A 124,257-nucleotide genomic window follows, 5' to 3' on the forward strand; every position below is an offset into this window, starting at 1 on the left:
TAACTCGATCCCTGATAACCATGTATGTGTGCGAGATATTAACGCTTTCGCTGCTGAATAGATAATGAGATTTTAATTGCCCCCTTTAAAATGCACGTTAATTACATCGATCGGCCGCCTGGTCATTACGCACCGTGTGCGTCTTCCGCGTCCAAAGTATTAAAATACAATGAATAGATTTCAAGGGATACTTTGAATAATCTTCAATGCTTATTAATTGCGACAAAAAGATAATTCAACAACAGTTACAAAGAACAATTTGTTGATTAATATAATTCAGGATAATTTGCATTTTTATATTAAAAATAGGTAACAATTTTGAAATATTTTTTTTTTGGTAAAGGCCAAAATTAAAATAGGCTCGGGTGCGAATGAGCTATATTATGGAAATTACTCGTACCACGACGAAAGAGCCAATTTCAGGACATTAAATGACTCAAAAAAATTACCCCCTCCCTACGATAGAACCTTTGACAAACATATTCAAAGATCATTTAATTAAAATTTTGAATGAGAAAATTGTACTAAACTGTAAAATTATTTTAATTTCTATTCTAGATTTTAAAAAATCCATAATATTCTCACATAGGCATTTTTCGAATGACAATAATAACTAACAATGAGGAGTTGGGTAGAAGAGGGTCCTAAGTAAAATTTGGGCATTTTGCTGTAACCATGGTTTTTAAACATTTCGATTCTTCATTAACATGTCATAAAACATACTGCAAGCAACGTTTTATGACGGAAAAATGCACTTTTTGAGGACAGCACCAAACTTGCTATATATAAATCATGTTCACACCTGTTGACGACATTTAGAAAGGGGAGCCACCTGAAATTTCATCGCAACTACATGGCTGCCATATTTCCTAAATTACCTATAATACCTAAAATTAAATATATATGTCAGGAGATACATTTGAAAAACAAACATTTTTGAAAATTAAAATACCAAAGAATAAATTATTTTCTTTTTATGAGATTCAGCGTTAACTTACTGGAAATTCATGACAATTTATAAAAAGTGTTCATCCACGTCTTAGGTTTATCAAATCAAAGGTCAAAGCAACGTATCTTAGCTTTCTCTACAGGACACCTTAAACATAATTAAATTTGCATTCTACTGACATTAACAAGATAGTGTTTACAAGAGATATGTATGGAACTATCTTTTATCTGTTGAATTTTTTGTCTTTTTGGCACTTTATTTTATGTCCATTACGACACACTCAAAAAAATATACTTGATAAAGCTCTGTTATTCTGAAATTGTTTTAATAAAACATTTCCATGTTTTAGGTTCTTGGACGCAATCATTAAAATTTTTGCCTCCAGTAAAATTTTTCAAGCAATGACGATATATCTATAATATAAAAAAAAAACCAGTAGGTATCAAAATGTTCAAATGAATTTTTTTTTATCAAATCTATAGTTTAGCACATGTGCACCTTTTCAACCCACCTCCTCAATTATTTCAATACAAAACATTCAAGTAGAGTGAATACTTTAAAATATAAAAAGAATAATATGTTACACATTAAATTTAGAGTTGCATAATAAATATTATTAGGCATATCAGTGAAGGATTGCACCATTGACATAAAGGTCAATCCGGATATATAAAATTAATTACTTCACTTAAAAAATAAAATATAAATAATTTCAGGGTGAAATTAACTTAGTCAAAAAAGAGGAACTGAAAAAATTGCCACATTATAATAACATAAGTAATAAAAACAAAACATTAAATTGATAATGCTGTCCATTCTATGGCTGTCCCTCTCTCTTCAGATCCAGGGTGTGGTTGTGACACTACTCCTACGACAGATGCTACGCTTTTATGTATTCTATATCGGTTTGAGGATTTACAAAATAATTCTTGTTATAAACTAAATTCATTATCTAATGAAATACGTAAGTTGGTTCAATTGATAAAATTGAGGATATCTATAAAATATGTAATTAACTAAGTAGTAAATACAATATAAACGTAATTTTTGTTCGCAATTCTATAATATTAGATAGGTACACAATACTATAAATTTTTATTGCACATTTTAGTGGGATTTGAAGAAATTCTCCCATCAGAATTCATTATAAATCACCAAACCTGAGTCTCTTAATACGTACAACATGTATGGCATTAAATATATTTAAAACATACTTTATGTTTACATAAACATTTGAATCTTTCGAAAGAGTTATACATATTTAGTTTTATTCATAATGGTACGTTTACATTTGACACTAATATCGTCATATTTATGTATGACACCATATTCACTTAAGTGTAAACAGTAAGTATATTTGTATCTGCCACTTATTTTGCGTGTGTCGACTCTCACCTGCCACTTATTCAATCTACTTATATACGCAAATGTAAACACCGCGTATTCGACAAGTTCGAACTTGGAGCGATATATCACCGAAGTTGGACCACCGTCTACTTTTATGTCAAGTACCTGACACATTATTCGTAGTTTGACAGGTACCTAGTGAATTGCATATGTATATTTCTAAAACAACGGACAATCAATTATCATAGGTACACCATGAATGTATGCCCAACGTTTACGTTAATAAATGTACTGTAGCGATCTGTCAAAAATCATAGACAATGAGAAATAAATCGGATGTGCCGTGTTCTATGGATTTTGTTCGAAAATAAAATATCGCTTGCTCTCGGCACATACGATTAATTCTGATGCACTCTGTGAAGAAAAAATGCCCTTCAAATGGTATTACCTAATTCATTTTGGCCCACACCTGCACTCGTATTAGGTACGATAATATTATATTGAATATGCAATGACGATCAAGTGCTAGATATCGCAATGTTACTGTTAATCGTTCTTCTACGCATTTCTGAATTGTGTGTCTTGTTTTTGGCAAAAGGTCCAATCTTGCAAACTAAAGTTCACAAATTGAGTTGGATCTTCGATTTTAAACTCTGACATTAAACGGAAGGCACCTAGTTCTTCTCGTCGCTGAATCCATTCCCGCATCCATCTAGACCGTTTTTTCCTCCTTTTTGTTGCCAAAAGACTTATGGAAAGATATAAAATAATAACACTCGTTGCTTTTTTTTTTAACATTCCCATATTGACAACTGACATAACGTTTTTGAGAAGTATACGAAATAAGTGTCCGAATAAGTTACAATACCATATGTAAACACCGCATATATTTATTCCAAATGTTGCCATTGAATAAAGTGTCGAGACTTTATTTCAACGAGAAGTATACGAGCATTTTATGTCAGATCCATGCAGGTGTAAACAGTAAGTGAATTTTTATGTCAGACACATAAAATAAGTATAACGGTATAAGTGTCAGATGTAAACGTACCATAAGATGTTGGTTATGAAAATAAGTGTCTCGAATTTTTTTTGTATTAAACTCATGTACCCTTGTAAGCACTATTTAAATATATTTTTGAAAATGAAATGGAATGTCAAGATCAGCAAAAAAAATGCAAATATTTGAGATTCCATAGTTTTCATGAAAACATGATGCATACAATACGTGTTTAGTTTTATTATTACAAATAGTTTGGTTTACGGCACCCAACTACACTAGTGGTCCAGAGGCAGAGCGCGATTTAGGCGCATCATATTTTCTGTGTGCACGGTTTTGAAACCCTGCGACCCCACACAAAAAAAATATATATCATTTGTAAGTACTGTCAATAAATGAATATAACGTTAAAAAAACATGTACGGACGTTCATTATCTGTACAGCCTTTTTTATTAAAAAAGATTGATAACCCAATGCTCTGGATTAACCACATATTGAAATAACAACATATGAATTCGATAGATGCTTAATTCAAACCCGTAACTGGCGGCATCAAAGCTCGATGCTCCGCCACAACTCCAACACAGATGCAAATTAATAGAACTTAAAATTGATAAAAAAAATTATAGAATAGAATTTTTTAAATAAGAATGGTTTATCCATGATAAGAATACAAAAAACCGAGGACAAATTAAAGAGGAGTTTTAATTTTTTTATCAATATTTTAACTTATTGTAAAGAATTCAGAAAATGTTTTTACATAATATGTATTTATTAACCAAATATAAAAGTCAAATTCTTTCATTTCATTGTGCAATTTTTGACAAGTGAAAATAATACATAATTTTAGAGCACCTCAAAAACATATCTATATTTTAAATCCTATTGAATTGCTTGAAATTGCATTAATAGGCATGTTTCTGAAGACAGGTGTTCAATAATCAATTTAACATTCTTAAATCATACATCGAATGAAACAAAATAGTTTGTAATTAATACCCACATGTTATGGTTACAATTTTTTTCAAATTAATTAAATGTACACAATATGGCGCCCCTGTAAAAAATATTTTTTCCGACTGCAATTTAGATTTTGTAAGTTAATTAATACAGCAGCGAATATTTCATATTATCCTATTTATAAGCTCTGCATTCTTAGACTATGCATTTTTTTTATATATAAATTAGTATCATAGTTATATATGTAATTTGATTGTGGTTGCCATTTGTAACCGTATACAAAATATTATAATTTATTTACACTTATTTATAATTGTGCCGACATACTTACAATCTCTACCCATAACTATGTACATAGTTAATTTTAGACTAATATTCACAAAATATAATATATATTTGTACAATCATTCATGAATTTGATAAGGAATCAACAAGATATGACTAAATGCATTTTCAGTTTATTTTTGAATGAAATTCCTGATAATGGATAGATTGTATATCTATTGACATGTAGGTTTTTATTAACGGAATAGCTGATTGATTGTAATCACTAATCAGATATTTTTCAAAATATATCCATTTCAGACGAATCAACAAAATTCAATCAAAAAAACTTTAAATCCATTTTTAGTATATTTTTAAATTAAATTCTTGATAATGGATAGTTTGTAAATCTATTGACATGTAAGTTTTTATTTATAGAATGACTGATTAATTGTAATCCGACATTTTTCAAAATACATCTGTTTCAGACATATATGAGGTGTCCCATTACTAAAAAACCGATAAGTTCACATACGGTAGATCAGGGTTTTCCAAACTATGTTCCGCCGAACCTGAATAGGTGTTCCGCGACCAAAGGTTTTATACACTGCAACACATTTAAATATCTTCTACTAGGTAGAAGTAAAATAAGTAAAACTGAAATAATTAAAGAATCTACTTCATATTGAAAGGCAAGTGATAATCAATCTCCACTGATGTTTATGACGTCAAGTATCTAGATAGGTCATGGTTTCCACAAGGGGGGCTGACAGGCCTCTAGCCTGGGGGCCTGGGCTTACGGGGGGCCCGGCGTGAGAGATCAACCAGCCAAGTGAGATAAACAAACATCACAAACCTGCACTAACATACTAACATTTAATAATATGTGGTTTTGTTATACTTAAAACTTTTGATTATTGTCGATATTATATCGATATGTCGATATAATTGTGCATATCAACATAAAAGTGGGTGTATTAAAAACACAAAAAATCAATAAAAATACCCTTAATTTTACCTCTAACACCATTTGGAATATGCAACTGTAGATTGTCACATTGCCTTTAACCTTAGCGATAAGTAGGGGGGCCCGCCAAAGATCCTAGCCTGGGAGCCCGCTTCGGGATGTGGGGGCCATGATCTAGGTACAGGCGGATGACCATCTTTTCTCACACCGTGCGCATGAAAAAGATGGGGTAAGTATATTGTTTTTAACTGACCGGCTGACAAGTCTTGTCAGTTTGCAAAGTTTATCAGTTGCCAAAATTGGCAGAACGGTTAGCTGCGCTAATAAATAACGTACAAAATAAACTAAGTGTTCCATTAAAATTTTAGGGTTTGCGAAGTGTTCCATTGCAAAAAAAGTTTGGGAAACCCTGCACTAGATAATATGTCACTTCACACAATGTTCAATAATCTAAAACATCAAAAACCACTCAAATGTATATTAAAAAAATGTTTAAAAACTCGCGGAAACTGATAAAATAAAAATGTACAAAAATGCTGATGACAATTTTTTTTCGATTGATCAACAAATAAAAATTGGCATAGTATTTATTCTAATTCGAAAATAAAAGATAAAATAAGAAGCCAACGAATACAAATCAATTAAGCTTGAAACACAAAAACATAGTTTGACAGATTGTGAACTTATCGGTATTTGGAAATACTTTTTTTTTTTACCATGTTCGATCCTAGGATATGACCATATGGGCCCCTCCACAGAATGAACGTTATATCAACAGATTGTTTTAGAATACACATTAAAAAAAAAACCGTGTATTTGTTATACCCATGACCTTATAATTCAATGTAGTAACCGCTAGGGCGTACCTCATGGAACAAAGTTGTGTTCGTCAAATCCCTTTTTGATTTTTTTTTCAATTCTCCATTGAATTCAATATAGTCCGGTGGCACAGCTTCTACTATCTAACGAATTATGCACCGCTATATAGACATATCCTAGGAGTGATTTTCAAGATATTGAGCCGCTTCAAAATGTACCTAAGATTCAATTCAAATCAAAGCCAAAAATTCAATTTTCTATAATTACAGTCTGTTTTTGATTGACTTTCAGTTTAGACATGGTGTTGAATCATAATTCGAGGTTCAACTCGGCATTTTGCAATTGGAAGCCTATAAAATACCAAGATGGCGATCAAAAAACTTATTTTAATGCCACTGGACTATTAGAAGGTAGATACATATGTACAAAGAAATTTAACTCTAAAAATAATGCCCATTAGATTTTTTTCACCACAGTCATCGAAGGATTGAAAGCGATAAGAGAGTCACATTTTCAAATAAATGAACTCGTTTTTGGGGCCAGCTGTTTACAGTCCATATAGTACACTCTAATGGCAAACAGTGCCTGTTAGATGGAGGTAAACCAAAAGAATAATAATTATACATCAGCACACGAGTGGGTTGAAAGCAAAAGAGTCACTTAATTTCAATCATATATTGAGATATGCGGATAAAACTAATTATGTACACTATAAGTTGTATTACATAATACATATTAATAGAGTATACTGTGATAATCTAAGTATTTTTGAAATTAAAGTGGCTGTTGTGCAAATTTTGCTTTTAACCTACTCAATGTGTACACAGTAATGGGTGATAAAGTTGTTCAGGTAAATCAGTGGTTGCCAAACCATGGTGCATTGCATCTTTTGCGCATCTTAGTTGATATTACTAGCCATCTCAATGATGTAAATTTAAAACTACAAGGCAAGAATAAATTATTTCTTAGCTTAGTAAATAGCAACAGTTCATTTAAAATGAAATTAAAACTGTTCATCTCTCAGTTAGAAAATGACGATTTGAGTAAATATCCACACTTGAAAGAGCAGAATGAATGTGCTGCGGATAATAACAATTTGATTAAAATATATTGAAAAAATCAAGACATTGCAAGGGCCATTTGAAAGTCGTTTTCATGATTTTGCTAAAGAAAACTGCACGCTCGCATTTATAAACCCATTTTCACTTAGTGAACAAAATGTAATGCAGATAGATGCCTAGTAACATATAAACGGAACTGATTGATTTAAAAACAAATTCATTAATGAAAATGAACTTTGATGAGCTTTTTCCAGATCAAAATGCTTCTGACATAATTAATTTCTTGGCGTTCATTACCATGTAAACATTTTCCAGAACTAAGAAAATTTGCAAAAAGTTTTATATGTCGCTTTGGATCCAAGAGATCATTTCTGACTATTGTAGATTGGTGCTCCAATAAACGTGTGTTTTTTGAATTGGCATAAATTAATTAATTTAATTGCGTGATTAAGTTATTCCTTTTTCTCCTCTAAGCAAAGCAGATCATACCCCTATCACTATTTTCCAACCCCAACCGTGAACGTAAGAAGGTAGAAAAGGTGCTTCAGTTGTATGGCGCATCTGAACTCGTCTGTGAAAAAAATTGGCGCATGGTATGTAAAAGGTTGGCCACCCCTGACTGGTAAATGGTCGATAATCAGCTTGCCCTGAGTATGTCCTTTTTTGCAGAGGGTTTATATAATGTGATGATTTGTGACAGAGGATTAAGGGGGGGGGGGGGGGGGGACTTGCAGAAAAATAAATTTACTCTTTTTTATGTTAATAAAATATTCTTTAAGAACATTATAGGTACTGAAATCGATCACTTTCTACAATTTTGATTTTTAACGAATGGGAGGAGAGAGAGTTAAAAAATAAGACATAATATAGACGTAGGTAAAACATTTTGTGATGAAATGTGACAATGGGATTAAAATACTGAAAATCTTGTGATGTCATTTATGGACGACCTTTTACTAACAAACATAATAAAGGATTATGCAATTATCTGTAAATGAGTAGACGAGTATCAAAGTGGGACATAAGCCATTTATGAAAATTTACAGGAGATTCACAACATATGTGTAAGCTGTCCGTTTTTTCATATTACATACTAAATTAAACTCCAAAATCTATACGAAAACTACCATTTTTGATACTTTTGGTGGATTTTTTGAAAAGAGTATCACTGGCACTATCCATAATCAATAATTAAAACATGAATTTAGTGAGATTTGGTGTTTGTCCGACATTGATACCGACGAAGCTATTCAAATGAACATCACAAAATTATTTTTAATTGTATTCTATGGAGCAGACTATTGTTATGTAGATAACCTCTAAATATACAACATCTAGGAAGATTCTGTAAATCTACAAAACACCATATCTTTTCTAACGATTTAATGTTTAAATCAACATTCAGAAGTCAGTTCTTTCATAGTCATATACAAATAAGTAGGTACATTTTTAATTAAAATTATTGAATTTTTGAACAAATTATAATAAAAAATATTTACTATTTATTAAAGTCATAGAGGTACATAATTGGAATAAACTTTACAATAAAAAAAAAAATGCTAAATAATATCACGGATATCAATGGAAAAGAAGTTGAGGCCATATTTTCCATTTCTTTTTATCAATTACATTTTTGTGTTTGTTTAATAAAAAAATAATAATATATTAATTAATATGTAATCTGTTCATATAAAAAGACATAAAACACCTAAAGTTAAGTAGATTACATCTACATAATATCATTTTTGTATCAGAATAATATGCATTATAATAATAGCTAATATTTTTAATGTACATTATATTTTATAATAGGTACGTGTAAAATAGTCAAAATTTCAAATATTTCGATAATTTAATTGCAGATCATGAAAAACTGAAAAACTCAGAGATTAGATATTAATAAAATGGCAAATCTTTCTTATTTTACATATGGTAAAAAAATGTTAAATATTCTCCACGTACAGAGATAAAATCCACATTATAAATGCTGTTCAAACTCGAGTCAACGAAATGTCATTTTTAATACGCATATTTATTTATCTACTTCGAGTACATATTATGTGTAACATATAATATAGCATCTGAGAAGAATATATAATGTTTCACGAATACTATTCACTATGTGTAGACAATTATTATAACAGTCACTTAGATATTGCGCTGAGCACGCGTTAGTCTCGCTGGATGCGCACAGGGGCAAGGGCACTCTCACGGTTTGACCAGGGGCACTTCGGTGTACGTGGGGAAATCCGCCACGTCTATTTTGTCCATCGTTTTGAAGGAGGGGAAAAGGCCCACCTGAAAAAAATTAAACATTGGAATCGAATTGTTGAATCTCTATGATAAATCTTCATTGGGCATGCATGATCTGCCGTTAAAGATGGGATTCTTTTCTGTGATGACAAACATTATTGGTTCGCCTTTATAAATATTTCAACAGTCTTCTTGTTAAATATCAACTTAAATCAACCGAAACGTCATTTCCGTTTTCAAATGTCAATGCCCTCAAATAGTTGTATATTTTTGTGGGCAATAACAGTGTGAAATATTCTACAAATGAATCTGTAATGCAAAATGACTTGCAGCTTATTTTCTCCTATTTTCCGGTTCACTCTCATATACTTAGGCTTCCTCCATTTATGTACCTACATTCTTTCTTTCTTTCGACCATGTCCGATCCTAATAGGATCATATGGGCCTCCACAGAGTGGAGGTTTGTATTGACAGATTTTTGTTTTTACGAGAAATGGATGTCAGCCACTTGCTCAACATATTAGGTCCATACTCTGACTCATACACAAATTGAAAAACAATATGTGTACTAGCCAGACCCAGGATTCGAACTTGGGACCCTCGACTCTATAGGCCGGCATTTAAGCCACTCGGCCATCGTGGGTGTACCTGTACCTACATAGTATGTATAAAAAGCTACTTGGAAAAGGAAAAAATAATTTACCTTTCAACGTATTTCTTAAAATAATCACCATTCAGACCAACAAAGTCATCTGTCTACAAGTATTATAATTTATATGAACTCAGAATTCATCTACGCATCATTATACAGAATGTGGTGAATATTTTACTAATACATATGAAATTGTGAATTAATGTTAACTAACAGACCGCATTTTAGAGTCGGGTTTTGCTGTTTCTGATCGCCGACGATTACATATTGCCATTGGTATACCTATACCAGGGATGGCGAATCTATGGCACGCGAGATGATTTTGCATGGCACACATTTGAAGAGAAAAAAAATACCTATAATAATAATAAATGACACGATCGCATTGTATAAAAATAGCAGGCAAATACTCTTCAAGAATAAGCATGATGTTTAATTTAAATATATAATTCCATAGGTTGGTCCTTATACTTTATGCGTCACATATAATATTATCAGATTATCACACTAACCTCTAATTTTGATCGATTTACAATGCTTGAGACCACTGTAGCGAGAGAATGCCTCATCTGATCAGAGGAATTCTCATGTCAATTTGTGCGATAAGTACCAAACTAATTAATACATTAACAAACAATTTCATTCCTACCCACAAAAAATGACTGCACCAAATAAGAAACAAAAACTTGATGAAGCTAGTTAAGTAGTAGTAATTCTGGTAGACAGTTGTTTCAAAATTGGTGAACCGAAATGTATGGCGTAATTGAAAAAAGCGATAAAGCTATTATATTATTATGTCTGCTATGTTCTGTGACTGGTATCTAGAACATCATCATTATTTTAATAGAATTTTTAAAAATCATTCTTTCTCCATGAAAAACTGCTCGGCACGTCAGACAGTCGAAAAATAATTTTTGGGAAATTTTGGCACGCATACGTAAAAAGGTTCGCCAACCCTGACCTATACATTAGTACAGTAAAACCTTGTAAATAAAAACACGGATAATTTGAAATTCGCCGCGGATCGAAATTTTTGTGAAAAAAAATCCCTTGAACATTATTTTCATATAAAATCATACCTATTATTCAAATTTCGTAATATGAAATGAGTCCTGGCATATAAAAATATTCAATAAATCGTAATAAATATTTCATGAGCCATTCATTGAAAATTGTGACAGACTTTTAAAAACATCATAAATTGCTTATTTTATAATGGTAATAAAAATAATCATGACATTTTATGACCCATTAACACATCAGTGGCACAACTGCACTCCACTCAAAGGAAAAACAATTACTCACATGTTTCAGGGCTGTAGGTATTTAATTGTTGATTGTTTATTGGATTTTCACATAGTTTTACTAGAGAACCAATGCCAAACAATAATTGTGTTGACAAATTGGAAAAATAAAAAATATTTCGTATTTTGTATAATTCTAGATCAACACATGGTGGTAAATACCTACCTATATTACTTTATGGATTAATGATGCATGGTATTTGCACAGATTTTAATTTGAAAGAATTGTATCGGAAATTTGGTAGGCACATCTATGATCATAAACGAAATTAATGAAAATCAAAAAAAAAAATTTGGTTTACTATTACACCTATACGGCTTTTCGCTATAATGGCCTTTGTAAATTATGGTGCAATAATTTAAATTTACGAGCTAATATTTTTCGAAATACAGCTAAAAACAGTACATAATAATATATACATTGAGAAAAAACATTTATATGAACAATTGGCGATATGTATATTTGAATTGGATGCAAATAAACAAAAAAAAAATTGACAAATGACAACTGACTGACCTGGTTGGTTCTTCGATTGTTGCCTTTGCTGTAACCGTTCCAGTGGTTTCCGGCGATACCCACGATATCCCCGGGCCGCAACTGCATCTCGTGCGGGCGCTGCCGGGCATCATGGGAAAGCACGGCCACACGATTGTGCGGGTTCTGCCCGCCGTAATAGTAGATGTCGTCCAGTGATGCAAAGCGATCTGACGCATCTACGTGCAGAGACTGCATGATCTCGTACGCCACCCGACATACCTGCGTCAAATTAATTATATTGGAATTAAGAACACAGTTAACCTATAACATTGGTTTTCAAACTTCTTCATTTAATAGCATCTTTAATGCGGTGTATAATATATTGATTCTTTTTTTAATAAATTTAATTGATTGGTAATCGACTTTGTTATTGTCTTTGATTTGAGGATGCTAATTGGAAAGCGGTGGCAGTGGACCGTTCGGAATGTAGAGCCAAAGCCAACTTTGTTCTACATGTAATTCTGATTTGAGTTGCATACATTCTTTAAACCGTAATTCGAATTGTATTCTAAATTTGGTTCATTGAATTTAGAATTAACAATTGCCCTGTAACTGTAATTTAGAAGAAAACGACACGATAAGGAAATTTGTGGCGAGGGTTATGCATACCTGACTGCTGAACGTACAGACGAGGAAGTCGCTCCGACTCAGCAAATGGATGTCGAGGATAATTCCATTGAGGGAGTTATCACTGTAGCGAGTGGACACGGCCGCTGTCTTCGCCACCGATGGGTCCCCAATTATTTCATATGAGGGATACTTCTCCTTTGCTTCTATTATTACCTGTAACCAAACCAAAAATATAAATTAAACCACAGAACGGATTAAGAAGATGCGAAAGCCAGTCACATGGTATTGAGGACAGTGTTAGTTTATTACTTAATAACGGTCAGGTCATAAAATGCAATAAAAATCCGTGAGTGTCCTCAATATTAGCATTATTGAATGCATGTTTTGTTTCCATGCATGACAAACTTTAATGCATATTATTATGATACAGACATAATTTGAAATTTTAACTATTGAAAATGACATATTCTTCAACATGTGTTTAAGTGTATCCCACATTTCTCTACACTCGAGAACTATACCTACCTTCTTGCAGCTTCACCCAGAAGGCAACCCAATTCCCTCATTTTAGTGTTCCCTGGATTGAACGATTATAACACTTAACGTGGCAGAATTGAAAGCATTGTTTGTAAATGAAAACAGCTCAATATTGAAAGGCTAAGCCTGAATCTGTAAAAACAATTTTTACAGAATTCATTCAACAAGGACGTGTATAAAAATTTATTTTATATACATGTAGGTATCTAAAGAACTGAATGCGTATAGGAGGCAAGTTTATTTTCTGTAAATTTTACTTGTAAAAATATATTTATGACCCCTGGTGCAGTCCAGGCCTACAAGCCTAACAAGCCTATTCAAACGCCTATCGCATCCCAGTAACTATTAGTGCAGCTATCATGTGATGACATGACAGATATAAAAACTAGGGAGAAGAATAGATAAGATTACCTTAGGATCATCTGACGCTAGATAAATTCTTCTCTTATCGACTTTCTCTCTCAGTTCCAGCTGATTGAAATACTCCTCGACGTGCGTCATGTACTCTTCTATCGGATGAAAGGCTGCCTCCGTGCCGACTTTATCAGTGCGTCTTACGTGAACCCTGAGTTTAACATAAAACATAGCATTCAAAAACAATCAATCAAAAGGGTGTAAGTAGTGTTTTTGTGAATTAACCTAACCTGACTATTCTATCTCAAAAATAACAAAGTTATGATAAGTGCTAATACCAGTGTTATTTGAAATTCAGAATAGTCCGCGAACATGTTCAATAGTAAATAATATTGAAATGTCTGACATTTGGGTGAATTTTTTTAGTGTGGAGGGGTAGGCACTCTTTTATACCCACAGGGAAATAATATTATGGCCCTCAAGAAAAATTTCGAATTACATCATAAAAAATTCGAAATCTTACGATATACATATTTACTGTATTACATAATAAATTACAATCATAATGACACGAAGAGGAAAAATTATAACAAAAAAAGTCTCACCCAACGATGGGTCCCTTGAAAGCGAGGCGGGTGGTGGCAGCGCTTAGGAAGGCTTGGGTGGCGGGCTGCGGACGAAGAAGAAACTTAAGTAGCTGCCCCACCCACCAGGCGGGCGGGGCGCCATGTAGACGTTTGAGTCGCGGAGCTAGGTCGGCGGGCACAGTCAGGGGCAGAAAAGCGGGACGCGGAGACAGCGCGTCAATTATCGGCAGCGTCACCACTTGTGTGTACCATTTGCCTGCAACACCCACAACCGCAACATTAAGAAACTGAGCAAATCTGCATTTATGGCCAGTTGCAAGATGTCGCCATTAAATTAACCTTACTAACATAATATTATATGGTATGTACCAAACACATGTGGCTTCAGTCAATACACCTCAAAATTCTGACAACTTCCGTTTATCATTTCCGCTACTACTTATTGTGGACCAGAACACTTGATTTTGACTGCCTAACATTATTCGGCACTTAAGTATGACTAAGCATGTGGGCTCAAGTTATAAAGTGGGTGACATACAAATCGCTTACATTATCAGACAACAAAAATCTGTATCTGTAAAGATGTAGACAGAGCTTTTATATTACTTTGAGAGACCTGCATTGAAGCTTTCAAAATGTTAAAGTCACAAAGACAATTCACATGGATAGAATTACCTGGCCAGGCGTCTTTGCTTTCCCCGTCAGGCGAAGTGCACGTGTCAGAGAGCGGTAGGAAGACCTGCTCCCAGCCAGCGCGGCGATAGCGCCATCCCGCCGAACGCAAGATGAGTGTCCTCTCTGTGGCATATGCCAAGATTAGGCAGTACACCGCGTGGTGGAGCTGACATCCGTACCCGCAACCCTGCATTCCAACAAAATATAAATTATTCAATCACTAATACATATGGCACCCAGTGGCATGATTTTTAAGCATACACTTTTAAGACAAGACAAACAGTATGGATATTTGAAAATTAGTAGATATCAGTGACGAAAGGTGAAGGTAGGCTGTTAAGATCTGACATAAATCGTGCACACTAAACTTTGTTAGTCAAACATATTTGTTTTCATTGAACTAAGATTACAAAGTGTAGATAGTATTTATAAGTTTTTAAAAATCAATTAAACCCTGCCTAATCCAAGCAATAGTAGATAATAGTAAAAAAATATTCATGTATCTATAAAATATCTCAAATTATGCCATTAAACCATACATAATTTTAGATTTTTTATAAATTATACACAAGGCCTTATCAGTGTACAAGAGATTATTATGTAACTAATAATTATCGTAACCACTACTTTATATTTTGTGATCACCACTTTTAGCTTAAGGTAAAAGGTAGGCAATATTTAAATGTCTATATAGGATGCACACCACCGATGACACCCGTGTCAAAATAGTACACAGTTACCCTATAGAGGCTGAGGAAAATTTTAGTACACCCGATCCTTTTTTTGCACGGTTTCGAAATAACAGTTTAAAAAAAGTACCGATTATTTTTTATTATCTTTTATTTACACTGATTTTTTTGCTTTAACACAGTTTAAAAAAACTAAAAAGAATAAAAATACGTATGTATGTACATATTTATCAAATAATTGCGTTGCAATGGACCGCATGCCACTGGTGCATACATATATTGTCACCAGATGCCGCCCAGACATACATACGTACCAGTGGCGAAGGGTGGAGGTAGGCTGTTAAGATCCGCCATAAACAGTGCACATTAAACTTTTTCAGACATACATATTTGTTTTCATTGAAATAAGGCTACAATTTACAGATAGTGTTGGTTTGTTTTTAAAATTCAATTAAACCCTGAGAAACCCAGCCATAATAGATAATAGTCAAAAAATACATGTCTATCTATAAAATATCTAAAATTATGCAATTAAATCATACATAACTTTGAATATTCTATAAATAGAATAATATTTTTTATTTGTTATAGTTTGGTTTAGGCAGGGCTTAATGAATTAAAAAAATTAACCAAAAATATGTGTAATATGTATTTTTAATCCAACAAAAACAAATAACTATGAATGAAAAAGTGTGTACAATTTTGTCGTTTTGCCCAAATTAGACCAAAACTATTATGTTTTCGTTTAGGCATGGTTTAATTGATTTTTAAAAACCAACTAACACCATCTGTAAATTGTAGTCTTAGTTCAATAAAAACAAATACATATGGCTAAAAAAGTTTAGTGTGCACTATTTATAGCGAATCTTAACAGCCTACCTCCACCCTTCGCCACTGATACGTACATACATGGCGCCACTAGTCAGTCACTTCGGGTTCGATACGAGAGACGCGGCGCGTGGTTCGGCGTCATCGTCATTAAATATTTCCAGAGAAAAAGAGCAGTAAACGGGCACGTTTATTATCAAGTAACGAGACTGAATGAATATATTTCTCTATGCTAAATTTAATTTAAATCGAAAAGTATGTATTTTTATGTATAAATATTTTATATACTTATAAATAATAACTAAATTTGATTTATTTTTGAGTTCAAGAATTTCGTATTTTGAGTTGATTTTAAGTAATGGAACCCATCTACCATTTTTGTATGGGCACCATATCTTTTTTTACACGGTTTTATTTTGTACAGTAGTCTTTGGAACGTATCTCCCATGCAAAAAAGGATCAGGTGTATTTAAAGGCAAAAAATGACCTTGTTTAAGTTGCAGACAACTTTTTTCGCCTTGGAGCAGTCGGCGGGATTTTGCAGATGGTGAATTCTGCGCTGCACCAAATCACTGAGTGACTCCGCCTCCGAAGACCTCCATCTCTCGTAGCCGTCCACTTCTTTCATCGTGTTCAGGTCTGTTAACAGGGATCTGGGAAGTTAAATTAGTCTTACGTTAAATTATTTATTACATTTTTAAATAATTATTAGAACTTGTTTACACAGGTTATTACGTATTTGAAACAAAATGGCTATCGATACATCGATAATTCTCAAATGAAAGTAGGTATTGATAACAGTATCAAAAAGAGTATTTAAAAATAAATCTACTTCCCTGAGAAGATATTCAAAGAGCCCCAATTAAAGAAAACATAAATATTGGTTATTCAGTAAAACCTCGTTAATACGAAATCCACGGGACCGAAAATTGAAAAAAAAAAATCGAATTACTATGAGGGGAAATATACTAAATTTTGAAGAAAAAAAAAAGTTCGATTTTCATTCATTTCGTTTACAATCATAGATGTGCTTACCAAATTTCCGATACAATTCTTTCAAATTAAAATCTGTGCAAATACCATGCGTCGTTAATCCATTAATTGAAGTTAACAAGTTATGTAGGTGGGTAATTACCACCATGTGTTGAGCTAGAATTATAAAAAAATACGAAATATTTTTTATTTTTCCAATTTGTCAACACAATTGTTTGGCATTGGTTCTCTAGTAAAACTATGTGAAAATTCAATAAACAATCAACAGTTAAATCAGTCACAATTTTCAATGACTGGTTCATGAAATATTTATTACGATTTATTGAATATTTTTATATGGACTCTAAAATAATTTCGTATTACGAAATTCGAATTAGAGGTATGGTTTTATGTGAAAATAATGTTCAAGGGTCATTTTCTTGCGATATTGTGCTCTTCTTAACGAGGTTTTACTGCATTATGTTTTTAGTTCCTTGAGAATGGTCTCTATTTCAAGGAAAGAATACATGGTGACAACCCAAAAACAAAAAGCATTAATAAAAGATATAATTTTTCTGATATTTCACAACACTATAATAACATATAATATAATAAATAAGTAAAAAAAAAAAAAAAAAAACTAAATAACACAATCTATTTGACAGTGACAAATTTGAGATTATTAATTCCATAATTATATATTATGTAATACATGACAAGTCTAGTTGCAAAGGCGACACTGTTTGATTTTGGTCAATATTGAGTTAGCTACTGATCATGAAAGTGTGTCAAAAAAGCTATCGAATGCAGCATTCGTATTTATTGAAAAGTGACTCTATCTAGTATAAAATTCACTTTGAAATATGTGGTTTGGTGCAAACTCGCCACTGTTTAAAAAGTGACTTGCAAACACGCCACCGTTCAATTTCAACCAATCACAGAACAGGTAGTGTATAAAATTCATATGGCTGTGCGGTATTGTTTTCGTTGGTTGACAGTCATTATACTCCGTTAAAAAGTTAGATTTCATTGTGAAAATGGACGTGAATGTGACAACGGTTGAGGAAAACTAAGCCAGAAAAAGGAATAGAACAATAACAAACTGGAAAAGAAACGTGGCAAAAGCTAAAAGGTATGATTTTACTCTTTAAAGTAATGCGTCTTTTGACAATGAAATGTGTGCTAATTTCGCAATGCAACACATTCAGAACCATATTCCAAAACAGATCATTTTTATTTCATTTGAATTTATGGTAAGTATGTAATAATTTTGTTGTGATCATAATAAAAATATTTACGGAAAGTAGATTTAAATAAGTATATATACCTAACATATTTATCAGTTTTAATCTTTAAATATACCTATATATCCAAAACCAATAAGTACAATGTTAATTGTTTTCAGATAGGTAAACAAAACTATAAACTCAAAAAACGTCTATAATATAATTTAGTTTCAATAATAATTATTGATGTTCAGTGTATGAGGTATTTAAAAAAAATACCGGTAATGAGTGGGTTAAAATATTGATGACAAGTTGAACTGTCAGATTGAATTTAGTTTGTAGCAAAACCGCCACTGTTCACTATAGTGAAATATTTACTTATCCAGTACATATATTTGAATTATATCATTATTAACGCTAAATTGGAGATACACTTTCTAAATAAAACCTAAGGTATTTTGGCTTTTCCTCAAAATTAACCTGTGCATCGTTTTTTCTTGATTCTGAACATTCACAAAAAGTAAACAGTGGCGCCTTTGCAATTAGACCCCTCACATACAATATATTATCGAATGCACAATCTAAATAATATGTAGGGGCCACAGGTTATCGTGATATTATAAAATGTCTTCTGAATAATCTAACAATTTCCTAAAAAAATTGAATTCATCGTTGTACTTTGATTATCTGAATATATTAATATCTATTCTCTTTGATAAGAATAAAAAACAAATTTGACATCAGCTGAACTGGCAAGTTTTTAGTGAGTAGGTATCATTGAAGAACGTAATTATTAAGTTTTTATAAGAGCAAACGTATGAAGATATAGTATTTTTACGCTTCAATGGTGAGAAAGTGACTACTCGTAACCCAGTTTCGCGTTAAAGTTGACCACTCGTAACCACCATTTTCATTACTTTACAGGGGAGCATTAAAACTGAATAAAACGAAAAGTATTAAAAATAAAGTAAAACCAAAAATACACTTTGTTTAAATAGTGAAACAATGTTTTTATTTATCAGATAATGTTAACATTTTTATGAAACATAGAAGTTATTGATGCAAATATATCTTACGAGGTTACAATATACGACATAAGAAGCTTAATACTATGATACGAGGAAACAGTTCAAACTAAATGGAACCTCTCAATCCCATCTCAATCAGTTTGATTTATTGTGATGAGAGAGACATCATAGAATGCGTGGCATTCTAGATGTATTACATTTTTTAATTCCTGCAAATCTTGAAATTTTTAAAAAACTGTGAATAAACTGCCAAACGTGTCACATACGAGCTACCAACTTTTAAAATGCGTCATTCTACAATGCTATTAAGATATTTAATGTTGACACCTCGTAAGCCGTAACGTTGACAACTCGTAAGCCGTAACGTTGATTCCTCGTAACTTAAACTTTTTCCATTAAACACTGGACATTATGGTTACGAGGTAACTACTTTTGTTATTATGTTTAGTTTTATGACGTTTCTTGTAACTTTGAGTCAACAGATAGGTAGGTATTGAAAATTCCAACAAGTTGGCATTCATAGTCCGTTTTGGCCAAAAAATCGGTTACGAGGGATCAACTTTAACGCGAAACTGGGTTACGAGTAGTCAATTTCTCACCATCGACTTGGTGACAACACAGTGAACCAGTAAACAAGGTGATCATAGAGAAAGTTCATTAAGATATCTCTAAGAATTCATAAACTTCTTCTAAATCAAAATTAACTTCCTACATTTTCGGTCAGTGGTGTTCGATGTGTGCTGTACGTAAAAAATAATATTTCCAAACAATCTTAATTCAATGCACTGATGCACGATCACAATGATAGATTCATATATTAAAGTGGGTGTTTTCTTCAAATAATAAAATGATCTTCCCTTATCACTACCTACGTGATCATTCATCCAATATTTAATGGGACACTCCTTTATAAACCTTTATTCGTTGATTATTTTTAATAATATTTTGAATAATGGAAAAGTAATGGGTACCAAAATCCATGAAACCAAAATGTTTAAAAAAAAACACTAATTTAGGCTATACCATCCGTAGGTTTATCCAATTGACTCTGATCTCTTCGACATGTTTACATACTGTAGTTTAATTATTAGAAGATATCTGTATTTTGCTAGATATTATTACTGACTTATAGGTAGTATAAATGAGAACTGTGCCATTCTTGTTAGTGTTGAACTGTGTGTGCCTGATAACCATCTAAAGCAGGGATAGTCAACCTGGTTCCTACCGCCCACTAGTGGGTGTTCGAGCTTTCATGGTGGGGCGGTAGGGGTTTTTGAAAACAGCATCAGCCTCAGGGATCTCATTAATAATTCAATTAATTAAATGTAATTTCATCAGACTTCATTCTTCTATGTATGCAAAGTATAAATAAAAAGATAGATTTAACTACGGTAAGTTGTTTTATAAAGATTTATTCCGCCAAACTTAGGGAAAGTCTGACATAAAGTATTTGGTAAGTAATTTTTTTTTTTTTAGTATTATTAATCACCATGTCCTTGCTTTTTCATACAAGGTGGTTGTTAGTAATTTTGAACAACCACAAACACCCAGGCTTTGAGAAAAACACATAAGTATTGTGTCCTGACTGGGAATCACACCCAGGAACTCTCGGATGGAAGGCAAGCGCCTAACGCACTACACCACGAGAGCCGCCTTGTTAAGTAATTATTATTATACGCTTTAACTTGCTGTAGCTCTGCTTTATAAGTTTTATAAAGTAAAGTTACTTCCCTACTTTATAAATCACCATTGCTGTGGAACTGGTGAACAGAGATACAAAAGTAAGTGGTAGGTATAAAAAGGTTGACCACCCCTGGATGCTGCAGATTCTTTACATAGTAAAGAATCTGCAGCATCCATTGTCTGTTCTACCAAGGTGCAAAACTAACCTGCTATCTGCAATGCCAATAATTGAAAGGGCAGTAACTGTTTTCAACCAAAAACGCTTCAGGTATTGATATAAGTATTACTCTTGCGTGAAGTGAGTTTGCGATGTTTCATATATTCTGAAGTGGTAACTTGAGTGAACTACAAAAAGTTGCCGGGTTCATGATGCACATGAAATTCAATAATTTTTATTTTAATTAATGATTAATAAATTTTGCACGAGGTTTAAGAATGCAGGATTCAATATTGAATATAAATACCTAATATCGATCACTTCAGAAATACATGTATTTTTGAAAATTATTTTTACCAGAGCACGACTCGAACCTGTATCAATCGGATTCTGGTTAATGTGTACTAATTATTATTATGCAATATGAAGCACTTAGATTCAAATCCCCCTAAAAGGGTTTTTGAACAATTTTGAGTTAGATATGTATTTAGATAGATATTTTTGTTAACTATATGATGGCCAAAGATTGAGCTTTAAAAAATGGCAAAAACCGTCAATATGTATGATCAAAAATCAGGGTAAATTTCAAAACCTGCTAAAATGGTCGGGTGTGCTTTTCAAATACCCCTGAAATGGATAAATAAGCCAATCGTGCTGGCGCAAATCCAGCGGTTAGTTTGAGTCCCGTTGGACATATTTTTTTCCAAAAAGGGTCTTTTTGGTAGGTATCTGAGATGTTTTTAAATTATGTATATTCAATAAATTTTATGTTGTAAATTGTTATGTTGATAATTTTAGTTAGTTTAGTTTTTTTGAATAAATATATTTTAAATTTTTACCAACTACATTTATTTTTTCTCCAATAAAAATAACCACGAGACGCCTTTCGCGATTTTTTCCTGCATATTATGTTCCTGCTATATGTGAGTTTTAGAACCCCCTAAAATGATAGGTAAGTTTCAAAGTCGCCTAAAATGAAAATCATTTGATTTTTAATTTATTCTCTAAGTGAAATATGCTAAAAGTGAATAAAATGTATGAATCAAATAATAAATACATAATATTTATAGATTTAATAGATATTCTCAGTTTTCTCAAAACTACGTAAAATCGTTTAGGGGGTTTTGAAACCAGGCACTTGATATAATATACAATACTAATCATGCCAAAATTAACTAACAACTAGGTATGTAAATAGAGACTTTTTTTAAATTCTTTTTTTGTATGTTACTGAGGTGTTGAGATGTTATAATACAAAAGGTATTTATAAAAATTCAATAAGCTGGCATACATTTTGTAGTAAAATATATTATAGTTTTTCATATGTTATCATTTGTGAAACATAATAATTATCATTAGATGAACAGCCTTGATGTATATTGTCATTGATTCCATCATGACTAGGAACACTAAAAAGGCGATAAAAATAAATTGAATTCATATTCATAAAAATAAATCGGTCAGAAATACTATACATACAAATAAATGATACATACGTATTATATAGAATGACAGTAAAATTAAACTATTTTTGTGTGATGGCAACAATAGAAAAATACAATGGTTATGCATTGTGTGGTTTACAATTTAACGATAAACACAATAATCGTATAGCGATAGTAAAAAAATAAATAAAACAAAATCACTGAACTAGTCATGAAACAGGATACAGTAGAACAGGCAAAACTCTTTCGGGGAAGGCATAAATATTACATGACCCCATAATGTCCTCTGTGGTCTGTACCTCACCAGAGAAATACATAATATAACTATTCAAATTCATGTCTAGTCGTATAATTCTAATATTCGCTATCTGTAACTCTCTCTTCCATAATTTTCAAAATCTAGTCCGGACATTCGGCCAAGTTTAAAGAGGCCTCATAATCCAATAGGTTAGGTGGTGACTTGTCATATGGAAGTTCTGTGTTTGATTCCTGGTGAGGGCATAATAAATCTATGTAATTTTTTCTGGGGGTATTGCTATGATCTGTTTCACTATTGTAATTCATGTATAAATATCAACTAATGATCTTTTGCATAAAATGGGAGAAATAATGATAAAAATAATTTTAATTGGGATAAATCAGTGGTCGCCAAACTGTTGCTCGCAAGCTACCGATAGCTCATGTACGATGTGTGATTGACACATCTCAGTTGGCCTTATTTGTACGGATGCCACTAAAGTGCCAAATTATATTCGTTTACTTTTTCCTTAAATTTAACTCTCAATTGCAAGAATTTGCCTGTGGCACATCATTACATGGTTTTGATTAACCCATTGAAGACAGATTAACATGGAAAAATTTTCGACCAACAGCCAGATTTAATTTTGTAGTAAATTTTACTAAAGTTTACTAAAACAGCTACAACTTTTATATCATATGATTAATTTTGATATTTATTGAAAACTTGTGTAAGTATTGAAACAATTCAATTTAAATTCATTTTTTTAAACATGTAGGTAAATTTGTAGGGTTTCAAGAAATATCTACATGTAAAAAATAAAACATTTTTACCAAGGACAAGAGGCGTGAAATTGATGCCGATTGTCCGGAATCACTTAGTCAACAGCGGCGCCAAATTGGCCCGCGATTATCTCCAATGGGTTAAGGTGACGCATCAGTGAAACGCCAAATAATTTTCAACTGTACGCGCGACGAAATTTTGTACTCGCTTCTCATTCATTGAGAGAACGGCGAGTCAGACACACGTCACTTTGCTGCGTGATGGCGACGGGCCAATTAATTCTAAAATCGTGTAAAGATGACTAAAAACTTTACCCATTTACTTTAAAAAGAAAACATGTCAATGAATATATTATTATTGTTACTAATAGAATAATAAACAGAACATAAAATGGACGTATGTTGGATTTATATGAGAAATAATATTTCGTTTGACAGGCGTCATTTTCACCCGCGACCCGCAATCCGCACATCGCCTAGCAACGATCTTTTTAGACCGTGCCTCAACTAATGCATGGCCTTAATATAATATTATACAATAAATAATATAGTTTTCACATTTTTGATGTTCAAGGCAGCAAGGCCGGTTTCATCCACTTCAATAGGACATTTTCAACCGACGTATGTAATTTTTGTGTTTACATTTACTTCCCCCCACCGCCTGGACCATTCTTTACATTATGTAGTTGTGGCTCAACGGGCAATTGAATTTTTAAAGGTAGCTCGCACGGTGCTTTTTGTGTTTGTAGACCACTGGACTAAATGATCTTCAAAAGTCCAAACAGGGTTGCCAAGTCTGGACAATCTTGACGTATTGCAAACATTATATTATGATATGCATTTATGAACAAACAACAGCAGTCCCTATATTTTATTTCATTTCTAAATACACTAAATCGAAACAATGATTGAAAACTTGTTACAAAAAAACCAAAAAAAATATATGTACATAAAAGGCATATTAGCATATTAGCCAAAATTTATTTGCGGTGAACTTTGCGCATACCTACATATGTAAATTAAAACTATAATATTATGTAGTAAGGCTTAGCAATAAAAATGTGCTCTTTTTCCTGCGTGCAAAAGAAATAGGCGGGGGCAAACATATTTATCGCCTATGGTCGCTATCTATCCCCTTGTCTGGCTACCACCTTTCTTATTTTCTGCTCAAACTATCAACTTACATAATTATAATGCAGTGCATTTATAAAATACACAATTATTGAATAACATAATTAGTTACCTACCTACCTGAAAAAATATAATAATTATCCATTGTTATACAATATATGTAGGTATTAACTGTGGGTGATTATTACAATTCAGTTTCTACTATGAATACACAGATAAGAATGACAATAAATATTTTGCATTCACAGCCTATTATAAACTTCAATTCAATTATTGAATTATTAATCCACTTCATAATGAAATATACGTGGAGATATGATTCTTCAAAAATTTATGAAAAATTTCAGTAGTTTTACTTGACCATTTCACATTCAATTTCGATGCATTAATTTATATCATGCATACCTACTTTAAATTATTTAAAAGTTACAATTGTACCACACAATAAAGTAGTTGGTCGGCATCACCGATGGTTCGTCCTGCACCTTGGGAGAACAAACAACAGACACCCCAGATTTTTGTATAATTATCAGGAGCAGATTTAATACTAAGGCAGTTTTCATTTACGCTATAGAAAAAATATGTTGCCAACTAAAGATACCTTCTAACTTTTAAACTAAAGTATGCAGGTATGCCCAAAAGAACATGAATAGGATAAAGCCACGGATAGTACTTATCCATACAGGAAAAAAACAGAAGATCTCCATTCGGAGGAATAAGCAACAAATAAGAAAGGGAAGATATTGTTACCTTTTGTGCTGTACCCCCAAGTTGAGGACATTCTGCAGAGTCTTGACGAGTTCAGGGTTCTCTGAGCGATCGAGTGACTGCGCTTTGACGACCTCGGCATGCACAAAGTTCCAGAACTCTTGCGTGTTAGTTTCTACACGCCGCCGTATCATTTCATACTGCTCTGAAGGATTGGCCTTTTGGTCGATGTCATGTCGCCAAGCGCTCGTCTCGCCGCCATTACCCTCGCTCTGCATCAGATCCGCGTTGTTGATGATGGCTTTGTCCACCGTGTCGTCGATCTGTTTTATCAGCTCCATCTGCTGTTCTTTTGTCAATTCTCTGAAACATTTGGAAGCAATGGTTAATTTCAAAAGTAAGATTAGACTACTTACGGCCAAAATGCTTATTGATACTTGAATAAATAAGTTACCTATGCAACCAAAAATCAGTCACACTGGTTTCAAATTACATAACGGTGGAATTTAGAAACAAGAGACAGCTGTCAAAATATATGTTTCATATACAGAAATCAATAAATACAGTGTCAAATGTCGTTTACTCGTTTCACACAAAGCAAAATTGTATCGAATACCGATTATCTACACAAACACGAAAGACCATGACTATTAATAATATACATTGATATATTACCTATTCAAACCGTCCAAACGGGTTTGATATTTTTTGTGTGCATGCATCAAATATTTTGTATTGTATTTGATATTGTGTTGAAAACTGAAATTTACAGTCTGAATTCAAGGGACACTGCAGCTACAGTGTGCATTTTTCAATTAAATTGCGCACAAAGCAATCATTAAATTATTTAGAGTTTACATTAACTACTTATTATTTTTTATTGTGAAATAAAAACAACTACACATGCATTGAGTTCATAATTAATTAATTTACCGTAATGGCAACATTTTTTCATCTGAGGTTATAAGGTTTATAAGTAGAAGATAATTTTGTCATTTGAGGATGAATTTTTCTAAGTTCTGTCAGGGCAGAAATATCTCCAATGCACCCTTTAGAAGACGTACATAGAAGCACCGTGGTGTGGTGTCATATTCTCTACTAAATAAGAGTGCCCTATGGTGTATGACTCAATTACAATCCTATACTTTTAAATTACATGATGAAAATTTACTTTTTATGATATTATTTTATTCATTCATTTTCAACATTGCTATCATTAAGAATTAAAAACGTAAAAACCAGTTTTTGTTTTAGTGTATTCAACAAGGACTAGTACACGCTATAAAAACAAAATATTTCTTGGAATATTATCTTTAACTGTTACCTATTACAGCATTTACATTTATTGTTACTTGAGTATGCAAGTGCAGCCAACCATTAGGAATAAGGCTTAAATTAGATAAAGCAAATAATCAAACCATTAATTTATTGTAGCACCAATTCTACTAGGTACTCGATTTATTAGGAAAATATATACACAAATACAATTATCGTGGTCGCCTATTCATTGTTAGGGCCATGGGCCCCACATCCTGAAGCGTGCCCCCAAGCAAGGATCTTTCGCTACAACTAAGGTCATATAGGTAGGTGCTTCACTAGTGCTGAGCTAGGTGCTATGCTTGTCTACTAAAAACACTACCGCCACATTTCACGCTACGTGCTTAGGTACAAATTTGGTAGTCAACACAATATCAGTCTCAAAACTAACCGGATAGCTACTTCCCACAGAGAATTTAAGTTTAAAATTTCGAAAGTCTCAAATTCGAACTTGTTGGGTGCATAATGTCAATTCACCCATGCGTCATTATTCATAACCTCAAAATATACGCTGTTTGACATTTTTCATACTGAAGAAACATCCGCCATCTTGCAAAATCACTAGGTGACACAATAAAAATAACCAACACGTTTGTTCGCCGGGAGACTCACTAGGTGACTAATAATCACGTAGCGAGGCGCAAAGCGTGCAGTGTGCCTATCGCGATAGTACAGTGTGCGTCCGTTCGCTATGATATGTCACCTGTGGGGACTATGGTCAGGGCAAGGGATACAATGTGTTCGAAAGATTTGACCAAAACAGGCTGCTTGATTTTTAATCTCAAAAGTCATGCCATTTTGGATGAGCAAGGTACATAAAATAATTCAATAGATGCAATCTGAAGCGCAGAGGATTAACTCGATTCTACAATTTTACCTGATAACCATTTTCCAGGAGTCGGTCTGGGTCAATATTTTTAATAAGTAATGCAATTACGCCATTTATTCTTTTTGGATTTCGATACTATATCTCAAGCCCCCCCATTTTGTATTATAACTAATGTAAATTCTTCGTTCAAATTGTTACTACGTGAGAACTTCTGCTTTTAAATACACGAAACAAAACTGTCAGTGGGCAAATTATAATTTGTGTGCATATGGGCTTCTCCACGAGCAATAGTGAAATAGTATCTGAATACAAATTATGAGTTTGTTAACTTTTGTTTACTTAGTTTCCTGTCAAAGTGCCAGTTCAATGGAAAACAATTAAATATGCCCACAAACCTGACCCACCCTGTACCACATTACTTGGTCTTAATCAGGCATATCCTGAGGGCACAAAACGTGATATGACACTTCTGCAGTTGTTTAGGTCTGGCAATGTTTCAAGAGTTACTACTCAAGAATCAGGTTACCTATGTTTATTTATAGTGGGAGAAGAGCAAAGTATTACAAAAAAAAGAAATAAGGAAGTGCAGTCGAGCTTGTAGAACAGTTTATCTAGATGCTTCAGTAGCTGTGAATCATAGGATGCTATCCAAGTCCTCCGAAAATACACTGAAATATTTTTAAAGGTAGGAGTTATTGAAGTCAATCCAAATAGCTGTTAGACCCATCAAGCTCTCCGACCTGATTGTCAGAGGCCTTTACTGTATTTAAAAGAAATTGCAAAATCATATCGTTTTTTGAGCAATTAATACCTTAAGTTGAGATCTTGAAAGAGTCCTTTGAGTTCGTCATTCTGCTTTTTGATGGCGCCGAGTTGCAGAAAGGCGTGCGCCAGGCGACTGTTTACGGCTTCCGTGTCAGAGCGCTCCGCCTTGCCCCCACTCGAGCACATCATGGGCCAGATGGCCATCACCATAACAACCACCCAAACCACCAGCAGAATCAACAGCAGGCGCGTCCAGCGCCCTGCAAAAGTTGACTGCCGATGGATCAACGTCATAATGGCTGATAGGTATCCCTCTTTCTCGAAGGATGGCTTATAATTACTTACAGTGCATTTGAGATTCAAGGAGTATTATAATTGTGACACTTTAAAACTTATATTTGACTAAATAAATTCAGATCTTTAGTTTAGAAGAATGAAAATAAATTTAACTTAACATCAAAATAAACAGGGATTTACATAAGTATAATCTCAAAAACAACATAAAATATGTACATATTATACAATATCAACTAAGATCATTATCAAATGATGTTGATCGTATTAGACTATTTCTGGTGATAGTGTTTGAAATGAGATTACATGTTCCATCACGTTTTGTCATATCTAATTAAATTTGAGTCGCACGTTTCATAGTCAAGTCGCATTTTCCATCTGCAAAATACAAAATTAATCTTGCATTATCATCTAAAATTAATAAATCAACTACCACATTTCTCTAGTACATTAAAAACCTCAATGTATCGGACTACATAGGACGAGGGGGTCTCCGTTAAAACCGAAAGTAGGTTTTCAGATTGTGTAACTTAACAACGTAGTTGTTTACCTTTTTTTAAATTATAACTGAACAAATGAACAATGTTTTTAAAAACTAAAAAAGTTTAAATTTCATGAAAGCACAAAAACAGCCTATTTACACGTTAAAACATCGGCCGGCACGCGTTACGATTTATTGCAGAAAATCACAGCACGCGACAACAAAACCAATTACTGTACACAATACTGTGTGATCACAAGCTAATCATCCGCCAAATATTGTATACAGGCAGGATTCAGACAGTGCAAAGTGGGGACTCTTTCAGCCCCATTTATGTCACATATTATAAGCTTTGGAATGCCCACACCAGATTCTGCACTTCTTTTCGCTTACTCAATTGAAAATGACCAAAAAAATTGAACAAGCAGTGATAAAATTGCCATATAGGTTTGCACTTTTTATAAAAACTGGCCGAAAATAGTCCAAATATTATCTATGAAACATTAATTTCAATAAGGAAATAATACATTTGAAATAATCAAACACTGCTTTCGTGTAACAACATGGAATCTGTTAATAGGGTCCAAATATACTTATTTTATATTTTAATTTGGAATGTTATTAGAATTTATAATGTTGGGTGTCCCATGTAAAGTATTCAGCTAACCACCGTTGATTGCCAGGGGAATCTGTTCCGGGTATGGTCATGATTAGCGAAATTTCGGGATGAACGGAGGATTTAAATAAATAATTTAATGAATGAAAACACGTTATTAACAATAATCGTTATATATTATAAAATAAAGGTAATATAATAATGTTAAAATTAATGGTAATAAACTGAAGAAATAACCTGCCTTGTAAAAAAGAATCTACTTTAACCTGCATGGCATGTCAGCTTACTTTTGTTTCACTGGCATTAGTGAAGTTATTTATAGTACTCCATATGTGTCGCTAAATTTCAAAACCCACTGGAACACTTTTTCATTATTTTGAGGAATTGATATTGATATACCTGTAAGGTAAATGTACCAGTAGTTGACCATGTATCAGTAGTTGACCTTTTTTCAATAAAATGCCCAAAATAAGAAACGTAGACACGGGATTGCTCTAAATTGTAAAGTTGAGACAAGTGAAGCCATCTGTGGTCGGATTGAGGAACTAACACATTGCCATATGTCATAGGAGCGTCATAGCAGCTATTTGAAAACAACACATCACGCTGTAAGCATTTTATTTTTAATTTCTTAAGTAAATTGTTAAGGATATCAGTGGATGTAAGGATATGGCAATTTAATGTTTTTGACTTCATAATATCAAGTTAATGCATTACGGGCAGTCATAATATTGAAGTATCGATATCATTTGTAATTTTTAAGTTATATTTACAAGGAAGCAAGTTTGTGGGGGGGTTAACTACTCAAACTTTTTTTAATACTTTTTCAGTAGTTGACCAGGGTGGTCAACTACTAGATAAATTAAATAAAATTATTTCACTTAGTTTTGAACATTTTTTACATTCATAAGTATGGAACGATGATTATTAATTAGAAGTGTCTAGGGTGGTTCTGTCCAGTAGATGAACTTTATTTTTTTATTTTTTCAGCAATGGGTTTGTGTATTTTTTCTTCGGAAAACAAAAATTTCTTGAATTATAGCCCTGAATATAATATAGCAACTGAATGAAGCAGGCCAACAATAGCCGACAAGTTACGAGAAATAGCGACGCAATAAAAAAAAAGCAGGGCATCACGGAGGATTTACTTTGGTCATTATAACGTACCCATATAATTAATAATGTTAACGTTAGTTTTGCCGCAAATTGTTTATCAGCCTACCTCACCATACTTTTTTATATAACCTGCCTGCTTCACCATACTTTCATATAACCTGCCGCCCCTAGGGGAGCAGGGTCTTAGCCAAAAAAGGAATCGAGACAGTGTACCAGCAGGTAAATGCCGACGATAAAGAATGCATAACCGTCATAGTAACAGGGAGTGTCGGTGGGGCTGTCACACCAACGACAGTCCTCTACAAGTACAAAAGAATTCCTCAAGAAATTTCCGAAAATGTGGACTTTGTCCATGGAGCCCTTAAGCTGTAACAGTACCAGGAGAATCGTAAAGTGTGCCTTCAATGGTTACATCAGAGGAACCCAAGCGGTATTTAGAGAGAGTTCCTGAGTAAAAACATTGATGAGGAAAATCTTGAATTATTCCGCAAAAACAACGAACTTGATCAAGATGACAAGTCACTGTTCGCACTGTGACGAAAAGTAAAAAATGAGTTGGAAAATATCACTCCACCTGACCCGGTCAGACTCATCGATGAGACATTGCAAGAAGAGGAATCCGATGATATGATGTCTTTGGCCGCCTGGAATACTATGAATTATTATGATGTTTCATCTCCAATCGCTAGGGCACCTGTGGCTGGTCTAACGACTTGTGATGGTGATTCGTCTCCAATCGCCAGTGCACCTAAGGCTGGTACAAAGATTTGTAATGATACTTCGTCTCCAATCGCCAGTGAACCCGTGGCTGGTCCATCAAATATTTGTAGTCCATTCAAGGGACATTTTTTCTTCCCCGGTGAAGGGGAAGAAAAGTTCAAGAAGAAAGCAAAAAAGGAAAAATACCCCCCACCAGTTTTTCCGATAAACCTTGCTAGAAGTATTTCCTAAACAAAAAGAGGAAGAAAGAAGAAATGGAACGGTTGAAAAAAGAACGAGCTTCAGAAAGGCAAAGAAAGAACTAAATGAGCAAGCAAAAGAAGAAAAAAAATGGGGGAATTGAAAGCAGTCAAGAAGAAAATGCATTTTTCTTCCGGGTCTTCTAACCCAAGTGTTGACATTTCAGACTCAGCGGAGAGTGAATGGCATAAGTCTAGTGATGAAAGCTTTAAGCCTAAAACTCGATGGCTGCCCGTTATGAAACTCATTAATGAACATTATATTATAATACTTCCCAGTGAAAATCGGCCATATTTCTAAAGTACCTAAAAGCTACTATTTCATTGATGCAAAAGTGCGGGAGATTATGGAAATGGCCAGAGCGACCCGATGTACTTAGCTATGAATGGAAGGTGGTAGTATACCACATAAATGACCCAACACAAGTAAGCAAAACTCGTAATGTTTATTTAGTTCCGGAATTGGACTTTATTTGGAATATCTAAGGATTTTTATGTTAAGTTTTATTTTGGTAAGTACTGAGCATATGCGTTACTATGTAGTATGTATGTACTTAGTTGCTAAAATAAATATATTTTTGTATTTTTAGTTTGAAGTAACTAATTTTGCACCTTTTGTTACCCGAACAAAGCTGATGATTGGCTGTCAAACAAAATCATCTCCTATGTAACTTGTTACTGAACCGCCCATTGCTACCAAGTTGATTCAAGTAGCTATGGGCTAGAGTGGTCTGACAGGAAGCCCTGCGGCAACTCTGATGACAGATTTGCCATAAAGCCTTCTGATTAGACATGGTCAACTACTGAAAAATATAGTGGTCAACTACTGGAACCCCTGGTTAGACATGGTAAACTACTGAAACATATAGTGGTCAACTACTGGAACTTTCAATTTTTTGGATGGTCAACTATTGGCACAAAAACATGGTCTTGAAAAATTGAACACAATTTTTTTGTAACAGACCCTTTCTTAATTTTTGTCTTGTCATATTAATTAAGACATTTGATCCATTATGAGTAGACTTGCTTTGCCAACATTCGGTGTAATGCCAAACGTTAATCGTTATTTTTGTTGAATTTTTTTCTTAAGTGGTCAACTACTGGTACGTTTACCTTATACCTATCTTAATTATTTCAAAAAAAATTAACGACACATCGCTTTTGTGATCGAGGTCTTTTGAAACCAAAACGTAACTCAACATATTGAAAAACAGCCAAAACCTAACACAAGCTACCTACATAGTTTTTGATTACAGCAGGTTGTGTTAGGTTTTGGCTTAGTTTTTAGTCTCAAAACACCTCAAGCTCAATGATGAAAATATGAAGTATTATAAAATTGCGATATCTTTTATAATAACTTAGCTTGAGACAAACTATTCGCCCGATGATAGACGTGTATTTTCGGTGCATACCTACAAAGCAATTTTAGCCAAACAGTAAGAACTGCTGACAGCCAGCATACAGGAAAGAAAATTAAATTTCGTAAACATATCATTATTTACTATTTCTTAACACATGTCTCATTATTAATTTAGTATTCTACATAGCACCTACTCACCTCCTGAAAAAACTGTATAAACAAAAATATCAGCCTTCGTATCCTGAATTAATTACACAAGTAAGTAAACAATTTTGTTAATACAATATTAGATTAGATTACTGCCTAGGTACACTATACCTGACTAAATGAATTGTAGTTTATATACGATGTAAGCAGTTTGGAGTCGGTATTGTGATTCTAAAAACTTGTATATTGAGACTGCATTATTTATTACAGAGAAATATAACTTTTTTGTTTGATATTGGTAGAAACTCAAATAGTAGACTAGGTATTTAGAATGTTGCAATACAAATAGAAAATATTATTACTAGAGAAGAACCTGTGGTGATGCAACAAAGGTTTCACCGATGCGAATGACAATAGAACCACACAACAAACGTCTATTGTACGAGGAAAGCAATCAGGAAGTGACCACTTTCCTAACTCGTGTAATTCAATCACAGCATGAGAATCGTACTCACCGGTATGTTAGTGATGATGTTTCACTTAAATTCCCTTATTTGTCACGCAAGGCAATTTTAAACATTATCAAGTCATTATAAAGTTCGGAACGCAGTAATAATACTTTTCTTATCGACATTAGATTAAAATAACAGCACCCCGTTGACATTCATGACATTTGTTCGAAATATTTATAATGAAAACTTGTATTTTTGATTCCTTGCAGTGGCATTGCTTAGCATTTTATGTTATCGATGTTGGCCAAACTGTAGAGTAGTAGTATGGCTATCACAACACAACTGTATATTAAGTATAACCATAATGCGCAAATATCATACTACTGTATATACCTACGTTACTTACATAATGACGTTGTGAACGGGTATATTCTGCCTTCATGAAAAATAAATTATCAATTGTTTATTTAAAAAAAATAAATCAATGTTTTCTGCTACCTACTGTAATAATATAATTTAAGTAATACTAACTTGCTAATTTATTGTTATCGATAGCAACATTTCCAGCGCTCGCAATCACAAGACGAGCGATCGAAGTGTCAGCTGACTTTACTTAGTTTGCTTATAACGAAGAAAATATGTCGTCTGGTAAAGAAAGGCTACCCATATTCCCCTCCAGGGGGTAAGTATATCATTATTATTTGATAAATTAATGTCTTATAACGAGTGCTCCATTAAATCGTCATTTCTTCTAGGCGACATTTCAAAGCAATCGTCTCCCCGATTGAAATGTCTTCATGGGAGGGTCAAGAAATGTCTGACGGTTTGTTTTATGCGTATTCTTTCTATACAGGGCTCAAATGTTAATGAAAAGTCGTCTGGCCGGAGCACAAAAGGGACATGGATTACTTAAAAAGAAGGCTGATGCACTTCAGATGCGATTCAGGATGATTCTTGGCAAGATTATAGAGGTTTGCACATTGTATTGATTTGACACTCTTAAATGAGATAAACTGTATTCCGCTTCTTATATTTCTTTAAACAATACTTTATAACACACATTATACTATCGTTTGAAGTTGCTTGAGGTTAGCTTGCAAATTGGTGAACATTGAATTCGTCAGGTTAAACGAATCCCTTGTCGATTCAGTATTAGTCCTGTTTTATTTTTGCATATTATTCAACATAATATAGGTAGATAGCAATTACCTAGGAATATAATGACGTTAATTCTTATTTTTAAATTTTGGTACCTGCTCGGTACTTGATTAGAACTCATGATTTCTTAACTATTTTCGATTGAGAATCTTCAAAATCAAGACATTTTTTAGCTCTTGGCAACAAAAAAAATCTAATATGTCTAGCTCTCTTCCAAAAACTTCCAGACTTCCGAATCTCAAATTTTTTAATATCTACCTTAATCCTGGTAAAAATCATCGAATTCTCAAAATTCTCCTTGATAATTTTTCGAGATATGAAATTCTTAAAATTTTTTAAATCAAAATGAGAAGTCCCTATGTTATATACCGCTATCTATAAATTGTAATAATTATTAATAAACCTTACTATTTGAGCGAAACACTTGGTAATTTTTATGTGGTAGAGTATGTGCTTCATAACTTTGCACTCCGGCTCTAGGATGAAGATGATGTAATATATTAATACAAGTGAATATCATTTGTTCTAAATTTATGCAAGGTAATTAGGCAAAGAGGTGAATCAGTGTAAAACGTATACTCTAATATACTTTCACGTTTGATTTTAGACAAAAACTTTGATGGGTGAAGTAATGAAAGAGGCTGCTTTCTCTTTAGCCGAAGCGAAGTTTGCTTGCGGAGATATTAATCAAATCGTCGTACAAAATGTTACCAAAGCCCAGATCAAGATTCGAACTAAGAAAGACAATGTTGCCGGTAAGACAGTCCAATCATTTTTATAAGGGTATTTATAAGAGAAACCTGACAAAAAATTAAATATTTTAAGTATGTACTCATTAGAACCGCGATTATCAAGACACTCTTAATAATTAAACCCTGATAATCGATGTTCAACATTTGATTTCAAAATTTGACCAATGGAATTATTACATGCAAGTTAATAAATAAGGTTTCATGGTGATGAATGAAACTGTAATGCCGTCTTGACATTTAATTAACATTGACTTATATTTGGAAAAAATAATTTAAATACTTACGCTTATTTTCTAAACATACCTAATTAATTCCACACAATCAATCACCATGAATATTGCGAATTGATTTATTATTCCATCTGTCAATAATCATGACAAACTATTGCACTTAGAAACCATTAAACTATGACATCTTTAAATGTTAAGAAATTATTGGGTCCGTAATTGTAACAACTATTTATAATATTTATATGAACTTCACTAGTGCAGCACAGAAACAATAAAACATTTAAAAAAAAATATCTGTTTTAATGCGGACGTAATGTTTGTGATAATAGATTATTGAACAAACATCAGAATTTATGTTCGTCTCGCATCTTATTATTTATTTCTTTACATAATAGTAATACTATGTTCTTCACTATGTCTGCTCCAGAAGCAGTACATATTCAAGGACTGAATTAACTATCTGTTCAATAAATTTCAAGGTACAGGAAGTGAGAGAACAAAAACATTCATGCTTGATAAATAAAAATATGTGAGTTGAGTAAGAGCAAGAGCTCAGTGAGACATCAGGTGACAGATACATGGTCACTGTCATAATACGTCCATTTAATATTTTTAGGTGTAACTCTGCCTGTGTTTGAGTCGTATCAGGACGGCACGGATACGTACGAGTTGGCTGGTCTCTCCAGAGGAGGACAGCAACTGGCAAAACTGAAGAAGAACTATCAGAGTGCCGTCAAATTGCTGGTCGAGTTGGCGTCTCTTCAGACTTCCTTCGTCACGCTCGACGATGTCATCAAAATCACAAACAGACGTGTCAACGCTATCGAACATGGTATGATCACGATTGTTATCAAACTATCTTTTATAAACTTAACCTTTCAGCTGCCCGGCCGATATACAGAGTTTATACTAACAGGGCCCAAGAATTATATATTTCAATAAAATAAAAAATTCTACATAAAAATATAAAAATATAAATACAAAAACAAATTATTCATACGAAATCTCGTAAATCTGTCATCACATTTGCACTAGAATTAGGGTTGCCACAAACCACTTCACTTAAAAAAAAATAGTTTCACGAATAAAATAACTTCACCAAACAGACAACGATAAATATTTACAATAAAGAAAGTTTATAAATATATTTACTACACTATATTTATACTATATTTACACATATAAACAGAAAAAAAACACAAAAAATTTTCTTCCGTATGGAAAATTTCAAAACAAGGCTCGAAACATAGAGCAATGTCACATTGTTTACATAAATATCTAGTTTCTTTACGTTTATTATCAGTTTTGGAATTGAAACACACGTAACATCGTCGAGTAGCATTAGTTTTTTTTATTGTCGACGGAACTTTGCCCAAAAAATGGCGTTCGGTAGGCCTAGCTGGCAATGGAGCCTTCCGTTTCAAATTCTGCCGTGGTTCAGTCTTATGATCTTCGATCAACTGTGTCAGGACATGTATTTGAAAATCTCCCAAGGGTTGCTTCTTGCCAGTTTTTTCTTGGTGGATGACGTGGGCATTCAGTAGACACAGATCAATAAGGTGAAAAAATACCTTTTTGTACCACTTGATCGTTTTTCTGGCACATGTGACGGAAGAAATGACCATGTCACCATGATCCACTGCACCCATGTTTTTGTTATACTTTACTATGCACTCGGGTTTCACAATCGGTTCTTTCGATTTGTAATCGACTTTTCCTGTCGGCTTAGTAACATTGGTATGCAGAGTGGTCAACATTGTCACATCTTTTTTATCTTTCCAAGAAAGAGCCATCATATCGTCCGTGTGAAACGATTCGGTTTCACCTTTTTTTAATTTGGTGGTGAAATTTGGCATCCCGAGTCTATTCCGTCTTACTGTTCCGCAAGCATTTGTCCCATTTTCATGCAAAAATTTGAACAGTGTTGGACTACTATACCAGTTATCGATATATAACGTGTGGCCCATGTTCAAATATGGCTTCAGTAAAGTGGCCACAACATTTCCTGATATGCCAATATAGTTTAGCTTGTCGATCTCCGTTTGTTTTCCCGTATATATAATTATATCTAAAACAAATCCAGTATGGCAATCGGCCATTACAAATATTTTTATCCCAAATCGACTAGCCTTTGTTCGGATAAATTGTCGAAACGAAAGTCTACCTTTGAATAAAAGAAGACTTTCGTCAATACATATGTTTTGATGAGGGTACAATAGATTTTGAAAAGTGTTTTTCAATGAAGTTAAAACCTGTCGAATTTTAAATAAACGATCTCCTGAAACCTGTGCTTCGTTATCGCAAAAGTGGAGCATACGAAGCAACATTTCAAAACGATTTCTTGACATAGACTCCGAAAAATACGGTGAAAATAAGCATCGTTTTGTTGACCAGTGTTCTGTTATTTTATTTCGAGAATTCCGCGATATCAATAAACAAATTCCCAAAAAGGTATAAAAATCATCGGTGGTACAGTCTACCCATCGCTTCAAACGGTCACTCAGTACACGCATGTTTTTGGTGGCAAACACAAATTGTCTATTCGTTTCACGAACTATCATCTCCACAAATGATACACTAACAAATAATTTGAAATAATCCGATTCACGAGCATTAGAAGGCAAATCTGATTTGCCTCCCGAAATATTTGAATCGAATGAAAAGATACGAGGATCAAATGGGTCCGATTGCCATGAAAACGATGGTCTTTCGATACCATTTAAAATGTCTGCAGGAATATCGTCATCACAATCTTCAATATCATTTTCGTCCTCACTCGGTTCGTCTTCAGATTCGATTGTTTCCACGAGCACTTCAATCAAATCATCATCCGAATGCTGCATCAAATGCTCATCCATTTTGATTACAAATCGTCAAAAAACACGTGTAAAATAACTTAAAATCACAAAAACACTAAGAATACACTAATATTCAATGAAGTGTTGTATATTTATAACAAAACTAAATACATCGAAGCAATCACACAAAGTTCTACTAAAATATCACGTAAAAAACTTCGTTACAAATTAAAATAACACTAAAGTACACAATAAATGTCAGATTTTTTGATAAAACGTGGTTATAGAACTTGTATATTGAAAACAAAATTAAAATAACTGAAAAATGATCATTCGCATGTGAAATAATACACATCAATGAAATATTCCGAGCGCGCGCGTTCAACACTAAAAATATGGGCAGAATGGGGGGCGATAGTTTGGGATTTCCCAATTTTGGCAGCCCTAATTTCGTAGAATTGAAATATGTCTGTAGTCACTGTTTTACCCACGATTTGAATCAATTTTTGTTTCGAATTATTTCAATAGATGTCACTAGCAACACCAAAATTGAGAAAAAGTCGATTTGACATTTAAAAAGGCGCGAAAATATGAATGCGTATTTCGTACGTCACGGGCGTGTATCGCGCGATATACTATGACGCTCGTCGTACGTCACGGGCCGCTATAAGGTTAATTGTACCTATATATTGAGATTTACTGAGGGAAGTTTTATGAATTTCTAATTTTAATTGTAAGACATACAATCCTATCTTTATTTCTTTGAATTCTGGGTGTCTTATAATCGCTGGTAAAAAATGTTGCGGTCGACCAACCAACAAATCAATTGAAGTAAGGGTCAGTTGGTGCTCGGGTGCAGATAGTTGAGATGATGTTGACAATGCTTATGCATGTTAAGGGGGAGAGGCATAGAAATTCATTATAATTCATTATCAAGTTAATGCTTTAAACATATTTTAATCGATCAATACCTATCTAAATACAATGGGAAAAATAAAATATATTTTTTTATTTCAAAGAGAAAGCGACAAATTAGAAAAAACTGCTAAAAATAAGGGTTTTACTACTAGATACATTTATTGTTCCAAGTAATTTCTTGAAACAAAAATTATTGATTTAATGTTGTTTAATAAGTTTTCTTGGAACTAACGTATCTCTTTTGTCAATTAATTATAGTTTTTTTTTTCAATCTAAAAAACATTGATTTTTACGAAAAATAAAAATGCATTTTATTCGGTTATTTTTGAATAATTGCATCAAACGAACACGACGTCCTGTTCAAAATATTTTTTTTAATTTTTAGATAATATACTTTATGTAATGTTTTAATAAGATTTTTGTTAATTAACATTTTTTAATTACTATGCACCAGGAGGTGGCGCCTCTAACGGCGAAAAGTGGCGATTATATTTTCAATAAGATTTGAATTAGTGTGCTTTCTAATTGCCGTAAACTTATTTTTCTGAGCATCGGAAACACGTACCTATAGGATGAATTCATTCCTGACGAATGGTGTGTTGCCAAGTTTAGAAAAGTTTCTCAAACTACGATTTAAGCAAAAGAAACATAATTTATTTTATTACGAATGGTCTGAAACAATTTGAGAAATTTATGTTAGCATTTACATTAAGCCGTCTTCTCATGTGTTTACTTGTATATTGATAAAATAAAGCAAACATTCTTCATAACATCATCAGTCAATTTCAATATACTGCTAGCAACGTTCCCTCTAATTTTTCTATTGTGTGTGATCATCAACGCATTTGAGCAGTGGTGTAACTAGGGTTGGTGTCACCCGTCAGACAGTGTGGTAAATTTACACCCCCCGTCCCCCACAAACAAACATTCAATTTTTCATTACAACTTATATTTTTAAGGGAGTGACGTTATCCCAGTCCCGGTATAACCACAAAGGCACTATACCCTCAACCGGTCCTGCCCTTAGGCCGGATTGAGAACCTTTGCATAAGCTAGCTCAGCTTTAAGTGGGAGGAGGTAGTCACCTAAAGTTCTGTTCGACACTATTAAACACACCATAACAATATTATTTAATTTAATTGTTCAAAAGAATCGCCACATAGTAATAGGTTGACGTCAGAATCGTTGATTATTTTATTAACCTCCAATTTTATTTTATTTCGTAACTATATACCTACGTGAAATGTCAAAAACAGCTGACCAGCTGTCACTCGATTCTTATATCGGATTATTTTCCGTGAAATACATTGCGGATTTATTTCAAAAATAAAACTCCTTAGTAACACAGTTTTAAATATTTATTAAATTATCTTTCGATGGATAAACGACATTACAATTTTTTTTCCCATAGCGGCAGCTTACTGTGACGTCACGTGATAGTCCGTGCACCATAATATATTTCGCGCTTAAGACTCCTCTACACACAAGACGTTTTACAAAAATATTTCGGCTGTATGATTAGGCAATGTTTGCATTTATTCAAAGTTTCATTTGACGATTGTGAAATATTTCCATTCACAATATTTTATGACTTCAGTTTAAAAGTTTTGAAGTAATCCAAATCGAAAAATAGAATGCTGGTCAGCAAAGATCAATTGATGAAATATGTCAATACCTACTGAACCGAGACCTAAACTACCCACATTGATAACTGATGCCAATTGGGTAGCTGAATTGAAAACCGCCAGTCCACACAGAACACAAACAGAGAATTAGGCACTTTTGTATAGGTGTAACTATTTATAGCTACACACCATAATATTATGTATACAGCATTATCTATGAGGGTGAATAACTTTTGTGATCAGTGAAATTCTCTTTATGGATTTGTATAAAAATTTTGTATGAAGAGAGCCTGTGTGATCAATGCAGAATGTAGATAAAACATGCTACATTATGTTGAACACGATTGAACTGGCTGCGTTTTACATAATACTCAATTCAAAAATTCATCTTTCCCTTAAATAAGTTTTAAACGAGGATTTGTTATAACCGGTGAAACTAATTTAATATACTTTTGTTACAGTTATCATCCCACGTATTGAACGCACCTTGGCATACATCATTTCGGAGTTGGACGAACTCGAAAGAGAAGAGTTCTACCGTCTCAAAAAGATCCAAGACAAGAAACGTATTACGAGACAGAAGGCGGAAGCTGTAAGTGTGCCCACATCTTTTATAACTAATATTACTTTTACATTGACCAATCTTTTCATATTCATTTTTAACGAGTATTGAATTTCGCATGTAAAAATGAGCTAAAAAGCAAAGATTAAACTATACCTATCTAAAGAGGATTATATGAACATTTTGAATTATAACACTTGCTGCAGATACAAAACACTTTTTAGTGTGGTTGAATTGGTAGCAGTTTTAGCATTGAAACATGGCAGTACGTTTTGTCGTTTCGTTATATTGTAGGAACTGTTTTTTGCGATTTGTTATGGTTTATGTAAATCGGAGGATTTTAATCTAGAGTCACCACCCAAAATTAGGTCACAGTACATTTTCAACAGTAACAAAATTTTTTAAATAATAAATCACATACATTACACTGTTTTAAAAAACTTTGAAAGTTTTTGTAAGGAAGTGCAAAAAAAACTCTCACAATTTATTCTGGGCTGAATTTTTTAGTTGTGCAAAGCAATTATATCATTTTGAGAATATTTCTGGGAAATTTAGGTCCATTTTTCCCATTGGGGAAAGTAATTCACAAAGTTAGTGGCATTTTAAAAATCGTTTACAATAACTAGCTGAACTCACTTTTTTTATACTTGTAACATAGTACAGGTGTCTTTAACACAGTCAGTGCTCAAACACGCCTGGCGTGTGGCCATTAGATACATATACATTCACTGCTGACCAGTTAATTACCACATTTAATTATCATGCTAATTGCTACACGCCAGGCGTGTTTGAGCACTGACAGTTGTGGTAATTAACTGGTCAGCAGTGACTGTGTTAATCTATATGCAGTCCTACCAAACAAATCTCGCAGTTCAAAAGTATGTAGAAAATATGAATCTGCAATGTGAAATGATTTACAGCTAATTTAATCATTAGTTTTAGTAGTCTTCTTTCAGCTTCACTGTCTTATATTTCTATTCCATTATTATAGAAGATGTTGGTTTATGTCATATTTTTATTTAATATATTGTATTTTTTTTAAATCACAGAGGAAGGCTCTTATGATAGCTCAAGGTAACGACGTCCGCGATGTTGCGAACCTTCTGGACGAAGGTGACGAAGACCTGCTCTTCTAATCCTGCACGAGATGATCATCAACATCGGGTAGTCGGAGAAACGTGATCACACCACAATATTTCTTTAGGAGTTAAGCGAACTGCGAAAGCACTCGTCCTCTTTGTGCTAGAGTTTAATCAACTATTTATAATTTCCTTGGATTGCTGCTAATGCATTTTGCTAAAAAGAGTTAACTAGATTCAAGAGAGTTGTAATTAAAATACCTTTACGGTGAATTGTAAATAATTATTACGTGTAATATAAAAATATAATATTATGTCAGATAATTATTGTTGTTTGGTTACATAATATATCGCTAAACATATTATTATAATGTATGACAATATTGTTCAATAATAAAATACCATTTTTGTTCTTAGACTAAATTCAAATGCGAAATTTGTTCATATTAAATAGGTTTACAAATTTTGTAACAATATTGTATTGTATTTACATTCATTTTGCTACCACATATTATTTGCTTGTATGTCTATTTAAAAACCAGTATTATTTTTGATAATTTTTACAGTAAATTTGTATTATTAATTTAACGCTATACCCTGACGCAGTGATTCCCAACCAGGTCCGCGATAATAAGAAATAACTAGTTCAAAATTACAACTTGCCACGTTTTAAGTAATCGCGTAACAAAAATATATTTTCACGTAACGTATTAATAAAACAATGAGGCGTTTCCAGAAGTGAGAATGTAATTTGTTACCTCCAACCAAAAATGGTTAGGAATCATTGACTTGGTGAATGAATTAATTTCTACATTGTTTATATAACTTATAAAACTACTAATATAATTCGAATCCACTGCTGTGTATAAAAAATTATTCACAAGTTTTTGTTTAGTATTTAATGGTGCTTATCTCCATATGAATGTGCGGCATAAAAGTGTCTAAAGAAATATAATTTAATAAGTGCATTATATATTTTTATTTTAAATCCTTCATGTGGACGGTATTCGGTATAAAATTATTACTTCAATATGCTCGGATTTCTTACTTGTTTGAATGGAGAATTAAAACCTCTAATTCATGACTACACCCACGGAAAAAGAAATAATATTGTTAATTGATATTCGTGTTGCAATATTGGCTACTGATTTGAGTACATAATTTTATACAGTAGGTAAGGTAGCATTATGCATGTGTTAGAAGACAAATTGAACATTCCTTGCTATCATAATTTGATGTTCATTAATAATTTTTTGAAAGATTTCGCAAATATTGCGGGACGACTGAATCTAAACCCTCGCCTCTGGAAGGTCTACAGTAAATTTCATTTTTTTTCTTTGAAGAAAGTTATTTCTGTCTGCCTGTTGAGGAATATGTAAATATTTATTCTGAATTTTAGAGTCTATTTGTTAAATCGTATAAAGTTGTCATTATGTCAGTTACAAATAAAATAAATCAAACAAAAATATGGTTTTAAAAATGTGTGGTCACCTATTCCCATCATCACCCCCCCCCCACAACCCCACTGTCACGCTTATAAAAACAAATTCGTTGAATATGATAGATTTCAGTATAATGTTAGATCGAATGTTTTGTTGATTTTGTGACATCACATTTTCTACTTTCCCCCTAATTTCTCATTACAAACGTATTATTTTTTCAGACTCCCCATTTGGGTGTCATATACAGATGACCCCTTTTGTCAATTTCAAGTGCAACTGATTTTTTTTTCATTGAAAGAGTTCATGTATCTACTACGATGGCACTGAAAACATTGTCTTTTTTACCTATACAGTGGAACCCCGATCTATCGTTTTTTAATGGCCCCTCCAAAAGAAATGATGAATGCAGGAAGTCCAAAAAGTAAGAAAAACTCTTGTTTGGTAACATTTTCAAAAAACTAGTTTAATTATCTGATTTTTTTAATAATGATGAAATAGTTATATAATGTTTGAGGCTTTCACGGTTGTTTTTTATCGTAGTAGATTTTTGAAAACCCAAAAATCTATTACGATGATGAAATAGAATCAGAAAATTCATCTTTTTACAAAGAAGTCTTCATAGTGAGTTGCCTCTTTGGAGTCTGGCATTTTAATTCAAACAATGACCTCTAATTCGCTCACGTAGTAGTAACACAGTAATAAAACGATCAATCGTTTAACCGATCGTAATATTTAGACCAGTGGTTCTCATGTGCGGCCCTGTTGGCCACCAGAGGATTTTCCTGCGGCCACCAGCGCTAAACAGAATAATATTTCAAAAATTTATTTATAAAATTATGAAATTGGTTGAATACACATAACTTGTCTTAAATTTATTTCCATGTTCAAATGATCTATAATGTGTTTTTGTTTTGTGATCATCTGTGAAATAGTCCGTTTCTGAGAATAAAGTTAATTCAAAGAATTGGCAACAATTGCTGTATTAATATTGTCGATTTTTCCTACTCTGAAGATCTTTCAGTTTAATGCACTTCATAAAAAACAAAGTAAATATCGATGCCAGTTGACAGATGTAAACTTAGAAGAGCAGCCATGCGGCTCGCATTGGAAAAAGGAGTATTGAGGAATTTCCATTTGCATTATTTTAAATAAATAGATATTATGTACTAAAATGTTCAAATGTATTTTATTAAATGGACTTGTCTATATATAAATTGATTCATTTTTATAGTACGAGGGTGGGTCAATAATTCCTTAGAAAAAAGCATTAAAACAGTTTTTTTTTTTTTTTTTTTTTTTTTCTCAACATAATCTCCTTGGAGCTCAATACACTTGGTTAGACGTTTCTCAATTTTTTTTAAACCGTCAGAAAAATAAGTTTTCGGAAGGTCCTCAAAATAAGCATTTGTCCGATCGATGACTTCTTCATTTGAAAAAAAACGTTGTCCACTTAGCCATTTTTTTAAGTTTGGGAAAAGGAAAAAGTCACTGGGGGCTAAATCTGGCGAATACGGTGGGTGGTCGACCAATTCGAACTTCAATTCTTCAATTTTAGCCATTGATCGTAAACATGTGTGAACACGGGCATTGTCCTGATGAAAGAGGATTTTTTTCCTGTTTAAATGAGGCCGTTTTTCTTCAATTTTGTTTTTTAGCTGGTCCAATAAAGATGCATAATAATCCCCTGTTATTGTTTTTCCTTTTTCCAAATAGTCAACGAAAATAATTCCACGTGCATCCCAAAATACAGTAGCCATAACCTTACCAGCTGATTTTACGGTTTTCGCCTTCTTTGGACATGGTTCGCCTTTCACAATCCACTGCTTTGACTGTTCTTTCGTCTCGGGAGTATAGTGGTGTATCCATGTTTCATCTACAGTCACAAAGCGACGAAAAAATTCATCCGGATTGCGTTGCATGAGCGACAACAGGGCTTTAGAGGCCACCACCCTATTGCGTTTATTGTCGACTGTGAGCAAACGCGGCACCCATCTTGCAGAAATTTTTTTCATGCCCAATTTGTCATGTAAAATAGAAATGACGCTACCTTTTGAGATCCCTGTAACCTCAATTATCTCACTCAACTTTAATCTTCGGTCACTTAACACCATATCGTGGATTTTATTGATCATTTCTGGTGTAGTCACCTCTACAGGACGTCCTGAGCGTGGTTCATCCTTTGTTGATGTACGACCACGTTTAAATTCATTTAACCAGTTATAAATAGTTGCAAGTGAAGGAGCAGATGTGCCGTGAACTAAATCCAACTCATTTTTTATTTCCTTTGCTGTTAACCCTTTTATATTAAAATGTTTAATAACAGCTCTAAACTCAATTTTCTCCATTTTTGTAAACAAGCAAATTTTTTTTTTTAAATGTACGAGAAACACACAACAACCCGACCAATCTGATTGAAACTTCGCAGCATACTGAATCGGTAGTGCCGCTGCATGAAAACAAACCGCTTACAGTACTAGTCGCACCACCTGTCGGCTTTTCTACGGACTTATTGACCCACCCTCGTACCTTCGTAAATAAAATTTATCTATAATTTTTTCAATCACAACAAAAGTGAAATTTGGTGCGGCCACCAGACGTTTCCATAGAACTGTCAGTGTCAATTGTGTGGCCACAGTTAAATTTCACGTGAGAATCACTGATTTAGACGATAGATCGAGGAAAACGATGAATGTGGGATTATTTAACACTGTTCTTACGGGTGTTTGGCCAGGATTTAAAAAAAGAACGATGAATGCGGGAACGATAGATCGAGGTTCCACTGTACCTACTTTGACTTTGAAAATCAATAAAGACATCTCATTTATAAGTACAGAAGGAATTCTGAATGATTCAAAAGATGATACTTACTCATTAGTATCAATTCATACCTTTCAAATATCTGATAACATGAAAGCGATACAATCTGATAATTTGATACTAATCAAATTCAAATGATCTAATTGGAACATTACTGTCTATAATTGAGCGTCACATCTAAAAGAAACACCAGATGTTTTTGTAAAGTACCAAAATGCTCCACAAACAATGCGTCACTTGGTCTGAATGCTATAGTATCATCTGTTACTGGTACAAAAATTCACAGTGAAAATGTATAAGTACACTGAATTGCATATTATGTACAATGTTCCGAACACGATTCCACATAATCTAATAATTATCAGGACTAGTTTCGTCCTGGGGCGATTGACCTGATTGTGCAGAATTGGGCTACGGGCTTGGTAAGAAAATAGAAACGAAAGAAAGGTTTTAATTTTTGATGAAAAAATATTCATCATAAAATATTTAAATCTAAGTGCAACAAAACCCCTGATATATTTCTTATGAATAATTGTAATTTTTTAAGTGTGTTTCAATACCTTTAAATTTATTTCACTGGGGATTTTTATAAAAATTCGAATTACTATAGCGTTAGGAAATGAAGCTTTTCACGCTGTAACAATATCTGGAGTCAACAAAACCTCAAGCTTTGCTTTTGAAATAATTAGTTGAAACTGAAGATTCCTGGATTTGTTTTGGCGAATACGGTGACAATTTAACTATGTGGAATAAGTACCTACTAAACCAGGGGCGGCGAACCTATTGCACGCGTACCACCAGTGGCACGCGAGATGATTTTGGATGGCATGCGTTTGTAGAAAAAAAATACCTATAATAATAATAAATGACAATTCGCATTATATTAAAAATAACAGGCAAATACTCTTCAAGAATGAGCATTACGTTTAATTTAAATAAATAATTGCATAGGTCTGTCCTTAGACTCGATGCGTCATAATAATATAATCACACTAACCTAATCAGGTGATGGGGAAGTCATGCTGCGAACCTCTAATTTTGATTGATTTACAATGCTTGAGTGCCTAATTTGATCAGAGCAATTTTGGTGTCAATTTGTGCATAAAGAACCAAAATAATTAATACATTAACAAACAATTTCATTTCTACCCACAAAAAATGGCTGCACCAAATAAGAAACAAAAATTTGGTGAATGAATGACAATTGAGAAATAATATTTGGGAAATTTTGGCACGCATACGTAAAAAGGTTCGCGAACCCTGTACTATACTATGTTTTATTTTAATTTAGATTTCATTTAGTGAAAGTTGGTTCTAAAAGAAATTTTTATTGGAAGAACAAGATATAAAAAAGATCATTAAACTATAGTAAGTATGTAGGTATACATAATATAAAACAGTTAAGTATATTGATTTCGTTTCTCTGATAAATATTAGGTTTTGAGAATTGCGGGAATGTTTTTGGAATGCATTAATTTTTTGATTTTGAAGCTCCTCTGCCTCTACCTTCTAGCCATCTTCTAGCTCTAGCTTAGCAGGTGCACCAACTCCACGATGATAAAAACTTGTATTATTAATATGGCGGAAAATGACGTTTACTGCTGTCAATTGTGTGAGGTTAGAATGTCAATAATATTGTAGCATTCGTAAATAATACCTAGTATTATGTGTTCGTAATGAATGCATTTAAGTAAACAATGGATATTGAACACGACCTGAAAGGTATCTGCAGGGTTTGTTTAGAAGGGGGAGCCAACATGTCGCTTTTTTGCGAGGAGGAAAACACTAAAGTTTACTTGAAAGTTATGGCTTGTTCTACAATTCAAGTAAGTCATCTTTATTATATTATAATGGATAAGTTATTCTCAGCTATTGACGGTATTTAATCAAGAATATAATCAACAATATATTATATGATAAGCACCCGTGCAGGTTTTGGACAGCTCAGTGTTATATGTAGTGCTAAAAACGACATCAAAGATTTGTTTACAATTGAAATGTTATACAAAATTATTATGGTGTTAAACTTCGGTCCTGAAAACTTTCCTAAGTAAATACACGGTACTTCAAATTGTCAAAAAATACATGGTCAAAACCATTAGTTTTTAAAATACATAATTTTGAAATAACATAGATAGAAAAAGGTTAGATCAAGTGGTACTTCATTGTCCGGATGACTGCTTCATCCCTTGAGCTATGACTATGACTCGTGCTGATTAGATCTAATATTTACGGACGTGTATTTCAAACTTCACCAAGGTGTGGGGCTGACTTTGTAATTATACTTGACTTATAGACAGTTGTGTGTATTGTGTAGAAACTGAAATGAATATATTATGTCTCACATATTTACACAATGTAAGTAAATATAAATGTTCAATATGCGTTGAAATTATAAACATGATTATGTCCAGTCGACATCAGACAATCAATGGCAGTTTTAGTTTTATTTTGAAAACACAGTAGCACTGTCCAGTGGAGCCTTGAGAATGAAGAGCGAAAGTCAAATATTTAAAACATTTAAATTAACCACAAATTGCAGGAAGTAACAGTCTAGGCAAACATTTCTGCGACTGTTCGGACATGGGTATATTTCGCGAAGGATGTGAATATGTCAAAGAAATTCCGACTGGACGGTTTATTGAAATGTTCACATAAATCTAGCCATTGTAATGGATGGCAGGGTTTAGAATGCTTAGTTTCTTTTTTTAAACAAAAAAAAACAGTCTCAATGTTTCATTATGAAATTACTTCAGACAAATTCTTGGAATTAAGGACTTTTTTCTAGTTTGCCTAAACTGGGTAAATGTAACATCCAATACGACTCATGTCATCAACTATTGGCTATTTTTATTGTTGAATTTAAACGCATACTTAATATCATAATTTTTGAATGCGTTACACTGTGTTCCATGCCAAATAGTATTTAGTATTTTTTTAAATACTTCAAAAAAATTCTGGGTGACTCTTCTATGTCCCTGAGCCATTAATTGGCCTAATGTATGCGAATTAAAATTCAATTTTGAATTTGTCTGGTATGATGCGATTTAATTAGTAATTCGGTACTTTTATTAGTTAAATATGTACCTAAATAGGTAAGTACTTACGAGGGCAGTTCCATAAGTTCGCGGAGTGGTGGTGAAAGTAGCTAGTATACGGCTAAAATTAATTAACTGAATTTAAAAAAATAATCGACACCATCTGTAAATTGTAGTCGTATTTTAATGAAAACAAATAGTATGACTGACAAAGTTTAGTGTGCACTATTTATGGCGGATCTTAACAGCCTACCTCCACCTTTCGCCACTGGTAACTAGGTATCTTCACTTGGTTGAAGGCAAAAATTGCTGTGCAGATTAAAAGAGATTAAAAGTAACATAGCCCATCTGCATACGGTAAAACAGTCATTAAATTATTTATTAAATTGTCAGAAATTTAACTACTCTGTAAGGACCAGATGCAAGGCAACTGACCTAGCATATTGGCCTGCGTACCTGATACTAATTACAAATAAATTACTATATACGCTGTAAAGAAATTTATAGAGAATAATCTGTTCTTTGATAGTTTCGCTTTTGCAATCTATTCTATTATATTTAATTGTCTCTTCCATTGAAATACTACTAAGATTTTGGCCGGTTAGCAGAGTAAAATTACACGGTTTCAGTTATTTAAAATATGCTCAGTTAGCCGGTTTTGGTTTAACCTGGGTTAGAAGCTCTAAGTTAATAGAATTGTGCATATTGTTCCAGTTTGAAAATAAAATACGATCGAAAAAAGAAACTAGTCTTAAAACCAACTCGGTATGTCTGACGCACAAAAACGTAATATCCCATTAATATTGAACCGTTGTTATTAGATCTCATATGTAGATTTTCTGTGGTATTTCAAAATTATATATTTTCAATAAAAATAATTTAATATTTTTAACTCGTGTTTCTATTCAATATTGAACTGTTTGGTAATTTCAGATCACGGAAGAAGATGAATATCCTAACAGTATTTGTTCAGCATGTTATTCCATGCTCAATACCGCATTTGAATTCAAACAGAAGTGTGAAGCTTCCGATTTCAAGTTAAGAAATGGCTTCACCAAGGCGACCCTGAAAGTCGAAGGGGAGGATTACAGTTTCGATTTCCCCGATGATTATTTCGACAACGTGGCATGCAACATTAACGATGTGAAAGAATGCAATACCAGCGACGATGAGGTCCTCACCGCTTTGAGGCCCAACCGAGAGGCGGCCATTGACGACATCAAGATTTCAAGAAAAAAGGAATGGAAGCACTCAAAAGACAGAATAACATCGCTGCGGAAAGTTAAAAAAAAGAAAAAATCTGTCCCCGCACCTCGAAACCCAAAAAAAAAAGATAACGTTTCAAACAGTATTGCCACATCACTTTTAGAGGAGAAGTGTTTCTGGGATGGTAAAGAATGGAGGTAAATCAAAACAAAGTCATTCTTTAAATGGCATTTTTAATTTTGTTTAGGCGGGGATGCGGATCTGTTAAGGCTATCCAATAGTCACAAAATGATCCATAAGTCATGGCAGACTCAAATGCACGAAATTAATTTAGTAATGTTTTCAATCAAATCAAATAAAAATTTTGGCAAAAAAATACATGATGCCGCTCTGACAGACTTGTACCAACTGCGCAATCATGCCATCATTTTTGTAAATGAGACAATATTGAGATCAGTAATATTATTTATTACTTACTATAAAGTGAGTATAAAAAAAAACGCACTTCAATATTACAATGCAAACTTGATATTTTGTTTGACATGACTTTTAAAAATTCTTCATTGCTTAGTAACACACGAGGAATCAAAAAAATATTTAGCATCTATTCACAGAAATATAATACAGTACTCGATATAATCACAGAAATGTAATCAGTATGAATGTGTTGACGGTTGCATTATTTTCCTCTGCCCATTAATCCTTTTCACGCAGACGGCACACCCGTTTGTGCCGTCATTATTTGGCCATTCGATATAATTAGCATGTTATTTAAATGCAGTCATTAAATGCTCCGCGGTAACAAGTTAATTAATGGTAACGCGTTGGTCTTCTGATTCGACTGTATGAGCTGCAGTCGGTTGACAATTATTGCCTTCATCCTCCGAATCCTAGCCTCTTAATGTATTAATGTATTATAAACTCGTCTTCAGTCGAAAGCAGCGCATAGTCCACAGAACTTTCTGCTATCTATTCTTTTAAAACATTTCGCTTTAGCTCTGAGTTTTTAGTCGCCCTCTGAATCAATTCTAATGGAACTAAGTCTTCCGGTTCCCAGTTTTCATCATCCTGATTCATGGAGGGCCACAGCTTTTTTCACGATTAAATTATTGCTCTTCCCAATAGGTTCTTCCACGCCTCAGCTACGTTAAATACGACAGCGGCCAGCTGATATAGGCACGCGGCGGACTACTGAATATTACATATGAATACGGGCGAATTATAGAGCTCGATTTTGTGATTTTAACTACAGGAGGACCTCGACTTTCGCACATAATTGGTTCCTGAAAAGGTGTGCGAATGTTGAATGTTCGAAAGTAGAGGGAAGTAAAAAAAAAATTGTGTGTATTTTGAAATATTTATTTATCAAGTAAATATAAGATGTTTAAAAGACATGTTTAAGTGGGGTTTGCGGGTGTTTCCCTTAAAAAGTTATCAAGAGTTAACTCTTTGCCACTCTTCTTTTTCTTATTTTAAATAAAATATTTTAAATGGTAAATCATTAACTTTACAATATTGCTTAACTGCTGGCATGAAATGTAAAGTGAACCAATCTTTTAATATTAACGCAGTAAACCCAGGCTTTTTTATTTGATTACTGTAAGCAATTCTTTATCCTTCTCTTTCAATGCTCTGGGATTTTCTAGTTGATAAATTAACATTGGCATCAATTTTAAATCACCAGCCAAGTTTCCACCAAGAAGCAATGTCAATCGGTTTTTAGAAGGTTTATGCCCTGGGGCAACTGATTCTTCCTTAGATAAGAATGTACGACTAGGCATTTTTTTCCAAAATAAACCTGTGTCATCTACATTAAATATTTGGCTAGAGGAATATTCTCCATCTTCAATAATTTTGGATAATGAGGAAATAAATTCTTTTGCAGCATCTTTATCCGCATCAGCCGATTTTCCAGTGAATTTAATATAAACCAACTGTTACTTGCTTGAAAACTCGTGTTAGAATCTTCTTTTTCTAGCCTTCCAATCTTTGTACAAACTAAGAGCCTTCGCTTGAATAATTGAAATATTCAGAGGGACATCTTTTTGATGTTGGTCGTCGATCCATGATGACAAATATTTTTCCATTTCATCCATAACTATGCCGTGTCCTTTAGAAACAACCTTTAAAGATAATATATTTCCACAATTTTGAACGTATTCCTTAATTTTATTTTTCAAAATTGAACATATCGTAGTAGACCTGTTTGTATCATACGAACGTCCGATTGAAGCAAAAGATTCACCGCAATCAGAACGTCATGTGAAGTTTATAAGTCCTTGATCTCTTTTTGTTCGTATCAACACTGCAGTTTTTCCGTTTCTCACTCATGTTTATAAATTTTTAGGGTGAAATATTTCAAATGAAGAAAATTAGCAAAACGTACAACATGACAACAAGCCACCTATCCTAGCTAACTCACAAGCAAAGTGATGGGTGCGAGCAGGATGCAAGTGACGCAAGAAATGCACTTGCTTGTGAGCGAGCGAGAAGGGGATATCTTAACCCCACGGCCAGCGCGACGTTTTGAAAAAACGATTTTTTTTTGAAATGTGCGAAATAGCGAATTGTGCGAAAGTCGAACGTTCGTAAGTCGAGGTCCGCCTGTAGTAAAAAAACGGTGGATTATAGTAGTTGTTGGATAATCGAGCAGCGAATTACTGAGAAAGTACTGTATCTATCTTTCAAAATATTTTGTTTTATTCATAAGACATTTGCTTTGCTATAAAGATAAGATACACTATAATGTTTTATGTTTCTCTGAAAATTCCATTTATTTGAACCACTTAGTGACATGATTATGCATGTACTTAAATTTCTGTTTAAATTTTAGGTTCGATTCAGCAGACCGCCGAAAAGAAGATAAACCGAGCTTGTCAGAATTATCAAAAATAAAAAAAGAATATGAAGAAGAACTGCTGTTGAAAAAGGAAAACAAAAGATCGGCCAAAAAAATATTACCAAAGAGAAAGAAAGCGAAAAAATCAGTGAACCTGTGCGACACGTGTGGCCAGATCTTCAAATCCAAATACCACCTCAACTGCCACATCTTGCTAAAGCACGAGGTCGTGACAGGCTCCATCAAGTGCCAGGAGCCCAGCTGCAAGAAGATGTTCAAGCTCGACCACTACATGGTGCGCCACGTCAAGCGCTGCCACAGCGCCAAGCGTGAATTTATCTGCAACGAGTGCGGCAAACAATACGCCTTTATCTCCGGCCTCCGACAGCACATGAAGTCCCACTCCGAGAACCTCGTATGGAAGTCATGTAATTTCTGCTCGCAGAAATACCGGACGCAGAAATCGGTGGATATTCACGTCAGATCTGTGCATACAGGTATGCATACAGTTACATTTACAGACTTGGTGATTACGACATAAATTATGGCACTACTGCTCCAAGAAATGTAGTGGCATATATCAAAACATCTCTACCAATCACAATATGTTGTCATGATATGTCATGGTTGCCAGTAATCAACTGTTATAATTAATTTACTCCCTTTGAAATGATTGAAAACACTCAAATTTCATTAAAATTTGTATTGTTCAATATCAGTTTTTCGCCCAGCCTAGTGACTCAATTGGTAAAAGAATATATTATCTTATCCGAAACAAATTTCATAGGTTTTACAAAGTGTAGAACTGACTAGACATTGATGATGCCAATTGAGAGGGCAATACCTGTTCAGCCAAATTGCTTTGTATGTTATTTGAGTATATTATACTCTACTTACTTGATATACCAAATTTAGATTACAAAACTATTTGGACTTTACAGTAAAATCGTAATATTAACTAAAAATTGCCTAAAGCTTAGGGCTGAAAATGTCTGCTAGAAGTTATATAATTTATTGTAGAAGTTTGCTGACAATTAATGCTGGCTTTGTATGACGATTGTTTTATGATTACATAATACGACTTATACAAATAGCTCGGCTGGAATCTTTATAATATACAATGTGATTTTATAATATGATAACAATTTCAATTATGACTGATGTTTTTCGTAAAGTATGTTTGAGTTCATTGTATAAGAATTGAATGACACCATCATCATCAGGGGCGCGACAACCCGGTGTGGGTCCTGGCTTCCCCCAACAGCTCCCTCCTCCTGTCCCTATCCAGTGTGGCCGCTTTCTAATTTGGTACCCCCAGAATACGGCAGTCACTGGCAGTTCCATCTAACCAGCGAATCTTTGACCTCCCTCTTCTTCTACGTCCTATTGGATTGCTGGACATCACTCTGTTTGCCGGTTCATTGTCATTCATACGGTGCACATGACCTAGCCACCGCAGTCTCCCAATCTTAATTGATTGAACTGCGCTGCAATCTTCGTACAGCCCGTAGAGCTCAGCATTATATCTTCTCCTCCAATTGGTGCCATCCCTGATCGGTCCATAAATGAATGACACCACGTAACTTATAATTAAAAATGAGTCTTACGATATTTTTTGCTAAAAGTTATAAAAGTCTTAATTGCTACTTAATTCTAATTTATGTAGCCAACTCTGTTCATATTTCTGTGAGGCAGTCTGATACTGGTTTTTTAAAAACCAATTTAATGTGGTGGGTAGAAATGAATTTCATCTTAATTTTTTTTCCAAATCAAGTGTTTGTTGTGATCCTTAATCAGTTATCCAGGTTGTTATCAGTTATCAGTTAGTCTCAAAGTGGATTGAATAATAGATTTGATGCCCGATGATTTGATGATTTCAGGGGAACGCCCCAGCGTGTGCTCATTGTGCGACTCGGCCTTCTTCCACGACGATTACCTGAAGGAGCACATGCGCCTGCACACGGGTGAAACGCCATACAAGTGCCCGGTGTGCAAGAGAGGCTACGCCCAGCGTGGTAACATGAAGAGTCACATGAAGCAACACCGCATGTCGGAACTCGACGATGCCATGAAGGCCTCTATTAAACCTAATTATCTCAAACTACTCAAAGACTGTTGATGATCATGTTACTTTCTCCGCAGCCGGACGGTGCTGTTCTTTTTATTAATCAATTAATCACTTCAGAGTTACGGACACTCACTGAAGCAATGAGTGACAATATAGATTTTTTAGATGTGGGTTAAAACAAAGAATACAAAGAAGTGTAAAAAGCCCAAGAATCATATTCACTGTGCTTAAGTTAATCATACGAAGAAAGATGTAGGGCAGAAGAAGGCACATTTCTTGGCGTAAGAATCTCCGACAGTAGTTCAACCAAATTATAGCCCCCTTTCCCCAAATTTTGCCTAAATTATGTAAAAGTTTTGGACTCCATCCCTTTTATTAAAAACAAATTTGTTGAAAATGATTAATTTCAGTACAATGTTCTTATAGAATATTAATTCATTCTCATAAAAAATCAGTTTTATGATGTCACATCTTATATAACCCCTTCGTCACATTATAGGATGACGTTATATATAGACGACCCCTAAGATGGAGATTGAAACAGTGATGGACAACCTTTGTTTAGAAGATGGTAAATAAATAAGTTTTTTTTTACCTTTATTGTTATAATATGATTATTATACATATTGAGTTCGTTAACAAATTCAGAAGGCCTTCGAAGCGGAATGTGAATCAGTGGCGAAGACTGCTTATTGGAAGGAGGTAAACAATTTGTAACTGAAAAGAATAGGACAGTAAAGTTACACATTTCTAATTGTTCTCCCCTCTGTGAATGCCGTACTCTTAGGTGTGAAAATGGTATTTTATTTGCTGGATACAATTATTATTTACATATTTTAAATTAATTATATATTTTTTTTATTTAAGTGCAATTTATTTTAAACTGTTTGTACATATAATAATTATTATCTTTTTTATGTCAATGAAATTGAAATAGAAATGTCGGCCATGTTTGTGGTCGACTGTTATTGTTGAAAATTATGTGATTAGTAAATATGTTTATATTAAATTTAAAAAAATATTATTAAAGATATATCAACACGAATCTGGGTATTTTATTTTTCACCACATTGTAAGATACGTGCCAGTAGCGAAGGGTGGAGGTAGGCTGTTAAGATCCGCCATAAAAAGTGAACATTAAACTTTGTTAGTCATACGTATTTGTTTTTATTGAACTAAGACTACAATTTACAGATGATATTGGTTAGTTTTTAAAAATCAATTTAACCAAACCGTAATAGTTTTGGTATATTTTGGGCGGCACGACAAAATTTTGCACACTTTTTCATTCATACTTATTTGTTTTCGTTGGATTAAGAATATATATTACACAATTATCGTTGGTTAATTTTTTAAATTCGTTACGCATGCCTAAACCAAACTATAATAGATAAAAAATATTATTTTATCTTTAAAATACTCAAAGTATGATTTAATTGAATAATTTTAGATATTTTGTAGATAGACGAGTAGTTTTTGACTTTTATCTATTATGGCTTGGTTGTCGCTGAGTTTAATTGAATTTTAAAAACTAACTAACACCATCTATAAATTGTAGTCTTATTTCAATGAAAAAAAAAATATATATAAGACTGACAAAGTTTAATGTGCACTATTTATGGTGGATCTTAACAGCCTACCTCCACCCTTCGCCACTGATACATGCAATATACAATATTATTATATATGCGTACCTATATATATTATTATAATATTATTTATTCTTTATAATAAGCCTACTGATATTGTCGTCTACCGTCCACTTGGGCTACACTGCTACAGAATAGTATCGTTCTAATATAGTACCTATTCCCCAACTTGAAACATGAGCATACACTTTTTGATCAAGAATACGTCTTCAAAATTATTTCCATATTGTGTGTCATCCTGAAACTGAGGTGTTAAAGTGTAAAAATTTATACCAATTTTGAACAGCTGTAAGTGATGCAATAAGACCAGTGAGCAACATGGATTTACGAAGACGCACTGTGATCTGAGGAGTGGATAATATAGCCAAAGAAAAGAAGTTTCATTTCTCAACCCCTATTTATCTATGATCCCTATCTTCAATACGTGTTCCATGTTCAAACACATCTCTGCCTCCGCGACGCAGGCTACTGCTGATTTTTTACAATGTTTTTATTAGGTCGTATTCTTATTTGTCCGGCTGTTGTTGATCTAGTACAAATCTTGCAATCGATTTTTAACTAACTTCCCGACTAGCTAGATATTTGAAACTTTTAGAATATACACGATGCCAATGCATTTTTTTAATACTTTTAGCCATCTTTAAGTAGAATTGAATTCATTTTCAGTTAATTCTGTTTTGTATGAAAAGTTATTTTGGAAGAAATCTGTAATCCAATCCACTATTATTGGTTGCTAGAGGGGTCTGGGGTCTTAGCAATTAAATTATTAATAATATACGTGCGTTACTATGGAAATCAATATGAAATGTCAAAATGACATTTCAGTATTATTTCTATCGAGTACAAATTTTTTTGATCGTTTAAGCTAGTCAAGTCAAGTTTATATGATTCAACAGAAAATTTTAAAACGTAGATAAAAAGTTCTTTTTATCTTGCAATTATTAAAACATTATTTTTACTGGCATACCCCCTAATTCAGATAAGAAATTTAGATACGAAACTACCATAGCATATTATTCACAATGAATAAAATATGGTACAGTACGGTACGTACTTGAATTAATATTTCTCACGGGTCATTAGGGGTAGGTACCTTCGTGTACCACACTTTTGGAATCACTATTTTAATTTGTTAATTTATTATACTGATTAATAAACTATGGTACGCTGTTTAACTTATAGTGGTAAACGTATTTGTGATTCGAGTAATCTTGCCAACCTTAGTATAATAATATAACCTTTATATAGTATTTATAAGTATGTAAGTTAGGTACCCAATATATATACAATATGCTTACCAAAAATACTGTTTTTTTTATTTTAGATTTCTTAAGGTTTGTCGGAAATGTCATTATTTTGGAAATTGTAAAGATTGGATGAAAATGTATATAAATAATACCTATATATTGCAACGCACATCACTGATTTGTAGAATATTTTTACGAAAAATCATTTCCCTTCAAAATATGTTCGCTTACTATAGCGCGATGTGTTTAATTTAGGGTAGCCCTTATTTTCAAGATTTTTATTTCTCGTGCCTCTCTCAGATTGGTTCTATTTTATGACAAAAATAATTTCTGTAGAGAAACCTCGACCGGATGGGAATTGTGCATGGGACTCTCAAACATTTAACTAATAATCATTTATTGTACGACAACATCTTTTTGGCTACGTGAAGGAAAGCGCTGTTGGTAAATGGGAGGAGCTTGTTAGTTAAGTGCTGTTAAAATGGGAGGAGCATGTTAGTTCACAGTTTAAACACGTAGCCAAGAAGATGTTGTCATAGAGTACATTTACATCGATCTTCTAAAATATTGTATTTACTGAAAAATATCTCAGACAAAAGTTTCAGATCTAGTCAAGGAGTATATTTAACATTTCAAAGTTTTTTTCGTATGACTAATGGTTTTCGAAAAAAATCCAAAAAACTGGGGAAAAATCATTCACTCCTGTGAGTTATACCTACTCTTCAATGTATTCATCTCTAAATTTTATCCCTCAATGCATTTTTTAACCCTGACCGCTTTTACTAAGTGGTGAAAACAGAGCTCGAAATGTACCGGAGCGCCGTTCCGGTTCATAAAATCCCCAAAATTATCGCTCGTGGAGAAATTAATTTGGCCATCTGACCTAGGTAGGCCATATAACAAAAAATCTAACACACTCAGATAACTATGTTAATATTTTCGTAAAATTATCGAGCGCTGGGTGAATATAAATCATATTGTCAATTTCAAGTACTCAATAATTAATAGGTGCATACCTTCCAGTGGTGCGTTTTCTGAACGGTGCTGAACGCATTTTTGACATGACCCTCTCTCCAACACGAGTGTACCTATGCCAAAAATTTAAAAAAAAAATACGAAATAAAAATATTACAAAATTAAAAATGCAGGGATTCTATTAAGCTTTTGGAAATACTGTACACTCAATTTGTGAGAAATACGCATACGTCCTATTATTTATATTTTGGTATAATTTAATGAATTTATGAACGGTTTGAACTGTTAGGTTAGGTTAGGCCCCTTTTATGTTCAAAGATAACCGCCCCTAAGTAGAAACTATAAATGTATTTAAATTTCAAAAGTCGTCCCCGGCACTATTTCATTTTACGGAAACTCATTAAGAAAAATGCAGAATAGACAGACTGCTTTTTATATTCTTTAGAAATTTGAATCATTAAAAATAAACGTTTTTAAAATTACTTAAATACAATTCTTATTTCTACCGACACTGCGCGGCATCTAAAATATGTATAAAAATAAATATAGCTACCAATGATGGAAAATCCAGCGGCTGTTTTCACGACTATAATAAGAGTTCCACATCTCTCTTATCTCTTATTTGAATTCCAAGGCAAACTTTCCCATACTTCTATTCTATTCCCTTTTCATTAGGGGAAGGTGTGCCTGCAAGGTGAGAAGATGGGATGAGTCGTTTTCTCGCTCTATTGTCTTTTGATTTACGCCTTACGGCTTGAGATCATTACGCTCAATTTCGTTTATTTCAGAAGAATGAATTAAGTACAGGTATTATAATATATTATTTTATTTAACTAATACCTAATTGAAGTGCTGAGAAGTCAACGGATCCAAGGGTCCAGTTCATTTGTCAGACAACTCCAAAAAAATTAAATTTGAGTTAAATATGCAGTTTTGTGTAAAATTTTACACTCTACCTAGTTCAGTACTCAGATATCTTCAAAATGCCATCAAAAATGCTAATGCTGATAAACTTCTAAAGAATTTAACGAAATGTTGATATTGTCTGGTTCATGAAAAGAATATTTCTAAATGCATAAGCATACATTAACATTTTAAGGCTTTCACAAAATAATGGCGAATAATGTATCCGATAAAGCTACAAATAAGTAGTAGGTACGTATTTTAAAGATGGTATGATTTCAGCAAAAATGTCTTTAATTTCGCTTATCGACTGAGGGTGTTTAATGGAAATCAATTATTTTCAATTCATAGCTATTTCAATTAAGCACAGTTCCCAATATCTTTTGTTTATAAAATGAATTAAATTTTTTACGACTAATCTCGAATAAACTATGACAACCTATAATTATTATAGTCATAATATTATACAAAATTGAATATTGAATTTTTGTTCAGTGATCCACGCGGCTGTGTATTGTAAATATTCACCAAAAGAGTCACCAACTTATAGATATATTCTGAAATTGATGACTGAAGCATTAATTCTAATATAAAATAATAAAATATTTCTAATAAAACTTACAAATTTGGAAAACCTCCATGGACCTCTTACAAAGCCTTGGTCTATGGCGACTGGGTTTCACATTATTCTGTTCTATGATACAGGCGAAACAATTGAAAAATATCATATTCTTCAACAGGTGTTTAAGTTTATCCAATATTCATCCACACTCGATAATTGTACGTACTTACAACTATACCTGGAAAGTAACCCACTTTCATTATTTTTATGTTCAGTCATTCATTACACACACACACATCACCATATTCGATAATCAGAGGATCATAATGGGCCTCCATAGAGTGGAGGTTGTTTTCACGAGAAATGGATTTTAGCCACTTGTTCGACCCATTAGGTAGATACTCTGGGTCCAAACACAGGCTGTAAAAACAATATTTGAATTTGAACCATGACATGTTACCGCTTGGCCTTCGTGGTCGTGATCCAATGAAAAATAAATGGTACCTATTCATAGCAGAACACGATACCGTATTTCGTGGCCTAAGAACCTCCGTGGAATACAGCTCCATTGGACTGTTCGGAGTAGTTGAAAATAAAATGAATTGATGGCAGCCAACCAACGATAAGGTATGGCACAAAAAGAAGACGATACATAATTATCGCTGTGTTGATAATATCCTTCACTTTATTCATACACATTTTATTTTACAAATTTGTTGTTAAAACGTCTTGAGAAAACCATAATACACGTAGAAGTGTTGTATGATCTCTACTTTGACAATTATTTCTCAAGTGTTCTGGAATTTAACGAGCATGACCTGCTGTGGCACGAGTACGTGACAGGAACGGGACACAATTAAAGGGAGAATCCCCCACCGGGACACAGTAGGGGGATGCCCCCACGCGCGGGGCAGCTTCCTCCCAGACATTCCTGACCCGGACATTCCGTAGAGAAGACGCGCGAAAGAACTGCCGAGAAGAAAATAAGGACATCAACCTGAGGCTGCGAAATATTCAACGAATACCAACGCCACACACACACATTATAAACGTGGCTAAATAATATGTTTAAATTATGAAATTCTAAACGAATATTATTTTGTATTATTCTAATTAGATATTTAAAAATGTAGGTATAATTGATTTTATTACAACGTTTTTCTTAGCTCGTATTCTTATTTGTCCGGTGGTTCTTTGTCCGGTACGAATCTTGCAATCGATTTTAAACTAACTTCCCGACTAGCTAGACAATTGAAACTTTTAGAATATATCAGAACACGATACCAATGCATATTTTAATACTTTTAACCATCTTTAAGTAGAATTGAATTCATTTTCAGTTAATTCTGTTTTGTATGAAAAGTTATTTCGGAAGAAATCCGTAATCCAATCCACTATTATTGGTTGCTAGGGGGGGTCTGGGGTCCTAGCAACCAAATTATTAATATATACGTGCATTACTATGGAGATTAATATGAATATCAAAGTGATATTTCGGTATTATTTCTATCAAATACTATTTTTTTTGATCGCTTAAGCTAGTCAAGTCAAGTCTATATGATTCAACAGAAAATTTAAAAACATTGTATATAAAAAGTTATTTTTGTCTTGTAATTGTTTTATATTTTGGACGTCTACTAGACGTCTATTTTTTGGATATTTGTAAAACATGTATGCACATATTCTTCTACTCCAAGAAAACTGAAATAAAATCGAACTCGAACAAAATAAGTATTAAACATTTTTTTATTTAACATAGACATAATTTTGAAAACACTTCAGAGAAGATATTATATTGTAACCAATAGATTTTTTTTTAAATTAAGACGAAAAGTAAGCAGGATCGAACCTGCATCTCTCGGGTTTCGCGCCCATGTACATAATATATCACTATGCTAAAGTCGCCTTACTTAATTGCGACAAATTTTAAGTCTTTCACTGCTAAAGACGAGAAAGAAGAAAAAGTGCCAGGCGCGTGGCCATTAGATACTTAAACTTGATACTTTAACTGCTGATCAGTTAATTACCACATTTAATTATCATGCTAATTGCTACACGCCAGGCGTGTCTTTAGCAGTGACCGAGTTGTGGTAACTAACTGGCCAGCGGTGAATCTGTTAACTAATGGCTCTTAATACTCTCCGAAGCGCTTTCCAAATTGAGTTACTATTGGCGATCGGCTTTTGTATTTTAAATCAAAGTAGGTATTACTTTAATTACTAACCGACGTCACCTATCACTCCAAGATTTTTTGTTGTAACTTACTTGAACTTGCTAATAATTTTTAATTAACCATTTTTTAATTCAACGAATAATTCACAAGACTTAAGAATGTAACATTCTAATTATTGAACATTACATAATTTTGAAAACACTTCTGAAAAGATATATTGTAAGATTTTAGAAGATTAGATTTTTTCTATTGGTTTTTAATTGACTAGACACTCATTTCATTAGATTTTAATACGGACGCCCACGACGACCCAGCGGTAACGTGACAGTTTATAAAGTCGTGGATACCGTGGTCGAATCTAGGGTCTGGAAATGTGGAAGTCAGAAATATGCCGCTGAAAATAGTGCACGATCTGCCTGCCCTCCCTCGGATACGGCACTGAAGGTTCAATATAAAATCGTATGTCCAGTGAATTAATCATTATTTCAGAATCAAACTGATTAATAATTCAGTAAAGCATAATGAACGACATCTACATCAAGTTAAATAAAAAATATTGGTCTAATGAAAATGCTCGTTAGTTTCGAAGGACGTTTTAATAAGGTAAATTGAATCGTCGAAGTCTAAACGATCCGGTATCATTGGCTCTTATCTTGTATTAATATTATTTATTCACAGCAGTCGGTTTACACTGACCATGCTTTAACGATTGATTTAATATGCCTTCCATTGCTTTGGACCTAGGTTCATTTGTGAAAACTTGGCTATGAAAATATAACGAAACAGATTATGATCGTAGAATAATTAAAAGGAAATCGAAAAGGAATTCTAAAAGGAAAATTTGACGTATTTGAATAAAGTTTTGAATTCCAAAACTGGGTATCAACAGTGACGTTCCTAGACAAAATACCGCCCCTAGGCAGCGCCAAAATGCCGCCCCATTTTTATACAGTATTTTTTTTTATCATCCTTTCATGACTCCAATCTATAATAAAATGTGTTGTATGGATACGTTACTAATAAAATATATCACTCAAACATATTATCAACACAAATTTATAAATATTTTTTCCCCAAAAGTAGGAAATTTTTTGACGGTGGTAATGCAGTGGATTCTAATATGTCATTTGTTCGATACATTAATTTGCTCTGTCTTAAGGAATTAAGGGCGATCGCTTTTCTTCTTCACAAAACTTAGGAACATATTTTGTATTGATATTTTTAGCCTGAGATCGCAAAAGTTTGGGCGTTATTAAATCGATAATCGATATAATGACGGCGCGACGCTTCGATACAGACAAAAATCGTGGACCAGGAGCGGTAGGTGGGACGCGCTGTAAGAGAGTGGTGCATCTTTAGTTTCGACGGCCAACGCAACTTCCGTGCGCACTGGTTAATAAGTCAGACTGTAATTATTCGCAAATCTGCACGTGTCGTTATTGGTAACCAAGGACGTTGAAGGGCAATGGAAGTAAACTAGACATCAAAAATTACAGACCTATTGAACCTTTTATGTTAATTAATACATTTTGTTTCGAACCAGTGAGCAGATTTTTTTAATGAAAAGATATTTTAAATAAGTATTACAAAGTTTTGGTAGCTATTTATATATATATATATATAATATATAGTTATATATCAAATGATTCTCCTCGATTTGCCGCCCTTTGAGTAACTGCCGCCCCCAAGCGACGCTCAATCTGCCTACCCCCACGGGACGTCACTGGGTATCAATATGTTGTAAGTTTGGAAAACAGTAATATATAGGTATACAATATTTACAGTATTAAATACATTAACTCGCTATGTAGTAGATTACTGGAAAAACTTGAAAGTGTAACAAATGTGAAATTAAATAGATACCCTTTCGTGGAACAGATTTCCGATTGAGATATCGTGTTTATAATTTAAGTGGCCTGAATAAAATAAACGAGGCCTACCCGCAGCCCTTAGCTTAGCGGCATCCCCTTTCCTCGCCGCGGACGCACACCACTGCTGCCTATGACTCAATACCAGTACCATCGTCGAATACGTACACATTTTCAAAATATACGTTTCTCACGCCATGCATGCAAACTTTTAGCATATTATGCTATGTATCTAGGGATGAAAACTCCGGTAGAAACAAAGATACCAGTATTTATTTTCTAGTATCGGTATTTAAGAAAACCGGTACGGTTATTCTGGTATTCCTTTCATAAAACCGGTGATTATCTTTATCAACTTAATACAGATGGAAACTATTCACATCGGTTTTGTTTGTTATGTGTACATCATTGGAAATGTAATTAAGAAAATAGCTTTACACACCAGTAGGCTTTTAAAAAGTGCATACGTAGTATTAATCTATGATCGCAAATGTTTACGCCATCTGTATTTTATGAAAGTAAAAAACAGCCCGCTGCAATGCGATAAAACAAGCACTTGTAATAATATTGTCATAATAATAAGTGATGGTCCAACGATTGTTGGACAAATTTAGTCATCCAGTGGTATCCAAAAGGTACAAAACTTCCGCAAGGTAAAGGCCGCTGGATCGATGAAAAAATGATAAAGTTTTGCGGACGTACGTGGCAATGCAACGCACAGGACCAAGAGACGTGGAATCAGCTTAGAGAGGCCTTCATCCAGCAGTGGATAAATTCAGGCTGATGATGATGATAAATAAGTGATGGAAATCAACCTTGCTTTCTGTTTATTATAACTTAAATAACTATTTTTTTTATTTTACGATGTGAACTGGTTTGCATCACGCAATGACATTAATCCTAAAATCAAATCAAAACCTACAGTAAAATTCCTAAATAAGAACCTAATCTAAATTGATTTAACGTATTTTTACATATGTTGCTGCGCCGGGTTTTTTGACAAGTACACAAAGTAATATAAAGACAAAAACTAAACTTAAGTCATAAAAATGTCTCTACGTTTTACATGAAATATCTTCATTAAATCATTGGGAGTCGTCGCTAATAATATAATCATAGAACTTTTGTAAACAATAACCGGCAAATTATAAAAAAAACGTTTTGTGCTTATTAAAACCGGTATACCGGTTAAACGGTACTACGATCCGTGTACACGTAATTCTCAGCTGTAGTATCCCGATATCACCGCGTATATAGCCTAGTTCCCAGTCCCGAGGCAAACAGGTCAGAACCCGGCGGGAGCGAGCGAGAGGCGAGTCGATTTTCCATATAGCCGTCTCAGTTTCGAGATCATTCCCCGACTGATTCCCGCCAGGGAAAAACGTGCCGTTCCATTTTCAAAAAAGGAAAACAAAGAGACGAGATTATTATTTCTCAGCGAAATTCGTTTTAGCACTTTTTAACAGTTCGGTGAAATTGCGTTTTTTATTACTCATTATAAAAATTTATTTAAACAAAGATATTTATTATTATTTTTAATTTATTTAAATTTGACTGAAATATCACGTGTCTTGGCACCTGCTGTTTATTAGCGTGATTGACCGGTGAGTATTTCAAATGTATTATAAATTGTTAAGTTTTCAAAACGTGAGCTTTAAAAGCTTTTATTTTAATATTTCTACAGAAAATTTGCATGAAATATTATTATTTTTATGTAAGTAAAAAACAGAAACATAGAAGATGATTCCAAATGTTTCTTTTAATCTACTCTTTTAATGATATTAAAAACGTCTGTTTATTTTTTTTACTTTAACGAAGATCCCAAAAAAAAAAGTAAATTAAATACATACCGATTAGTGGCAGTTTTTTTCAAAACCCCATAACGCGCTTCCTTCATCAGAAAGTTCTAAAAACTTAATCAAAGACATATTATTTTTTTAGAATGTCTGGTTTTTAAATGTATTACTGTATATTTAATACTCAGTGATGGCTTAACAAGCAAGCTAAATTTCACAAAGGGGGCTCCAAATCTGTCACAAATATGAACAAAAATAAGAAATATATTATACATCATATACGTACGTTTGCAAATACATATTATACAAAAATGTACTATATATGCTAAATGGCTAAGTTCTTATCGTAGGATGTCTCAAAATCAGTCATCACTTGGGGGCTCCACTAATATCGACGTTTATTAATTATATATTATATAAGGCAGCTCTCGTGGTGCAGTGCGTAAGGCGCTGGATTTCCACCCGAGAGCTTTGGGTTCGAAATATATAATATATTGTAATTATTAATATTATGTAATAGAATTCATCAAACCTTTTCTAAGTTACCGTATGGGAAAAATACTTCTTTGAATTGTCACCGGCCTCTCGTAAGCATTTGAGAAAATTATATTCTGCCGTATTTATACAAACATATATTTTAAATCAATCTTTAAACTACCTACTTATATTTATATTAGTTTCAAACTGTGATGTTAAGTATTTTGAGTTCTAATTTAATAAAATCGGATATATATGATTGTTGTAAACAAACCCTTACACTATTCAATTATAAATGTTTATAAAAAATGTAAAAACATTTTTTTAAACGCAGATTTGCATTGCATTTTTATTTATGTAGGTCTAAAAAAACGATGCCTTTAATCAATAATGTCTGCCATTTACTCATGTATATTTAACACGCCAGTAAAAAAAAACATACTGAACACACTTTGAAAGCTCGAGAAAAGTTGTCATGACATTGGAACTAGCAGACAAAATTTTCAGCTGAGACGTGAATATTATACCAAGTAGTTCTTTCTTACTTAGGAAAGTTCAGTTCTTATAAATATAACAAAGACTATGTACGTCTTTCAAATAAATTGTTTGATATTCTAATAAAAAGTAAATTTTATCTGTATGTAGTCTAAGTAGCTTTTTTATTTTATATTATTAACCCAATATATATTATATTATGATAAGCAGTAAGTTTAGTGCTCGAAATGGACCAGAGTGAGGTTCCGGTTCTTGAAATTCCCGAGATAATCTCTCCGTCTCGTGGAAAAATAGATATTGCGCCCCGGTTCGTGCATTATTATAAAACAATACAATTCACTTTTTTTATATATTATTCATTTATTTATGTATAAAACCTATATTTTTACATATGGATATAATGATATTTTCTAAAAATTATCGAGCGGTCCGGTTCGTAAAATTTTCCATTTCCAGCACTGAGTAAGTATAGAAAATTTTATTCAACTGATAATGTTGGCGTTTCATAACTTAAAAAAAGATCGTAATTATTCTCTTTTTACGAGAAACCTGATTTTTCAAAAAAAAATATATAAAAATTTGTGGTATATACACACATAATAGTAGGATCTAATACTGAAGACGGCTTGCTGTACCGAAATATAACTATTATAATAAACTAAGAGAATAACAATAATATACACTTAGATAGTGATCAATATACCTTCAGTATAACTTCTTCTTCTTTCACCCTGTTACGTCCCAACACTGCGGCATAGGGCAAGCACAAGTTGGCGCCACTTCCCTCGGTCCATCGCCAACTCCTGCGCCTCCCGCCAGACCTTTTCAGATTTTCAGACCTTTCAGTATAACACCCAGCAATTATTCTATTACACTCGAGTTATACTCGAATAATAAGAATAAATGAAATTTATTTAGTTTATTATAAATAATATTGTTACCGTCCTTAACGTCCCTAGACAAAATTCCACCCTTAAGCAGACTTAGTTTTAAATTATCTGAAAAAATGTTAGGCACCTACTTACAACTATGTTTTATTTATTTTCGGTTATCTTCAAGAAACAAAAATACACAAAATTCTTTAAATTGGCATACATACTGGGAATTAGAACATTTATACGAAACCTACTATACATACGTCGAAGGCCTGAAGCTCTGACAGGTTTGGAGGCACCTTTGTGATTTTTTTCCCTATATGATAAACTGTCATTATAATATGTGTTATAATACAACAATAATTTTGTTATCAGGTTATTTTTTTAAACTAAGATATTGACACTTTATAATGAAACCGATGCATCATTAGCTTCATTGAAACCCACCACTGCTTTTAAAAGTTGTAATATCTGTATGCATTACTTTATTCGCCGCCTTTCATATCTACTATACCGTCCCTATGTAACGTATGACCTACCTATCCCCACGGGACGTCACTGATTGTTATTGTACATAAAATATGTTCCTCTAATGTGAGACATACATATATTAGTTACGATTACAGACTCAACAATTTTGTAGTATTTAAACTTGACGCTAGTTTCTTACGATGAAATCTCATTATTAGTTGCTGGAGGAATAATACATACTAGATAATGTTTAGAAAAAAACGAACGCGTTAAATAATCGATTAGTATCAAGTCTTTGCTACTGTTAGTATATTGACGGCCGAGGAGCTCATGCTGTTTTTTTCAATGTGCGTTTGATGCAGAGCTAGGATAAAATACGTTGAGAGAAGCGATAACAACTGTTTCACGTGAAATATGTTAGAATGGAATCTCATATTATCATTGATCAACTAAGGATCAAACGTGGTAATTTACATAAGAGACGGAATATGAAAAACTTTTAATTGTTTTCATTTTCAGGTCTTGTTTATACTTTTGATAAAACTTTTAATGGTTATAATATATGCTTTAATTTAATCGTTAGTTAGCTGATGTTTTTCATCAATCGCTTACAATATTAAATGACGTGTTATTAATTCTTTGATTACCTTACCCATAATATTCCATAACTAATAGTTAAATTATTAAACAAATTATTATACTGATTGGGATCAAAACGTAATGTCCGGAAATTTATCATTTTAAACTTTGAATTCTAGCAGTAGTTGTTGGTTAGACGAAAGCAATTTATATAGGTAGTAAAATAAGTAAATAATAACATATAATAGATTGGAACTACATAATATGTAAGAGTTTAAAAAGTCACCCTTTATCAACCCCTAATATATTAAATTTGCGAGGCGAGTAATAAATTCGGCAGCACTTAAAATTCTGGTGACACGATGCCCATCGTATAATATTAAATCGTTGAAACCCGTCTGGGAATCAAAATGTACATACTTTTATAATAGACTCTTATTTTACTTTGTTTGAGCTATTTTGTTTATTTGGCTTTTGAAGGCTTATAATTTTGCTCTCGGTCGTCATAAAACAAACGTTGGTAAACTGCGCTGCCCCCATAAGCAAAAAGGCAGCTTTTCGACAAAAATAACAAGTTGAGTTAGTGTACGGATACTTATTCAAAGTGAAATTCTGAACCATTTTACATAAAATCCAAAGCAGTATAAAATTTATTTCAGTATAAAAATTGATGTAATGTTTTTCATTATTTTTGCGAAAACGGTTGTTATTCTAAATAAGAAGATAGTATAAAGAGATTCATAAGCAAAAACACAGCATCGATTGAAAATATACTGGTTTTTGCTTATGTTATAAATCAAAAGATTCATCCACATTATTGAAAAGTTGAAATAACGTGAATGTCTCATTATCTAAAAATGTGACTTTGGCAAATAGCTGCCTTTTTACTTATGGGGGGGGGGGGAGTGCGGCTCTCGAGTCTTGTAATAAACTGTAGATCTATGTAGTGGTTTAGTGGGGCCATTGGGTGTGGTCTTCCATCATGTCGTCATCCATCTGGCTTTGTAGACGTTGATTCAGTCATTTTATTTGTCCCACCCAGCTTCAGATCTTCAGATCCTTGTAAATGTTACGATATCGTCGTTACTCATCGTAAAAATTGTACAGTTCGTGATTAAGCCGGCGCTGCGATTCAGGGACGCGCCAAGGGTGTTTTCCGCCCGGGTGCCAGCCCGAAATTTCCGTGCCCCTAATTAAAAAATATTTTTTTAGTAGAAATATGAAAAAAGTCAAGAAAAGTTGAAACAATATTTTATTGTCATCAAAATACTCATAACAAAAATTATGTCATATATTATCTATTAACATTTTGAAATAAAATGCAAAGCAACTTGGAATGATCGATATGACGTATCGATAGATCATGGAAGCCTACATTTATAAAATAATCTTCAATGATATTGGAGAAAATTGTGCCGTAGGCGCCTTTTCTACTATCCATGAAATAAACTCATGAGACAAACTAAAAATAATGTATGTACCTTTATGACTCAATTCATTTTCTGGTGACTGGTTCTCGGGAATCCTGCTGCCCAGATGTTTCGACTCCTAACGCTCTTGCCACCATACTCCATTTTCACGGATTGTTCCATGGATGTTTTTTTACACCCTGTGGAATCCTGACAATTAATTGGTGGAGCACAAGATCAGTGTTTTGGCCTCATGACAGCGTATGTGTCACTAGAGTTTTGCACAGTCTGGATAACAGTTTGATTTAATTTGCTTTAACAAACCACATATGCGAAGACAAAATCACTTTAAGTATACATTTTAATCTAACGTGATATTAATAATAGAGTTAGCATTAATTTGGTGGAATGTAATTTAACAAAATAATAATATAAATTTTGTGTAGAATTTAATATTATTTAGATTAAATTTATTAAATTTTACAGAACATTTACATTATCATGTTATGCGACTCATATTTTATAAATTCATTTTGTTCGTATGTATCACATGGTACAATGGAAATGAATAATGGATGATTGACAAGTTTCCAGATAATTCAAATATACCAGACTTCACGTGAAATTTGTATAGCTTTGTTAACTGATCGGTGACAAGTTGATTATCCGTGAAGCAAATCGATATTTTATTTTTCTGCGAATAATCATAATAATAATATATTGTACCAAAAGTGTATCTATGTATTAATGATATTGATATTTTGTATTATATGATTGCATTGATTGATTAGATAACCAGGGGTGCACCAATGGTAGTTGCTGCCCTCTCATATATATATATATATATAGGTACCTAAAAATTGTTTAATACTTTGGACGCGGAAGACGCACACGGTGCGTAATGACCAGGCGGCCAATCGATGTAATTAACGTGCATTTTAAAGGGGGCAATTAAAATCTCATTATCTATTCAGCAGCGAAAGCGTTAAGAAAATAAAAAAGACATGAAACACAGTTGCAAAACATATTTAATTTTGGAAATTTTCATTTTATACAAAATTGATATTTGCACAACGTGGTGAATGTTTGATGAAATGCGTTATAATTTAATTATATTGGAAGAATCTAAGCAAAAGTGATCAGTATATAAGTATTATTCAGTGTGCTGCAAAAATATAATTAAAATTGATAAAGTATGCCGCAACGTAAAAAAGGTTGGGAAAAGTGAATATAAAACTGGTAAAGATAGTTAAAAAATAATGGATGTAATTTTTACACAAAATAGCTAATATAAAATTAGATGTACAAAGGAGATATGTGCAATAAGTTTTTATGCTGTTGTATTGATAATTTGGCATTTTCATTATATTATATAATTGAAAAACATATTATGTACTACTTATCTGATTTAAATCATGTAAAAGATAATTATGAAATCAAGGGATTATTTTACGTTTTTTTATTCTTATTTCTTATTTTTTCTTAGCCCGTATTCTTATTTGTCCGGTGGTTTTTTGTCTGGTATAAATCTTGCAATCGATTTTTAACAAACTTCCCGACTAGCTAGACATTTGAAACTTTTAGAATATATCAGAACACGTTGCCAATGCATTATTTTTAGCCATCTTTAAGTAGAATTGAATTCATTTTCGGTTAATTCTGTTTTGTATGAAAAGTTATTTCGACACCATTATTGGTTGCTAGAGGGGTCTGGGGTCCTAGCAACTAAATTATTAATATATACGTGCGTTACTATGGAAATCAATATGAATGTCAAAATGACATTTCAGTATTATTTCTATCAAATACATTTTTTTGGTCGTTTAAGCTAGTCAAGTCAAGTTTATATGATTCAACAGAAAATTTAAAAACGTTGGATATAAAAAGTTCTTTGTATCTTGTAATTATTCATCACACGATTTTGCGATCAAAAAATCCAGCGTGATCTCAGGATTACAAACCCAAATACGCATCGTAGTTTTTTTTAAATATAAATTTTAAGTAATTTAAAAGATTTTGGTACCTAAGTACTCTTTATATTAAGTTTTGTTTACCCTCTATAGTCTATGAAATCAATAAAAGATAGATAATTACTAAAAATTATTTTTCATTAATTTCACAGCCGATATTATTTAATTCAAATATTCTCATATCATCGGTCTCTCTAATTAGTTCAGTTTGAAAAATATATGTTTTTAAATATGTTGACAAATAAATACAAACCTTGTATGTATTAATTTATTGCAGGTTAATTATATAAATCATGGATTTCCGGATAGTAGGAGAAAACGAGTATGCACTGGTGATAGAGCATCTTCGAAGAAGTTTCTTCGTAGACGAGCCTCTCAATGTAGCTGTCCAGCTCTGTCCTCAAGGAGAGGGCCACGAGGAGTTGGAAAGGCAGTGCGTGGAGACGATGAAAGATGGATATTCCATAGTAGCCATTGAAGATGGAGAGGTAATATATGAATTAATATTTCACTATAGGTTTTATTAGTAGCGAATTAATATCATTTCGCATTGCTCAGAAGATTTGTATAATATTTTTCTTAGATGATGAACAAAAATCGTTATCAACACCGATGATATTATGCCAAGAAGTACTCACATATTTTTAATAGATTTTTGTAACGGAACATAATATTATACTCCCTGGGGAAAAAGCCCCCTGGACATTAACCCCCCGTATAAATTAAAAACGACAATGAATAGGGAAATTAATTTTAAAATGTTTGTATTGTCGTTGAGTTTTTATTTCTATTCGAAGGTTTTTTTTATTACCCAGCGGATTTTTAAGTAGGAAGTTATTGAAAGGAGGATTAGTGTCTAGGAGAAAAATGATCATTATAGGTAATTTATCATGGATTGAAATAATAATTGTTAAGAGCATATACAATTTAACATATTCACAAATCGGTTGGGCATAGGCACACGTCCCTCTATCAATACGTTGCCTCACTCCATCACTGTTATTCGATCACTCACTCGAAGTGAAATCTTGTAAATGCGTTATTTTCGAGAAGTTTTATATTGTAACTTTGGAACCTCTACTGAATTGGTCCCAATAATGTACTCCATAGGTTATACGATTCATCGAAAGATTCATCAAAATTGGTCCAGTATCTTTAAAATATACATATTAGTATTATGTAAATAATTGAAATGATTAATGGAAATGATTATGAAAATTATTACATTGTCACTTTGGAACCTCTACTAAATTGGCAAATAATGTACTCTATACCCGTTCTGCAAGATCCATCAATATTGGTCCAGTATCTTTAAAATATACATATTAGTATTATGTAAATAATTGAAATAATTAATAGAAATGATTATCAAAATTATATTGTCACTTTGGAACCTCTACTAAATTGGTACCAATAATGTACTCTATACCTACGGCGTGCAAAATTCAACAATATTGGTCCAATATCTTTAAAATATATTAAAATATATATATATATATTAGTATTATGTAAATAATTGAAATAATTAATGTAAATGATCAAAGTGAAAATATTTAGAAACCACGGACATAAATTTGAATTGTGTTATTAGTATGTATAGATGTTTTGTTTGTTCCGCCAATCATTTGTTAGGGCGGAAGATTGATGACCCAAATTTTCTTATTTGAAAACTATAAGTAGGTAATTTAAATAATGTATACAGCCCTTTTTGCAAAGGCTCCGGAGATAGATTAACTTTCGAGAGTTTTAATTGAATTTTTCATCCTCACTACTTCACCGGCCTATCCAATCAAACTTTTAATCGAAAAAATCGACGAGATTGCAATCTGTTGCCGGATCTCGAAAAAAGTATTTTGGTAAATAAAAATTACAAAGGGAAAAGTAGAGACAGAAAGTTTCCCAAATTATATTTTAGAAAATGGCTTTATCACTAATTGTTCTTCACCGCGTCATATAAAGAAACTTTACGGATCATGATGAGCTTTATCAAGGATAAGTAAAGTAAACTCTGAATCTATTGAAAAGATTGGAAAATTATAATATTATATAAGTATATATTACTCGAATTTTTCACTTTAATACAGAAAGCATCAAGGCGAATCCTCTACCTACCAGAAGCACCTAACAGAATAATACGAAGCTTGCAATTTGAGACATTTTTTTGATTATTTACAATTTAAATCAATTGAGCTTCAATACTGGGACCATGGGCCCCACAATGGGAGGGGGGGCTGACAGGGCTCAAGCCTGGGGGCCCGGCGTGGTGGGTCAACCAGATAAGTAAAATAAGCATACATAAAAAATTGACCCTGATAATAAAGAAGTCGCCTGCGGCGCTAATTTACTTAAAATATTAATGTTGATTACTTATGGTTCTAAACATGTAGTTATGTGATGCAATTTTTGATGTGTGTCGATAGTCAACAAATCAATAATTCAAGTGGATGTATTAAAAAAATCGTTAAAAAATAAACTAAATACTCTTAATTTTACCTCGAACACCATTTGGAAAAAGTTACTGTAGACCACCATACTGACTTTAATTAGTGATAGGTAGGGGGCCTACCAGAGATCCTGGCACGGGGGCCCGCTTCAGGATGTGAGGGCCGTGATTGGGACCATACCAAAATAAGATTTGATATAAATAAAAAGGTTTTCAAGTTATACACATTCGTCATCCATTGGGTTCATGAATAAACGACATACCTACTGTCAATTTTATCATGCCATCGGTATACGAATCCGTGACCTGCCGTCCGAAATTACGGCTCATTAGCCTCTGTTTACATTTTTATTTGACGCAGATAACACAATCGATTCATCGAAACATTTAAAAGGGGGCCTCGAAACAGTTCAAACCAGTCATAAAATTACTAAATTATATCAAAATCATAAAAATATGTAAGTATAAAAGAATACCCAATGCTTAACAAAATCCGTGTAACTAACATCAAATTTGCCTGTAATATAAGCACTCAGTAAAATATTAATAATTTTGCACAAAAATAATACACATACACACTGATATTATAATGTGCAATGACTCTCATCCTCAATAATAATTATTTGTATTAGAGGATGTGATTTCTGGTGTGTATTGTATTTTTTTTTATCGTGGGGGGTCTTAACATCAGGCAGTGCTTCCACGTCCCTTAACACGCCACTGTATGTACAGTAATAGGCTGAATGTGTGTCACCCAACGCCTCTTTCATTTAGTAAAATAATAATCATTATACCCTTGTTCAGTTACGCCAATGATATTATTAGGGGTTACTTTTGATACCCTTTCTAATGAGGTCAATTCCTGTGTCATACGCCTAAACAATGCCTAGGTTGCAAAATTACATGTGTGTGTGTGTGTGCTAATAATTATCATTCATATTTTTTAAAGTATAAAAATTTCATAAAATGACTAACTTGTAATCAATCTATATTTAAAAAAAAAAATGTTAAACCAAGAGTGACGACTGTTCGTTTAATTTACGAATATGCTCGATCCATCGCAAAAAATGTCATCGTAGATGAGGCTCTCTCAGCGTGTATCCGGAAAAAATAGTCTATTGTGAGGTGTTATATCGGAAATAGATGGCCGTATAGTATTGAGATCAAACTCATGTCTTAATAAAACACTAAAAAGTACTCAATAAAAACCACCGGAATACAAGGAAAGACAAAAGAAAATAGGTCGATAAGAAAAATTAAAAATACAAACATGTATTTATATAAAATTCTGGTACCTATGTGCTTGTACATATCAAGTCGTGCCTATCAAATATCTGATAATATTGACATCATTGTTGTCAGATATTTGATACCAATCAATATCAAAATATTGATCTTATTGAATTTAATAAAATTCAAAAATTACTGTCTGCATGCAACTACGCGTTATTTTTGTATCTCAATATTATACGGCCATCTTTTTCCGGTAAGAGAACTCACGGTCAACTGTGCTACGGCAAAATGTAGTCAAAATTATAAAATATCGTTGTGACATCATGAATGAACGACCTGTGCAATGAAAATTCAATTTTAATACTAATTGCATGCTGGTCAATTATTATTCGCAAAGACTTAACGTAGCTACGTAATTCTATATTAATCTTTTGATAACGCAGGAAACACTTGCTTTATGTTATAACATTGACACATTTACTCGAGGCTATATGGATACTATCCGTGGCTTAACCCAACTGACTTTCTTTTAGGGATGCTTCGATGATCGGTTTTTTCCGACTTATACGAGGTGTAAATGATAATTCTGTCATGCTTGATAATAATGCCCTGTGTGTCCCTGAAAACTATCTTAGAAATCGAGAGCATCAGTAAAGTTGTTTGTTCTCTCAAGGTGCAGAACTAACCTGCCATTGGTAATACCAATTAGGACAACTCTGTTCAACCAAATTGCTTCGGATATTGATATATTCCACCTACGTGAAAATGAGTTGTTGTGGATTGTTTTATAAATTCTTAAAATAGCGTTTAACCCAACTTAGCTCATTCTGCGTACTTTTAGCCCCGTTTCAGACGGGACACCGGTGTCGCTTTCGAATATAATGCCGGGTCCACACCGAAAACAAGTCGCGCGACAACTCGTTAAATTTTACGATAAGCATGATAATTATCGTAAAATTTCTTAAGCAATTATGATAATTATCGTAAAATTTAACGAGTTGTCGCGCGACTTGTTGTCGGTGTGGCCGCACTTTAATAAGGAGGTATTTTTATTCGAATAAAGGGGCCTTTGTATTATGTTTATGAATACCCAAGAGCTAATGAGTTAACGCGTGTCCGGTACACTTTTCTGTCGGCCGCTACATTCTCAAGCCGCCGATACACTTGTTTTTATTACCGCAGCCAGTTTTATGTTCTAGTTTATAACGAGAAATTATGCGTTGACTAATTAACTCTGGGGCGTTCATAAACATAATACAAATGCCCGTTTATTTGAATACAAAGGCCTCCTATATTATATCAAGCGCGACACCGGTGTCCCATCTGAAACGGGCCGTACTCTCTTACTTTTATTTCATTGTTATACTAATTGTAATGTTGTGGTCGTCTTGATTTTTGTATTTTTAAAGCTCACTACAATATGTAAATAAATCAATTTTAATATGAGTATGAACATGTCCGATGTAGTACTTAGACGCCTTTATTTTAAGAGTAGGTACGATGTTGCCATGATACACACATACTATTAAATAAAATGTTTAGCAAAATTTAAAATAATAAAAGTATACAAGTGATACTGAATAATCATTAAAAACATTGAAGCATTTGAGATCATTAGTGGAAGTGAAATTTGTCTCGTTTCTATTTTTTATTCTTCTTTTGGGTTGTTTGAACGCAATCCTCCGCACGTTTTCACTGAAGCGAGTGTCTACAGTTTCAGTGATATAAAACATATTATACTAACTTAATACTCCAACAATTTACTTCATAAAGTAAATTTTTACTAAGTATTTCTCTTTAGATTAATATCGTACTTAAATATACTAAGTAATGTTGTAAATAATACAGTTTCCATTTAACTTAGACTTCGTTTGCTGAGTTATAGAAAACACAATTACGTTTAGTAATTAATTTCTCTTATTATTCGGGCCTTCATTTTCAAAAACGTTGAACACAACCTTCTATTAAAGAAAGAATACTTCTATGAAAATAAAACTCAAAATTACGATTGCAAACTTTACGCTATTATTAAGTTATATATTTGTCTTAATTTATTTTATTGTATTAACTATCAATTCGTGGTGGAACTGCATTGTATTGTTGATTAATTTAATAAAACGTATTTATATATAATTTATAATATATTATTTAGTGTCCTTCATGAAGTAGTATGAATATTATTAATATCCAATCTCATTAATTTAAATTTAATTGTTAGTGACAAAGTACTTTTGGACGGATAATGCTATGTATTGGTAGATTATTAATTTGCGTCACCTTTTTGAAATTGTGTTGGTAAATACCTGTTTTATAAATATTATTCAGTTGAAAATGTCCCTCTGAGGCGGACGATACCGGTCCAGATTTATTAAATAATACAAGTGGAACAAGTACTAAAAAGTTGGGTTTGGGTCGAAATCCCGAAGGACGGAATCCCGAATGCCGAAATCCCGAAAGCCTAAATCCCGAAAGCCGAAATCCCGAAAGCCGAAATCCCGAATACCAAAATCCCGAATCTTAATTGATCTATCTATCTGTCTGTAACGCATGCTAGACAATATATTTAAATATATAGGAGAGAGTGAGATACTGAGAAGATCTCAGGTAAATGCAAATTCTAAATTTGAAAAAATCGCACACAACAATTAAGCAATCGATTTTTTCTTCATAATACTTCCATGTTTAATAGTCGGAAAAAAACAATTGTGCTTAAATTTCCAGACTGATAACGAAAGATATTCTGAACTATAAATTGAGTATCTCTGCGTGTCTGCGTTGGGGGTAGGAGGAGGTTGTGTAAGATAAACGAGGGGGGCAGAATAATAAGACGCGGCCAAGGTCGGGAAAAGGGGTGGTATTGGAAATGTTAGGGGAGGCCCTGGAATTCTCGCCTGATAAAATAAATTCTCGAACTTCGTCCCTGAAATTTTCGCACACCTTTATGTACTTTTCCTTCACTTTTATATCCTTGGTTGTTGGATCGAAATGTCATCGTTTCATCCTGTCATTCATACTCTAAAGAACATAAGCTTTTATTATTTCCTTAATCTTCCAGTTTTGCACATGGACAATACCTCTAAAATATTGTGTGAAAGTTTCCACCTGTCTTGTTGAATCGAGGTCTTTTAGTTGTGTCTGGCGTACACTTCAGCGAATATTTGATTCACCTGTTGCATAGTCCGTTTCAACAAAAAAGTTATCTCCAGTATCAACCGTTCCTTGACTTCGAATCCATTCATTTATCTCGATTGATGTAATACCCGAATATGAAGCATCACTTATACGTTTTTCTGGCCCTTTATCGTTTATTGATGGAGATTGTATTGTCGGCGATGATGAAAATCAAAATGCCAGCACAATGTGTAATAACCTTTAGAGGTGACAGCTGTTGACCTAATTGCTTACAGTAAGTATTCTTTAAAGATACTTATTGATTCCAGTAGATAGTTGAACGGTTTTAGTGGTTAATTATGAACAGCAAGTAGGTACCTAATAAAAAATATTAATACCGTCCAACATCTCTACCGGACGCTGCAGTAGCGAAGGGTGGATGTAGGCTGTCAAGACCCGCCATGAATAGTGCACACTAAACTTTGTCAGTCATACGTATATTCTGATATTCCCCTCTGAGTAAGAATTGTTAATAAAATATTCATTGCAAAATGTAGGTAGATACGCCATGGTGTCTACCCGTTTCGTTTCGGAACATCAAATTAATATCGAGACAAAAAAAGAATGTCTTTTCATACCCGAATTTTTCACAAACCTTTATGTATTTTTCGCACTTTTATCTTAGTGTTCCACGTCATTGACTCCATGTATGGCTATGTTTCCAAACAAATGATGATCGGTTTGTGGAGAAAAAATAGTAGCAAAATTCACTTACTGATTTTGTGTGATTGGAAAATATATTCGAGGAAAATGTCGAATTTCCATTCAGATGTTTAGGTTTCTCAAAATCTACGAGATAAAACTGAACATGAAAATCATTCCATTTGTTTACGATAAATTTATATTTTGAAAAAGAAGTGGAACTTTATATTCTAGCTTAACTTGGATTACACAAAAATACGAATAAAAAAAGATAATATGTATCCGTTTATAATATATCATAGAGCGTACGTTTATATGCTTATATATTTTGTGTAGGTACGAGTATATTGTTTATATTGTTGCATTGTATATATTATTTCCTATAAACTTATTTTAGAGCGTGCTCAGAAGAAATTTCTTCGACATCTTTATTTTAATGTATATAAATATTTTCCTTTTGACAGTTTCACAAACGAGTATTTTCCGATTAACTTTCTTCAAGGCATACTCGCCGTTCATTCTCTTGAAGATCGTAGGTCACTTCTGCTCTTAAAGCATTTTCCCTGCTTTCACGTGGTATAGTTTTCAATCCTGATATTTTGAAGAAAAAAAAAATATGCACCCGTCAATTACATGCGTGGTCGCTATGACCTATTTTGAGTGAAAGCTGTTATACCTCATGTCAGGCCCACCAGGCACCAATAGCGAGGGCTGTGCGGCTGGTCAATGCACGCCCTAGAGATGTAGACATTTTTAGCGATGAAATGAACGAATATTTTGTTTTTAAAATTCTATTTCATCGTTTAATTTGTATTTTCCTTGAATTATTGTTGTTTTTTTATTTTATTTCTTTTGCTACAAAATTATTTTTTGTTTTGTTTTTTCTCTACTAAGTTGATTTATCTGTACTTTTTATTTCAAATGTGTACCTCTTGAATTAATAATTTCTTATGTGCTCAATATTATTATACTTAGAGATAATATATAATAATATCACACGTTATAAAACGACATTCGATTTCCGTATATAGATAAAGAAACCATGTCCGATCCTAATAAGATTATATGGACCTCCACAGAGTGGATGTTTGTATTAACAGATTTTTATTTTTACGAGATATGGATGTTAGCCGCTTGCTCAACCTATTAAGTCCATACTCTGACTCAAACACAAATTGAAAAACAATATTTATTTGCCAGACCTGGGATTAGAATCTGGGATCCACGATGGCATAGACCGACGCTTAAGCCGCTCGGCCATCGTGGGCCAAAAAAAAAAATATCTTTTAACTGCGACATAGTACCAATATGTCTTTGCCCAGGATTGGTTAAAAACTGTTACCCTATCCCAGACCCAACGATACGTAGTACAAACAAAACAAATTTTGGATTTAAAAAAACTTGGAAATATGATATATGTACAGTTATAAAAAAATATAATAAAACGCTTTATTCAAAATTTCAGGTCCTCGGAGTCGCATTAAATGGCGTGCTAAGGCCCGGTGACACAACTAAATCGTTGGAGAAGCTGAAGACCCTAGACGACGCAAAGTACTGCAAGATCTTCACTCTATTGTACAGCATCACAGAGTCGCTGGACTTATTCAGCAAGTACGGAGTGGACAGTATCCTAGAGTGCAGGATCATCTCAGTGGATGGCAAGGCAAGAGGGCGAGGACTGGCAGGAGAACTCATGAGGAGGACGATACAAGTTACCAAGGATAATGGATATAAGGTTTCTATAGACGTTTTGATAAGTATTATTATTTTGTATCGATTACTGGTAAGTATTTAGGTCTAAAATTTGTCAAAATCTTCTTCTTTCCGTGCCATCCCCTAACGGAGGTCATCCCCAGGGCGATCCTTGCTTCATCATCTGCTACCCGGAACAGTTCGGTAGAACTGCACTCGTATTTATCACGGAAGGTTTTAATTCATAAAATGCATGACGTCATTGGTATAACCAATATCACAGTAGTTAGCTAATGTTACAAAACTACAACATTGTTATGTCAATAAAATATGGAGTAATTGCTCATCGCATATAAAAAATATAGTCGTGGAAACATTGTGGAAAGGTGTCAACATTTTGTATTAAAAATAGTCTTATCCAATGAATGCAATATTCATTTTAATTGACTTCGTTATGAGTAATAAATTTATCATTCCTCATTTTCAGTCCATTCGCCTTGCGTCCAGTTTTATTCGCATTAATCTATTGAGATGTAATTTATTAGAGTGACCATTTTTTCGGCGTGCTGGATGACGACACTTATTTAATTCACAATTAAATAAAATTCATTCTTACATATTTTTTTTTCTTTTGGCCATATCAGATCCTAAGAAGATCATAGGGCTTCCATCCACGTAGTGGAGGTTTGTATTAACAGATTTTTTTATGAGAAATGGATGTTAGCTACTTGCTCAACCTATTAGGTCCACACTCTAACTCAAACCATACATTGGAAAATAGTATGTGTATTTGCCAGACCCAGGAATCAAACCTGGGACCCACGACATATAAGCCGACGCGTAAGCCTCTCGGCCATCGTGGGGCCGAGCATATTACACAATATCTAAATATCTACATCATTAAAACTCATTACTTAATGAAGTGGTTTTTAAGAACAAGGCATATAATAGATTCAATTTGACAACATGGCTTTATGGATGAAGTAGGGCTTGAACTCTATTTAATACATCTATGGCTTGAACTAACCAAATCTGATAACAAATTTGTGTTTAACATTTATGTTCCTCACAGCAACGATTTTCAAAACAGTGTATATTATATGCGACCCTCGTAGTCCAATATGTAAGGCAGTGGCTTTGAATAGGTAGTCTCGATGTTTCTGTGATTGTTCCATTATACACTATTATAATTGAGCCTCGTGGCATATTGTAGTGTTAAAAAGAAAATGAAACAGTGGTCCATTAGAGCAGTGAGCCGACGTGAAACTAAGTTTGTCAACGAAGGCGGTTCTGTGCGAAATTAGCGGAATAAATATTTTTTTATTTGTTTTATTTATGGAATGAATGAAAAATTTACGTTGAGCGCATAAAATGGTTGCCGGAACTCAGTTATAGAGGCCTTTTTCCTCCACTCGTATCGCTGACCCTGATTTCTTTATAAGCAATCCTAGGGTAACAATTGTGAAAATCAGTACAGATCGGTTGGTGACCTATAATATGTAATACGGAGATATAGTCAGGGTCATATTAACGCGTGTAGTGGCCCTAAACTACCGGCTTACAAACGCAGTAAACGGTATTTTACAATTTTTAAAAAATATTTTTAATGGTATTCCTGTTTTTTTTTAAATTGATTTCAATAGGTAATGTAATAGTACACTTTATTGACAGTAGCTATCTACATACTCTGCTTTAAAGTTTTATCATACATGTTTCCAAATTTCTTTCATGGTATTAACTCTGTCAATTCGTGATGGAGCCATTGTAATATTAATTTAAATAAAACCAATTTTATCTTACTAATTCCACGTTACTAATACTAATTTGGGGACCCGGGCAATATCCCCTTAAGCCTTATGTTAAATTCGGTCCTGGACATAGTCTTCGAATATTTGCCTTGGTTATGTTTATATCCAAAGATTAGTGTGTGTTTGAGTATTTTGTTTTGTTCCAGATAGTGTCCCGGGAAATCGGGGACTAGTGGTCTCATTGTATTGAGCGTCTCTCGGAAAATGTGTCAAGTCTGTTTGGTTGGAAATAGACCGTGTTACGAGAATGCGTTAATTGTTTGATTAGTCTAATTGTCGGAGGCAGATGTCAGTTAAGAGTGGCAAGTTACAAACTAGTACTGTTAGTGCAGAAATTGTAGGTAATCAATAATTTTACATTGTTCATTCACCATTAATCGTTCTTGATACTAAGTAATTTACTCCATTTGTCGACACTGTCACACCGTACGCTCATAATAATAAATTATTAAATATATTTAGCAAACTATATATACCTAATTATTATAATCATCAGGAGCGCAACGATTCGGAGTGGTTCTGGCAAAACCCGCCCTAAGGAACTTAAGCACCGACATGCCCAACGTAGGTCAAAATGGAGATTTTATGGTATTTTCAGAGCATAACCCTGGATATTCCTTAAACGTTGTAGATAATCTATTTATATAATTTTGAAGCCTTTTTATCCTTTATATTTATTTTAAACATTTGATGACTGCATAAAGTATTTTTATTAAGTACATAAAATAGTATTCTTTTAAACCTCTCCATCTAATGTTTTAGAATATGTCATATTTCAGTACATACATGTGCAGTGGTGTTAAGATTTTTTAGATTTATTAATTTTTAAACGCATTTATAAAACTATTAGTAAAATTAATGTTAAAATTATATAGTGAAATATTTACGATAAAAAAATTATATTCTCTGTGAACCAAATTAGACAAGAATTAGGCATTTTATTACTCAAAAAATTGGCATGATTAACACATTTGAAGATAATTCTAAAGATACTGATCATAAGCTATTTTTTGACCATTCAAATGTGATAAAACATCCTACAAATAATGATTGTTTTATAATATTATTGACCTAAGAATAAGGTAGTATTTGTTTGAAATACGCCATTTCTATTAGCATTTCCCAGTAGCTAAGCTACAACAGACGGCCGTAGCCATAAATTGACAAACGATAAATGAAGTAAGGAGTAAGATCACGTTAACGCCCGTATTTGAACATGTACGGTTTTCAAAAAAAACGATTTTTTTCCCGGTTAGAATTATCTTCAAATGTGTTAATCGTGCCCATTTTTTGAATAATAAAATGCCTAATTCTTGTAAAATTTGGGATCACAGAGATTATAAATGCGTTTAAAAAAATAATAAATCTAAAAAATCTTAACACCACTGCACATGGATGTACTGAAATATGTCTATATTCTAAAACATTAGATCGAGAGGTTTGAAAGAATACTATTTTATGTAATAAAAATACTTTATGCAGTCATCAATTAATGTTTAAAATAAATATAAAGGATAATAAGGCTTCAAAATTATATACATAGATTATCTACAACGTTTAAGGAATGTTGTTAGTATCAAATAAGTCAAATTTTACATCTTCCTTGCAAGCATCTGTATCTTCCTAATTGCTGACTAAAATTAGCACGTGGATTGGTACTTATGGAGTACAGGAGTGGGCGGATTAGTTTTGAATAAAAAAAAACAAAATTTATTTTAAATGCGCTATGAATACACATTTACAAAATATATGTTTTCATTTATATTCACTTTAGAAACATACTTATTAGTTTTATTTTTTAAATAAACTGCTTTCATTGAATTGAGCCATCCATCACATGCATAACAAAAATGAAATTAACCAATAGTCATGTGACATAATTGACAATCAATTTCGTTAATATTAACGAGTAATAACGACTGTATTTTGTTTTTTCTTATAATTTTGATATAAGTATACAAAAGGATTGTCAGCGCCACAGGCGAGCAAAATGGTCGATTCCATGGAATCCATTCCCAAATTGTATTATACACATTCCATATTTTATCTTGCACCCCCAGTAATACACGAATTCCTCGATGCATGAGATGTTATGTAGCTTCCCTCATTACTTTCAGATCCTAAAAACATGCAAACTTTTTCATATTGTCTTCCTGAAAGTATGTTTGAAACCGGCTAAGGTGATAATTAATGTGCTGTTCAAAAACAATTTTATATCTTGAGAGGAAGCTTTGGAAGATTCTGGGTATGCAATCAATGAAATCCTTGTCCATCCGAAGAGTGATTGCTCTTTTAAGGCATTTCTTTGTACTTCTTCGTTGGTACATTTATAATCCGTCTATACTGGCAATTGTCAATTTTCATGTTCTTACCAATATTACTCGTAATTCTACTGTCTTTGTGATACTCCGTAAGAGGGCGGATTGTGATGTTGTAATGATGCTGTGTATCGTGCGATTAGCCTATTTCATAGTGCCATAAAAGTTGATTTTCTTCATACCTTCATAATGTTTGTGAAAGTAAATAGTTTAAATTTATAATTATTGTTTTTATTATTTTTATATTTAGATAAAACGTACTGTCTCTTTTTTATCATTGCTTTTTTATATTTCTTGTTATTAGTAACTAGCTGAAGTACCCGGCTTCGCACAGGGTCGCTTCTTGGTTATATTTATCTTAGATATTTCAAAAATAATAACAGGTAAATATTTATTTAATATTAAAATATCTGTGTAATACAATATTGCAATATGAAAATAATTCTAATAAAGTAAAGGTCAAACAAAAGAACACTAAATTAAAATCGAATCCAAAATATGAAAACGTTATTAATATTATTAATATGTAGTAAAAAAAATCAAAATTGGATGGAACAAACAAACAATAAACTTTGTAATATTAATACTTTCGACCGAAGGTACTTGATGGAATTTGAATTTAAATTCTAATGGATTCAAGCTCTGTACTATTCCATTTAAGTCGTTTTTTGCGACCCGGGTTTCGCCTTTCGGCATCTTCAGGCGTCGTGTACACTCACCAAAGGCAAACACACACTGACTGTCAGTGTGTGTTTGCCTTTGGTGAGTGTACACGACGCCAGTGTGTGTTTGCCTTTGGTGAGTGTACACGACGCCTGAAGATGCCGAAAGGCGAAACCCGGGTCGCAAAAAACGACTTAAATGGAATAGTACAGAGCTTGAATCCATTAGAATAAACTTTGTATTTTATATAATACTAATTTATAAATATTTGCAGGTGTGCGCACAACAACTGACAAAAGTTTCATCGCAATCGGATGAATGGTATAAGAACGCATACAAATAGAAGAAGATGATGATTTTCTAATTCAGAAATCTTCGTAGGCATGCACACGACAACTCACCAAATTTTCATTGCAATCGGATTAATGGTATAGGAACGCATACGAATAGAAGAAGAAGAAGATGGTTGTACTAATTCAGAAACCTTCACGGGCGTGCGCACAACAACTGGTCAAAATTTCATCGCGATCGGATGAATGGTATAAGAACTATCACATCCCTCCATTTTGGTAAGAGAATTTCTCAACTGTCACTTTGTGTTTTTTTTTTCGTCTGGATTCGGGATGGAAGGTGGATAATTATGACACCGGAATTGTTATCAGAAACGGCGAGGTTTATTTAACGTTAATATTATACTATATGGTTACATTTTTTTATAATTTAATTCTACGGAGGGCGAAATGTACGCGTTCGCGATTTTGCTGCTTGTCGCGATCTGCGCGCCATCTTGTGATTTTTTCCAACGAAACCGTCGTCGAAAAGAAAGCGACGTTGAGAAATTCTCTTACCAAAATGGAGGGATGTGATAAGTGGCGCCCCACGTTGGGCGCCACTTATCACTCCCCTCCATTTTGGTACCTATGTCAATTATCCACCTCCAAATCCCGAACCCAGACGATAAAAAAGAAAAAAAAACACAAAGTGACAGTTGAAAATTTCACATAGGTACCAAAATGGAGGGGAGTGATAGAACGTATACAAATATAAGAAGATAGAATAGAAGAAAAAGAAGAAAAAATGGTTGTATCAATTCAGAAACCTTCGCGATCATTGCAATCGGATGAATGGTATAGGAACACATACGAATAGAAGAAGATAGAATAGAAGAAGAAGAAGAATAAGATGGTTGTACTAATTCAGAAACTTTCGCGGGTGTTGGCACAATTGCTGTCGAAAATTTTATTGCAATCGGATGAATGGAATAGGAACGCATACGAATAGAAGATGATGGTTGTACTAATTAAGAAACCTTTGCGGGTGTTATCATAACTACTGACGATGGTTTCATCGCAATCGGATGAATGGTACAGGGATCATACGAATAAAAGAAGATATAATGAAGAAGAAGAAGAAGAAGATGGTTGTACTAATTCAGAAACCTTCGCGGGTGTTGGCACAACCACTAACGAAAGTTTTATCGCAATCGGATGAATGGTATAGGGACCATACGAATAAAAGAAGATAGAACTAAGAAGAAGAAGATGGTTGTACTAATTCAGAAACCTTTGCGGGTGTTACCACAACAACTGACAAAGGTTTCATCGCAATCTGATGAATCAGTGGCGCACCCAGGGGGGGGGGGGGCAAGGGGCCTTGCCCCCTCCAAAAACATTGAAATTGAAAGCCAATAGATTAGACAAATAAAAACACGGCAAAAAATGATGTAGTATTTCACACTGCCTTTAATCTTAGCGGTAGGTAGAGAGCCCGCCAAATATCCTAGCCTGAGAACCCGTTTCAGGATGTGGGGACCATGGTGTAGGTACACCGAGTGCAATAGACAAAAGGCCGATAAACGAAAAATTAGGCTGTGAAGAAGAAAAAGAGCCTATGGGACTAATTTTCATTCTCCTCCTTGCCCCCCCCCCCCAATATTAAAACCTAGGGGCGCCACTGGGATGAATGGTATAGGAACCATACGAATAAAAGAAAATAGAATGAAGAAGAAGAAGAAGATGATGATTTTTCTAATTCAGAAACCTTCACGGGTGTGCATACAACCACTTACCAAAATTTCATCGCAATCGGATGAATGGTATAGGAACGCATAGGGGACAGACAGAAAGACAGACAGACAGGCATACAGACATTCATTTTTATATTAATATATAGCCTATACTCTTCGCGCAAGTGCAAGCAATAAGTTGATGAAGTTTTATCGCAATCGGATGAACGGTATGGCAGCGCATAAAATACGAACAAACAAACAAATATTGATTTTTATATTATAGATTACATCTTTTTTTATTTATAATTTCATACTGTTTATTATTTTTTATTGTATTTTAATATGTATAATGGCGCATTGGTAACTAAATACATGTAATGCAATAATAATAATTTTTCTAATTAATAAATAATTAAATATTTGATAGGAATTAATAATTTATGTACCATATATTTATCAAGTTTTCCATATAAGTCCTAATTACATTATTTTTTATAATTTAAAAATACTCACCTGTAGATTTATTTTTCATCCTAATATAAAAATATCTTTCCAATGTGAACAAAAAAATATGTTATGAGAGACATCTGTTGAAAGTTTTCCAAACAATTTCCCTTCGCTGTGAATCCGCTAGATGTCAATAAACAGTTTCCATGGAAATTCGCCACAACAGAAAATTGTTATCTGAATTATTTATTACGTTGGTGAAAATAGTATAATACGAAAACAAATATGTAATAAATAAATTTATATTATGTTTCAGCTGTTTAAAGGCGATGCAACTGGTGTATTTTCCCAGAAGATTTGCGAGAAATACGGAATGATCGCCTTGACCGAGCTTTATTACAAGGACTACCTCGACCCAGTGACCGGTCTCCCAGTTTTTGAGGTTCCAGCCCCCCACGAGACCCTTAAGATCATGGTGCTGAGGTTGAACGACAACTGAGACAGCGTTTGGTATAATCATTTTACAATCCAAAGAATATGCAGCGTCCTTGGCAGATATTTTCGAGGTGAAACATCTGTTTGATTAAGTGCTAATAAACTTACAGCCAAATACGGGTGATCAATACCATTTGTTTTGACAGTTATAAAATGAATGAATATATTTAGCACTTTTCAGAATGAATGAACACTATCAGTGGCGTAACTAGAAGTGCTTGAGGTCGGATACAATCTACACATTTCGATTGGGCTGGGAAATAAAAAAATGCTTAGTTCATTGTTTACATAGGTACTGATTCATTATCTTTAATAAATCGGTAAATTCAGCTGTATCATCTGAATAATACAAGTATCCCTGTAAACGGCATATTCATGGAAGTTCTCGTCTGCGTCTGCTAATACAGTTTTTGTTATTTCGTAAACAGATGAAAAATGAACTCTACCCACATTGCAATTCGGGTGGATATTGCAAATTTGCGTTCATGTATTTGCAGTATTTTTGTTTTAATCTGCCAACGTTTCCGCTTAAATTTAGTCACATATAATGCATATCGTGGGTATTCTGCGAATAAGAATTAAGTCAAAAATACTAGTTTTGAGATAATCGAGTTTGAAAGTTTGGACGGACTTAACTTTTTTTATATATATAAAAGGCAAATTCCTTTCTGCGATATTGCTTTGAGTATGACTTAGTGCAGTTTTGCACGCAGAATTTTGTGAATATAGCCTGAGAATGAGAGAAGCAAATGCACTAAGTCCATTTAGTGCTTTTTCTCTGAATAGATGTATGTATTTTTTACTTATAACATAAATTATCTTCTCCAGTTTTATAGATATGACTGTGTGTGTTTTTGTAGACTATAGAGCGTACTCTTAATAAGATTACCTCATCATTAAGTCAAAACAGTAAAATTTTGACTTAGCGCTTTTTCGCAGAATACCCACGATATATTATGTAATTGAAAGGTAAATCTGCTTATACAGGTTGCAATAAAGACTTATATTACAAATGTCCTATTATGCTAACATATCCGCTTAAATATTGTCACATACTAATATATTATGGAGTATTGTATGCGTTTGAAAAATAAACACTAGGTATCTAGCTACATTGCAATAAGTGTAACTTAGCGTTTGCGTCTTTACAGCATCGGTATCCTATTCTGATAACGTGGCAGATTTTCAATTTTATGTCAGATCACAAAGTTTTTATATTTTTAGAGTGTAAGCTTATTTCGTTTTTCTAACCCCATTATACTGTATCTTAATCAAAGATGTTGAAGAAAAGCGTTTGTGCTTTCCCAAAGGAGCCATTTTTTTATTAAACGAAGAATTAATGGATGATAATTAAGACATGGGATATAATATCATCTCTCATATATAGAATAATTTAGTTATGATTCTTTTGGATTCGGTTAGATAAAAACTATCCAATGACATCGTTGGTATGACGTTTATATATAATATACATATATATATATTCAATTATGTTTAATCATGGAAAGCTTTTAATATCACATTTTCGTACGAAAGAAGAATAGTACCTATCTATCTATCAGTCACTCACAGTTTTTGGTAGCAATGCTTTCATAATTATCAAAATATTGTAAATTTATAAACAAGTCTTATTAATTTTATTTACTGTATTTCATGGTGAAAATACACGCTAGTGAAAATAAATAACAGCACATTTATTATTATTATATATTTATTTATACTTAATATAAATAATTTTTAAATGTCTGTTTATAACGCAAAAACCACTGAAAAAATACTAATGATGAAACTTTTCTTGGTAGACTTTCATCTAAATGCTCAATATCTTCTTCACTTCAAGAAAATAACGCACTTGCAACAAGTAAGCGGCAAGGCTCGGGTAGAGAAGTGCGCGCCTAGAAATCGAATATTTACTTTGGTATACGAATCAGCTTATTAGGTCGTTACTCGTTATGTATATCTGTCAACCTTTTCTGTTCATCTTTAATGTGTCGTGGGAAACATTAGTTTATAATTTACCAATACTGTTTTCATCTTTCGACACTAAAATTCTTTAACAACATATGTGGAAAAGTACGTACTATAAATAGATATATATATATAATAAATGCTGATAATATTAATACGTGTGTGATAAATTTGTTTAAACAACAATTTAAAAAAAATCGCTCGCATTAGTATGGACGAATTAAAATAATATTCTAATGGATTTTAATGGAATAGTAAATACAAAAAACTTAAATCCATTACAATTTAAATTCCAATTCCATCAAGTACCCTCGATCGATAGTATTAATATTAAAAATAATATTCATTAATACGAACATACTTATATTAATTTAAATACTTAACTATTTTGTACAAAGTTATATTGATATTAAAATATATTAAGGACCTATCGATGTTTTTATGTGATGTTAATTTATTATACTATAATATTCTTTATTCGGTTATTTTGAAATGTGTTTAGAAAAAAGTGGCTTTCGTTATGCTTCATGATAGCAACCAGTTTTTTAGCTTAACGTAAATCTTCATTGATGGTGGTTATTATACTTACATATGGTATGAGGCTACATAGTGGTCCCAATCGCTGTATGATTTCATCTGTGATGATAACCCAATCAACTTTTAGAAAAAAAAAACATCATTATCGATGGCGCATCTGCCCGGGGTAGGACCTGGCTTTCTCAAGTCTTCATCTCCAGCTGGTCTATCATCAGAAATCCTTCTTTGATCCGGAATTCCGATTGCTCGTTCATCCTGGGTTGCGACATCCAACCATTGTAATTTGGATCAAAAACTTATCTGGGCTGGTCAACTTAACTTCATTAGTTGAACATAGGGATTGCCACAGAATAGATTAATACGTAGAACCCCAAAACACTACATTTTGAGGCAGGGTTTTGAATGCGTGAGTGTTCTACGAAAATGAACCATACATTATAGATATGCAATAGTGTGTGTTGCAAGCTTCAAATACACCAATATTGAAGCGCAAAAATAGGCAGGTCAAGCATAATATGATGTATTCTTGATACGTGTTTAAGTTTATCCAATATTCTTCCACACCCAAGATCGGTTGCCTGTTACTCCCATCTTTGTTCTCTCATCTCAGTTCCCATCTTTGGTCTCTGGGGATTGCAATAACGTGTGAATACATAAATACCGGAATTTCTTATTGAATACCTATCTTTCTGAGGACTTTTCAAACTATGAAACTTCACATTGTGTGCTTCAAGTAAAACTGCCACTTATAAGACCAGGATTTTGTGTTATATTATAATATTATTTAATGCCATTAACAAATTGATGTTAGCTTTAATAGTTTATAATAGTTCGTTATATTACTAATAGTATTACTAAACTTACTATAAAATGTGAAATAATTTGTAGTTTTATCTATGTGATAAAAAAAACTTTCATTGTTATTCATAGCCTCATAGGTACTATGGTTATTGTGATAAGCACTGGTTTTCAATCACTTTTTACTGGTATCTAAAATATATAAGTATTATATTAATTATGACAATGGCAACTCGGTTCCTACTGTGATGGCAATTGGTTATATCTAACTGATAAACACTTGGTTCATGGCCCACACAAGGGGGGGCTGACAGGTCTCTAGCCTGGGGGCCCGAGCTTAGAGGAGGTCCGGCGTGGCAAGCCGACCAGTTCAATGAGAAAAACACCACAAATTTGCTCTAATAGTAAAAAAAGTAAGCTATTTTCCTAAATGATTATTAACATTTAAAAATATGTGTCTGTGCGATATAATTTGATTGATAATTAAATGATAATTCACGCGTAGAATTTTGTTATATAATTATTTTGTGTGTTTTCTGGCGAATATATGGCGAAGGGTTCCATGTTACTTGTGTACCTACCACAAAATGAGGTTGCGATCAATGCTTCCTAATATGCTAAGTGCCGACAACTCAATAAATCAACTGGATTTATTTAAAAATCGGTAAAATACACGGAATACCCTTAACTCTAGGGTTCCGTGGAAACCATTTGGGGAACACTGCTGTAAAAAATCACACTGCCCTTAACCTTAGCGATATGTAGGAGGGCCCGCCATAGATCCTAGCCTGGAGGCCCGCTTTAGGATGTGGGGGACATGACTTGGTTAATCGGTTAAGTAATGTCCCACTTAAATATTTTTTTCTTCCGAATTAGCATCCCTCAATGTAGGTATTTACCATAATTATTATTAAGGTATTTTTATTTGATGTGTTTACTATTTATAATCAGACATGAGTTGAAAACTCTAAAATTATTTTAGAATCGAAACTTTTGATTCCGAATCTTGAGAACCTTAAATTGGAAAATATCAGCGTTCTGAATGTTCCCAAGTTAATATAATTTTAATAACAATTTTATTCTATTATTTTAGTCATCGTTAACTCATGCTTCAATTAATTAATAATATACATTTCAACGTAATGCTTTACACATTATTTTTCTAATGTGGCTGAATTTTGTGGCGTCCATATGCACGACCTGCTATGAATGGATATCTTAAAAAAATATTGCAGACACCTACTTTTTTAAATTTTGACCTGAAGCCTCGGAACATGGATTCCAAATTTCCAAACAGTTAGCCATATCCGTACTTATACGTTTTCCATCCCAGTGGTTCCGAACTATATTTATTATTAATATTTTTCTTTATTAATATTATAGTAATTTTATATAAAAAATAATCTTAAAAATACATGGACAATATTCTTTACAATAAAAAATATCATGAATGTGTTCATATAAAGTCTATATTGAAAATTAAAAATTAAAATAAAATTTGATATGACAATAGAGTTCGAAATAATTAAATTGAGATTTTGAGAATAAAAAAACAGACATTTTTTTTAAATATAAGAGGCTTGTTTGTTATATATAATATAACTAAATATTGCCATTATTTAGTGGTGGTATAATTCTTTTAATATGATAAAATAGTAGTAAAATATATGCACATTTTTTATTTTTTTTTAAATTTAGCGGGTATTGAAAGAAAAATAATTTTTACTCAATTTTTCATTATATACCATAAAAATGACCAAATATTTAATTATATTTACACATAATTGTAATAAAAATACACATAATCATATTTAACTGTCGTATCATTTTTTTTACACAATACTTATATTTATTGTTTACTAATTTTATAAGTAATGCATGATGATGCTATGAGCATTTTGTAATATTGTACAGACATACTCTATAAATTATTATTAAAAAAATACATGTATATTGTTTGTGTGAATAGTGTATTTGGCAGGTTCCAAATAATTTGTGAAATAAAAATGTAACCAAAATAAAATTTTGTCGTTTTCATCTCACATTAATTTCAATTCAATTTTAAATAAATAATTTCTGTAGTAAGTTACTAAATTTATTTCTGTATTTAACATAGGTACCACACTATATCTCTTCCTGTAGCAGTGGCGAAGGGTGACTTTTGGAAAGAGGTAGGCTGTGGAGATCTGATAAAAAGAACACACTTGCCAGGTATACTTACGAGAAATAAGAAGATAATACGATATTACTATTAATGAAACTTCAAAAACTCACTGACGACATACACTTAAGCGATCAGTTTAAATTACGTATTTTTTCAAAACATTTATACACATCAAAAATCATTAAATAAAAGTTAATTTTATTTTAAAAAACAGTCTATATTTATTAATATTCGATTTAACACCATATACATTATTTTTTTGAATTATCTAATTATTAATCGTGCCCATTTTTTAATAATAAAATGCCTAAGTCTTGTCAAATTTGGGATCACAAAGATTATAAAATATAATTTCTTGTCGTAAATATGTCACTACATAATGTTAACATTAATTTTACTAATGGTTTGTAAATGCGTTTAAAAATTAATAAATCTAAAAAATCTAAACACCACTGCACATGGACGTACTGAAATATGACTATATTCTAAAACATTAGATCGAGAGGTTTAAAAGAATACTATTTTATGTAATAAAAGTACTTTATATAGTCATCAAATGTTTAAAATAAACGGTAAGGATAATAAGGCTTCAAAATTATATAAATAGATTATCTACAACGTTTAAGGAATGTCCAGGGTTATGCTCTTAAAATACTATAAAAGCTCCGTTTTGACCTACGCTGAGCATGTGGGCCCTTAAAGAATACGTGATGTAATACGAGTAGTATAAGCGAGAATAAACCACGTGACGTGTCAGTGTCAGCACAATATGCAGCGCTGCGACGTAGAACATTTGATATGAAAGTCGCCATGTATCAAGGTGTTTTTACAATATAATCATATGTATATCGATTCAAGTAAAATTTGATATATTATTAGATCCTCTGTTGTTTTGGAACTATTTTTTAAAACAGAATATTGTGAAAATCATGCACAGAATAAAACACTTAAATAGGTACTTATATGGTTTTAAAATACGTATCAATATGTTAGGTCGGGTCTAGACTCAAAATGCATACAGAGATAAAACAGTTTTTTGAATAAGAGACAATATGAGGTATCAATGAATTAACCGGGAAGAAGAATGCTTCCGAATAAATTCACGATTTTTTTTAAATATAATAAGGAAAAGGTTTATTTTATTTTGGGAACTGGAAAACTGAAATATTATCAAAATAAATATTGGCTAATGCTTTCATTACAAGGTTTTCTTTAAAATTTGCACATGCGCTTGGTGAAAATGGAAAATAATCGATTTTCATCAACTGCAAAACATGAACTTATAACGTACCTTGAATGAATTGAATATTTACTCGTATGTAGGCTATAAATTCATTAACTATAATAGCATTCGAAAGTTGCAAGGTATGGCTTACGGTTAATTATCTAAAAATCAATAAAGGTATTCCGGTTCCTTTTAGTAGAATAACATTTTTCTTTCAGGAGATAATAATATATAATTATATAACATTGCCGACTAAATAATAAATTCATTATAGTAAGTATGTTTTTTATTTATAAAATAGAAACACTTCCGGTTTTAGTATTTATTCAGAGTTCACAGTGATTAATCAACAATAACAGTGAATACTTCAAACGGTACACGAAAACAGAATAACAAGACTCACTTGACCAAAAAACCAGATGAACTTTCTAAAGGATTAGTTCAGTTCAGGTAGATATCATTGGAGATAGCACGTAAAGAAGAAGATAATTTCATTACAATTTATAATAATGATAGTTTTCATTACAAATTCATCACAAGATTTTATTAAATACAAACTAGTTTCTTAATATTCCATTTTTTGTTAAATCGTTAAAGATATTTTGATTTGATTCTAACTTCTTATTGTTTAAAGAAAATATTATTTTAAATATAGCTATATGGATATAATCCATTATAAAGATTTTATTAAAATCTAATTCTAATTGCAAAACCCTTGTGTATACTGAACGAAAGTAAACTACACTAACAAAATGTCAATAGTATTTTAAAATAACAGTAAATTAAAAAAATAAGCGAAATTCAATTTTATTATTTTACTTGTGAACTCTAAAAACATGGTTTTCTTATTCCGGCGGACGGTCTCCTTTTCTCCAACCTTCGTAAAAGAGACAGCAATTAAACTAAAAAAGTGTTTGCACAAGATTATAATATAAACTAAAGTGGTCTTTGAAAAAACTGGATTAGAAAACCCTATGGGCCTACTAGTTAGTTACCTAGAATGACAGGACCAATATTCCTTGTCGGTAGATTTATATTCCTGGGGGTGTGGTCAGTATTTTGCAATACGCTGCTTCAAATATAAAAGTAGATAATTTCATCAGTCCAAGCTGGAAGAGCTTACCAGCGAAGACTGATAATTTAAAAAATATTTTTTGTCCTCTAAATTCATTTAAATAAACGGATTTATTATTGTTCTGATGTTACGATTGCGTAAGGTTTGCGCAATAGTTTACTTTCTATAAAAAGAAGACAGCTTAGGTGTAAATGGCTGAAACGTCTAACTAAATGTTTCTTGATTTATTTATTCTATTTTTCAAATTCACTTCACGGATGTTACCTGCATCGTACATATTATGTGAAATTTTAAATTTATGTTAAACTAAGTAGTACATATTATTTACAAATCCAAACGATTTTCATTTATAAAATTTCGTAGAATCAATATTGTGTTTAGTGTTTACATATTAAATTATATGAAATTGCTATTCCTGATAGTAAAGACTTAATGAATGGTTTAGTGAGGTTTAAAATAGTAAAGTAAAATCATGGTTTATGGCCTTTTTGCTTCATAAATCTAATTAGTCAGCTAAATATGAAACTGTCGTAAAACGTATGATATCATGGTGGAATCACTTTGTTGAAAGTGCAGAGCATTATTTTTTCCAATCTTTCTCATTTTTATTAATTTATGTGAAAAAATTAAATGAGTTGGCAACACATGGGTAATAAAACAAACTTCATTCAAACTCTGTTTATTTCTAATGGTAGTTATATGTTATTAAAAGTATTTTTGTTATATTTTCGTTTTTATTTTATTTTATATAAAAATTGTTAAAAAAATCAATCCCGAAAGTTTCGGGATATTGTTTACCGATCCCGGGATTCATAGGTATCGAAAATAGTTCGGGATCCTGGGATTGGAATCCCTACTCCACAGGATGTTTAAAAAACAGCGTTAAAGAAGAAGAAGAATATTGAATATCTACCTACAGAAGTACATGCATAAGATTATTTTATTTAAAATATTTAGTATTTGCAATTATTTGACTTAATTCAGTGGTATTCTAAAATCCATATTAAATTCCTACCAAGAATGTAATCTATAAGCTGTGAAAGTTTCATCGGTAACTGGTTTACCAGTTTTTATGGTATAATGCAACATTATAAACTTCATTCAATTAAATTTATTTTTTAACATATTGTGAACATTACAAATTATAAAATTAAGACGTTCACAAGATGGCTTGAAATATTATTAGGTATAAAGAAGAAAAAAAGTAATAAAAGCGATAAAAATGAAGATATAAAAAGAGAACATAATAATATAAACATGCAAAAGCAGTGAAAATACAATAATTATACATCTATTATAGTAATTAAAAGAAGTACACCGAGTTTGCTAAGGAGACCTTATTTTTAAAATTTATAAAATCCAGCTAAACTCACTCACGTAAGTGGAATATATCAGACAAACAAAGCAACAAAAATAAAACTAAACTAAATTTGGCGCTTAGGTAACATGGAGATAATCAAAACATAATTTATTACCAGTATGGATTTTTTGATGTTTAATGGCAATAATAGAGTCCACGCTAATCGTTTTAATACTTATGGAAAATACAATGGATTCTATAATGTCCACGAAAGATCGGGAAAATGTGGACGTGGTGTTTAACTTAGCCCTGTTCCCATAAAATACACAAAAAACTGAGAATAATACACAATACGCGATATATAATGATATGTTCTTCATTGTTACATATCAAATGTACGTAAAACATTTCACCGTGGCACAGTTCGCCATGAGTTTTCTATCGGAAAGAGATGACCGTATACTATTCGGTCTCCAATTTTATTAGATTCAATATGAATATGAATTCAATTTTCATAGCTGATTTTGGCAAAATTCATGAATTCAAGAATGAAAACCTAACCTAACCCAACCTAAAAAAATAATCCAGTATATCGGCTATTTTCAAAATTTGTGTGCTGCTGGCTTCCTGTAAAGTGTGTAAACCGACAAGAACCGTGTTTTATTTAGACATAAATTTTATGTCAGTACCATACGATACAAAGAGGTTGGACGGTCTTTAATATACCGCCATATATTTCCGATACAACATTTCACGGTGAAGTGTGATAAGGCGAACTGTATACGTACAAGTTTCCGGACACGGTGCTTCATGATTCTTTCAACTCCAATACCATAATCTTGAACGCATCGTGTGGTGGTGCCACGTCAAAAACTGGAAGGCTGGTCTCTGGATCTAAGTAGTCTTTGTATTTTAGTTCCGATATAACTGATAATCCATTAATTCGGCATATTTTTTCGGAAAATATCGAAGTGGTATCGGATTTGAATAACTGTAATACAACACAAAATTGTAAATAATGACGGTGGAAATTCGCTCGTTTTAATCGTTGTCTTGGCAAAGACATCGATTCAAATATGATTAAAACAGAATAAATAAGATGATTATACTAACCTTATAACCATTCTATTTAGCAAGTTGTACTGATCTCTTCATCAACTCATTTCCTATACCTCGACCCCTGGAATTTCTGTCTACAGACAAAATACTGCATTCAAATAATTCATCAACATTATACTTTGTAAAAAGATCCAATTCCTCTGCCGAGTTGTATAGGAAGGTGTATATTTTTTTTTCATTTGGATGTATTTTCATAGATGTCAGTTCTATTAATGCCTTACTAACATCACCAGGTTTAACGATCCCATTTAATGAAATACCTAAGACCTGGAAAAGTATTAATTTTGTTATATTATAGATATGTGATGGTAAAAAACACTACGTGCTACGTGCATCTAAGTTAATTAATAAAAAAATAGTTTAATAAATTATAAGCTTAACTAAGTACGTTATAAAACCTAAATAATGGAGTAATCCATGATATAGGTTAATAATTAAGGAATAAATTGATACCTACTTTAATTTAATATACTAAAATCGATAGCCAGCATTATAGCGCAATTCAATAAGTATCTCATGAACAACTACTAGTTAAAATCGTCGTAATTAACTAAGATGCCCGTAGCTTAAATGTAAAATCATACTGGCGCGAATCCAGCAGATACAGGTACAAGTCCCGTCGGGTGTTGTATTTTTATTTTTTACAAAATGAGTTTTTCTAGTGTGTATGTAAGTATATGCTCTCGGGGGAGTCTGTAACCCCTAGAGAGCGCGTCTCCAGGTGGCGGATAGGAGAATGCCCTAATCAAGGGTAGGAGAGAAATAAAATATCTCCCGCGGACCAACAGACCTGGCCCTCCAGGTTGGGGGTTGGGCAGAGGGTTAACCACTTTCTCCCGTGAAATCACCAAAGGTTACTAATACTACACAATGCCTCGGACATATGGCAACCGCTTATAGACGACCCGGACCGAAAAATGGACTACGAATAGGATTTTGGAACGTACTTAGCCTATACCGAGCTGGCGCAGCTCAAAACCTAGTGGAAGAACTGTCAAAATATAAGGTCCAAATTACCGCCATCCAGGAAACCCGTTGGCCGGATAGCGGAGAACTTATAGTCGGACAGCATGTTATCTACTATAGCGGAAACACAGAGGGGAAACATGTTTTCGGAACAGGTTTTGTGGTCGCCAGAGAAGTAGCAGATGCTATACTTTCTTTTGAACCCGTAAACGAGTGCATATGTGTGCTCAGAATCAAAGGAAGATGGTTTAATATATCACTTGTGAATGTACATGCCCCGACAGAGACTTCAGAAGAGGCCGAAAAGGATAATTTCTATGATCTCCTTGAAGCGACTTTTGACAGGCTACCGGGACATGATATCAAATGTGTGCTAGGAGACTTCAATGCGAAAATAGGGAAGGAAGCTGTATTCAGACCCTTTATTGGAAAAGAGAGCCTACATGATCATTCTAACGAAAATGGTAAAAAAGTGGCTCTCTTCTGCAGCGCCAAAAACTTAATCGCCCGAAGTACCACTTTCCCTCGTAAAAATATACATAAAGTGACTTGGAATTCAAGGGACAGGAAGACCTTTAACCAGATTGACCATTTTCTAATTGATAGACGACACCATAAAGCTATTGAAAACATTCGAAGCTACAGAGGCGCTGACTGTGATACGGACCACAACTTATCGATAGCAACCTTTAGGGAAAAACTTAAAAAGACAGCCCACGCAAATGCGAAGACGAGAGTGAAGTACCATATAGAAAAGCTGACAACTCCAAACGGAAGAGATAGCTACAGAAAAGAGTTACAAAACCAAATCGGAAAACTCACCAAAGGAGAAGCCTGGAGTATCGATGAGAGGTGGAAGAGACTAAAAGAAGGAATGGTAAAAGCTGCTGAAGTCTCGATAGGACTGGCACCCAAGAAAGTAAAGTGCCCTTGGTACGACGACACTTGCCGACAAATGGTGGAGGAGAGAAGAGCAGAAAGAGCGCTCTATCTGCAAAATACGCAGAGCGAAGAAGCACAGAAACGATATAGCGAGACGTGCAAAAATGTCCGAAAGCATCTGAGAAAGTGCAAACGAAGCTTCATCAAAAGCAATTTTGAGCAGATGGAAGAAGAAGCAAAACTAAATAAAACTCGATCATTCTTCTCGAAAGTGAGCTTTGAAAAAAGAGGCTTTCAACCTAGCACGCTACAAATCAAAGATCAACAGGGTCAGATAGTGGCAAACAAAGAGCAAGTGCTAAACATATGGAAGTCCCATTTTGAAAACTTACTTCAACGCTCTGTACCAGATGAACCTTTGGAATCGCCAGAAATCGCGACAGCAGAACCTCTTATACCGCCACCAAATAAGGCAGAGTTGATGGGAGCACTGAGTTATTTAAAGAATAACAAATCGGCAGGAAACGATAATATTCCATCGGAGCTTCTCAAGCATGGAGGAGAAACCTTTCTTAGTGCCATGCTTGAGCTACTGCAACAAATATGGGAGGAAGAAAAGATCCCTGAAGAATGGAAAGAATCACTGGTCTGTCCTATCTTCAAGAAAGGGGACAAACTCAACTGTGCAAACTACCGTGGCATCTCTCTTCTTCCTACTGCATACAAAGTTCTGTCGAACATTATTCTCGAAAGAATTCTACCATATGCCGAAAACATTCTTGGTGACTACCAATGCGGCTTTAGACGAAACCGCAGTACTACCGATCAAATCTTTACACTGCGCCAAATCTTTGAAAAGAAATGGGAATACGCCCAAGATGTACACTGTCTCTTTGTAGATTTTAAAACCGCATATGACTCTATTGATAGAGAAGCTCTCTGGAATATATTGAAAGAATTTGAAATACCGTCAAAACTTATAAATATAATAAAAGTATGCATGGACGGATCCAGAAGTAGAATTCATATGCAAGGTAGTATATCAGAATCTTTTGAGGTGACAGCAGGACTAAAACAAGGCGACTCCTTATCACCCATGCTGTTCAACTTAGCTTTAGAGAAAGCCGTTAGAGAAGCTCTGAAAGCAGAAGGTGGTGTTACCCTGAATGGGTCCCATAAAATATTGGGCTACGCAGATGATTTGGTGGTGCTCGGAGAATCTGAAGAAGAAGTCAGAGATATTTTCACTCCTCTGGAGGACACAGCGAAAAGGTTGAACCTACGAGTAAATGTGGGAAAGACCAAGTATTTGAAAATGACAAGAGGCATTGAACCCTCTGGAAACATTGGAATAAGAAACTCCTCGTTCGAGAGAACCTCTCTCTTCAAGTACTTGGGCTCCAACATTACCTCTAAAAATGAAATGTCCCTAGAGCTCTCTGACCGACTGAGAAGTGGAAATGCAGCGTACTTCGCGCTGAGTCGTCTGTTCAGGTCGAAAATGCTGTCCATCAAAACGAAATTCCGGGTGTATAACGTGGTCATCAAGCCAATCGTCATGTATGGATGTGAAACGTGGGGTTTAACAGAAAAACAAGAAAAGGCGCTCTAAGTGTTTGAAAACAGAATCCTCCGGAGAATACTTGGACCCGTCAATGAGAACCACCGGTGGCGCATCCGCACAAACGCTGAGCTCTTCGACCGATACCAACCTAGAATCACTAATATTCTGAGGTCAAGAAGGCTCAGATGGGCGGGCCACGTTGTACGATCTGAAAGATCTAGAACTCTCTATAGGATTTACAAAGGCACACCAGCTAGCACTCGACCTCTTGGCCGCCCTCGACGGAGATGGGCGGACAACATTCAAAGGGATGCGGAAAGGCTGGGGATAGTCAACTGGGAAGAGAGAGCGCTGGACAGAGATTCCTGGAGAAACGTTGTGCAGTCGGCCATGGACCTGAACGGCCCCTAGCGCCAGTTAAATAATAATAATAATAATAATAATAATAATAATAATAATATGTAAGTATATGTATGAGATGTTTTAAATTGTGTATATTTAATAATAAATTATTATGACTATTTTTTTCAAAATTGACCCCCCATTCCAGTTTTATATGTGCCCACCTGCCTAATACTAGACCAAATGTGCTTACATTTGTAATACTGATTATATTGGTTATCCATAATGGCCAACAAATCGTACCTAATTCGATTTTGTTATCATTTTGAACTGCAGAGAAACCAAAATGATTTTTTTCTAAATCACTCACTTAGTTTTTAGTTTAACATAATATAATTCACTGAAGTTTACCCTCACACATTGATATTCTTATACAAACACTAAAATAATATTTACACATACCTTTCCATTTTCATATGCTGCAATTGATAACCTCTGTTTCATCATTTCAAAACAGTCTTGTTCCAGTACACCAACCGATATACTTTCAGGACTGCATCGAAACGCATCAATTAGCGGTGAATCTTTGAAGAAACTTTCTCGAAGATGCTCCATCACCAGGTAATGCTCATCGTCACTAATTTTACGAAACTCCATTATTCATATTAACAATACTGGTGCGCTTGTGCTGGCTATTTATTCATTTTATCAAATACATTAAATTGTTTAACATTGAGACGTATTACATTCGCGCAACGGAAAATTTCGAACTGAAGATGCAATTGAAACCTAAACACAATATATACCTACCTTAATACAGAAGTGTGCGAAACCGGTTTGTTCTAATATTCTCCACTCATTTAAGATTTAAAATAAAACATTACAAACCGGATATGTGTTTATTTTTTTATAATACTTTGGTTATGGAACAAAGTTTCTGTAAATTTGACAAAACCTATTTGAGTTAATTATGTTGACAATAATTTTTTCCTGTTTTCCTTAGAACAATCTTATTCTAAAAATTAAAATGGCAAACGTTCACAATCCATAAATCATATCAGATATGTATTCGGGTGACTTCTTACTTAGAGTATATTATCTAGTGTGTTAGCACCTAGGCTTGGCCTTTATCATCTTCATCTCTTTAATTGGGTATCTGTGATTAGATGGCGATTTCAGTTCAGTTCCTAGTGGCGTCGTGACTACTATGAACTGTGCAAGTTTATGTGTGAGTGTGTTTGTTTGATTTGATTTGGTTTGATGCTTCTTCCAAGGGCCATCCTTAATTGGTCCGTGTCTCTTCCAATTTTCGTCGCCATGCGTCGATGGTTGAAGATTGAAGAATTAGTAAAAACAGGAAATGAAGGAAAAAGAAAATGATCCACATATTGTCGGTTAAGAGCAACAAGAGAGAACGAGATGCTCTCAATAAAATAGGTGCATTGGATGGCTCGTACAGGTCCTTCGTGTAACATTTTATCCACAGAACAGATTATAAATATAATACCGATAGGCTATATGCCAATACAGTAAATTTTGACGCAGTGTTTTGAATGTGTGAGTGTCCTACGAAAATGAACCACGCATTATAGACGTGCAATAGTGTGTGTAATACACCAGTATTAATTGAGTCTCAATGCATAAACCGAAAGCAGTTGTCAGTATTCGACGTATGACGTATTTTTGACACGTATTTAAATTTGTCCCGTATTCTTCCTTACTCAAGATCGGTTGCCTGCTCATCCTTACCTGTTATATTAATGGTACTAGGTATTTCAGTTCCCATTATTTCTGAGTTCTCTGATTTTATCTTTCTTGTTTGTTGTGGTATAAAATTTTTAATACTTAGGGTGGGTGGGTCCGAGTTCTGACTCTTGTACTTATGTCGAGTGACAGGCTGGCGACCACCTTTTTTTTATTTATTTTATACTGAAATAAATTTCGGTCTCCGGTTAAATAATATATTCATATCCTTTGACACAGAGTACACCCTCTCTTTCTGACATTATTTACTTGACTACATGACATGACTGAGGAATCTATTCCAAATTATGTATATTAAATAAAATAATAACTACTGCTGGTATAGTGTTTGCAGAGCGGGCTGTAAAAAACTTAAACTTAGTATCATATTCCGTCAAAGCGACTATTATTTGAAAAAATTCTTTCAGCCTCTTCATCCAGGAAACCCTGCAACATATTGATATTATTTACGAAATGTTATTGTTCTCGAAATTTATAATTGTGTTAATTTTCAGTTTTTTTTTTAATGGATGTAACATTTTTAAACTAAATTAAAATAATTCAATAGATTTGAGACGAGATCGAGTGGGTTATTTTACTGTTAACTGATATGCCGTGATAAAGCAAATAACAAAGGCTCTCAACTCTGTGACCTTGGCGTATTGGAGTTTCTGCATATTTGAAAAAAATAAATACACATAATATTATGATCCATATCTTCAAACTTACTTACAATTGAATCGACGATTACGTGGTAGAATTTTATTATCAATTGTCATTTTTACAATTTTCTTAATTCTTAAGAAGGGACGTGCGCCGCGTAGGTCAAAATGGAGATTTTATGCTATTTTCAAAGCATGATCCTGGACATTCCTTAAACGTAAATAGTAAATTCATTATAGTAAGTATGTTTTTTATTTATAAAATAGAAACACTTCCGGTTTTAGTATTTATTCAGAGTTCACAGTGATTAATCAACAATAACAGTGAATACTTCAAACGGTACACGAAAACAGAATAACAAGACTCACTTGACCAAAAAACCAGATGAACTTTCTAAAGGATTAGTTCAGTTCAGGTAGATATCATTGGAGATAGCACGTAAAGAAGAAGATAATTTCATTACAATTTATAATAATGATAGTTTTCATTACAAATTCATCACAAGATTTTATTAAATACAAACTAGTTTCTTAATATTCCATTTTTTGTTAAATCGTTAAAGATATTTTGATTTGATTCGACCCTCTTATTGTTTAAAGAAAATATTATATTAAATATAGCTATATGGATATAATCCATTATAAAGATTTTATAAAAATAACAATTCCAACTGCAAATCCCTTGTGTATACTGAACGAAAGTAAACTAAAATATCAAAATGTCAAAAGTATTTTAAAATAACAGGAAATGAAAAAAAATATCGAAATTCAATTATTTTACTTGATGAAAAGTATTACTTGGCAATTAAGTGTCCCTTGTAACAACATTCTTTCAAACAATATTGTTTATAAATATCTCTCCATTTTTTTAAGCTGCAGTCGAAAGCCTCTGTTCATTTTTTCAAATGTTCCAATTATTTCCTTTTTCAATTTCCTTTCCAATTTGATGTTCCTTTTTTTCAATGATACAATAAAACTAATTTTGTTTTTTAAAGTATTTAGCAAGAATTTAATAACTCGTTCAGTAATATGGGTTATGAACGAGGTATAAAATGGGCGAGGTACCTAATATGCTGAAAGCACTGTGGAAAAACAAGATAAGAAACGACACAGTTTTACGACTAATGAAAAAATTATAAACACTCAAACTAAGCAGCAAACTGGAGTATTTTGGACACGTGTTGAGTGGCGAGGGAAAACTTTAAAAGCATGGTTTTGTTATTCCGGCGGACGGTCTCCTTGTAAGAAATTACCTTAATAATACCAACCTTCGTAAAAAAGACAGCAATTAAACAAAAAAAAAAGTGATTAGTCAAAATTATAATATAAACACGTGTGTCTTTGAAACAACTGGATCAGAAAATCCTATTGGCCTAATAGTTAGTTACCTAGAATGAACGGACCATTATTCTTTTTCAGTGGATTTACATTCCAGGGGGCGTGATCACTATTATGCAATACGCTGCTTCAAATATAACTAGAGAATTTAATTAGTCCAAGCTGGAAGAACTTACCAGCGAAGGCTGATAATTGGCTGAGTGATTATCTGGAGTCATAAGGGCTAACTCTATTCTCCATACTCCACACGACGTTTCAAAAACAGGGCGAAAGAAGAATATTGAATATCTACCTACTGTAGTACATAGGTTCATAAGATTTTTTTTTATTTGAAATATTTAGTATTTGCAATTATTCTTTGGCTTAATTCAATGGTATTCTAAAATTCATATTAAATTCGCAATAAGAATGTAATCTATAAGCTGTGAAAGTTTCATCAGTATTGGTTTACAATTTTTTAAGGTATAACGCAACAGATAAACTGTATTCAATTCAATTCAATTTATTTTTTAAACATATTGTGGACATTACAAATTATAAGTTTAAGACGTTCACAACATGACATACAATATCACTATAAAGAAGGGGAAAAAAGTAGAAATAAAAGCGATAAAAAGAGAACATAATATAAACATACAAAAGCAGTGAAACTATAATTATACATCTATAGTAATTCAAATAAGTACACCGAGTTTTCTAAGGAGACCCTATTTTAAGAATTTATAAAATAGCGTCCACCTAAACTCACCCTCATGCAAGTGGAATATATTAGACAAACAGAGCGACAAAAATAAAACTAAGCTATATTTGGCGCTTAGGTAGCATGGAGATAATCAGAACGTAATCTATTACCAGTATGGATTTCTTGACGTTTAGTGACAATTATAGAGTCCACACTTAGACGTTTTAACACTGATTTAAAAAAAAAATACAATGGATTCTGTGATTGTACACGAAACGTCGAAAAAATGTGAGCGTGGTATTTAATTTACCTCTGTTCCCATAAACTACACCAAACAACTGTGAATAGAAGTGTAAATACTAAATAAGCAATATATAATGATATATTCTTCATTTTTCTTTCAACTCCAATACCATAATCTTGAGCGCAACATGTGGTGGTGCCACGTCAAAAACTGGAAAGCTGGTCTCTGGATCTAAGTAGTCTTTGTATTTTAGTTCCGATATAACTGATAATCCATTATTTCGGCATATTTTTTCGGAAAATATCGACGTGGTATCGGATTTGAATAACTGTAACAAAACATAAGATTGTAAATAATGACCGTCTCCCTCCGCTCCTTTTAATTGTTGTCTTGGCAAAGAAATTGTTTCAAATATGATTAAAACAAAACAAATAAGATGATTATACTAACCTTATAACCACTCTCTTTAGCAAGTTGTATTGATCTCTTCATCAACTCATTTCCTATACCTCGACCCCTGGACTTTCTGTCTACAGACAAAATACTGCATTCAAATAATTCATCAACATTATACTTGGTAAAGAGATCCAATTTCTCTGCAGAGTTGTACAGGAAGGTGCATATTTTTCGATGATTTGGATGTATTTTCATAGATGTCAGTTCTATTAATGCTTTACTAACATCACCAGGTTTAACGATTCCATTTAATGAAACACCTAACACCTAAAAAATATTAATTTTATTATATTATAGATAAGTGATGGTAAAAAACACTACCTGCTACGTGCATCTAAGTTAATTAATAAAAAAATAGTTTAACTAAGTACGTTATAAAAACTAAATAATGGAGTAATCCGCGATATAGGTTAGTAATTAAGGAATAAATTGATACATACTTTAATTTAATATACTAAAATCGATAGCCAGCATTATAACGCAATTCATTAAGCATCTCATGTAACAACTACTAGTTAAAATCGTCGTAATTAATTAAGATGCCCGTAGCTTAAATGTAAAATCATACTGGCGCAAATCCAGCAGATACAGGTACAAGTCCCGTCGGGTATGTAAGTATATGTATAAGATGTTTTAAAATTGTGTATATTTAATAATAAATTATTATGACTATTTTTTTCAAAATTGACCCCCCATTCCAGTTTTATATGTGCCCACCTGCCTAATACTAGACCAAATGTGCTTACATTTGTAATACTGATTATATTGGTTATCCATAATGGCCAACAAATCGTACCTAATTCGATTTTGTTATCATTTTGAACTGCAGAGAAGCCAAAATGATTTTTTTCTAAATCACTCACTTAGTTTTTAGTTTAACATAATATAATTCACTGAAGGTTACCCTCACACATTGATATTCTTATACAAACACTAAAATTATATTTACACATACCTTTCCATGTTCATATGCTGCAATTGATAACCTCTGTTTCATCATTTTAAAACAGTCTTGTTCCAGTACATCAAGCCATATAGTTTCGGAACTGCATCGAAACGCATCAATTAGCGGTGAATCTTTGAAGAAACTTCCTCGAAGATGCTCCATCACCAGGCAATGCTCATCGTCACTGATTTTACGAAACTCCATTATTTATATTAACAATACGGGTGCGCTCGTGCTGGCTATTTATTCATTTTATCAAATACATTAAATTGTTTAACATTGAGACGTATTACATTCGCGCAACGGAAAATTTCGCACTGAAGATGCAATTGAAACCTAAACACAATATATACCTACCTCAATACAGAAGTGTGCGAAATGGGTTTACTCCAATATTCTCCACTCATTTAAGATTTAAAATAAAACATTACAAACCGGATATGTGTTTATTTTTTTTATAAAAATAATACTTTGGTTATGAAAAGAAAATCTGTTAAATCGACGGTACCTATATGAATTAATTATGTTGACAATAATTGTTTCCTGTCATCTTTAAAACCATCTAATTCTAAAAATTTAAAATTAAAATGGTAAACGTTCACAATCTAGAAATAATATTAGATATGTACTTAGTCGGGTGACTTCTTACTTGGGGTATTAGTGCAGGATCCCATAGACTTTTTGTATACATAATATGCGGAACGCATTCTGACAATTGGAAAAGCTTCTAGGGGCCACAAAGATATATAATGTCGATGTTGCCAGGCGATATTAGTGGTAATTTTTTTTTTATTGAGGTTTTAATTTTTTTTCTTATAACCCACCAAAAATTGTTCCGAGTTCTTCAATAAAACCAAGACCGAATCAGAGATTGATTGAAAACGCAATAATTGTACCATGCCATCGGCATGGTCGTAGAACGGTTCGTCCCATTTGAAAAAATAAAAATAGCGGGTAGTGCAATGTGTTCAAAATTATCGATTCTTAGGATCGTCCTTGGCTTAAATTATTTTATTTAGTAGCATTTTTTTTATAGAATTACCCAGGTTGGTTTCTTTATTGTATCTATATATATATGCATATGATATTAGTTTTAGTATTATGGTTAATCCAAAAACAGTGTAGGTTGCATATATAGGTAGGTGAATATATGAAATAACGATAACCACTAATCACACTACGTACACTAAGTACACATTAAATGTATTAAAAAAAATCAAAGTCAAGTGTTCAAACTGCTTTAAGTATCATGATCACAGTTTTTACAAACACTACTTACACATTTGCAAAATGATATACATGTCAAAGCCGATTTCTTATAACTAAATGATAATGTACGGCAGTTAGAATTACATTTGCATGGTTTAACTAAACAATTTGGTAGAGGTTCAGTCGTCATTTGTCTTGGGTACAAATTATTTTCTCGTAACTCATAGCCAAGTTGTAGGAAATCGATAGGCTCAAATAGCGGATCAGATGAGTTTTTCCATAAATAATAAACTTATATAAAAAAATGCTACTAAATAAAATAATTTAAGCCAAGGAGGATCCTAAGAATCGATAATTTTGAACACATTGCACTACCCGCCATTTTTATTTTTTCAAATGGGACGAACCGTTCGACGACCATACCGATGGCATGGTACAATTATTACATTTTAAATCAATCTCTGATTCGGTCTTGGTTTTCTTGAAGAACTCAGTACAATTTTTGGTGGGTTATAAGAAAAAAAATTAAAACCTCTATAAAAAAAATTGACCTCTAACATCGCCTGGCAACATTGACATTATATATCTTTGTGACCCCTAGAACCTATTCAAATTGTCAGAATGCATTCCGCATATTATGTATACGAAAAGTCTATGGGATCCTGCACTATATATTATCTATTAAGTTAGCAGGTTAAGGGGGCGCTTGGCCTTTATCATCTTCATCACTTTAATTGCGTATCTGTGATTAGATGGCGATTCCAGTTCAGTTCATAGTGACGTCGTGACTACTATGAACTGTGCAAGTTTATATGTGAGTGTGTTTGTTTGATTTGATTTGGTTTGATGCTTCTTCCAAGGGCCATCCTTAATTGGTCCGTGTCTCCTCCAATTTTCTTCGCCATGCGTCGATGGTTGAAGATTGAAGAATTAGTAAAAACAGGAAATAAAGGAAAAAGAAAATGAACCACGTATTGTCGGTTACGTCAAGTTACTTATCTATTTCTCTATCATCCCTCTATACAACCCGAGAACAAGATGCTCGAATGAATAAAAATAGGTGCATTGGATGGCTCGTACAGGTTCTTCGTGTAACATTTTATCCACAAAAAAGATTATAAATATAATATCGATTACCGATAGGCTATGTGCCAATACAGTAAATTTTGAAGGAGTGTTTTGAATGTGTGAGTGTCCTACGAAAATGAACCACGCATTATAGACGTGCAATAGTGTGTGTAATACACCAGTATTAATTGAGTCTCAATGCATAAACCGAAAGAAGTTGTCAGTATTCGACGTATGACGTATTCTTGACACGTATTTAAATTTGTCCCGTATTCTTCCTTACTCAAGATCGGTTGTCTGCTTCTACTTACCTGTTAGGTATTTGAGGTCCCATTATTTCTGAGTTCTCTGATTTTATCTTTTTTGTTTGTTGTGGTATAAAATTTTTAATACTTAGGGTGGGTAGGTCCTGAGTTCTGACTCTTACACTTATGTCGAGTGACAGACTGGCGGTTTATTTATAAAATAACAAAATACTGAAATAAATTTCGGTCTCCGGTTAAATAATATATTCATATGCTTTGACACAAAGTACACCCTCTTTTTCTGACATTATCTACTTGACTAAATGACTTGACTGAGGAATCTATTCCAAATTATGTATATTAAATAAAGTAATAATTACTGCTGTTATAGTGTTTGCAGAGCGGGCTGTAAAAAACTTAAACTTAGTATCATATTCCGTCAAAGCGACTATTATTCTAAAAAAATCTTTCAGCCTCTTCATTCAGGAAACCCTGCAACATATTGATATTATTTACGAAATTTTATTGTTCTCGAAATTTATGATTGTGTTAAATTTCAGTTTTTTTTAATGGATGTAACATTTTTAAACTAAATTAAAATAATTCAATACATTTGAGACGAGTCGACTGGGTTATTTTACTGTTAACTGATATGCCGTGATAAGGCAAATAACGAAGGCTCTCAACCCTGTGACCTTGTGCGCATTAGAGTTTCTGCATATTTGAAAAAAATAAATACACATAATATTATGATTCTTATCTTCAAACATACTTACAATTGAATCGAGCATTACGTGGTAGAACTTTATTATAAATTGTCAGTATTACAATTTTCTAAATTCTTAAGTTATTGATTCTGACGTTGTTGTTTCGGACTACAAACCCGGCTTTATTATCAATTACCAGGAGGTCTATTCTATACAAAAGGCGACTATCGACCGCTAACGTGCTAACGTGATAATGTGTTAGTATTTATTACATACATTTTATATTGAAATATTACAATTGTAATTGTATTGTGATCAGTTATGCAGTCGAAACTGTCTCTCTCTCGCTCTCTCTCTATCGCTCATGCTCTAAATTTCAGCACAGGCAGGGGGCATGCCGTTAAAATATAGCATTTATTGCAACAATTAATACTAGCTAATTGTAATTGTTACAATACGTGTTAATAATTTGATACAAACATACCCCAGTTAGCGGTTTTATGGCACTAATTCAATCATATAAAGGCTGCGCGAATTTGGAACATTTTACGCATACAACACATACATTAGAGTAAAAACGTATTGTAAAAAAACACACAACAATAATGTCAATACTTGCGTCATACTATCGCGTGTCTCGAGGCTGTAGGTATTGTAGCCTAACATGTTTATAGCATTTTTTTTTAAATATATATATTAATTTACGCGTGCCGAATTTGATATGGTAGACTGACAGTAGAATTTTCTAGCCCAAGTTCAAATCGCGGATGGGCATTACTTTTTTTTAAATATATATTTTAGTGCCTGTTGTTTTTTTTGTGAAATATATCATATTAAAAGGTTCAGTAAATACTGGAGATGAACAAAATTTAAAGTCCTGTAAATATGTCCTGTATATATATATTCATACTTATTTGTTTCCGGTGAATTAAAAATACACATTATTACATTAATTTATGTTGTTGAACAGTTTTTTTTTTTATTCATTAAGCCCTGCCTAGACTAAACCATAGTAGACAAAATTAGTATTCTATCTATAAAATATCCAAATCGCATACTTTTAGATATTTTATAGATAGACGAATATTTTTCGACTATTATCTATTATGACATGGTTTTCCCAGCGTTTAATTGAATTTTAAAAACTAACTAACACCATCTGTAAATTGTAAACTTAGTTCAATGAAAACAATTACGTATGACCGATAAAGTTTATTGTGGATTACTTATGTCGGATCTAAACAGCCTACTTCCACCCTTTGCCTTTGGAAAATAGCTAAATGAACACAAAAAAAAATTTAGAACTTCTCGAGGACGAGAAGTTTGGTTACAATCATTAATACTATATTTTATAATTTGTTGACATCATTTTTAATATCCTAGAATAAACCATTGGCCACACATTGACGAAATAAATGGTAATTTAATTATATATTAATTTAAATAAAACACGATGCGTGCCAGATAATATCCCGATAGCCAACACCCTAAAATTCAAATTCCTGAATGATTAACTTCACGAAACAAAGTTTCCGAAAATAGTACCTACTTGATCCGAATTTTCGATTTTTTTATAGTATCGCTTGTAAATGGAATTAAATCGTAAATTCGAATCGAATAAATAACTTAACAATGGGATTCTAGTAACTTATCTAACCATTCAGTGATAGCAAACCTTGTTTTGCTTAGGATAAAAAAACTAATAAAATATTAATTGTAATAGTAATGAAAGTATTGGGGGTGAAAATTAGGAACACCATTCACCATCTTCAGCTAACCTTTTTGTTCATCAGTGATTTTTTTTCAAAACAATAATTTCATTAATACTAAGTTTTCCGCCAAATGAACGTTGAATGGCCGCGAATGCACGTATGCAGTTGACCGTATAGCATTAAGATCAAATTCATGTCTAAATAATACACTTAATAATTACAAGATAAAAAGAACTTTTTATACACAACGTTTTTAAATTTTTTGTTGAATCATATACACCTGACTTGACGAGCTTAAACGATCAAAAAAATTTGTACTTGATAGAAATAATACTGAAATGTCATTTTGACATGTCATATTGATTTCCATAGTAACGCACGTATATATTAATAATTTAGTTGCTAGGAACTCAGACCCCTAGCAACCAATAATGGTGTCGAAATAACTTTTCATACAAAACAGAATTAACTGAAAATGAATTCAATTCTACTTAAAGATGGCTAAAAGTATTAAAAAATGCATTGGCATCGTGTTCTGATATTTTCTAAAGGTTTCAAATGTCTAGCTAGTCTGGAAGTTAGTTAAAAATCGATTGCAAGATTTGTACCGGACAAAGAACCACCGGACAAATAAGAATACTAGCTAAGAAAAACGTTGTAAAAATACATTATTAAAACCAACGGAATATAAGGAAAAGACAGAAGAAAATTGGTAACTACGTAAGTAAATTAGAAAAACAATCGTTTCGTATATATAAAAAAAAATACTTTATAGCAGGTGTTGATGGACGCAACAATTATCTAATCTGATGTTAGGAATTTAAAAGTGAGTAGGTACCTATACTTATATAGGTTGTTATCATTTATTCATTTTGAAAAGGATTACCTGTAGAATAGTCAGTAAAAAGAAATTGTAAGTTTCAAGTCAATTTTGAACGATAACTCGTAAGTATGGCTCGTCGGTTGCACTTAACTGAGATTATACGAAAGATGAGACAAGAATCATCATACCCACCATTGGCTGACTTGCACCATGCACTTTGTTGAAATAAATCAAGATCTGGTAACGTAATAAATCGTCTCGGCTGCAGTGCGACATCGTATTGAGTATTCAATAACGCATAACCAGTGGCGTACCGAATACGCGCTGCCTGAGTGTATAATTTATAAGATTTTTTCATAAAGCTCAAATTACACTGGCAGATTGCGTCTGGCCCGATCGTCTGCCACGACTGTCAAACTCTATTCTCTATGGTTTTCAAGGATCGTGAGCAATCGGGACAAAAGTGGAAAATTTTCTATTATTCCGTCGTGCGATCCATTCATTAGCAAGCGAAGATTGCCGAAAGCGTAAGAAAATAGCCAAATACGCGTCCGCTCGCGAGCCTCGCAAACGGTCGTTCATTCTACTGCTCGATTTCAACAACTACAAGATGGCGAAATCTCAAAAAATTGTATGGACTAGCGCTGAGGACACAGTCCTTGTCGAATTGATACACGCCAGTTGAAATATAGCCATACTCGCTACAATTAGTCTTAATCGATTGGCTTGGAGATTCAAGCTCGCCCAGTTATTCATGATGTAAATTAACTTTCTATAAATGTCAAACGGCCGCAAAAATTTCAACAGATGCTTGCTAGGTTTGACAGCTCAGTTTTTTTGACGTTAACTTGCGCGGGAATACGTTCAGTGTAGCAACCAATCTAAGATATATCTAGTTTTCGGTCAACCTATATTTTTAATAATAGCAACACTATGTTTATTTTGAACCAATCAAAAGCAAGTACCAACGCGATTGAATCGTTGCGTGTAATTGAAAATAGTGTTAAAACGTTGGCCACGACGGTTGTTGGATCGGGTTGGGTCTGCGCGTCTGCCAATGTAATTAAGCCTTCAGCTGTGTATTGAAATTATTTGGGTTTTATTAATTTCGGCAACGTACAGTGAGAGAGGAGTATTATCATATTGATCGAAGATCGAAGTAACTCTAGAAGTTAACTAGTATCTTCCCAACATAACTTTGAAAAATACTGATCGTTCGTTACGTCATGATATGCGCCTGGAAGAGTATAGTGGCAACTAATGGAGAGTTACATAACGTGACAAATCAGACATCATGACGTGGGAATGTGCTGATATTAATTCAGTTGAAATGGAAGAAGTATTTAAGTCTGTCGTTTTTCGATTGCTATCAATTTCATTTGCTATATTTTTTCAATTGTTTTATTATCAATGTTTATCAAATATTATTCCATATTTCAAGAGATTCGGCGTTGACAATATTATTTATTTTAATTTTTATACTTATACTTGATATAGTTTGCTGATTGTGAATAAGTGATACTGCCAAAAGTTGATAAGTCGATAATTTAAGTATTTTGAGTTAACAACGGATTATGTGTTTATATAATATTATAAATATGTATGCTAGAAAAAAATCAAGGTCATCCGATATAAAACATGCATAAAAGCAGAAAGAAATCAGCATTTTGCCTCATTTTAGAGGTCATGTCAAACTATCAAATTGGAATTACTCCATTACATGATTTTGAGACTTACCAACTGTTGGCAGTAGCCCCACTATATAAATATGTATGCTAGAAAAGATACTTATGGTCATCCGAAATATAGAACATGTACAAACCCAGAAAAAAATTAGCATTATGCCTCATTTTAGAGGTCATGTCAAAATTTCAAATTACAATTAGGTACCTACTCCATAATATGATTTCGAGACTTACCAACTTTTGGTAGTAGCTCACGTTATATAAGTTTTGTAATAATGCAATAATATTATGTTCACACTATGGTTTAATTTCGTTTCTGATCTGAATAAGAGTCCTAGAGTATTTGAATGGATGAAACAGGTCGTGGGGTTATGATCAATACTGTAAATTGTATTTACAATACAGCATAAAATAACTAACACAAGTGGTGTTTTTTTTTTATTAACTCTTTCTACATAATAATGGTTCAAATATTAAGGGAAAGTTTGGTAGGTGCAGTGTAAAAATAAATAACATATAAAAGAACCTTTGACACGGAAGAGAGAAACATCTAGTGTGTTTATTTTATTGTAGCTGTTACATGAAAAATGGTCTAAATTCTTTGTATTTTTTATGTACTTTTCGACCTAATATTAAAAATATCGATCACGCCACTGCGCGAAACCTTGACGGGATTATTTTAAACTTATGCTTATACCCCACCAGGCACCAGGTCGGTGCCAAACACGGGGACTCTTGCAACATCAGCGGACGAGAGTAGTGGCCGAAGCTCCCTGCGAGCCTTGCAGCATTCTGGCTTCAGTCGCTTATGTTCCGCCATTGCCCGCGAAAGAAAGTGAACGTGTTCCGCGTTTGAAAGACAACTTCCGAATTGTTTCGCATGAGCGCTGGTGCGTGTGCTTTCCGCTTTTTTGGCTGTCATTGTGTCAATGTTTCTTTCTTTTCATTTCTTATGAGCCAATAGATAATATCGAGCAGGTGACTACCGGTAATATTGCATAACAATAAATCAATTTTAATAGAAATTCCGTATAGAAAGGTACAAAACCCCACTAGATACTATCTAGCTGTAAAACATTATAGACGGGATTAACATAATAATATGTAACATAAGTATTATAATAACAAGTCGCGCATTAACGAGTGAAATGACGGCATAACTAAAATTTTAAATTGATCCTGATGCTAGCCATCAGTGGCGAAGGGTGGAGGTAGGCTCTTAAGATCCACCATAAATGTTGCACACTATACTTTGTCAGTCATACGTTTTTGTTTTCATTGAAATAAGACTACAATTTACAGATGGTGTCGGTTAGTTTTTAAAATTCAATTAAAACTTTCGAAAACCAAGCCATAATAGATACCTAATAGTAAAAAAATACTCATATTTATCTATAAAATATCTAAAATTATGCAATTAAATCATACATAACTTTGAATATGTTAGAGATACAATAATATTTGTTTTCCATTATAGTTTGGTTTAGGCAGGGCTTAATGAATTTAAAAAATAAACCAACAATATATGTAAAATGTATTCGTATTCACAAATAAGTATGAATGAAAAAGCGTGCACAATTTTGTCGTATCACCCAAAATATACAAAAACTATTATGGTTTGATTTAGGCAGTGTTTAATTGATTTATAAAAACTAACCAATACCATCTGTAAATTGTAGTATTAGTTCAATAAAAACAAATAGGTACGCTTGACTAATAAAGTGTAATGTGCACTATTTATGGCTGATCTTAACAGCTTACATCCACCCTTCGCTACTGCTAGCCATTAATCATGTTAGTAATATTATGATGTGTTATTGTTATAGTGTTTTAACTTAAAATTTCGTATGCGAAAGATGGATCGGTAGCTTAAATAAGAACACTCAGCCTGAAAGTGAAATAATATGTGAGTTCAAATTATGGAATGGCCTGTCAATTTTTTTCCTAGGATTTATTAGGCTTATATTTACGCCCGATCCTTAATCATGTGTTGGATATATTTACCGATTGAGCGAGAGGCTAAGTCAGCGATACTCAACCTGCGGCCCTTTAAGCTTTTATGTGCGGCCCGAAACACATTTATTATCAGGAATTTCGTATATCTTGAGATTCGTTTCGACTTTGACGCACAGACAGTGACACCCGAAGAGGATTGTCATTATGGTCCACATCAGATCTGGTATAAGAGTGTTGCTATTGTACACGATTAATTTAAAAAAACACGCATAATTTTTAAAATCTCAAAAATGTTTTATAAAAAAGGGGGGGTTTCATGATTTTTTCGTCACACCAGTAGTGATGCGGCCCGCGTTACTTTACAAATAAGTATATGTATTTGGCCCGAAGAAAAAAAAGGTTCAGTATCATTGTGATTGGCTAATAACTGTTTCTCGTAAAAAATAATACTTATCCACTCTGTTTTTTTAGAATCAAAATGGTAGGTAATAATTTACCTTTTCATATTATAGTGCGCGCCCAAAGTCTTAGTTCAAACTCATCCAATGATCGCACAGTAAAGTAAAGACTACAGCTATTATCATATTATTATAGAAAACATATGCATATAATAATTAATATACAATAATAAATAATTGATATATTTGAGTAGGTACAGTGGGATTGTCTATAAAAATTTTGACGTGAAAAAAATAATTTTCCATTCGCCTACCTAATTCTAATCTCTTATTTCCATGACTAAATTTATTATAATGTCCAATTTCAAACAATATAATGACCGTGCCCGGAAATTTTTACATATACAGTTCACCGTATCACACTTCACCGTAAAATGTTGTAGGTATATGGTCTTATATTAAATACCGTCCAACCTCTTTGGGTCGTATAGTACTGAGAAAAAATTCGTGTTTAAATAAAATACGGTTCGTGTCGGTTTACAGAATGCCAGTGGCAATCAAATTTGAAAATAGCCGATATACTGGATTATTTGTAAAGCTGGGTTAGGTTATGTTTTCATTCTTGAATTACTCATGAATTTTGCCAAAATCGGCTATTAATGTTCTTATTGAATCTAATAAAATTGGAGACCGTATGGCGTATAGTATACGGTCATCTATTTCCGATAGAAAACTCACGGCGAACTGTGCTACGGTGAAATATTTTACGTACAATTTACATGTAACCTATTATGACTGCAATGATTCATTTCTTCTAAAATGTGCCACAATCATAAAAATGGTTAAACCAAAATGATTTACCGAAAGAGATAATTTTATTTTATTTTTCATACATTTATTGCAAAAATTGGCTTATGACTCAATAAACATGGGATAATAATAATTGTTCTAATTTGAAAAAAACATACGATATATTATAAAAGATATCAACGTTAAAACCAACTAGTCACGTTTAACCCTAAAAAACATAGTTTTCCACTAATATTGAAATCTGAGCTTACCAATTTTTGTAAATATATTCCTCATAATACTCGTATATGAAAAAATGATTAAATATTACATATGTAAAATTATACTTCTGCTTCAACATTATGAGCCTCTGTATGTCCACTGTGAATAATTTAGCAGAATATCACCAAATTATTATTGATAAACGTCAGCTTTCACTTTGCATAATTAACCAACCGTTGTAAAATTAGCACTGAATTCAAAAATTCTGCAGTGATATCAGCTGATTTAATAATAATATTATGACTAAACTCGAATATTACCTGTTAGAGATGTGAAAACATATGAATACTTTCTTTCGATACGATATTAGTGTTGATACTTTACAACAGAGCTATTTGTTTGTTTTGTTTTATTTTAACGCAATCCGATATATTATCATTTAGGAACCTTTTTATCTACATTAACGTCATTAAATCATTGTGGTATTAAAAAATGTTATTTTAAAACCTGAAAACATGAAATATATTTAAAAACTCCTGAACAAATAATTGAGTCGCATAGAGTTATAACTCACATTTTGCAATTTTGTCATTTTTTAGTTAAAATAGAAATAAAATAAAAAATAGTTGGGTGTCATAAGTCATTTTAAACCATGTGAAAATCATTGATAAAGTTGACTGATGGTGTCATAACTCACATGTTTCAATGAATAGTGTGAGTTCTGTCACCAAGGCCTTTCTAACCAATCAGGGAGCTCTATTTCTCATAGTGTGCTTTGTGGCCTGCAGACGTATTATACGTATATTTAAAAAAAAAAAATCGACTCACTCACTCATTAATATTCAAGGGAATTCAATACCTTTGCCATACTTAAAAAAATAGTGCTCTGGTGGTTTTTTGCAATTAGGTATCTCAAAACTCGATTTATGGAATATGTGAGTTATGAATCTGACTCTAGGCAACTCAATTGATAGAATAAAATTTAACGTTTTTGATTTTCCAGGTAATTGTCCATTAATACATTCACAGCTGACCAGTTAATTACTTTTTAATAACAACATTATATCTAATGGCCAACTACTGCAAACGCGCCAGTCGCGTTGTTAGCACTAAATGAGTTAAGCTACTGATCCAGATGTAATTCCTGTAAAACTGTGTAATTCAAATCAAGATTTTACTTATAGCTAGCGTCACAAGTAATCATTTTTTTGATATAGTATCGTTGCTGTTGGTAATAATTGTTATTGAAAGATACATTATGATATTATGTTTATTATAGACTTTCATTTCAAAATATTTATTAAATTGTTAGTAGATACTTACATAAAATGAATTCAGGAGGCACATTTTTTTAAGCTTCGCTAAATCAATGTTTAGAAAAACGTTTCGTAACTTATTTTGCTAGAGTATTGGATACGAATATTGACATTTTCTTCGATACCTTTTCTTTTAAAATAACATCCCTAGGTATTATTATCTACGAGCTTTGTATTGTTATGTTGTTTCCATATTACCTAACATGAAAATAATTTAACCAGTCAATGAACGTCCGCCGGTATGAAAGCGTCTCGCGGTTTTTTGTGATTTTTAAACAAAACATGTTCAAATATAAACCATAAAAACAAAATAGACGTTAAAATGTGATTATTTATAATCTTTGATAATTATTATTTAACGTGGTTATATTAAAGAAGACAAATTTCAGTTATAAATAAAACAGGATATTGATTAAACTGGGGCTGAAGTAGAAAGTGAAACATCATTATAATCGTGAGAAATAGAGACGAATTTTTATACAGTTTAGAGTTTAGTGTATTGTCAAATATTTCGTCCCACAAATCCATTGTCACAATATATTACTTACTTCATAATGAAATCATAAATTTAAAGTAAATATTAAAGTGATGTGAACAATATACTAGAATTATTTAAAATATATATATATTTACTGATGTGATTAATATATTGTAGATAGAGGATGTGAGAATATATCCTGCCCCTCTCTATTCCTTCTAGTCTAGTTAATGATGACTGAACTTTACATGGATACTGGGTAAATACATAATAGATGAAGGGGAAAAAATATTATAATGTGCCTAATTTAACGCCGTGGGTTCCAGGTTTGAATCTTGGTTCTGTCAAGTACACATATTGTTTTTCAATTTGTGTGTGAGTCAGGGTATATGGACCTAATAGGTTGAACAAGTGGCTGACATCCATTTCTCGTAAAAAAAAAACAAAATCTGTTAATACAAATCTCTACTCTGTGGAGGCCCATATGATCCTATTAGGATCGGACATGATCGGAAAAAAAATATATCGTATTTTGTATGTCTTGAAAGAATGTTCTATCTCTAGTTCATGATGGGGGCACATATATTATAATAAAATACTATAAACGCTTTTAAATAATGTTAAACCTATTTTGTTGTCTATAAAATATTATAATAAATAATCCCGTGGAGGGAAA

General features: G+C 33.0%; 5 protein-coding genes across 6 annotated transcripts; 3 read left to right on the top strand and 2 right to left on the bottom strand.

Annotated features, from left to right (window-relative positions):
* Positions 1 to 9,187: 9,187 nt before the first annotated feature.
* On the bottom strand, positions 9,188 to 34,359 carry FucT6 (alpha-(1,6)-fucosyltransferase 8). Its single transcript, XM_085948926.1, has 10 exons — positions 34,125 to 34,359; positions 28,683 to 29,308; positions 25,768 to 26,088; positions 16,843 to 17,008; positions 14,839 to 15,025; positions 14,182 to 14,419; positions 13,634 to 13,787; positions 12,725 to 12,898; positions 12,095 to 12,334; positions 9,188 to 9,666 (listed from the first exon to the last, which is right to left on the bottom strand). The coding sequence occupies exons 2-10, from the start codon at positions 28,928 to 28,930 to the stop codon at positions 9,577 to 9,579; spliced, it is 1,818 nt and encodes a 605-aa protein (XP_085805052.1). The 5' UTR covers positions 28,931 to 29,308; positions 34,125 to 34,359; the 3' UTR covers positions 9,188 to 9,576.
* Positions 34,360 to 34,635: 276 nt separating this feature from the next.
* LOC147070974 (V-type proton ATPase subunit D 1) lies at positions 34,636 to 44,649 on the top strand. Its single transcript, XM_085948927.1, has 6 exons — positions 34,636 to 34,743; positions 34,915 to 35,032; positions 35,827 to 35,974; positions 36,818 to 37,033; positions 42,004 to 42,134; positions 43,154 to 44,649. The coding sequence occupies exons 1-6, from the start codon at positions 34,700 to 34,702 to the stop codon at positions 43,238 to 43,240; spliced, it is 744 nt and encodes a 247-aa protein (XP_085805053.1). The 5' UTR covers positions 34,636 to 34,699; the 3' UTR covers positions 43,241 to 44,649.
* A 4,390-nt stretch (positions 44,650 to 49,039) lies between these two features.
* On the top strand, positions 49,040 to 56,783 carry LOC147070975 (uncharacterized). The gene is made up of 4 exons (XM_085948929.1): positions 49,040 to 49,268; positions 51,414 to 51,883; positions 54,520 to 55,022; positions 56,406 to 56,783. Exons 1-4 carry the CDS (start codon positions 49,140 to 49,142, stop codon positions 56,642 to 56,644), a joined length of 1,341 nt encoding a protein of 446 aa, XP_085805055.1. The 5' UTR covers positions 49,040 to 49,139; the 3' UTR covers positions 56,645 to 56,783.
* A 10,706-nt stretch (positions 56,784 to 67,489) lies between these two features.
* LOC147070976 (arylalkylamine N-acetyltransferase 1-like) lies at positions 67,490 to 91,244 on the top strand. The gene is made up of 4 exons (XM_085948941.1): positions 67,490 to 67,574; positions 74,320 to 74,530; positions 82,997 to 83,266; positions 90,784 to 91,244. The coding sequence occupies exons 2-4, from the start codon at positions 74,336 to 74,338 to the stop codon at positions 90,964 to 90,966; spliced, it is 648 nt and encodes a 215-aa protein (XP_085805067.1). The 5' UTR covers positions 67,490 to 67,574; positions 74,320 to 74,335; the 3' UTR covers positions 90,967 to 91,244.
* An 8,101-nt stretch (positions 91,245 to 99,345) lies between these two features.
* Positions 99,346 to 111,292, bottom strand: LOC147070977 (arylalkylamine N-acetyltransferase 1-like). 2 transcript variants are annotated; one of them, XM_085949016.1, is made up of 3 exons: positions 110,983 to 111,276; positions 110,022 to 110,294; positions 99,346 to 101,020 (listed from the first exon to the last, which is right to left on the bottom strand). In XM_085949016.1, the coding sequence occupies exons 1-3, from the start codon at positions 111,175 to 111,177 to the stop codon at positions 100,838 to 100,840; spliced, it is 651 nt and encodes a 216-aa protein (XP_085805142.1). In that variant the 5' UTR covers positions 111,178 to 111,276; the 3' UTR covers positions 99,346 to 100,837. The 2 variants fall into 2 exon arrangements, with proteins under 2 accessions (XP_085805142.1, XP_085805141.1); XM_085949015.1 differs by lacking the exon at positions 99,346 to 101,020 and adding an exon at positions 109,134 to 109,899 and having other exon boundaries at positions 110,983 to 111,292.
* Between the last annotated feature and the right edge of the window lie 12,965 nt (positions 111,293 to 124,257).

Source organism: Rhyacophila brunnea, unplaced genomic scaffold (assembly GCF_057557595.1).
Source record: "Rhyacophila brunnea isolate RB1 unplaced genomic scaffold, BYU_Rbru_1.0 scaffold_21, whole genome shotgun sequence".
Classification (NCBI taxonomy): Eukaryota; Metazoa; Arthropoda; class Insecta; order Trichoptera; family Rhyacophilidae; genus Rhyacophila; species Rhyacophila brunnea.

Bases quoted from the DNA above. Each gene is read 5' to 3' on its own strand.
- LOC147070974 (XM_085948927.1), top strand. From the start codon at position 34,700: ATGTCGTCTGGTAAAGAAAGGCTACCCATATTCCCCTCCAGGGG. The intron at 35,033-35,826 runs GTTTGCACATTG...GTTTGATTTTAG, and splicing joins TTCTTGGCAAGATTATAGAG to ACAAAAACTTTGATGGGTGA. The intron at 35,975-36,817 runs GTAAGACAGTCC...TAATATTTTTAG, and splicing joins TAAGAAAGACAATGTTGCCG to GTGTAACTCTGCCTGTGTTT.
- LOC147070977 (XM_085949016.1), bottom strand. From the start codon at position 111,177: ATGGAGTTTCGTAAAATCAGTGACGATGAGCATTGCCTGGTGATGGAG. The intron at 110,295-110,982 runs GTATGTGTAAAT...AATATTTTTTAG, and splicing joins CAGCATATGAACATGGAAAG to GTGTTAGGTGTTTCATTAAA. The intron at 101,021-110,021 runs GTTAGTATAATC...GTTGTATTACAG, and splicing joins CTAAAGAGAGTGGTTATAAG to TTATTCAAATCCGATACCAC.
- LOC147070975 (XM_085948929.1), top strand. From the start codon at position 49,140: ATGGATATTGAACACGACCTGAAAGGTATCTGCAGGGTTTGTTTAGAA. The intron at 51,884-54,519 runs GTAAATCAAAAC...TTTAAATTTTAG, and splicing joins TGGGATGGTAAAGAATGGAG to GTTCGATTCAGCAGACCGCC. The intron at 55,023-56,405 runs GTATGCATACAG...TGATGATTTCAG, and splicing joins CGTCAGATCTGTGCATACAG to GGGAACGCCCCAGCGTGTGC.
- FucT6 (XM_085948926.1), bottom strand. From the start codon at position 28,930: ATGACGTTGATCCATCGGCAGTCAACTTTTGCAGGGCGCTGGACGCGC. The intron at 12,335-12,724 runs GTATGCATAACC...AATTTGACGCAG, and splicing joins TCTGTACGTTCAGCAGTCAG to GTATGTCGGGTGGCGTACGA. The intron at 9,667-12,094 runs GTCAGTCAGTTG...AATTTTTTTCAG, and splicing joins ACAATCGAAGAACCAACCAG to GTGGGCCTTTTCCCCTCCTT.
- LOC147070976 (XM_085948941.1), top strand. From the start codon at position 74,336: ATGGATTTCCGGATAGTAGGAGAAAACGAGTATGCACTGGTGATAGAG. The intron at 74,531-82,996 runs GTAATATATGAA...TCAAAATTTCAG, and splicing joins TAGCCATTGAAGATGGAGAG to GTCCTCGGAGTCGCATTAAA. The intron at 83,267-90,783 runs GTTTCTATAGAC...ATTATGTTTCAG, and splicing joins CCAAGGATAATGGATATAAG to CTGTTTAAAGGCGATGCAAC.